The 144,179-nt window shown below is 45.7% G+C and overlaps 2 protein-coding genes across 10 annotated transcripts in view; both read left to right on the plus strand.

Annotated features, from left to right (window-relative positions):
• Positions 1-7,534: 7,534 nt before the first annotated feature.
• PYR4 (pyrimidin 4) lies at positions 7,535-71,575 on the plus strand. Of its 3 annotated transcripts, none has more exons than XM_086801574.1 (9): positions 7,535-7,637; positions 7,841-7,994; positions 45,097-45,242; positions 45,337-45,518; positions 45,866-46,002; positions 46,126-46,291; positions 53,589-53,705; positions 53,794-53,954; positions 71,225-71,575. In XM_086801574.1, the coding sequence occupies exons 2-9, from the start codon at positions 7,872-7,874 to the stop codon at positions 71,411-71,413; spliced, it is 1,221 nt and encodes a 406-aa protein (XP_086657700.1). In that variant the 5' UTR covers positions 7,535-7,637; positions 7,841-7,871; the 3' UTR covers positions 71,414-71,575. The 3 variants fall into 3 exon arrangements, with proteins under 3 accessions (XP_086657700.1, XP_086657701.1, XP_086657702.1); XM_086801575.1 differs by having other exon boundaries at positions 7,586-7,654; XM_086801576.1 differs by lacking the exons at positions 7,535-7,637; positions 7,841-7,994 and adding an exon at positions 8,843-9,023.
• A 31,039-nt stretch (positions 71,576-102,614) lies between these two features.
• The window catches only part of LOC147636133 (lipid phosphate phosphatase epsilon 2, chloroplastic-like), an 80,885-nt gene continuing 39,320 nt past the window's right edge, over positions 102,615-144,179 (plus strand). For all 7 annotated transcript variants that reach the window (XM_086801579.1, XM_086801577.1, XM_086801581.1 and 4 more), the window contains exon 1: positions 102,615-102,932. In XM_086801579.1, coding sequence (XP_086657705.1) covers positions 102,651-102,932 — 282 coding nt within the window. In that variant the 5' untranslated portion in view covers positions 102,615-102,650. The remainder of the gene's footprint in view (positions 102,933-144,179) is intronic.

Genomic DNA, 144,179 nt, shown 5'->3' on the forward strand with positions numbered 1-144,179 from the left:
AACTATTATTCAAAACATACAATAAACCAAGAATTTGACATAATTAATCCAAACAACAAACCCAAAATTTGCCAAGACAATTAATACAAAAGACAAGGCGATCTATAATTGAGACCACTTTACTCCAAAAAAGGTTATTACATGGACTACTGTAATATTGTTTAAAATTGAAAATATACCATAACTACCTACAGATCCTACACCTATACACTTTTTTGGGCTACTCTATTCTTTAACTCCTCCCAAAGAGGCTCCTCCATCTCTTTGGCAATATATCCAAAACTTTGCCAAGTGCTAATGGCGCTTTCAATCTTCATGTTCCACACAAACAAATCTCCAGAATCAATAGGGTCATCTGCTAGCATCTTCATCTGAAGTTTACGGGTCTCTTCCATGATTCTGAGATGTTCTGTTGCATATCTGCCCGTTTTGTTGCATAAATCTTTGCAAACCCTTTCCGGGTTACCTTCAGACTATAGGTAGGGGGTCCATTAAAAGAAGCCATTAGAGATGAACAAAGGTTAGTTGATGGTGGTGAGGGTTGTAAGGAAGAAAACGATAGTGAGGGAGAGGGAGGCAAAATAAGAAGGAGAGGGAGGCAACAAGATTTGGAAGTGAGGATTAGAGTAAGAGACATGAGTCAAATTTATAGATACACAAAGTAAAAAGCAAAAAGGTACTTTGCATGGTTATCCACTAAATTTAGAAAAGTAGATGCATGGATTTTCTCTAAATTTAGAAAAGTACATGCATGGCTTTTCCCTAAATTTAGAAAAATAGATGCATGGCTTTTTCCTAAATTTAGAAAAGTAGATACATGGCTATCCACTTTATTTAAAAAAGTAAATGAATGGAATGAACATATTCAAGCCATTGACATATAACCATATTAATTGTCCTTCTAAAACATTTAAAAAATGAAAAGCAAATAGTCCTTGTTAGAGAATTGAGACAAAGGACATTTTATTATTGCAACATGAAGTATCTTTTCAAAACTACATTAAAATGTCATCAACAGTACTAGGTCCTTTTCACATTGTTCTCCTGTTGCTCCTGTGCAGCGCTGAACATTCTCACTAAGTCCTCCTTTTTTAGAGTAGGTTGATGTATAATCATATTATGGTTCACATCTAACCCAAAGATACGTAAATATACTCTCTCTCACCAACCCTTTCTTCACTCTCTTTTTTCCTTTCTCTCTCTTTATTCCTTTTCCTCTCCTCGCTTTGCTTCATTGTTTCTTCTCTTTTCTCTCTTCTTCTTTGTTTCTTCCTTCTTTATCTTATTTAAAAAACCTTAATTTTATTAATTTAATCTTTTTCCTCTATTTATATCTATCCCTCTATTTATATATCATCTATTATTTTTTTTGCTCTATTTTTATCTTTTGCTTTCTTATATCTTTTAGGACTATTTCTTCCTTGTTCAATCTCCTTCTTCTTGTGCTATTGCTTCGTCCTCATGGTGTCTCCCCAATTCCAAAGAGGGACATAAGTGTCCTTGATGTTCAGTGATACCAAGGTAGCTATTACGACCATTTTGCATGTAGACCCCACTGTGGATACTGTCCATGGGATTGCTTTGCCGCTTGGTCATGTTGGCGTGTCGATAGAAGATGTTGAAGTGGGAGAAGCTCCTCTTCCTTTTTCCCTCAAAGATGGTCATATCAACAAGTTAAATCAAACCAAAGGATACATTATTGTGTTGTGAATGTTTTATTTTATCTCTCTCCACCTTTTCAATTATGCTCTTTTTTAGTGATTTTTTTGAGAGCAATCTGTCTTGTATATGTTAATGTGTTTAGATTGTTACAAACACATCAAAGGAAACCCCACATCCAAAGTGTGAAAAATGTGTAAAGAGCACACTTGCAAGGCAAGTAAGCCAAGAAGTGACAAGTACCAAAAAGGAGAGGTGGATGAGGGAATTGAAAAAGAAGGCAAGAATGAAGAGGGTTTCATGGTGACTCATGCAACTCGCTTACGATTAGAACTCTTACCAGACAGTCTTAACAGAGTGAAGGTAATTATTTAACCACTTTTTATCAAACCTTACATAAGGTATCTTTTGGATCACCAAGCATAACGTGTGTGTGTGTGCATTGCAGGTGGTGAAATCCACTCCTTTGCTACCTATTCCCTTGTGCAGACTTGTGCCTAACCCCTCTATACGAAGAGTGTAGTTTAGGTACAAGAAGCTGGCAAGGGAATTTTATACAAATGGCTATGTTGCCGGTAGATGCAAGTTCATTTGCTCCATCTCCTCATCCTATAATCCTGTTAGAGAAGTGACTCAAGATGATGTTATTGCATGGGATGAAATTTGGCGATTGAAAAACGAGGAGTTCGAGAATATGATCAAAGGCACAGAGTGGGAATTCACGAGCAACAAGATGTTGTATGTGTGGGACGGCAATCATCGAGTTGTGGCATGGATGGAGGAGATTAATAAATGTGAGTCTACTTAAATTGCCTACTTTTTTGAATGCGGTCTTTTGTTTTATAAAATAGTTTTGGGACTAATTAGATTTGCACTATCTAACTGTAGCATTCAAGAATGTTGCATCAAGACATCCTTGTGTTGATGCTATCCTTATTGAATTCAATGAGGATAGCGAGGGGGAGGTTCTCACAGTGATAGCTTGCTTACACAGGTAAGAGAATATATGTTTTAAGACTCTATGAAATTAGGAATATTCGACGTACTATGTTTCAATATTTCATCATAACCTTAAATTCTTTTGCTATAGGATGAATGAAGTGGGCTTTGTTTCTTCTTCCCTTGTGGACAAAGTGTGCCTCATTAGGGCTCTTGGGCTTGCAAACAAGGCATGCTACAAGGCGGTTGGCGGTGATCACAAACCCTGCACAAGGGGAAGGTTTCTTTGAGTAAGAAATCCTACACTATTTTCTCTGGTTAGGCAACAACATTTTATGGTTTTAATGTTGCGGTTTAATTTTGGTGTTGTGTTGCACATGACTAGTGCAAGTTAATTGGGACTAGAAACTGGATTGTTTGACAAAGGATAGGCTATACATCTTGGCAGCTAGCTCGTTGTCAAATGACCACAAAGCACATATTTTGAATATTTTGATTGATGGTGATTTACAGAGGTTGAAGGATTCACAAATCCCTAAAAGTATGTAATGATTACTTTTTATATCTTCTTGATATTTACAAAGTACTCTGTTTTGTTTAAATAGCAATTTTAATCCTTGTAGAAATATCAAAAAAGTACAAGGTAATTTTTCTAGATACATTCCTAGATGACCTCGTCTATCTTAAGAGACTGTATTTTGGGAAGCTATTTGAGGAAATGGTGGGATCCCTAATAAAGAAACAAGGTGTGGTAGCTTCAAACCCTGCTGTCGTCAAGGCTACCAAGCATGCTATTCAAGTGCGTAACATTCTACAAAGCATACTTGCTACTAGGTTGTACTCTTATATTATAATAATGCGTAACATTCTACAAAGCATACTTGCTACTAGGTTGTAAACTGAACGGATATAATAATGTGTAGATGGAGACATGACCTTTACTGTTAAAGGTGTCAATACAAGCACATCATGTGATTGTATTGTAGTGAGGTTGCCCCCCACCACCACAGGAGGTTTTGTGTATGGCTACCTTGATGACATTGTCCCACCATGGAATCTCTGCACGTGTGAGTGATGAGATGATTTTCCCTTCATTAATGTGCAGATTTGCAAAGGGATTAATGAAAAGACCAAATAATGAGATTAACAAAATTCTATCCTGAACCAACTTTTAAACAGAATGTTAATCTCAATCAAAGAGAGGAATTTACCTCCTTGGATTCACAAGAGGTTGCTGTGCAGAAGCCCCATGATAGAGGAGACCGAGCCACAAAAGAGAAGCTAGAACGAGGCAGGAGGGGAGGGCCATCGCAATTTCGCAGAAGATAGCAACTCGGTCAAGCATCAACAAATGCGAAAGTCATGAGAGAGATTGCATAGAAATATTGCTTCAGATTTGTAAGACCATCTTAGATGACAATGGCTCTATTATTGTCAACAGTACTGTGTATCAAGTGGCAACCATTATAGCTCACACCGAGTGCTCTGGCTTCTCCTTAGACACCCTGGTGAATGTGCGATGTATAACGCAGACTGGAAGGGCCTTTGGACAAGAGGTTAGCAACACTAACCATAGAGGTTGCCATTGTGCATCACTTTTTGTTACAAAAAATCATCTCTTACTCTTGTGCAGATACATACCCTCGTCTCGCTGCTACCTTCATGAGCATAGTTGGACAAAACCATACCTCGAGAACCATACACAACCTTTCTCACCTAATTATAGCATTGATCCTTGTAACACGATGCACTAGGACGACGCCCAGATGTGACATCATGGCGAGGTATGGAGTTAACTCTTCATGTGCTCCAAAATAAGGGCCTTATATTTTTTGGTGGAATTAAGATAGATGTTTTCTTTGCAGGTGGATCTCAGCGTGGATATAACTTTTGGGATAGCTTGTTGAGGCGTCATGTAAAACAAGGGCAAGTGTTAGTAGAGCTTTATGCTGGATGTGGAGATTATGCTATGGTAGCACAAAAATTAGGCATGAACATTGTTTGTATTGATCCCGAAGAGGATGTAGTGGAGGGTGTCTTGATGACGATTTCATTATAGTGCGGTAAATATATTTATTTGTGAATATTTAAGTGACTGGGTTATGATCTTATTTGTAGTAATTGTTTATGATTGTGTCATGATCTTATTTTTCATATTAAAAAAGAGAGAAAAAGGGCAAGAGCAACACATGTTGGGGTTTTGTAATAAGACATCATTCCCCTCTGCAACAACGATGTTTATATACATGTTGTACAAACCAATAAAGAATCAACAATTTCTATATTGTGTGAATGAATAAGGTAGTGAAGTGTTTGTAGACTCGAGGACCTGTACAAATGAGAAAGAAATATAGAGAGAGTGAGCAAAGAGAGAAGGGCATAAAGAGTGAGTGAGAGAGGGAGCGAGAGCAAAGAGAAGGGAAGAGAGAGAGGGACGATAAAGAGAGTGAGCAAAGAAAGGGACTGAAAGAGTGAGAGAGAATGGTAGAGAGAGAGAGAGAGAGAGAGAGAGAGAGAGAGAGAGAGAGAGAGAGAGTGAGTAGAGAGAAGGACTGAAGAGTTAGCAAAGAAAAGCATAGAGAGAGAGAGGGATAGAGAGAGAGAAGGAGACCCAAGAGAAGGATAGAGCAAAAGTTAGCAAAGAGAAGGAGAGAGAGAGAGAGAGAGAGAGAGAGAGAGAGAGAGAGAGGGCGAGAGCCAAAAGAAGGATAGAGAGAGGGGGGATGAGAGAGAGAGAGAGAGTAAAGAGAAGGATATAGAGAGCAAACAACAAGATGGATAGAGAGAGAGATGAGGATATAGAGAGCGAGAGAGGGAAGAAGGATAGGAGGTAAGAGAAGGATACAGAGGGAGAGAGAGAGCTACAAAAGAGAAAATGATAGAGAGAGTTAGCAAAGAGAAGGATAGATAGAGAGAGAGAGTGGGGGAGGATATCGAGAGAGAGTAAAGACGAGGGTTTGGGGTTAGCAAAGAGAAATGGATGGTGGTAATAGAAGAGAGAGAGTGTGTTAGCAAAGAGAGACAAGGATATAGAGAGTGAGAGAGAGAGGGTGGGAGAGGGAAAGGGAGGGAAGAGAGAGAGGGGGAGTGAAGAGGGTGGGAGAAGGAGAGAGAGGGTGGTTTGGGCTGGGCGGTGGTGGGACAAGGGGAGAGAGAGAGAGAGAGGGAAGAGGGTGGAGAGGAGAGAGAGGGAGGGTGGCAGAGTGAAAGGGAGGGAGAGAGAGGAGAGAGAGGGAGGGTGGGAGAGGGAAAGGGAGGGAAGAGAGAGAGGGGGAGGGAAGAGGGTGGTGGGAGAAGGAGAGAGAGGGTGGTGTGGGCTCGGCAGCGGTGGGACAAGGAAGTAGAGAGAGAGAAGAGTGTGGAGAGGAGAGAGAGGGAGGGTGGGAGAGTGAAAGGGAGGGAGAGACAGGGAGGGTGGGAGAAGGAGAGAGGAGGATATCGAGATGGATATAGCCCACACCACACTCTCTCTCCTAGAGAGAGAGAGAGAGAGAGGGAGGGTGGGAGAGGGAAAGGGAGGGAAGAGAGAGAGGGGGAGGGAAGAGAGTGGGAGAAGGAGTGAGAGGGTGGTGTGGGCTCGGTTGGGCTGGGCTGGGCAGTGGTGGGCGGAGATGGTGGTGGCAATAGTTAGAGAGAGAGGGCAGCCAAGAAGAGCTCCCTCGGTGACCATCCCCTTATGATGGCATGAAGGGTGAAGATGTGGTCCATAGTCATGTGTGACCAATCATGATAATTCAGTAATTGTGAAATCCATGGGCTCTCTGACTCTATGGATATGGGTGATAAAGTGGGATGACTAGGTCGGTGGAAAGCCTTCTGAAAGAGCACGGTTAAACATATAAGCCAAGAGGGGTGCTAGAGTTCCCCCACATGAGAGATGTGTTCTTCAACCACACGAGTCCCTTATAACTTTGAGATTTGCCATTTTTATCTTGCGAATGGCTTTGGTCACCATATCGGAGGTGAAAAAGGTGGATGTGGTGGGGAGTGGTAGTGGAGGATATGGATGTTGATTTAGGTGTACCTCATAGAGGGATTATGCATAGGAGTTCCATGTTTGAGGGCAAGTGATGGGGTGGGTGGCTGGTGCTCCTTGAGTACCTCCAAGTTTCCTCACAATTCTCGCTCAAGAAGAGTTGGTATAATTCATCCAAACGTCGTTTATAGTGTGCTCGTTTCTTGTAAACAATAAGATATTGGTAAATCTGTTGAGCACCTCACTCTTAGATTTGACCAATTGCTTGCTCACGTTTAAGATGGTCATGTGTGGTTTGACACATTAGTCATCCTGAGGTACAATATGTGGGAAGCTAGCTATGACAGATGTGTGTGGTAAGTTGAGAGGTGAGGGTGACTAGGGATGATGAGGGGTCCATATTTGCTAGGTGGTGCTAGATGTGGCTAGAGTAGATGGCATCAGAGTTATGATGACGGAATCCGAGTGTAGGGTGGGGGTGGTGTACGAGTGTGGAGATGCATCTTGCCTCAGTGGCCTATAATCATACCAATAATAGGGTGCCTCCTCATCCTTTCGAAGTATTTTAACCATAGGTTGTACATGTGTCCTAAATAGAACCACCACCCCTCCGAATTCTCATACCCCTCCTAAAGTGCAGGTCTTTCCTCTGTAGGATGATTCCAATGGTACCTTGATAGTGTTTCCGTGTAGAAAACCATCTCTCTCCCCATAAGAGTCTCCTTGGGTCATGCCATAGTGTACTAGTGGCCGGTCCCTTCGACCCGTGTAGATATTTGGGATGTCTCTTTATAATAACTAGTTGGGAACCGTGCTTCGCACGCTTCGCACGTCTTTTGAGACTTCCAAAATCAAATGCTACCCAAACCTCTTCAAACCTCCTCCTCCCCTTCGTGAACCTCCAAATTCTTTGCTACGTGGTGGCAGCTTTGTGAAACTCTTCTTTAAGATAATATAAAGATGAAGATGACTAGGCCATCCTTGAAAACCGGCCATTGGGCCTCATGAACCTGTATCATGCGCATCCTCCTGTTCTTCACGTGGGATCGTTCCCTCCACCTAGGTGAGAATCACCAAGAGGTAGATCTTTTCTCCTTTGAGAATGTCTCTCGACCAGTGGGGGAGGGTTTTTCTCATAGCTATATCAAGCCTTTGCATGATGGGATAGGGCGGCATGTGATTTTCGTTTAGCTTGTGTGATGCCGGCATGCTATTTTCATTGTTTTTATGTTGTGAACTTGACTTGCATGCTGTTTTCAAAAACAGGATTCATAATCTGAATTGAAGCCGCGTGCCAATGCACTTCACCCTGCGGCAGCTCGCTGGTGCTTGCGCCCTGCGCTACTCCCCTGATCCACCCTCCTCGTCTTCTGTACACCAAACTAGGGCCCATCGACTTCATCATGCACTGAGTGTCTCGGTATGCTCTTCTCTTGGCATCTACACGGATACACGGATATATATATATATATATAACATTCATAGATGATTACTCTAGATTTACTTGGGTATATCCTTTGAAAGTAAAATAGGAGGTTTTAATGTGTTTTCAGCATTATGTTGCCAGGGCTGAAAATGAAATAGGTTGCAAAGTGCAAACCCTCCGTATGGATGGGGAGAGTATATGTCTGATGCTTTCAAAGCATACTTGGTTCAAAAAGGCATTAAGCACCCGTGTGCCATGCCATACACACCACAATAGAATGGCCAAATGTATGGTCAAGGGAAAAGGTTTACTGCATAAATTATGGATGGAGGCAATCTATGTGTGCTAGGAATAGATGCCTTTCGAAAGCATTGAAATGTTAGCAGTCATCTCTTGTCTTTACCATAGTTCTCAATAGGGAGTGAGAGCCTCTGTTGTGGGTGTGTCACCCGGTTAAGAGTATTCTCCAGTTTTTTCATTTTTTCTGTTCTTTCCCAGTTTTGCACCACGTGGGGTTGTTTTGTTCCATTGTTGGCTGTAGATTTGCTGTGGCGCCCAGGGTGGTATATATAGCACCCTTGCTCCCCTCCCACTTCTTTGTATCGGATCTTCTGTATATAGTTAAGTTTATACAGCTTCTCTCTCCTACAGTTTTGCGTTTTCTCTCTCATAGCAATTTGTCTCATTTCCACTATGCATTCCGACATGGTATCAGAGCCCCAGATGGCTTGAAGCTTGGAAACAGTGAGAGCTTCAGGGTTTGCTATTTTTTGGTGTAGATTGGATAATTTTTGGGTTGTTCGGGACATGGAGAAGCGGGTAGAAGGTAGCCATCATTGCTGGACAGCCACCTTGCATAGCAGTTGCAGCCTTTTTTACCAACCCATCCTTTCGTCACAAGACCTTGTGACCCTCGAGATAGCAGATTTGCTCGAGATGGTTGAGAAGCATGTGAAGATCTCCACCCTCTCGACATTCTCGGTGGACCGATTGTTGGACGGGACCAATTATGGCATCTAGAAGGTAATGATGGAGTTTGTCCTAGAGTCTTATGATTTGGCTGGTTTCATTGTGGTTGGAGTTCTACAGCTAGAGTTGGAGGAGGAGGAGCTAGTTATGGCATCTGGAAGGTAATGATGGAGTTTGTCCTAGAGTCTTATGATTTGGCTGATTTCACTGTGGGTGGAGTTTCAGAAATAGAGTTGGAGGAGGAGCTTTCACTTTCTACTAGGAAAGAGCGGGAGGCTCAGGCATAGTTATGGGATCATGTCAATGCTCGTGTGGGTTCTTTCATCTTTTTTAATTGCACACCCCAAGTGATCAACCACACCAAACACATGACACTGGTCCGAGAGATTTGGCAGCACTTGGCTTCTATGTATAACAGGGTATCACCCATGGAGAGGATTTCCTTGGAAGTACAGATACGAGTGATGAATCCTGCAAAGTCTTCAACGATACGCGAGCACATCAACAAACTCTAGACTCTTCAGCAGAAGGTTCTTCAGGTTGGGAAGGAGATATCATCAGAGGATATGGCCATCACTTTGTTGTCGCATCTTACTCCTCAGTACTCAGCTTTCTATTCTTCTTTGATCACCAGTGGGAGACTGAGCACCATCACATGGGAGGAGCTTGTGCCGATGGTTCTGGATTAAGAAGAGCGGTTTACGAACCCTCCATAGGACGGAGGTTCTGAGGCCTTGACTGGCTAGCGGTCAAAAAGCTGCAACAACAACAACAAGGACAAAGGGAAGTCTTTATTGACGAAGTCTTCTGAAAGAAGCATGACTCAGAGCGTGATGCGGAAGTGTCCTCAGCGGACCATCGAGAAAGGTGCTAATTTCTCAGTTGCCAGCTATGCAAAGACTCTAGCTTTTGTACACTTGGAGATTATGGACACCGGAGCTTCATCTTCTTTGAGTAGGGAGTTGTTGGTCTCACCGCTAGGGATACTTGGGAGTGGATCCTGATAGTGGTGCTTCCAGGCACATGATTCCTTTTTGAGACTTATTACAAGATCTTTGGTAGACAAGTCACATCTTTATTAGTGACAAATCCACTATCCCGATTCATAGTGAGAACAGGTTGGAGATTATTCCCGATAGCAAAGAGAGGAAGCATTCCTCTCTCAGGTTCTTTATGTCCCATCCCTTGGTTTTCATCTTTTGTTAGTGCGTGAGGTTTGCAAAATTGGCATGTGGGTGGAGTTTGACGAGCATTTTATTGCTCTCTGGGACAAAGTAACTGGCTAGGTTGTTTGGGAAGGCGGAGTAGAGAATGGGTTCTACAAACTCTTAGCACTCTCTTCATTGACAGGTACTCAGCTCGGTGATTTGTGGCATTTCCATTTTGGCCACTTGAATGTGGATGTGTTGCGGCAGGCTTTTCGGGACCAGATGGTGGATGGCTTGCCAGCTGTTGGTAGCAAGTAGGGACAGTGTAGTTCTTGCATTTGTGGTAAGCAGCACAAGGAGTCTTTTCCAAAGCAGGCTACTTGGCGGGCTTCAAAACCTTTGGAGTTGGTACACACTGACTTGTGTGGACCTATGCAGACCCCATCTTTGGGAGGTTCCTTATATTTCATGTTGCTTGTGGATGATTGTAGCAGGTTCACATGGGTTTATTTTCTTTCCCAGAAGGACTAAGTCTTTGCTCGGTTCAAGGAGTAGCATGTTATGGTGGAAAAGGAGTCTGAATTGTAGGTGAAGGCTCTTCGGGTTGACAAAGGAGCGGAGTTTTCTTCTAATACATTTGTGTGGTTTTGTGTGAAACACGGCATCAAGCGAGAGCTAGCCAATACAGGGTCGCCTTCAGAGGATGGAGTAGTTGAGCGTAAGAACTGGACTATGGTGGTGTAACATGAAGAACCGGACTATGGTGGTGTAACATGCGGAAGCTTCGGGGGAGATCGGTAACTTCAATGCTGAGAAAATCAGCACACTTGTCGCGACGAAAATAACGCATAAAACTGAATATAGATGTGTAGAAAAATAGAGAGAGAGAGAAGGAGAAGAGGACACAGTATTGGGTCCCGAATACCCTCCTTAGGGCCCCCACCACGAATGGTGTATTTGCTTTTATTAGAATGATGTGAATTACTGAAAATAAAAGACTAAATGAACCTTTCTTGGCTGAGAGTAATCTTTGCCCTTGACTTGCAATCCTTTATTCCTTTTGCGTTAGCTTGATCTGGGCTGTCCTGGCCCTTGTTTCAGCTTCAGCACTTGGCAAATTATGAGATGGATGAATGAATTATGGGCTAAGGTATTTATACCCCCTAGGATGACTAGTCGGTTGCCTTAAATGCAGTCGGTTGTCCCAGTTTGGCCCACGATTGAATAAATACAACATTAATTATATTAAATGCTGCGCATGATTAAATCCATGGCTGGGCACTAGGCGCATGGGCAAATGAGGGTTGGGGCACTGTGCGCATGCTGTACAGGAGGCTGGGCAGCCTGTATGGGTTGCCCCCACACTTGCCCATGGCTGGATAACCAGTTGGCTACCCAAGCAAAGCCCCTAGGGCTGTCCTACAACCCTCCCATGTCCTACAACCCTCCCATGTCCTACAACCCTCCCATGGCCTACCCATTGCTGGTGGGTACAACTAGGGCCTTCCTGGCCCTTATGGGGATTGTCTTGTACTTTCCCCATGCCCACAAGAGTTCCTGGGGTAGTGTCACGTGCATCCCGCACTTGGATGCCATTTAGACATATCTGTACAGAAGGTGCAAGACCTCGGATGGTGAACTGGTCCCATGTGAGCCCAGTCCGGGACAAGTCAGCCAGGGATCCATCTCAGTCGTCCAAGGTCAGGTGTGCATTGTCCTGCACGTGAGTCCAAGGTCAGGTGTGCACTGTCCTGCACATGAAACAGTGCCAGTCCGCACTGTAAGTCTCCCTCTGGAATGATGTCAGTATTCTGTGTCTTTGGTATTGTACCGGATGAAATCATTCATCACATCACAGGGATACAATGGGAAAAAGATACATGGGATGAACTCAATAAATTATTTGGCACTCAAGCAAAAAATTCAAAGATAAATTTGTTATGCAATTCTACAAATTGGATATGAAGGAAAGTGAACCTTTAATCACACACTTGAACAAATATAAAAGCATTAAGCAATAACTATCAGCTATTGGCAAAAAGGTAATGATGCGAGCAATCGCAGACCAGACAACCAAGTTGGACGAGCAGAAGGCGCAGATCTTGGCTCTGGAAGAGCTTACCCGTTCTCCAGCGTCGCGTTTTCCATCTTCTCCTCCCTCTCCTTCCGTATCCCAGATTCCAGATCCTCGACACAGGGACCCTTTCGCGGGGTCACAGCCGCAGCCGAGCTCTTTGCTCGAGTTGCAGATGCGTGCATTGGAGATCCGACAACGTGAAGACGAAGCCATGCCACGCGTGGAGCACGAGTGTTACCTAGCAGCTTTGGATGCCAGATTGACACCGGCAGCGTCCTCGAATCATTTTTCCGAGAAAATGAATTTCAGTAAGTACAATGGTAAACTCGATCCCACAACTCTCTATTCATGGTTGCATCAGTTTGAATCTTACTTTGCCGTAGTTAGAAAAACAGATATTGATTGAGCCAGTTGGTACTTGGAAGGTGAGGCCATTCCTTGGTGGACTCAGTGGGCTGATGCCCACACTAGATTAGGTATGGCAGCTTATGTGTGGTACGAGTTTGTCCGTGACCTTAAGCAGCGGTTTCTACCGCCCCACTACCTTGAGCGACTCGAAGACCAATTCAGGGGAGCGCGTCAGATCGTGCAACCAGTCCTTCAGTTTGCCAATAGAATTTTGACTTTATGTCTGCAATTAGGCTTATCTGATACGGACAAGAAAGGGCAGTTTTTGTATGGCCTTGACACGCAAATCCAATGGGAGGTGCGTATGTTTAGGCCAGCCACCTTCGAAGACGCACTCTCGTTTGCGCAGAGTGCAGAAATGAAGCATAATGGTGGCAAGCCCAAGACTTCCCAGCTGGCTTTTTCCAAGGCTACCGCAACTAGACAGGGTCTTTCCCAGGACAGAGCCCGGGAGCCTCTGGCTCCAAGAACTCGAAAGCTTACTCCAGATCAGAAAGCGGAGGCAGGCAAGACATGTGGCAAGTTGAGTGCTGAGGGGCTTTCTCAGTACAAGGAGGAGGGTAGATGTTTCTTTTGTCATACAAAAGGACATACTTCTCGGGATTGTCCTAAGAAGCCTCCAAAGTCCGCCACCGTTGCCTCCACAGCTTCCGTGGTGAGCTCAGCTCCCACACAGACCCCAGCGGCTACCCCTAGTTCTTCAAACCCCGGTGCTTCAGTTGGAGAAGCTTGAAGATAAGCAGAAGGGCGCCCATGAGTGACCAGGAGTATGAGCGCAACGAATTGCTCAAGTCCTTTGGCTACATAGGTGTGGCCAGGAGTCGTTATCTTGTTTGATAGCGGCAACACGGAGGATGTGGTCACGAAACAAGCCGCTAGGCGTGCTCGTTTCGACTGACTTCGGTGGACAAACATGTTGAGGGTTTTAGCACAGGCATGACAACGAGCGTCAAGTAAGAAGCTCTAGGTGCTAAGTTAGTTATTTAGGGCATAGAATTTGTGCATGATTTTATGGTTGCCCCTCTTGTAGGAGCAGACATAATTTTGGGTATTCAGTGGTTTCACAAGTTTCTTCCAGATGTCAAGTGGGACAAGCACACGTTCCAGATCAATCGGAATGTGTCAAACGTCCCAGTGACCATTAAGTGTGAGCCAAGAATTTCGAACTTTTCGCTCATAAGCCACTTACAGGCTAAGTGAGCAGTCAGGAAAGGCGCACAGTGTGCGATGATATACATCCAGACAGCCCAGACGGTGGCTAGTGCTTCCGAGAGAAGTACTCGGTTCTCCATGAAAAGTTCCAGAAGATTTTTCTTCGGGATAGCCTCCCTCCCCAGCTCCCCCCGTCCAGACTGGAGGACCACAAGATTGACCTCCTCCCAGGCTCGGAACCCCTGAGCAAGTTTTCGTATCACCTTTCCAAGGCAATGGAATGGGAGTTGGACCGCCAACTCCGAGAATTGTTGCAATCTGGCTTCATCCGCCCTAGCGTGTCGCCATTTGCAGCACCGATCTTATTTGTCAAGAAGAAAGATGGGTCTTCCCGTTTGTGTGTTGATTATCGTGCACTCAACAAGCTGACTATCAAGAGCAGATTCCCGATGCCTTGAATTGATTATATTCTCGAGAGGCTGAATGGAGCAAAGGCGTTCTCGAAACTTGATTTAAAGAGTGGGTACCACCAGGTGCGGATTGTGGAGGGGGACATCCCCAAGACAGAATGGGCCCACTATGAATTTGTTGTCATGCCATTTGGCTTGACGAACGCCCCAGCTACATTTAACCGCATGATGATGTGTGTTTTCCGGGATTTGATTGGAAAGTGTGTTCATATTTCTGGACGAAATACTGGTATTTTCAGCTATGGTTGAGCAGCATGACATTGATGTGGAGAAAGTCCTTAAGTTGCTGGAAAGCAACGAGCTCTACATCAATGAAAAGAAGTCGGAATTTTATTTGTTCCAGGTGCTTTACTTGGGATACATAATTAGTGCCGAAGGCATTCGACTTGATCCGGCTAAAGTGGTCGAGATTGTCAACTGGGAAGTACCTCAGACAGCCTATGACATCAGATCCTTTGTGGGTATATGCCAGGCATACTCCACCCACATTGACAAGTTTTCTGATCTCTTGGTGGATCTCACCGATCTGCTAAAGGGTGTGAAGACAAGAAGGCAAAAGATTCGAATGACTCCACGAGCGTTGGAGGCATTCAAGAACCTCGCTTTATCAGAAGCGCCTTGTTTAGCACTTGCCTCGTGGGACGAGCCATTTCAGGTGATCACCGATGCGAGTAACATCGCAATTGGAGGTGTATTGCAACAGAATGGTCATCCAGTAGCTTACATGTCTCGTAAGTTACTGCCCGCAGAGAAAAACTACTCAGTCTATGATCGTGAACTCCTAGCAGTTATACAAGCCTTGAAACATTGGAAACATTTTCTGTATGGCCGTGACTTTGAGGTTCGCACTGACCATTAAGCATTACGCTGGATTCAGACAATGCCAAGTGCACAGTGGAATGATCGACAACACCACTGGAGTCGGATATTCCAGCAATTCGGTGGTATGATTGAGTACCTTCCAGGAAAGGACAATCCAGTGGCCGATGCTTTGAGTAGGAAGGAACAAGTGACTACAATTCAAACCACTAGACTCGATCTTGTTGGTATAGGACTAGATGACATGAAGCACACGTATGCGGATTCTGAGGAATTCGGTACACTGGAACAGGCATTGGATGCCATAGGACCATGCCACTTTTTGATACGCGATGGTTGGCTTTTCTACAAAGGCCGACTGTGTGTCATGAAGTCGTTTAGGACAGCTCTTCTCCATGATGTCCATGACGCCATTACAGGTAGTCATAGGGGCATGAATTCGACTCTGGAGAAATTGGAACGGCAATATTATTGGCCAAAGATGAGGCGAGATGCGTTTACATATATACAACACTGTGATATTTGTCAAAAGGTGAAAGCTCCTCGTGGAAAGAAGATAGGGTTGTTACAGCCCTTGCCAATTCCTGAGGGTTCTTTCCAAGATATCTCAATGGACTTAGTCACGAATCTGCCTCCCAGTCCGAGTAAGCGTAATACACAGTGCTTAACTATTGTTGATAGATTTAGCAAATTTGTTATGCTTATTCCATGCAGGGTCAATGTGACCACCGAGGATGTTGCCCAGTTGTTCATTCGGCATTGGTACCCGATTGACGGGATTCCTAGGACCATAGTGTCAGACCGAGATGCCAAGTTTTCCGGTCATTTTTGGAGGGCATTGTTTGATAACTTTGATACTAAGTTGAATTTTTCGAGTGCATTCCACCCACAGATAGATGGCCAGACAGAGATATACAACCAGTTGGCCTTTGATGTGCTGAAGTGTTATGTCCACGATCAGCAAGGTAAGTGGGAATCTTATTTGTCTTTAGTTCAAGCTGTTTTGAATGATTCTTTTTCTTCAGCTATTGGCAGGACTCCATATGAGGCAGCATTTGGAAGACCTTTCCAGTCATTGTTGAGCAGGACCTCGTCTTTAGTACTTGAAGCGAACGGAGTGACAGAGTCTTACCAGGAGATTTTAGAGTCAGTTAAAGACAGGTTGGCTAAAGCGCAAGAGGCCTACACTCGACAGGCCAATAAAGACCGAAGGGATATGAAGTTTTCAGAAGGGGATTGGGTTTATCTTCGGATTATGAAGCAAAGGTTGAAATAGGTGGGCAAGCGATGCCCAAAGTTGTCTTTCAGGAGCTTCGGACTTTTTCCCATCAGGAAAAAGATTAATGAGGTGTCTATGCGGTTAAAGCTATCTCCGAGTTGGACTATGCACGATGTGTTTCACGTCAGTTGGTTAAAGCCATATGTAGGTCCTATCCCTTCAGAAGTCAAAGACGAAGCGGGACTGGATATTGTTGATGAAGCAGAAGTTATGGTTCCAGAACAGATTCTTCTGCACCGTTTCAAGCATGGTTCAGGCCGAAGACTAAATAGTTCCTCATCACGAAGTTTCAGGACCGAGGGACCCACAAAGCGGTATGGCTTGACAAAGAGTTTTTCGAAGACTCTGGCGTTATTGACGGATTATTTGGAGGCTATGCAGCTTCCGTCAAGTTAAGCAGAAGGGGATGTCACGTGCATCCCGCACTTGGATGCCACGTAGACATATCTGTACAGAAGGTGCAGGACCTGGGATGGTGAACTGGTCCCATGTGAGCCCAATCCGGGACAAGTCAGCCAGGGATCCATCTCAGTCGTCCGAGGTTAGGTGTGCATTGTCCTGCACGTGAGTCCAAGGTCAGGTGTGCACTGTCCTGCACATGAAACAGTGCCAGTTCGCGCTGTAAGTCTCCCTCTGGAATGATGTCAGTGATTCTGTGTATCTGGTATGGTACCGGATGCCAGATCATTGAGTAGTTAGTTAGGGTTTGCTTTTAGAACAAGGGGCCAGCCCATAGGGCTACCCCAAGTCTTAGTGTGGGCATGGGGATGGTGTGAAACCAGTCCCATGAGGGCCAGGAAGGCCCTGGCTGTAACTCACGGCGGTGCCCGGGGGACTAGGGCCTTTGACACACTTGTTGATACCATCAATGCATATTAAAACATTTAAACATGGCCACAGCCTAAACACATATCCATCATCACTTTGCATAAAACATAAAAGGTGGACAAAACATCCACAAATGCTGAAAATGGAGCTTGCACGTGTGACACCGCATAGAGGCCGGAATGGGCCGATCCCCCCCTTGGAGTATTTTATTACCCAAGGAGAATAATATCTTGTACAAGCTTTGAGGGCCTTACTCTCCCCACGGGAGATGCCGGATTATCCATATACAAATGCCATAACACAGCCCATGGTTGTCACGGTACGAAAATACGATACCGTACGGGAATTTTTGGTACGATATGAAATTTTCGGATACCGTACGATAAAATACGGTTTTTATTTTTTACACTTACAACCTATGGAGCTTCAAGCTTGAATGTGAGGGAAGGTTGGGAGGGGAGGAGTCTACAGTGCTTGAGGAACCAGAACATGGATATGTGTCTCCCCCGGTTGGATCTCCCGATTGTCTCCAAAAAAGAACCTGATGGGTAATGCAATACCAAAGGTCTCCCAGTGTAGCGTTTATGACTAAGGGACCATCCTTGCACAAATACGAGGAGTACATCTAGGGTGATAATGTTAGGGACTCATGTCCAAATCTTCTCCCTCGTACATAACTTGAGAATCTAATTGTCTAGCCTACCTATACCAGGGATCCCCAAGTGATGTAGCAAGATTCTCTCATCCTACCAATCATACCAGTCTACCTCGCCAGATTTTTTAGGTCTCTCAACAATCCCATATGGAATACTGAGTGGACACAAAAGTTGCGAAGTATTGCGAGCATTTGGGATCCTCGTAAAGCAGGGTTTCTATATTTTTTTTAAGCATTTGGAAAAATTTTTTTCAAGGAAAAATGATTTTTTGGGAAAAAAAACCCTCACACCGTACGATATCGCACGAATTCGTACGGTATCGTACCGTACGAATAGTACCGTACGAATTTGTTCGTATGCGTACGAGAAACAACTATGACACAGCCCAACACGAGGCAACCAAGCTGGAACATAGGCTGTAGAAATGCCGAGCCAACAATATAATCCATATGCCTCCGTGTGGGTACTGATTCTTCTCTTGGGTCTTCATGCAATAGAGCTGGTACAACAAGTACAGCTCTCCATCAGTCGGTACAGCAGGTACAATGGCTGGTACAGTCGGTACAATGGCTGGTACAACAGGTACAATGGTTGGTACAGTCGGTACGGTGGTTGGTACAGCAGGTACAATAAGTACAAATGTTGGTACAACATGTACAATGACTAGTACAGCAGATACAATGGCTGGTACAGCAAGTATAGAAGCTTCAGTATTTCTTCGCGATGAAAGCCTCCAAAACAATCCCCAACAGCCGGTATTCTTCATGGACAGCCTTCAAGAGAGAGAGAAAGAGAGTAGCCATCATTAGGACAGCCTGTAACGGTGGTAGAGGCTAGTGTGCAGCAAGAGAGCCTCTCTTAATGAAGAGAGAGGGCTCCAATTTATAGATTCGGGCCTCCCATGAGCTAAAATGGCAAGAGAAGGCTACAATGACAAGTGGAGAGCCACACAATAGCTGAAGTGACAAGTGTGAGGCCACTTGTCTCACTTTGATCCACTTTCTAACAAGTGTCAGGCCACTTGTCTCACTTTGGTCCACTTTCTTGCCACATGTCCCAATCTAAGAGATGGGTCCTTCCATAAACTTTATCTCTAAAAATATCCCAAGTGGTAGACATTCTGTCATAGGCACTTTGCCAACTCTTGGTATCTGCTCAATTCCAGATGTAATGACGCGAACAAAATTTCCATCGGAGTCGGGCCAAAAATAGCAACTCTCCTAAATTTTAGGAGTGTGGTCCTTTGTATTCTAGGATAATCTCCCATTCCCAAAGCTTATACTTTCCAAATATTTAGACATCCTGGAGTCCACCAAACCCCTTTCATACTTGGAAATGTCCAGGCTGGTGACATTGGTTGTACCCACCAGCCATGGGTAGGCCATGGAGGGCTGTAGGACAGCCCTAGGGGCAGGCGAGGGGTAGCCGACTGGTTATCTAGGCCTAGGAGGGGTGTAGGGCAAGTATGGGGCAGCCCAGTCCCCAAACCGCCTAGAAACAGTGCCCAAACCTGGCTTAAAGCAGGCACCTGATGCCCAGCTATCTAGGGAATAATGCACAGCATTTAATGGGATTTTTCTAGCATTTTTTTCTAATATTCAGTCCTGGACAGGATTATTTCTAGCCGCCTGGACTGCAGCTGGCCGACTGCTATTGCTGGCAGCTGGAGTAGTATAAATAGAGGAGCCCACAATCCCATTGTTTCATCTCATTTTTCACCAAGAGCTCAAGCATACAAGGGCGAGACAAGCCAAGAAGTTGCTAAGCAAAGGGGTGGAGGACTGCAGGTCAAGGGCAGAGTTTTCTCAGCCAAGAAAAGGTCAAGATTTTTGTATTTTCTTTTCAGATTCACATCATTCTAATAAAGCAAATATACCATCCGTGGTGGGATCCTACAGAGGGTATTTGGGACCCAATACTGTGTCCTCTCCATCTCTCCCTCTCCCTCTCCCTCTCTCTCTCTCTCTATTTTCTGCACATCTTCATTCAGTTTTTGTGCGTTAATTCCGTCACGAAAAGAGTGCTGCAGTGAAGTTACCGATCTTCTCCGAAGCTTCCACATGTTACAGGTAGCCCTATGGGCTGGCCTCTCTTCCTAACTGCAAACCCTAACTGTCTACACAGTGTTTTGGCATCCAGTATCATACCAGACACACAGAGTCATTGACATCATTCCAGAGGGAGACTCACAGCGCGGATTGGCACTGTTTCATGTGCAAAACAATGCACCTCTCGGACGACCAGGATGGAACCCTTGTTGACTCGTCCTGGACTGGGCTCACATGGGACCAATTTACCATCCTAGGTTATGTCTACGTGGCATCCAAGTACGGGATGCACGTGACATTCCCTTCTGCTTAACTTGACGGAAGCTGCATAGCCTCCAAATAATCCGTCAATAACGCCGGATAGTCCTTGAAAAACTTTGTCAAGCCATACCACTTCATGGGTCCCTCGGTCTTGAAACTTCGTGAGGAACTGTCTTTGCCTTCGGCCTGAGCCATGCTTGAAATATTGCAAAAGGATCTGTTCTGGAACCATAACTTTTGCTTCATCAATAATATCTGGTTCCGTCTCGTCTTTGACGTCTGAAGGGATCGGACCTACATATGGCTTTAACCAACTAACATGAAACACATCCAACTCGAAGGTAGCTTCAACTGCATGGAAACCTCATTAATCTTTTTCTGGATTGGAAAAGGTCTGAAGCTCCTAAAAGACAACTTTGGGTATCGCTTGCCCACCTGCTTCAACCTTTGCTTCATAATCCGAAGATAAATCCAATCCCCTTGCGCTTTAGTCAACTTGTCTTTTACTGACTCTAAAATCTCCTGGTAAGACTCCGACTCTATTCGCTTCAGGTACTGAAGACGAGGTCCTGGTCAAAAACGACTGGAAAGGTCTTCCAAACGTTGCTTGTCACCATTTGGCCACTCGAATGGTTCACTGTTGCTTTCACACTATGTACATATTGGATTGGTGTCCATGGCTTATGGAATGTGCCTATGCATGTGATTGACACGTGTCATGCTGTATAGTTGGATATGATATTCCGCTGGGACTTGACGTTATCATGCCCGGAATATTTGGAGGACTTGTGCCTTTGTGTGCATGCCCGGAAACGCCTGGAGGATTGGCTTTCCACTGGGTCTGGTATCGCATATACTTGCCTGGAAACGCCAGGTCTTATATGGTTTCATGAACGGAAATTGCTCATGCCAATGCTGCATTGCATAGCATCTTTATGTGCTTGCCTGCAAATGATATTGCATGGTGTTTTCATGCCTGCATGACCTATGTGTAGTTCCGTGAACCGTGCGTGTGAAACTGTCTGCTGACATGGTTGTGTGGCATGTGAACAGGTGGTAAGTATTACCCAATCTAGGCTCAAATAGCCCTTAGGACTTAGCCAATATTTATAAGTGAGTGCGTTCCCACTTCATTAAAGTTTGGGTGTCCAAAAGTCACTTATAAGTTATGACCGCTTCCAAGTTCACACTCACTGAAGTCCCGAGCGGACAAGACTCAATGTCCAAGACCTGATCCTCCCCTTTTACTCATAAATGGGCATCTCCCCATGTCCCTTCACCTGATTGGACCCCAATTCACTTACTTATTAAGAGAAAATTCGTGTTTTCTCTTTATGAGGATTTTTGGAGGCTGAAAACTCTGTTTTTCCACCATTTCTCTCCATTTCCAAGCTCTCCATAGCCATACCCAACTTGCTAGGGTGTTTTCCAAGCTTCCAAGAGTGTTTCCAAGTGCTAATCACTCTCCTACTCACTCCCAATGACTGAAATTCAGCAAAACAGCTCTCATTTTTGCTGTAATTTTTGGTCTTTTTGCTGAAAACCCTAATTTCAGCCTTCCTTTCTCAAGCTGACCATAGGGGAAGCTTTCCCAGGGCTCCCTTCATCCTCTTGAAGACTTTTGTTACGAAGGATTTCGGCAAATCGAAGATATCAACACTTCTAAAGCTTCCAACGTGAAGGCTTCCGCTTGCAACAACTTCTATGAAGACTGGTAAGCTAATTGGACAATGTGTTGTCATTACTTATTTAGTAGAAGGGCAGGACTCCTTGTTTAGCCGCCCTGTGTAGTATTTGTCTTGTCCTTTGTGCTCTTGAAGATGTTGCTACCTTGCTTGGTAGAACATAGAGCCAATGGTAGAGAATATGGACACTGAAGTCGGGCCAGGTATCAAGGCAGCGCCTTGGTGATCTACATCGACATACCATTGTTTTCTAAATGCTGAATTTCATATGCATTGGCATGGAGGATTTGGCAATGGAGGGGTCGGCCGTTCCGGCTCATTGTGTGTCTCTTGTCAATTCAGCAATTTACTTTATGTATTTGAGCAAGTGTTCTTCAAATCTTAGTGTATTTAAGTGTATTGATTAGCATTGTGTTCAACCAAGTTACATTGGTAGTAGAGCATACGGTTCTCTTTCACTTCTATCGTGAGAGACGATCACCGTGAACACTAGCTATCTCTACACTTAGAACATTATGGACAGCCATACAATGAATGCTGGAGATGCTAATACAAGAGGCAAGGACAATGAAATGCATGCCTCCAATGCTTTACAGGATGAGCAAACTCATGTGGTGCACAATAGGGAACATGAATATGTGGGACAGCCGTCCGGTGGCAAAGAGAAGATGTAAGAAGAAGAGTCCATAGTCTTGAGGGCTGAACTTACTCGTATGCAGGCTCTTCTCCATGCACAACAACAAGAATTGAATCTCTATCGCCGCGACGACCCATTGGTACATGATCGTTTGAAGGCCAAGAAAGCTGAATCTTATATGGATCATGCAATGGCAATGATTGCTCAAGAGTTGCACATGCAACCGAGGGATGCAGCACGTGCATACTTGGCTCGTACCGAGGATGCCTATGCAGAAAAGGCAACCATCCCACATGTCTTGGAATCCCCACTGGTGCCCGAACAAGAACTTATGTCTAAGAGGATAAATCTCCATGCTATGGGAGAGGAACAATCAGTGACTTCACGCCATGCAGGAATACCTCATCTAGCCCGTGAAGGATACAATGTTTATGGCAGTGGTCAAAATGTATGTCAAATGCCATTGCCGGCTGAAAATGTGCATGCACAACACATGCAACATGGGTTGCAATTTTCTCGTGAGGGAGAAGTTATGGCTGAAAATGTATCAATGCATGTTGAAGGGCCAACCATGCCTCATGCTTACAGGGCACATGTATCTATGCCTTATGCATCACCTTTTGGTCCAAAAATGATGCCACAGGGGCTGTCCCAATGGACAAACATGGGGGAAAACATGTTGAGATGCGCACACATGCATCAAAGTCTCATGACTTCAAAGCCGGAGACAAATCTGTGAAGTTTGACACATATCATGGGGAATATGATGCATCAAAGGCACTTGCTTTTATTACCCAGTTTGATATTGCTTTCAGTGATGAGGATTTCACTCAGAAATCCATGATCCGGCATGTAAGCATGTTCATGAAAGGCACTGCTGTCCATTGGTGGCTCACGGAGAAGTTCATACCGAATCCTATTAGATCATGGGAAGAGTTCAAGGAGAGGTTCTATGCTCAATTCTTGCCTCCCAATGCATTGAATGAGATAACAATGAAGTGGGATTGGGTAAAGCAAAATGAGGGGGAATCGGTAAATGCATATGTACAAAAGTTTTGGAAAGTGCTCTTGAGGTGTCTCCATTTATGCATGTCACCGAGGCGGAAAGGAAGAGAAGGTTTCAATCGGGATTGCAACCCGTGTACAAAGCGGGATTACAAATGTATCCTGGTCATACCTTACACCAATTAATCGCAGCCGCCACCACCACCGAGCAATTGGAACTCAAATTGAGTCGATCCAATAAGGCTAAACCCTCATTTCAAGGCAAAGAGAGGGCTGTCCAAAACCTGCAAAATGATGGACAGCCACCTAAAAGGGACCAAAACCAAGCCAAATCAGGTCCAAAAGCTGAAAATAAGTTTGCTAAAAAGCACCCTTATAAGCCGGCAAACTTTGGTCTTAGTGCTGAGAAGAAGAAGCAATATATGCGTGAAGGCAAATGCTTTATTTGTGGCAGCACTGAGCACATGGCAAGAGCATGCCCAAATAAGAAGAACAAAGCTGAAAATGCTAATGTACCGAAGCCTAATGTGCATATGGTTCTGGATGTGCAGGGCAACACTTCACATGATAGCAAAGATAGGGTTGTATGTAAAGCTTGGGGACAGCTCAAAGATCAGCCCGCTTTGTTCATGTTTGATGATTGTGTATCTGAAAATTTCATATCTACTCAGATGGCAGCTGCTTTGGGTATTGAAGTGGAGGACATGGGTCCTCAAATTGAAGCAGGGGCTGCCTTTGTTGGTAGAGAAGTGCAGGTCATGCCTATTTTTGGCAAGTTGCGCATACACATTCAAGGCTATGTGGATCATGAGGATTTTCTTGTGCGCCTTTGAATGGCTGTGATGTATTGCTTGGAAAGCCTTGGCATACACCTATTGATCCGTGCAAGGCTTACAAGACTAACAGGATCACCTTCATGCATAAAGGCCGAGAATATGTAATTGATGCTGGTGAAGAGGGTGATACCATTTCCCTTGTATCTATGTACTAATTAAGAAAGTAATGAAAAAGAGTATTTTTGCGTACTTGATTTTTGTACGAGATCCTGTTGAGGAAAATAATGTACATGTAAACACTCTTTGTAATGATAGGCTGAAATTTTTGCAAGAGCACAATGATTGTTTTGCTGATGAGTTACCAAATGAGTTACCACCTGTACGACCGGAAGATCATCGCATTGATCTTGTGCCGGGTAGCTCACCACCTAATGGGCTAGCCTATCGTGTAAGTGTCCCAAAAAGAGGAGATCATGAAGCAAGTAAATGAGCTTCTTGAGAAGGGTTTGGTTCAGCCAAGCTCTTCTCCATATTGTTCACCCGTCCTCTTAGTTCAAAAGAAGGATGGATCCTTTTGTATGTGTGTGGATTATAGAGCTTTGAATAAGAAGAGCTCTTGGCTGTAATTCATGCACTTACTATATGGAAACATTACCTTCTTGGGGCTGATTTCATTGTGAAGACAGATCACCAGAGTTTGAGGTATTTTCTTACTTAAACTAAGTTGTCAGAGAAGCATATGAGGATGGCCAATTTCCTCTCTATGTTTCATTTTCAGGTCTTGCACACCCCGGGAAAAAAGAATGTAGTGGCCGATGCATTGTCACGAAAGCCGTATGTAGCAGGTATCTCGGTTGCCTCTCATGGGGACTTGTCTACCATGTGTGATTCGTATCTTACGGATGCTGATTTTGCCACTATTTGGGCTGATTTGATGGCTGGTCATGCACATGCCTCATATGTGATCAAAGAGGGTTCTCTCATGAAAGATAATTGCCTATGTGTGGTGTCTGACATGAGGCAAAAGGTTTTGGATGAGTGCCATGCTCCTCCATATGCTGGTCATAGAGGCATAATGCCTACTACGCACATGATTGAACGGTATTTCTTTTGGCCAGGTATGCGGAAGGACATAGAGGCACATGTACGTGCATGTATTACCTGTCAAAAGGTCAAATTTGATAGGCAAAAGGCACCAGGTTTGCTTCAGCCATTGCCTATTCCCACGCAGCCATGGGAAAGTATTACAATGGATTTCATTATGGACTTGCCACGTACCCAACAGGATAATGATGCAATTTGGACAATTGTGGACAGGTTTAGCAAGCAAGCTCATTTCTTGCCGGTCAAAAAGACCATCAAAGCTGAGCATATGGTTAAAATATATCTTGCACAAGTGTTCAAACATCATGTGTAACACGCGGAAGCTCTGGGTAGTCTTCTTTCAGCCCTAAACACTCTTGGAAACCTTCTGATGCAAAAACGCACCATCTGATGCAAAAACGCAGGTAGAGAGAGAGTAGAGAGAGAGAGTGAGAAGTGCTGGAAATTCAGTATATACTATGGTACAAAAGGTACATATCTTTGCAGCCCTTGGCTGCCTTCTTGAAAAGGTGATAACACACCAAAACTGCCCTAGACTAGGACTTCTAATGACTCATACCCCTAGTGGGTTGAATGAATAAAACAAGGAGCAAGGAGCCCTATTTATATGGGACTTTGGACACTTTATGCTGGTCGACTGCTGGTCGGCCAGTTCCATGTCCATACAAGCCCTTTTTGGTGCTGCCCGACTGCTGGTCCTTGTCCTTGCTGCGCCTACTGCCCAACCTATCTGCTGACTTCAGCCGACAGCCAACATCCTCTTTTCTTGCAGCCGACAGCCCTTGTCTGGGTTCATGTGCTTCAGCCGTCTGCTTCCCTCCATGATCCCACTTGTCCTGCTCCATGCTCACCTCAGATGCTACACCTGAAGCTCCTACATTCTGGTTCTACTGGTTCATAGTCTTTATCTATTTTGCCTCTTCTGGATCTAGCCCTGAAAATGTCCATGGCATCTGTGATGCACATGACATCCCCCTATGCTAAACTTGATGACGGGAATCCAACCTGCTCTTGGATGACTGTCATCATCCCAATCCTGTCCCGAAATCCCTCTGTCATCATCCATCCCTGGCAAAACCTTTTTCTCTGAAAATCCGGTCTGTTCTCCAAACCACTCTGTCTTTGATGAAGATCTATGCATCTGGTCTTCCTCTAGTCCACAATCCATTCCTGCCCTTACTCTGAACACCGTCTTGGTCTTCATTCCTGGAACTGAGTCTGGCACTCTCACATCACCCTTGGAGGATCAATCTCCCTTGGGACCGTAACCTGTGAACCTATCTGGCTCACGGAACTGCCATCCCCATCTGGCACTGTGGAACACCACCAACAAACCTCCTGGGAGTTCTTCCCGATCTGTGTTCCCGCCTTGGGCTTCGAATCCGTGTACTTTCCTGTACCTTGGACCTGTACACCATCATATGGGACTGAATCAGTGTTTAGCTTTGCTGAGCCTGATGCTCTGATACCAATGTAACACGCGGAAGCTCTGGGTAGTCTTCTTTCAGCCCTAAACACTCTTGGAAACCTTCTGATGCAAAAACGCACCATCTGATGCAAAAACGCAGGTAGAGAGAGAGTAGAGAGAGAGAGTGAGAAGTGCTGGAAATTCAGTATATACTATGGTACAAAAAGGTACATATCTTTGCAGCCCTTGGCTGCCTTCTTGAAAAGGTGATAACACACCAAAACTGCCCTAGACTAGGACTCCTAATGACTCATACCCCTAGTGGGTTGAATGAATAAAACAAGGAGCAAGGAGCCCTATTTATATGGGACTTTGGACACTTTATGCTGGCCGACTGCTGGTCGGCCAGTTCCATGTCCATACAAGCCCTTTTTGGTGCTGCCCGACTGCTGGTCCTTGTCCTTGCTGCGCCTACTGCCCAACCTCTCTGCTGACTTCAGTCGACAGCCAACATCCTCTTTTCTTGCAGCCGACAGCCCTTTCATGTGCTTCAGCCGTCTGCTTCCCTCCATGATCCCACTTGTCCTGCTCCATGCTCACCTCAGATGCTACACCTGAAGCTCCTACATTCTGGTTCTATTGGTTCATAGTCTTTATCTGTTTTGCCTCTTCTGGATCTAGCCCTGAAAATGTCCATGGCTTGGTCTTTGGATCTTCTGAAAACCCCTCTGAAACTGTCGAGATGACCTCATCCTTCTCCAAATAGGATTTGGAGAGATCCACCTCCTTGGGAACTATCGGGTTGACCTCATCCTCCTCCAAATAGGATTTGGAAAGATCCACTTGCGCGAGCTGTGGTTTTGGTTTTGGTTTGACTTCTGGCTCTAGCTTTGGCTTTGGTTTTGGTTCTGGCATGTGCATCCCGAGTAATGGCACCTCCTCGGAAACACCTCTTTCTGTGATCACGTCTCCCGAGAACTCTTGTCTTAGGAGCTCTCTTTTCATTGGGTAAACGCTCTCGGTCATGGGCTGCTTTACAACCCTAGGTGATTCCTTCTTGGCCTTTGTTGATGCTGCCATGAATTGTGCCCATGTCTCCTTGAGTTGTGTCCATCTTTGCTCGTATAGAAGTGGGTCTTGACGCATCTCTTCTTGAAGCTCTTCTATGAGTTGTTGCCTAAACCTGGCCCCAACGATGATTTGTTCATACTGAGCATAGCGTTCTTGTTCCCTTTTGTATCGTTCATCTTCCTGTCTTCGACGACTCTGCAAAGTCGTGAGAAAGTCATCGTCCATTGCCTCTGAACTCATGATATTATTTTGCTGTTTTTCCTGTTGTAATCAGCCCAAAAACCCTAACTCTAGAGTTCTACATGCTTTCTAAACTCCCTAGGATCATGCTAGGCTGAAAACTAGACTTTCTAGCACTATACTATGCTGAAAATGAGCAAAAAGTTGATGCAAAAACGCAAACCCTAATCTTGCTCGTAAACCCTAAAACGCAAACCCTAATTCAGCATGCACCAAATATAAGCTAAGAATTGTCCTAGGATGACCTAAGCTCTGATACCAATGTAACATGCGTTGCGGAAGCGTGTTCATGATTAACGCTAAGCGAAGAAGATAACGCTAATCCTATGTTTAGCAAAGACACAAAAGAGAAGGAGAGAAAGACCTAATCTACTATATATTGCCAAAACATGCTATATATACAATGATCTTGCTGATTCATAGCTTCATGATGCATACCAAAGATCCTTGCAACCCTCTACTTGCAATCGAACAAGAGAAGCTCCTGTTGATCCACCACTGTGTCCTTGTTGCCTTGCAGACTCTGACAAATGGATCCTCTTGATCTTTGAATGATCATTCTAATGAATGCCTAATGATCCTATTTATAGGAAAAAGGAATGAATTCGTAATCAAGTCGGTTTTGCCTATTTTCCCCACAAAACATTGTCCAAACAGTCATATTTTGTGTCCAAACTATGCCCAAAAGGTGTCCCAACCATTGGGCTATGTCTTGGGCACTTCCGGGAGCTTGTAGGGCTGCAAAATCTGCTCTAAATCTACCCCTGAATCTACCCATATATTTGCTAATGAGAATATACATGTCTATGAGCATTGGGATGAACGGATGCACATGACATCATGGAATGCCAAAGTCCATTGTGGGGGATAGAGATCCCAGGACTACAAGTCTCTTTTGGCGGGCCTTATTTGATAATATGGGCACCAAATTGGACTTCTCATCAGCTTATCACCCTCAAACGGATGGGCAAAGTGAGGCTGCAAATTCAGCCGTGTTGTATCTCTTGAAATGTTATGTGGCGGATCAGAAGTCTTCTTGGGAGAAGTACTTACCGCTTGTCGAATTTGCATACAACAACAGAGTGCATGCATCTACGGGAAAGGCCCCGTTTGAGATTGTTTATGATAAGGTGGTTTTGCCACCCATACATGCCTGCATGACCTTTGTGTAGTTCCGGGCTAGGGGACGCCCGCTCGTAAACCGTGCGTGTGAAACTGTCTGCTGACATGGTTGTGTAGCGTGTGAACAGGTGGTAAGTATTACCCAATCTAGGCTCAAATAGCCCTTAGGACTTAGCCAATATTTATAAGTGAGTGCGTTCCCACTTCATTAAAGTTTGGGCGCCTAAAAGTCACTTATAAATTATGACCGCTTCCAAGTTCACACTCACTGAAGTCCCGAGGCGGACAAGACTCAATGTCCAGGACCTGATCCTCCTCTTTTACTCATAAATGGGCATCTCCCCATGTCCCTTCACGTGATTGGACCCCAATTCACTTACTTATTAAGAGAAAATTAGTGTTTTTTCTTTATGAGGATTTTTGGAGGCTGAAAACTCTGTTTTTCCACCATTTCTCTCCATTTCCAAGCTCTCCATAGCCATACCCAACTTTCTAGGGTGTTTTCTAAGCTTCCAAGAGTGTTTCCAAGTGCTAATCACTCTCCTACTCACTCCCAATGACTGAAATTCAGCAAAACAGCTCTCATTTTTGCTGTAATTTCTAGTCTTTTTGCTGAAAACCCTAATTTCAGCCTTCCTTTCTCAAGTTGAACCATAGGGGAAGCTTTCCCAGGGTTCCCTTCATCCTCTTGAAGACTTTTGTCGCGAAGGATTGCGGCAAATCGAAGATATCAATACTTCTAAAGCTTCCAACGCGAAGGCTTCCGCTTGCAACAACTTCTATGAAGACTGGTAAGCTAATTGGACAATGTGTTGTCATTACTTATTCAATAGAAGGGCAAGACTCCTTGTTTAGCCGCCCTGTGTATTATTTCTCTTGTCCTATGTGTCCTTGAAGATGTTGCTACCTTGCTTGGTAGAACATAGAGCCAATGGTAGAGAATATGGACACTGAAGTCGGGCCGCGCATCAAGGCAGCAGCTCCTTGGTGATCTACATCGACATACCATTGTTTTCTAAATGCTGAATTTCATATGCATTGGCATGGAGGATTTGGCAATGGATGCACGTGAAGCTATGTATTGAATTTCTCCAATAGTAATACAATTTACTCAAGGGAGGGGTCGGCCGTTCCGGCTCATTGTGTGTCTCTTGTGAATTCAGCAATTTACTTCTTGTATTTGTGCAAGTGTCCTTCAAATCTTAGTGTATTTAAGTGTATTGATTAGTATTGTGTTCAACCAAGTTACACTGCCTCATATGGAGTCCTGACTCCTGCCAATAGCTAAAGAAAAACAATCATTCAAAACAGCTTGAACTAAAGGCAAATATGATTCCCACTTACCTTGCTGATCGTGGACATAACACTTCAGCACATCAAAGGCCAATTGCTTGTATATCTCTGTCTGGCTGTCCGTCTGTGGGTGGAATGTACTGGAAAAATTCAATTTAGTACCAAAGTTATCAAACAATACTCTCCAAAAATGATTGGTAAACTTGGCATTGCGGTCTGACACTATGGTCCTAGGAATCCCGCCAATCGGGTACCAATGCCGAATGAACAACTGGGCAACATCCTCGGCGGTCACATTGGCCCTGCATGGAATAAGCATAACAAATTTGATAAATCTATCAACAATAGTTAAGCACTGAGTATTACGCTTACTTGGACCGGGAGGCAGATTCGTGACAAAGTTCATTGAAATATCTTGGACAGGGCCCTCAGGAATTAGCAAGGGTTGTAATAACCCTATCTTCTTTCCACGAGGAGCTTTCACCTTTTGACAAATATCACAGTGTTGTACATATGTAAACACATCTCGCCTCATCTTTGGCCAATAATATTGCCGTTCCAATTTCTCCAGAGTTGAATTCATGTCCCTATGACCACCAGTAATGGCGTCATGGGCATCATGGAGAAGAGCTGTCCTGAACAACTTCATGACACACAGTCGGCCTTTGTAGAAAAGACAACCATCGCGTATGAGAAAGTGGCATTGTCGTGTGGCATTCAATGCCTGTTTCCACTATGTACCGAATTCCTCGGAATCCGCGTACGTGTGCTTCATGTCATCTAGTCTCGTACCAACAAGGTCGAGTCTAGTGGTCTGAATCGAAGTCACTTGTCCCTTCTTCCTCAACGCATCGGCCACTGGATTGGCCTTTATTGGAAGGTACTAAATCATATCACCAAATTGCTGGAATATTTGGCTCCAACGGTGTTGTCGGTCACTCCACTGTGCACTTGGCATTGTCTGAATCTAGCGTAATGCTTGATGGTCAGTGCGAACCTCAAGTCATGGCCATAAAGAAAATGTTTTCAATGTTTCAAGGCGTGTATAACTGCAAGGAGTTACTGAGTAATTTTTCTCTGCGGGCAGTAACTTACGAGACATGTAAGCTACTGGATGACCATTTTGTTGTAACGCACTGCCAATTGCGATGTTACTCGCATCGGTGATCACCTGAAATGGCTCGTCCCACGAGGCAAGTGCTAAACAAGGCGCTTCTGATAAAGCCACCTTGAGGTTCTTGAATGCCTCCAACACTCGTGGAGTCATTCGAATCCGTTGCCTTCTGGGCTTCACACCCTTTAGCAGATCGGTGAGATCTGCCGAGAGGTCAGAAAACTTGTCTATGTGGGTGGAGTATGCCTGGCATATATCCACAAAGGATTTGATGTCATATGCTGTCTGAGGTACTTCCCAATTGACAATCTCGGCCACTTTAGCCGGATCCAGTCAAATGTCTCTGCACTAATTATATATCCCAGATAATGCACCTGGAACAAATAAAATTCCGACTTATTCTCATTGACGTAGAGCTCGTTGCTTTCGAGCAACTTAAGTTCTTTCTCCACATCAATGTCATGCTGCTCAACCGTAGCTGAAAATACCAGTATGTTGTCCATAAATATGAACACACACTTTTCAATCGGAAAACATGCATCATCATGCGGTTGAATGTAGCTGGGGCGTTCGTCAAGCCAAATGGCATGACCATAAATTCATAGTGGATCCGTTCCATATACGGAAGGTTGTCTTGGGGATGTCCCCCTCCACAATCCTCATGTGGTGGTATCCACTCTTTAAATCAAGTTTCGAGAATACCTTAGCTCCATTTAGCCTCTCAAGAATATAATCTATTCGAGGCATCGGGAATCTACTCTTGATAGTCAGCTTATTGAGTGCACGATAATCGACACACAACCGAGAAGACCCATCTTTCTTCTTGACAAATAAGAGCCGCAAATGGCGAAACGCTGGGACGGATGAAGCCAGATTGCAACAATTCTTGGAGTTGGCGGTCCAACTCCAATTCCATTGCCTTGGAAAGGCGACACAGAAACTTGCTCGGGGGTTTCGAGCCTGGGAGTAGGTCAATCTTGTGGTCTTCTAGTCTGGACGGGGGGAGCTAGGAAGGGAGATTGTCCCGAAGAAAAATCTTATAGAAGTTTTCATGGAGAGCCAAGCACTTCTCGGAAGCACTGGCCACTGTCTGGGCTGTTTGGATGTATATTATCACATAATGTGTGCCTTTCATGACTGCTCGCTTAGCCTGCAAAGTGGCGAGCGGAAGTTCGGAATTCTTGGCTCACACTTAATGGTCATTGGGGCGTTTGACACATTCCGATTAATCTAGAATGTGTGCTTGTCCCACTTGACATCAGGAAGAAACTTGTGAAACCACTGAATGCCCAATTACGTTTGCTCCTACAAGAGGGGCAACCATAAAATCACGCACATTCTATCCCCCGAATGACTAATTTAGCACCTAGAGCTTCATACTTGACGCTCGTTGTTATGCCTGTGCTAAAACCCTCAACTTGTTTGTCCACCGAAGTCAAGACGAAACGGGCACACCGAGTGGCCTGTTCCGTGACCACGTCCTCCGTGCTGCCACTGTCAAACAAGACGGCTCTCTGGCCACCTATGTAGCCAAAGGACTCGAGCAATTCGTTGCGCTCATACTCCTGGTCATGGGCGCCCTTCTGCTTATCTTCGAGTTTCCGGCTAATAATTGCTCCAATTGAAGCATTGGGATTTGAAGAACTTTTTTTATGACAAAAGAAACGTCTAGCCTCCTTGTACTGAGAAATCGCCTCAGCACTCAACTTGCCACCTGTCTTGCCTGCTTCCGCTTTTTGGTCTGGAGTAAGCTTGGACGCATTGTTCGAGTTCTTGGAGCCAGAGGCTCCTGTGCTTTGTCTTGGGGAAGACTCCGTTTGGTTCTGGTCTTTTTCTCCCAAGGCGGTAGTCTTGGGAATAGCCGGTTGGAAAGTCTTGGGCTTGCCACCATTATGCTTCATTTTTGCACTCTGCGCAAGCGAGAGTGCGTCTTCGAAGGTGGCTGGCCAAAACATACGCACCTCCCACTGGATCTGCGTGTCAAGGCCATACAAAAACTGCCCTTTCTTGTCCGAATCAGATAAGCCTAATTGCAAACATAAAGTCGAAATTCTATTGGCAAACTGAAGGATTGGTTGCGCATTCTGACGCGCTCCCCTGAACTCATCTCTTCGAGTCGCTCAAGGTAGTGGGGCGGTAGAAACCGCTGCTTCAGGTCACGGACAAACTCGTCCCACACATAAGCTGCCATACCTAATCTGGTGTGGGCATGGGCTCACTGAGTCCACCAAGGAATGGCCTCACCTTCCAAGTACCGACTGGGTAAGATCACTTTGTTAGTATGTGTCTTTCTAACTGCGGCAAAGTAAGCTTCAGCTTCAAAGTGATGCAACCATGAATAAAGAGTTGTGGGGTCGAGTTTACCATTATACTTACTGAAGTTCATTTTCTCGGGAAAATGATTCGAGGGTGCCGTTGGTGTCAATCTGGTGTTCAAAGCTTTAAGGTAATGCTCATGTTCCATGCGTCGCATGGCTTCGTCTTCACATTGTCAAATCTCCAATGCACGCATCTGCAACTCAAGCAAAGAGCTCCTGCGGTCGTGACCCCGCGAGAGGGTCCCTGTGTCGAGGATCTGGAATCTGGGATACGGAAGGAGAGGGAGGAGGAGATGGAAAACGCGACGGTGGATAGAGTCTTTTTCCAAAAGAAGGGAGAAGTGAAACAACAATCTCATAAATGGGTTCTATGGATTACCACGACTTTTTTTTTCCCAAAATTTTTTTTCCTCGAAAAAAAATACTTTTTTGGTAGGTAATGGTCTTGCTTTTGCTTATCTATGGTTGTTTGAGCTTCCTCTGTACTATGATGCTTCCCTCCTTTCTAAAGTACTCCATGTCTGGACTTGAAAATACCTAAGTTTATAAATATTTTTTTAAAACACCGTATTTTATTGTACGATAAGAAATTTCTTTATATCGTACCGTATTTTCTTGTACGGTATCGTATCGTACGAACCGTACGGTATCGTACCCAACAACTGTGGCCCTAGCTGGGTTGCCCGGTGCACTTTGGTCCCAAGGTTTTTGGTCTTTCTCGTCGTCGAAGCTCGCCATAGTAGGAAAACGCACTTCCTTTCTGGAGCGCAATCTAACCATCCACTATGTGTGGGAGACTTCCGGAGGCTGAAAACCGACCATCCTTTGAGGGCCGTCCTTTGAGGGATAGGAGTCACTCCAAAAGGGGTAGTCCACCGGAGTCTGAAAACCAACCACACGAGCGAGAAAAAATTCCGGATTCTTTGCTAAATCTTTACACTTGAAGTAGGCTCTGATACCATTGTAACATGCGGAAGCTTCGGGGGAGATCGGTAACTTCAATGCTTAGAAAATCAGCACACTTGTCGCGAGGAAAATAACACACAAAACTGAATATAGATGTGCAGAAAAATAGAGAGAGAGAGAGGGAGAAGAGGACACAATATTGGGTCCCGAATACCCTCTATAGGGTCCCCACCACGAATTGTGTATTTGCTTTTATTAGAATGATGTGAAATACTGAAAATAAAAGACTGAATGAACCTTTCTTGGCTGAGAGTAATCTCTGTCCTTGACCTGCAATCCTTTACCCCTTCTGTGTTAGCTTGATCTGGGCTGTCCTGGCCCTTGTTTCAGCTTCTGCACTTGGAGATGGATAAATGAATTGTGGGCTAAGGTATTTATACCCCCTAGAATGACCAGTCGGCTGTCCCAGTTTTGCTCACGACTGAATAAATACAGCATAAATTATATTAAATCCTGCGCATGATTAAATCCATGGCTGGGCACTAGGCGCATGGGCAAATGAGGGCTGGGGCCCTGTGCGCCTGCTGTACAGGAGGCTGGGCAGCCTGTATGGGCTGCCCCCACACTTGCCCATGGCTGGATAACCAGTTGGCTACCCAAGTAAAGCCCCTAGGGCTGTCCTACAGCCCTCCCATGGCCTACCCATGGCTGGTGGGTACAGCCAGGGCCTTCCTGGCCCTTATGGGGATTGTCTTGTACTTTCCCCATGCCCACAAGAGCCCCCAAGAGTTCCTGGGGTAGCCCTATGGGCTGGCCCCTTTTCCTAACTGCAAACCCTAATTGTCTACACAGTGTTCTGGCATTCGGTATCATACCAGATACATAGAGATACTGACATCATTCCAGAGGGAGACTCACAACGTGGACTGGCACTGTTTCATGTGCAGGACAATGCACACCTGACCTCGGACGACCAGGATGGAACTCTGGCTGACTTGTCCCGGAATGGGTGCACATGGGACTAGTTTACCATCCTAGGTCCTACACCTTCTGTACAGATACGTCTACGTGGCATTCAAGTACGGGATGCACGTGACAGGTGGAGATGGCGAGGACGATGTTGGAGCATCGTGATCTTCCTCGTCTGCTTAGGGGAGAGGCTGTGGCTACGGCTGTCCATACCCTCAAGCAATCTCTGACGACTTCAGTAGCAAAGATGACTCCATATGAGGCTTATTTTGGCAGGAAACCAAATGTCTCCCATTTCTGTGTTTTTGGGAGTGATGCCTATGTTCACATTTCAAAGAGGCAGAGGGGGAAGCTTGACTCGAAGTCCCAGAAGCTTGTATTTGTGGAATATAACTCTCTTTCCAAAGGCTACAGGTTATATGACCCATAGTGGAACGAGGTTGTTGTCAGTAGAGATGTTGTCTTTGATGAGCATGTTCTAGCTTCCACTGTTGAGGAGCCACTTCTTGGAGAACTAGAGGAGTATGAGGATGATTCCTAGGCTATTGTTCCAGCTAGTTAGCCTCAGTCAATTGTAGCGCTTGAGCCCGAGGTTGGAGATGAGCCCCGGCAGCGACAGGAGGCTCCGCGTTCTGTTCAAGTACCAAAGTGGTTGTTGGACACCATTTGGGAGTCGGGTGTTACGGAGTATCGCTCCGAGTGGACCACAGAGGATGGACCTCGAGGATTGCACATAGTTCGTGATAAAAGTCAATGAGAGGAGCTGTTACAGCTATGCTTTGATGTCTCGTAGCATTTGAGACAAAGAGTCCACTTCTGTTAAGGAAGCTCTTTCCCAGGAGACTTGGAGGAAAGCCATGCAAGTGGAACTTGCCATAGAGAAGAATAACACTTGGGAGTTGGTTCTGAGGTCGTCAAAACGGTCAATCATTGGTGTTAAGTGGGTTTACAAGACCAAGTATACGTTTGATGGGTCGGTGGACAAGCACAAGGCCAGACTTGTGGCTAAGGGCTAGGCTCAGTGGCTGGGCATCGACTATGAGGACACCTTTGCACCGACAACAAGGATGACCACGATTCGGTCAGTTCTTGCCCTTGCCTCTTCTCAGCAGTGGCCGGTATACCAGTGCGTTTCTAAATGGTGACTTGTAGGAGGAGGTGTATGTTGAACAACCTCGAGGATTTGAGGTTCCAGGATCAAAGGAAATGGTTTACAGGTTACGAAAGGCCTTGTATGGTCTTAAATAGGCTCCTAGGGCTTGGAATCAGAAGATCGATTCTTTCTTTCTTAGAAAGGATTTCCAGAGATCAGTTCAGATCCAAACTTGTATCTCCTTCGGGAACGTGGTATGGTCACCTTGATTATCCTTTATGTGGATGATCTTATTGCGGATCCAAACTTGTATCTTTTCGGGAATGTGGTATGGTCACCTTGATTATCCTTTATGTGGATGATCTTATTCTCACTGGCGGTCATGTGGAGCACATAGCTGTGAACGAAGGCTATCTTGTCAAAGAAATTTGAGATGACGGATTCAGGCTTACTCCATTTCTTTTTGGGATTGGAGATTTGGTAGACCTAGAGGGGGTTCTTTGTTTCTTAGTAGCAGTATGTTCATGAGTTGTTGGAGGCCTTTGGGATGGAGAACTGTGATGGGGAGAAACCTGAATTAGGGTTTAGAGTTCATTCATGGGAGACATACACAGAGAAGCAAGGGAGAGAGAGAGAGAGTTGTGGGGATAAGTCAACTCATGAAAAGCATGAGTGTGTGACTCCCCTATCACACATGTATATTGCACTAGTACACATAGTGCACTTAGTACATTAAAAGTACTAAGTGTACTATGTACTATAACTTATGGGCTTGTACACACTATAAGGGTGGGCATAACGCCTTTACCCCAACAACCTCCCACTTAAAGGCAAAGTGCCCTTAAGTAAAGGAAAAGAAAAAATCAGCATGTACATGATAATATACAAGGCCATATCAAGGCTGAAAATGGCCTCATCCAATGCCCATCAAGTGTCTGCAAGGAGCAAACCGCTCCGGAGGCAAACTCTTCGTCAACAGATCAGCCGGGTTGTCATCCGTGTGAATCTTAACAAGCTGAATTTGCTTGTTCTCTATCACCTCTCTGATGAAGTGATACTTCACATCTACGTGCTTCGTCTTTGCATGAAAAACAGGGTTCTTTGCCAACTGAATGGCACTCTGACTGTCACAATGCAACAATGGAATATCCCCTGTATATCCCAAATCAACCACTAACCGAGATAGCCATAATGCCTCCTTGCAAGCCTCTGTGGCTGCAATATACTCGGCCTCTGTAGTAGATAAGGCAGTGCACTTCTGCATCCTGGATATCCATGACACAGCACCTCCTGTGAATGTAAACACATAACCGGTAGTAGACTTCCGGTTATCTGGATGACCGGCATAATCCGAATCCGTGTAACCATGCACTAATGCATCCTGTTTGCCAAAGCAAATGCACAAATCCTGTGTGCCCTTCAGGTATCTCATGACACCTTTCACTGCTTCCCAATGCTTCTTGCCAGGGTTGGCCATGTATCTAGAAACCACTCCCACTGCAAATGCAATGTCCGGCCTAGTAGCAACCATGGCATACATGAGACTGCCACAAGCTGAAGCATACGGAATCTTGGCCATATCAGCCCTGTCTGTATCTGACTGTGGGCTGTCCATAGCACTGAGTTTCACATATGGAGGCAAAGGAGTACTAGCTTTCTTCCCCCCGTCCATATTGAACCTCTGCAAGACCTTGCCAATGTATTCCTTCTGAGACAAATACAACACATGCTGATTTCTGTCCCGAAGTATCCGCATACCCAAGATGTGATTTGCATCACCCAAATCCTTCATATCAAAGGTTTGATGCAGCCTCTGCTTCAAGGCATCCATCTCTTTACGAGATTTCCCGGCAATCAACATATCATCAACATAAAGAATGAGAATCAATAGACTGCCATCCAAAGCTTTTTTGGTGTACAAGCAGTGATCTATGTCACTTCTCCTGAATTTCTGAGATTTCATGAATGTATCAAATTTATGATACCATTCTCTTGGTGCCTGTTTGAGCCCATAAAGACTCTTTTTCAGCTTGCATACAAGCTTCTCCTTTCCACTCACTGCATAACCCTCTGGCTGCTGCATATATATCTCCTCATGGAGATCACCGTGAAGAAAAGCAGTCTTCACATCCATCTGAATCAAGTCCAGATCATCATGTGCAACCAAAGCCAACACAGCTCTAAGTGTGGTCATTTTGACCACTGGAGAGAAGATCTCATCAAAGTCCACACCATATTCCTGCTTGAAGCCCTTAGCCACTAACCTGGCTTTGTATCTTGGCTTAGCATCTGATGCAACTTTGAGCCTGTATACCCACTTGCATGGCAAAACCTTCTTGCCTGCAGGCAAATGCACCAACTTCCATGTTTCATTTTTATGCAGAGAATCCATCTCTGACTTCATGGCACGCTCCCATAGAGCTTTGTCTGCCCTCTGTAAAGCCTCTTTATAACATGAGGGCTCTCCACAGTCAGTAAGCATCAAATAGTCAACCCCTGGAACAAACCTGTCAGGGGCTCTAGAGGGTCTAGTGGACCTCCGTACCCAATGACCATCATTTGCAGGTTGCTGTCCAGCCTGCATATCACCCATTGGTGGCTCCTGTTCCATGCCATAAGGCTGAAAAATCATGCCCGGTATATCCTCTAACTGTGGTATATCCATAGGGATATCTTCTGCCATCTCTGGCTGTCCATTTGGACCATTTTCAGCACCATTTAAGGGCTGGTTTTCCTGCTGTAATGGCTGATTTACAGCCCTTTGTTGTTGTCCATGATGTCCATCATCATCAAAGATGACTCTGCTAGGCTCCTGTTGCCTTGCAGGCTCCTTATACATGCATGTTTCATCAAAAATGACATCATTGCTGCGTATGATCTTTCTATTTATGGGATCCCAAAGTCTATACCCCATTTCACCTCTGTCACCATATCCTAGGAATATGCATTTATGAGACTTAGGATCAAGTTTGGTGCGCATTTCCCTGCGTATGTGCACGTACGCAACGCAACCAAACACTCTCAAGTGCTTGTATGACGGAGGCTTCCCTGTCCATACTTCCTCTGGCACTTTCCCACCAAGCCTCGTGTTAGGTGACCTGTTTATAAGATGAACGGCTGTCATAACAGCTTCAGCCCAAAAACCATGAGGTAATGCAGCATGTGACAACATAGAACGGACCTTCTCCTGAATGGTCCTGTTCATCCTCTCTGCTGTCCCGTTTTGTGGAGGATCATAAGGAGTAGAGAGCTCCCTCTTGATGCCTTTAGCATCACAAAAGTCCTGAAACTGTTTGGACATGTACTCTCCACCATTGTCGGAACGCAAAGCCTTCAGTGTTTTGCCAGTTTGATTCTCAACTAGAGCAACAAACTTCTGAAACACTGAGAATGTATCACTCTTCAAACGAAGAGGATAAACCCACACCTTGCGTGTGGCATCATCAATAAAAGACACAAAATATTTTGCCCCTCCCAAAGAAAGCTGAGGCATCTCACATACATCTGTATGCACAAGCTCTAACTGAGCATCTTTCTGTCCAAGAGCTTTCTTGTGGGGGCACTGTAGTTGCCTACCATATATACAATGCTCACAAAACTGAAAACTTGAAAACTTTAGAGAAGGCAAGTAACCCAAACGAGACAATTGCTCCATTCCTTTGACACTCATGTGTCCCAACCGGCTATGCCACACAGAGATTTCCGGCAGCTCGGTTGCATTTACATTAGCATGGTGACAAACACCTGCATGCATAAAGTAAAGAGTGTCCACCTTAGAGCCTCTGGCAACAACCAATGAGCCCTTACTAATTTTCCACTTTCCACTACCAAATGTGGTAACATAATCAGCATCATCAAGCTGTCCAGTAGAAAGCAGATTCTTCTTGATCTCAGGCACATGCCTGACATCATGGAGCATAAGCTGTGAGCCATCTGAAAATACAAGCCTCACATCACCTCTGCCAAGAATTTTGCATGCATGGTTATCACCCAAATAAACCACTCCTTCATTGCCAGCAGTGTACCTGACAAACAAGTCTCTGCAACCTGTGACATGAAAGGAGGCACCTGAATCAATGATCCATGAGTGCATACCATGACCACCTGTAAGAAGTGAATGGGCATCAAGTGAAGACGTAAAGAGGACCTCATCCTCACTGCCACCTGCATGTGACACATTGATTTCTTCGATCTTGACTCCACTTTTGCCCTTTGGCTTTACATCTTTGGCTTCATCCTTGTCTTTGTCTTTGCCTTTTCCCTTTTCTTTTTGATCATTTTTCCATTTGTAGCATTGCTTTTTAATGTGTCCCTTTTTGCCACAATAATGGCATTCCAAATCCTTTTTGGAGCGAGACTTGCTCCTTCCCCTTTCTTGGCTTTTCCCCCTTTGCTGGGATCTCCCACGTGCATTCATTGCATTGGACTTTCCAACAGAGTTGTTTTTCCTGTTCATCTCTTCTTGAAGAAGAGCACCCTCAACATCTGCATATGACAGCATAGCATTCGAATTGCTAGTGGCTGTCCTAAATGTGTCCCAACTCTCTGGCAAAGTGCATAACAAAAAGGTGGCTTTGAACTCATCGTCCATCGCCAACTTTTGATTGATGACCTGGCTGACAATACCATTAAACTCATTGAGATGGGCTGTCATAGAAGCCCCTTCCTTCATCTGAAGACCTATGAGTTTCTTCAACCAATACACTTTGCTTGAGGCACTTTGTTGGGCATACAAGTCCTGCAATCTCTGCCACATTCCCCAAGCTGTCTTCTCTTCACGAATGCTGAAAAGTAATGAGTCTGACACAGACAACATGATAGTAGATCTTGCCAGCTCATCCATATCTTCCCACTCTTCAGCAGTAAGAGAAGCGGGCATCACACCCCTTTCTTTGATAGGCTTGTGCTGCTTTTTCTGGAGCAACACATTGTAGCACTGGGTTTGCCAAATATCATAATTATGCGAGCCTTCAAGCTTCTTGATGTGAAGCAATGAAGAGCTCTCACCTGTGGTTGCCATAGCAATATGCAACCTGTAATGCCTGACTCCCTGCAAATGTGCAAACACTGCACCCAAGATGTGCAAACACTGCACCCAAAGCACACAAAGTGCTCACAAATGTTCTCCCAAGCTTTATCTCCCACTGCGGAAGCAAGAATGCAACTTTTCTCCCACTTTTTGTGATGAAAACACCAAAATCTAGTTGCTGCAGATTTTGGACAGCACCTTGAATGTGCTCTTTTGCCCTTCCAAAGTACTGTACAGCAGTACTAAGCGCTCACCAATGATGTACCAAACCTGTACCGGCAATTTCAGCAGCTGAATTTGAACCTTTTGATCACTCAAAACAGTGTACAGCCATGCCAAAACATGCACAAAGCTGTGCCAAATCTGTACCAGCAGGTACAATAGCAATAAATGCTCTCGTGGCTGTCCAAATGAGTGAAAATCAGACTTTTACAGTCACGAACACTGCATACAACAGTCCCGAACAGAAATTGGGCAAAAGCCCCTTGACTGCAAGCTGATTTTTGAGGATTCAAGGCATAAATGGCTTGCCTGCTGCTTTCCCAAGCTCAACAAGCATACGGAATCTTGGCCATATCAGCCCTGTCTGTATCTGACTGTGGGCTGTCCATAGCACTGAGTTTCACATATGGAGGCAAAGGAGTACTAGAGCCCCTTGATTTGAGATCAATTTCTGATCATGCATGGTACATTGGCGCACATGAAGGCATCCAGAGTGTTCACGATGCTTCCCCCTGGCCACATATACATCAAATACATGAAAGCCCCTTGATTTACAGGCACATTGAGTGCTTGTAAGGCATCAGCACATTATCCACAGCATCAAATGCGATTGCCTGCATGCAAATCAACCAAATCGGCACAAAAGCCCCTTGATTTGCACTGCAATTTTGCCCAAATGTGCGATTTTTCACATCATACAGCATGTATGAGTGCTTAATTGCACAATTACATCAAAAGCCCCAAATTTCGACATCCAATTTCCTGCAAATTGATCCTGATTTGACCAATTTCCTGCAAATTTATCCTGATTGTGACCAATGTCACCCAATTTTGCCAATTTTGCTCAAAAAATTGAGCAATTGGGCACCTGTACCTGCTCAATTGCTTGAATTGATAAGAAATTCGCAAAAAATTGAAGGCAAATACCTCTGAAATTTTTGATTTTTCTGATTTGCAGGCGAATTTGGTGCTGATGCTTGATGCTGATGCTACTGAAAATGTGTGCAGATGAACTGCAGCTGGTTGGAGCTTCTAGAGATTCCAAAAAAAAATTGCAGAGTGAAAGCTCAATTAAGCAGGCCTCTGGACGAGGAAGCCACTGACTTGGACCTGTCGCTTGGCATCAAAACCAAGAACACGGATGAAGGCGTCCAGTTGATGCCTTCGCTTCTGTGTTGATGCCTTCGCTTCTCGCTGTGGAAGCCTCCGTCATCGCCTGATTGCTCCTTTGCGTTCGCTTTAGTTCGCTCGCCTTGAGCGCTTATTGCCTTCGCTTCACTCGCCTAGCGCCACTTGCACGTCTCACGCCAGCGCTTTCGCCTATCGCTTCGTTCAGTTGGCTGCGATTTTTGTGGCTTTACGCCTAGCGCCTGTACGCCCAGCGCTATCTCTACCAGCAGCGCTAGTCTTCGCCAAGCGCTGACTTCGCTTAGCTTCGCCTAGCCTTGTGCCACGTGCTCGCCCAGCCTGAAGTCGACAGTCCTGTATTCGACTTCTTCTCCTCTGTTCTCTTGCAAGCTTCTGGCTGCCTGCTGCGACTCTGATAGGCTCACACAGAAGAAAAACGACCAGCAGCTCACACAGAGGCAGGAAGAGGGAAGAGGGAGGGAAGACCTTGCTCTGATACCAGTTGATGGGGAGAAACCTGAATTAGGGTTTAGAGTTCATTCATGGGAGACATACACAGAGAAGCAAGGGAGAGAGAGAGAGAGTTGTGGGGATAAGTCAACTCATGAAAAGCATGAGTGTGTGACTCCCCTATCACACATGTATATTGCACTAGTACACATAGTGCACTTAGTACATTAAAAGTACTAAGTGTACTATGTACTATAACTTATGGGCTTGTACACACTATAAGGGTGGGCATAACGCCTTTACCCCAACAAACTGCAAGTGCCAAGCCTATTTCATCTCCAATGGACCTGAATACCAAACTTACAGTACATGATCCTTGTGAGGAGGTTGATGTCTCCATGTAAGCTTGTTGGTTCATTGATTTGGTTGTTGCACACAAGATTGGACTTGAGTTTTCAGTGGGGTTGTTGAGCTCATTTATGCAGACACCTTTGAAGACTCATTGGGACGCAGGATTGCGGATCTTGCAGTATCTGTAGTTTATGAAGGATCTTGGACTCTTCTATGACACTGGAGGGGGGAACGAAGGACCGAGTTAGACTTCGAGGTTGGAGTGATTGTGATTGGGGAGGAGATCTAGACACGAGGAGATCTACATCAGGCTACCGATTTACCCTTGGCTGAGAAGCTATTTCATGGAGCGGCAAGAGGCAGCCAACCATTGCCTTGTCTTCTATAGAGGCAGAGTACCGGGTTGCTTGTGGTGCTGTTTGGAGCTACTCACTACTTTTATATGACTTTGATCAAACCTTTGAGCCTTTGAGTCTAGGTTTATAATCTTGTTTTGCATTTATAATGGCTTATGTGTCGCTTATGTGTACAAGGCTGCTTTTTTATCATCACAATTGTAGATCATTGGAGAAGAGATCTTGACCTGCAAGAAAAATTGGATTCAACATGTCTTGCACCTGCCTTCAACATCAGCATTAACCTTCTGTACTTGGTGATGTGTCATGATTCCCTCTTTCTGCTTGTCAATGCCTGCACAAAATGCTGGCATGTCTGCTGCTTGTCTTGCCTAGCTCAGTTAAAGCTACCTCACCAAAACTGCAAGACCTCAGAACGACAGTCGGTCCGCTGTTCGTTTTTTAAAATGGGCTGCGGTGACATCTAGGAAGGGCAGTTGGTTTGCTGTTTCATTTTGGAAAACGGGTCACCGTTGCCATGTCGTCCTGTTTTCCAAGTGCTGTTCCCTTGTACATGATAGTTGGAATCACTAAAGTGATTGATTTATGGTTTACAGTTGTGATGGAAACCTTTTTTTAGTCAGATTATTCTTGGCTGCATAGCACTTGTTTTTGTATACAGTTGTGAGTTCGGAACTTGGATCATAAAGATCATACTTCTACAGGGTTTCAAGCCAGAAGCATCTGTAAAAATGCAGTCATCAGGAGTCGATATGGATAACAAAACAATGCAATTGACAATCACGCAGCCAGATGACTGGCATCTACATCTGAGAGATGAGAATCACTTATGTTCAGTTGTACCTCACAGGTGAAGTTTATCCACGTTTCAGTTGCTTTAGATTTCACTTATTTTTGGTTTTGAATTATGCTACTCAGTTTTTTTAATGTATGATCTTATACAGTGCAAGTGTATTTAAGCGCGCAATAATCATGCCGAATTTGAAACCTCCAGTTACAACAGTTGCTGCCGCCCTCGCTTATCGAGAGCGAATTATGAAGGTCTTACCTCCAAGTAGCCCATTTCTCCCTCTAATGACCTTATACTTGACTGACAATACAACAACTGAAGAGATAAAACTTGCAAGTAAGTTTCTCTCTGCAAGTCTTCCGGTGCATGCATCAGCATATAGATGTATATACATACAATAGTATGTGTATATAAATACATGAATGTGAATTTAAATATTATATGAATGCATGCATGCACATATCTGTACATTTGTATGTATCTGCCTACATACATACGTACATACATGCATACATACATAAGCACACAACAAACATACCTACGTAAATGTGCATGCACTTACATACATACGTACATACACACGAACGTACATATTTATTTAAACCAGTTGAAGGCAATGTTTAATTGTATAATTACATGTACAACCCGAAGAAACTGACGAGAACGCATTTCTGGTCATGTAGGGAAAAGTGGGGCTGTATTTGCAGTGAAGTTGTACCCTGCAGGAGCTACTACAAATTCACAAGCTGGAGTAACTGATTTGTTTGGGAAATGCATGCCGGTGTTAGAGGAGATGATACAACAAGGGCTACCTTTGTTGGTATGCATACCTTTATTCGTTAGCATGCAGCAAAGCAATTCTGCCCAAATCTTGTGTTAGCCGGCAAAATGTTATACGGTATATTTCTTTGCAGCAAATTAACATTTATCTTTTTCTTTCTAGGTGCATGGAGAAGTAACGGACAAAACTGTGGACATATTTGATCGTGAAAGTGCCTTTATAAATAAGATTTTGCAGCCGCTTGTCAATAAGCTTCCACAATTGAAAATTGTGATGGAGCATATAACCACACACGAAGCGGTACATTTTGTCAAATCATGTTCAGAAGGTGAATCCACCTGACTGGTTTCTACATAAGAAAGAAGGTCATTCTATACCTAAAATATTTTGCTTTTCTATGAGAATGCCCTTGAGAACCACGAAAATGCCCTCGTGATGCAAGTATAACGCCCCTTGGGGGGTGGAGGTTGGTCCTCGCGTGATGAAGGTAGGGTGGGTGTGGCTACTATTCCTTGCATACATTACTGGTGTATGTGGCAGCTCCTGCTGCTGCTCTGGTACCAATGTGACATAGTGGCAGCCTTCATGCCTTAATCGCAGCCCTTAAGCACCTTGTAGGAACCACTTCAAATATTCTGATATACACTACTGGGACGTGCAGTGCTTGTGATGTGGCTGCATTGCTCTGATACCTAAACGATAGCAGAAGCCTTCATGCCTTAATTGCAGCCCTTAAGCACCCTGTAGGAACCTTAATGCAAAATGCATGAGAGAAGAGAGATAGAGAGAGAGATTGGTTTTTCAGTACATGTAATATGTACATGAAAAGGTTACATGTATGCATGGCCAATGACCTTCCAAAATATGATTTCTACTTCTACTTATGACTGCCGATGACCAATCTCCAAGAGGGAGAGAGAGAAATTAAGTTTGCCAGTATGCTCTTATGTGTGTGTGCATGTGGAGTGTGTGTGTGTGTTGGGAGCATATATTGATACCAAGTTCTACACCCACTATTGGGCATTGATGACGTTAGTGGGGATGTTGTAGTATCTAGTCCATACTATGTATGATGGAGTTGATGGTTTATTGTCTTATGGATGACTACCATGAGGTTATAAATTGCAATTTCTTATAAGGTGAATTTGGGCATGTTCGTGGATTCATCTAGGTATATGATTTTTGACTTCAAGTCCAACTGCAATTGGTGATCTAGGTTGACGACCATACATAAGCATAAAGGGACTCTATCATGTTGCTAAATGCTTAATACTGTTATAAGTAAACTCAATTTGAGAAAGATATTTTACACTCTAATTGCCTCTCAAAGAACTTAAGCCAACATGTCTTGCATGATTTGGTTTGTTCTCTCTATTTGTTCATCAGACTTGGGATGATTCTATGAAGACAAATGGTAACTGTTGTTACAGTTAACTTAAAGTCCCTATTAATTACAATCTCCCTAGCAGACCATACAACTAAACTATCACCACTTTGGACATTTTCCAATTTTAATGTGGATGGGCTGTAGAAGGTACTGAAACAATGGGACGCACAAAAGGTTGTGATGTACAAGCTTTGGGAATGGGCATTTTCTATGACTACAAGGAACATAGCATAGCACCTATTTGGTCTTGATCTGGTGCTGGAAAGTTGGTTACGAGATTTATAGAAATTGTGCATCTTAGTGCATTTGGGTTTTCCCTATTTTATGGGATTTTATCTATTTTCTCCTACTTCAGGAAGTTGTGAGAAGTCGGCCAGCTCCCTCTCTTCACAATAAAAGGGGCTTCTCATATTCACTTGTTAGTCAGTCATTCCAAGCAGAGTGCAACACTTTCTTGTTGGCTATTGCCATTGTAAAGCTTCATGCTATTATAAAAGGTGATCTTGTCCACAAGCTCTCTCTCCTTTGCTCCCTCTTCTCTCTCTTGTTTTGTCTACGCTTCTGCTTGTGCATACTCCAACATGGTATCAATCGCTTAGGTACCCGGCCGCTTCTACATTGCGAGTATATCTTCCCCTTCCAACTGCTGCGTTTCCTGGATTTTGCAACAGTAGCTGTGTTTTCTGGAGCTCACACCAAGTGGCTGCGTTGTTCTGGAGTTCAGACCTGTGGCTGCGTTTTCTGGAGATCACAACAGTGGCTGTGTTTCCTCATCATAGCTGCATTTTGTTTCTCCCGGAGGCTTCTCACATCTGCGTTTTCCTCTTCAGGCTGTCCTGCTCCTGTGCTTGGTTTCCAAGCTTCCGTTGGCTGCGTTTTTTGCTTCTACAAGCATTCACAGCAGTTGTGAGATCTGCAGGCTGTTTTTACAGCGTGGACTGCAGTGGAAGGTGTTTCCTTGCGTGTGGTGCATCCCGACAAGCGGCCCCAACATCTCTGCTTCTTCCCTGGCTTCCCATCCCTCCGGTTGGTGTTTTTGGTGAGTTTTGGTGGACTGTTTTGCTGCTGTCCAGCCTCTTTCTCTCTTGGATTTGAGAGGGGGATGATTGGTCTTGGTGCTTTGCTTCGTTTGAAAGTGTTGGAGAGGAGTCTTGGAGTGCTGAGATTTGTGTACTTTGTTGCTGTGGATATGGCTCCCCCTTGTACGAAGAAGGATGACAAGTTGGATGGAACCAACTATGCACTTACTTCAGTATAGAAGAGAAAGGTCGGATTCGTTGCTTCTCATGTGGGAAGAGAGGACATTTGTCCAAGAAGAAAGACAAGACCAAGGGCAAGTCTTCATCTCAGAAGAAGGGTAAAGACACGACACATGACAGTGATACAGATACTTCTAGTAACACTTCTAGGGCTCCCAGGGCGCTTCTGGCTCGCGGGGACCAAGATCGTGTACTTCTCTAGTATACATGCAGTTTCCCCCATGTGCTTCTAGCTAGAGGAGGCTTGTGGGCAGGAGAGGGGGTTGGTAGCAGCTCCATTTGTTGGTGCATGGGAATCGTGAGTTGGAGTTCCAAGCATTAAAAATCTAGCAGGACATGGTCATCTTTGGTGTAGCAGAGATTATGGACAGGATATGTTCCAAGTTCATTGTTCAAAGCTTTTGGGACATGATGTGTTCACAATCCAGTGTTGGAGATTATGGACGCGGTGTGTCCAACAGCTCATCATCTTATTCTTGGAGTTCACTGCACACTTGTGTGGAAATTTGGAGCCAGTTAAAGTTCCTTGCTGTTCGTGGTGGCATTTTGTTTCGAGGAAACATGTTGGTGGGTGCTCTCTCCGATGTGATTCTGGTATCTGCAGTACTGGAGCCTGGAGGGTCCATGGTTGCATCTTCATCAGCTTATCTTCTTCTGACTCTTGCACACTACGAGTTGCAGAGGGGGTGTTAGAAATTGTGCATCTCAGTGTATTTGGGCTTTCCCTATTTTATGGGATTTTATCTATTTTCTTCTACTTTAGGAAGTCGTGAGTAGTCAGCTCTATGAGCAGCTGGCCAGCTCCCTCTCTTCACTATAAAAGGGGCTTCTCATATTCACTTGTTAATCAATCATTCCAAGCACAATGCAACACTTTCTTGCTGGCTATTGCCATTGTAAAGCTTCATGCTATTATAAAAGGTGATCTTGTTCCACAAGCTCTCTCTCCTTTGGTCCCTGTTCTCTCTCTTGTTTTGTCTACGCTTCCGCCTGTGCATACTCCACAGCAACTACAAAAAGAGGGTGATCTTCCAAGGTCGAAAACTGTCCTAGAGCCTCTTCCAAAAATCTGAGAGAAAACGCGGTGAGAGGCCCTGAGACTGCTAGTGTCCTGCTTTGCGAGTGTTCCTAGTATTCCATGACGAGTTTCCATGGACAGTTTTGTATCACCCCAGTGAGATAGCTATGTAGATGTTTTGTTTCTGTTTTGTTTCCCATTCCATGATGCGATATGCCATGGACATTATTGTATCACTTTGGTCTCATAGGCCCATTGGGTCTTTAGTAGACGCTCAATATATATTTCTTTCTTTCTTTCTACCTCGGGCATCTGGATGCTGCGACCTAGCCGTGCGGTGTATACGAAAAACGGGATACCCAGAGTCTCCTCCCTATCTGCAGGATCATGCCAAATCCACTCCCTTGGGTCCCACTAGAGGCGCGTCATGGGCCGGCTCTCCCAGATCCATAAGTGCTAGTCTCTCTCCTTGGCCACCTTGGCCAGAGGGGGGTCAATGTGCCACTCGTGCCTGAAATCCGATCAACCTCATCCTTTGTAAGGTGCATCCATTGAAGTCATCCAAGGGAGGCTCTGATCTCTCTAATCTGCCATGAGGTCCAATCGAAAAAGTGAGCAAGGCGTAGCTCTCATCCGTGCCATGGACTGCCAAGAGAATATCATGCCTGGTAAATGCTGGTTCTGTCTCTACCCCGTATCCGAGTCAGGCCTCTCTCCTGAGCCTCTGGGGGAAGCTGTCTGAATGCGAGCCAATCTCCAAGGGATCTAGCAGGTCCTGTGCGCAATGCTCCCCAGGATACATGAGGCCGGGCCCCTAGCATGTGGCCACTAGGAAGATAGATCATGGAGTCCAGATTAGGGGCTGCCGAAGACGCTTCTTGGACGCTACCAAAACTGATTGCTAGAGGACCGGCCTAAGGTGATCCCAAGCTCGAAGTAGGCTGGTGGCAAATCTGTCCTCAAAAGCTGAGCAAAAGCCACGGGTCCGCATCTCTGTGAATATCCATCTAGTGCTTTGCAGCCAAGGGCCCTCACGCTCGGAGTACAGGCTGAAATCGTGGCCAAGAGAAAATCCTCCTTATGAAGCAACATTTGGAAGACCATTACAGTCGTTATGACCAGAACCTCGTCTTCAGTACCTGAAGTGAACAAATTGACGGAGTCTTACCAGGAGATGTTGGAATCAGTTAAAGACAGATTGTCTAAAGCTTAGGAGGCCTACACTTGATAGGCCAATAAAGACCGAAGGAAGTTCTCGGAAGGAGATCGGGTTTACCTTCGGATTATGAAGCAACGGCTGACCTTTTCCTATCCAGAGAAAGATCAACGAGGTGTCAATGAAGTTGAAGTTATGTTCGAGCTGGACTATGCATGATGTGTTCCATGTTAGTTGGCTGAAACCATATGCAGGTCCAATCCCTTTAGAAATTAAAGACGAAGCGGAACCAAACATAGTTGATGAAACTGAAGTGATGGTTCCCAAACAGATCCTTTTTCCCAAACAGTTCAAGCACGGCGCCAGCCGAAGACAAAGAGAGATCCTCACGAAGTTTCAAGACTGAGGGACTCACGAAGCAGTTTGGCTTGACAAAGAATTCTTTGAAGACTATCCGGCTTTATTGATGAACTACTTGGAGGCTATGCAACTTCCATCAAGTTAAGTAGAAGGATGTGCATCCGGCACTTGGATGCCACGTGGACATATCTGAACAGCAGTTGTAGGACTTAAGCAAACAAGGTGTGGTGTACAAGTCCCGTACATGGTCTTGGTTAGGTGTGCATTGTCCTCCACATGAAGCAGTACCAGTGCGTACTCTGAGCCTCCCTCTGGAATGATGTCATGTTGTGAGTGTTTGGTTTGCAGCCGGACAAGCTTCTGTATAGGAAGCATGTAGGTAGCATGTAGAAGGGGGGCGACCCTTAGGGCTACCCCAGAAAGGGGTATTGCATCCTTTGAATGGGCAAGGGGTAGGCCTCAAGCCAACCCAAGGGTCCAAGGAGCCCATGGCCTTTGCCCACCAGCCTTAGGAGGTTGTGGCCCAATCGGCCAGCCCAAGGATGGGCTTTGGCAGACTGTCAGGCCAGCCCATTGGGGCTTAGCCAGCCAGCAGCCGACATGCTTAGAGGCCAGCCCAGCCAGTCGGTTAGCCCATGGGGCAGCCAGAACTGTAGGTGGCTAAGGCATTTGGGCTGCCCAGCAGCTAGCGCAGGCCTAGGCAGCAGCCTGGCCATCATGCGCAGAACGGCCAGCAATCAGTGTGAAAGCGCTTGGATTAAGGGGCAGACCTGATCGTGGAGAATAACAAAACAGGACGACCCCTGTGTGAGCCAGCTGACCAGTACCTTTAGGACCTATAAAAGCATAGGACAGCCAAGGGGAGTGCTACAGCCAAGGTGAAGAGTGCAGGTCAAGAACCAGATTTTATTTGCATTATTCTAATAAAGCAAATACACCATTCGTGGTTGGGGCCCTACAGAGGGTATTGGGTATTCGGGACCCAATTCTGTGTCTCCCTCCCTCCCTCCCTCCCTCTCTCTCTCTCTCTCTCTCTATTTCTGCACATCTCTCTCTATGTTGTTAGTCATGAAAGATTGCTGAATTCTGAACATTGAAGTTACCGATTCTATCCACTAAGCTTCCGCATGTTACAACAGAAGAGCCCTAGGGTGCCCAAAACCACCGCTTGGCCCCGGCTGGGGGATGAAATGCCCTGTAATAGGGGGGGATTAGGTCACAAAGCATGCATATGACCCATGGAACAGAAATGGACAGGTGTGGGGTAATTCTAGACCTGTTTTGGGTAGCCTAAGCCTGTGCAGACCAGCCTAGCCAAGGATCCTAGAGTTGTGCGCCTTTTTAGCCCAATGTGAACACGTTAAGTGACTTTTTAAGGGCTTGCAAAGGGCTGGCGGCTTTGTGTTAGTTGGTGGCCCATCAGAGCGCACACATACCAGCTGAGTCGTGTGAGCAGCCTAAACACCTGAAATTCAGCAGGCAGCAATGGGACGTAATGGACTGTTGTATACGGGAAGTGATGGACAGAATCAGATGGAGGGAACTGGATGGAAAAGGTTGAAAATCTGCAGTGGTTCCCGGTTTGGTGTGAAATTGAGAGGGCAGGGAGGTAAAGAGTGGTTATACTTCCATTTTGATATCAATAAAGCAAATGCTCTCCGGGGGGGTGTTCTTGGCCATTGTGACCGAGTGCAATCGCTTGTTTAAATGATCATGATGCATAATTACATTGTGAAGTAAGCTTCTGGGAGACGCCTTTACATTTGCTGGCAAAAGGAATTTGCTCGTATCCATCAAACTTGCTCATTCAAAGTGTTTGGAGATCCCCAAAAACACACTTGAGACTCTGCAATATTATAATATATTTAAGCTGTAAAGTGCTACTGCAGAGACCTCTTCCAGTCACTTAAGGGAGATTGTACACTCAGATGACCAATTCAGGCAGATCTGACACTCACTTTAAGCTCTGCAATAAAGTTTTCTAGTCCTAAACGCTGATGGGATAGTGGCAGTGACGTGAGTAAAAAGACAAGGGGATTCATAATAACAGGTGGAGGACATAGCTAGAACTTAAGGGAGGAAGGCATAATTGCACCTTTTTTTATGAAGGACCTGGGAAATTGACATGAAGAAACGTGATATGGAGCAAAAAAAAGTCAGGGTGATGGTATAGTAGACACTGCAGTTGTGCAAAGCATAGGGGAGAGGTGCAAGGAGATTACACCATGGATGAAATATGAACTGAGGTTTGCAATTTCCAATATATTAAGGATAGAGGTCTTTAAATTTGTTTTAAAAAAAGTCTGGTCAACACACAATGGGATATGGTGACAATTCAAAAAAGCTGGCTAGAACTTGCTTCTAATGTTTCTTATTTGTCTGTGCACAGGTAGGAGCTTTACACTGGCTCTACATAAGTTTAATCCTTGGGGCTTTGTTTTGCAGGGTTTGTAGCGGCAACAGTTACTCCTCAGCATATTGTGATGAACAGGAATGCCTTGTTCCAAGATGGGCTGCAACCCCACAACTACTGCTTACCTGTTTTAAAGCGCGAAGTTCATAGTAACTTCAGTTTTCCCCCCTATTTGCTTTAGATTTATGCAGCTTCTCTTTTTTCTTTTTAACCGAAATTGATGTGATTCAATTGCAGGAAATGCAATCCTTACTGCCGTCACGAGTGGCAGCAAGCAGTTCTTCTTGGGTACAGACAGTGCTCCCCATGAGAGGCATACAAAAGAAGCTCCGTGTGGTTGCGCCGGCATTTATAATGCTCCCGTAGCCTTGCCCCTTTATACACAAGCATTTGAACAGGTAGAACTTGAACAAAGCTAATTTTGTGTAAAGAGAGCTTTTGTCTTTTTCAATCACTTGTGATTCGTTAGAAAAATTCAAAACTTTCATCCTTTATTTTTCAGGGATGCCCAGTTAAACCCGAGGACAAACATATGTGCATGTGTTTGTCTTCTGACATATAACGCAGGTGCGGCTTCTTGATAGGAAGAGAATCATGCTTGGAAACTCTTGCTTGAGGGCGACTCTAGAGGTGCAAGGGGTGGGAGTCTCTGCCAGAGGTGTCAAACCCAAGGTCACTTTATTTGAAGGGTGAAAACTGTGAGGGCAAGATGCAGGACATTCTGCATGAAGAACTATGTCTCAAGAGCTAGAGAGAGAAGAGCTAGGCCCATAGGAAGAAAAAGCAAGAAAAAACACTGAAAAACTAAGACAAAGCTAGACCTATCAGTTGAGGACAATTGTTTAATAAGTTGGGGGGGATGTCACCGAAGCATCAAAATATAGGTTGCTGACATGCAAAAACGCAACTCAGCAAAAAAAAAAAAAACATGGCAGTACTGACGTGGTGCTAATGATGTGGCAGTGCTGCCATGGCACTAATGATGTAGCACTGCCACGTGGCGCGCAGCGCAGGGCGACCTTACAGGCTTGGAATGATGCAACTAGCTTTTGGAAAGCAAAAGATTAAAAGCTTTTTAAATACTATAAAGAGAAGAGCTTTTATTATTAAAAAGATGCTTTTTGGGGTATGAGTGAGTTTTAAAGTGCTTTTAGGCAAGAACTATATATTCAGCTATTCTCTCATTGTTGAGACATGTAAAAAGACAAGAGACACCTCTAGCTCTAAGAACTTGTACTCAAGACTCCTCCAAGGGGTTTTATCTAATATAACTCAGAAGGGGGGGGGGGGGGGGGGGTTGGCCCAAGGCTATTCCAACCCCTAGTGTGGTGTCTTCTCTCTCTACTCTCTCTCTTTTGTTTGTTTTCAGATTTTCCAAGGTTGTTTTCTTGAAGATAAGCTAGGTACCTGTGCCACTGCCCTTACGAAGGCTTGTTACACACCCTCGCCATTTTCCCATTAGACTAAGGATGATCAGAGGAACTCATACTCAGCGTACTCTCCGATTCTTGGAACACTAGCTATCAGAAGTGTCTTTAAAACTTCGAATCCCTATCACTCACAAGGCAACCCATATAACCTGAAAAACTGCTCAATAAACTGTTGCACCAAATTAGTTGCTCTAACCGCTGACCTTGTAGGTAAAACCCTTGCCATCTTTGTTAGTGTGCCTACCACCACCCAGATGGCATTATGTCCCTGGTGGTCCATGGCAATCTGACAATAAAATCCATGGAAATACTTTCCCACTTCCCAAAAGGGATCTCTTAAGGATGTAATAACCCTCCAGCTCTAAGATGCTCAGCCTTATTCACCTGACATTGATGACATTTCACCACATAGTCTTGGACTTCCGCCTTCATCTTAGGCCAGTAAAACATCCGGTTTACCAAATCATAGGTCCGTTGTATCTCCAGATGACCTGCTATAGGAGAGTCATGTCATTTATAAAGGATCCTTAGCATAATTTGGCACATAGACTCTTATCATCCTGGAACAATAACCCATTCCGCATCAAGTACTGATTATTAGCGACTCTAACAGGTGGTATGATGTCACATGCGGAAGCTTTGGGAGTCTTTTTTCAGCCTTAAGCACTGCATAGGAACTCTTGGTGCAAGAACAAATAATAGAGAGAGAGAGATGGTTGTATATTAAGTATGTTCATAGAGTACGAAAAGATACAAATTTTGTGGCCTTTGACCTTCTCAAAAGGATAACAAAAGCCTAATCTATAACCTACTCCATAGGGGAGTGAGATGAATCTATAATGAACAAGGCAATCCCTTTTATAGGCCCTTTGGCTGCCAGCCCAAGTTCCAACTAGCTGACAGCTATTGGCGGCCAGCTTTAGTGGACATAAAACTCATTTAATCCACCACTGACCTGAGGTAAATCTGGCTGACTCCATGTGTGTCCACACTAAGCTTTTTCTTGAACCTGGCAAATGTCCTAACCCTATTGTTTATTTGCTGCAAATCAAGGATTTAGCATGTCCATGTGCATGCACATGACATCCCCTACTGCTAAAGTTTATGGCGGGATTCTAATTTCTGACCTGGATGATTGTCATTAGAGTCTTCTTTCAGCCCTAAGCACTGTATAGGAAGTCTTGATGCAAGAACAATCAGCATAGATAGAGAATAGAGAGATAGATGGCTGTATATTCAATATATTCATAGAGTACAAAAAGGTAAAACTTCTGTGGCCTTTGGCCTTCCCAAAAGGATAACAAAAGCCTAATCTATGACTTAACTTCATAGGGGAGTGAGAGAGAGAAATCAGGCCGACTCCATCTGTGTCCACACTAAGCTTTTTCTTGAGCTTGGCAAATGTCCTAATCCTAGTGTTTATTTGCTGCAAATCAGGGATTTAGCCTGGGATTAGCATGTCCATGTGCATGCACACGACATATGACCACTGAGTCGTGGTCTAAAACTGTGGAGCTCCTTACCTAAACCTACTACCAATACCGATTGAAATGCCCATTGGTTTGACACAACCCTCTCAAGGAATCATACAAGTCAGCACTAATCACGATGAACCTCAAACGTTGGAGGATGCCATCAAGTATGCTAGGATTTATGAGAAGACAATGGCTAGCCTGACTCAGAAACAGGCCTCTTAGAAACCTCACATCCAGGCAGTTTCGAATAGGGTTCCCAAAGTAAACGCAAGTTTAGGTTTGGGAAGGCTTCACAGGATAAAAATCAAACCCAGGCTTCGCGCGATTCCAATCTGAAGAAAGAGAAGAAAACCCACCAAGGTCTCCGGACTTTCCGAGATGGTGGGTGTTTCAGTTGTGGCCAAAAGGGTCATATGAGAGCGAGTTGTCCATAGGCAAAGAAGTGCCTAGGGCAGCTCACGTGACCGAAGTAAAAGGTAACCCTAAAATCTCTTCCATTGATACTGTAGTTCTAGATCATAGTGCCTCCATAGTATGTAACTTCAACACGTCGGTCTTGGGTCCTGATGATCTTATACGGATGTATGGGTCGGTATTTTGCACATCCTTTCTGACCCACAACTTCGTTAATGCCAAACTTCTGCGGGAGTTGAGAGTGGAGATGCAACCAAGTGATCATGTTTACCGTGTGAACTTGGTGGGGCATGGACAGATCTAGGACTTGAGTTTCCACCTGGTTCTTAGGATATGGGCTCCGCATGGACCACCTCCCACCCCTTCAGTACAGTCCGGGTTCCCTTTTTCTCCAGCTCTCTCATGAGGACACCAACCGGGTTATCCGGTTAGGTCTTCTCAGTCTCTACACCCACGGCACATGGATCACACCTTCGGAGCTCCACCTCTACATAGATCACTTCCTCATGCTCACTTAGGATGGATTCATCGAGTATAGCCGGGCTATCTGAGTGTTCACACGTCCCATGCCATGCAGATTGTGATTGGCCAGATGCCACTGCCTCAGAGTGGAGTAGGGAGAGAGTTGATCACGTCTTCAGAGACGGGGAGCTCATATGGAGACCCAAGGAGGAGAGGATGTGCCGTTAAGAGGTTGCGGCAGGAGCATTACATATGTCACTGCCCAATATACTATGAAATCCGGGGGAGGTTTCATTGTTTGTTCCATTTCTTTTTCCTTCTTAAAGCATACTTTTAAGCTAGCCATCTATTTCATAGCCTACAGGGAATTTAGTCCCATTTACATTCAAAGACTTTCGAGTTGCCTCATGACTTGTGAGGCGTTAACTATTCAAAGACCCAAAGCTTTCTTTGAGATTTCCTCGAGTGCCTAAATTAGAGATGAGAAAAATGTATAGCCTAATCTTGATCAAAGACAAAGTGACGATGGCTGTGCGACTTGCAAGGACATAAGACTTTCTCTCTAGTTAGGCAAATGGCCTTGAGATTGAGTGATGAGAGATCAAGCGTTGCCTAGGGCTCTTCCTGCTTGAGCTTCACAAACACAGGGACACTTTCTTGAGAGAGTTTTGGCCCCAGCCACCCCGACCGTTCCCTCGCTAGCCCATCATCACGAGCTTCTTCCGAACCCAGGAGGACACCCATACAATGGATCCTGTGGATCCACCTTGGGTTGTTGCGGATCCACCTCGCCCAAGAGGAGTTACCTCGGACTGGGCCTCTGCATTCCAGTGTGCCTGAGGCCCTTGGCCCCCCGGACGTCGGCCACAATCCCCTCATTAGCTCCAGATCCAACACATGCTTCATCACCACCATCAAGCTACCTTTACAACTATTCGGGGCCACAACAGTTGAAAATCTAACCAACAATAAATTGAGCAACGAGGACAGTCTGATGTGCCACGTGACGTAAGTAAAGGAGACCTCTCGGCCATACTCATTACCATCTACTAGGAGCTGATGCTCCTTTCATGTTATATGTTTCATGGTCTTGGTATTTCATGATGAGATTTCCAGTGACAGTTTTGTATCACTCCATTGAGATAGTTTTGATTTGTTCTATTTTATTATCCGTTCCATGATGAGATATGCCATGGACATTATTGTATCACTTTGGTCTCATAGGCCCATTAGGTCTTTAGTAAACGCTTAATTTATCTTGTTTTCTTCTTTCTTTCTCCCCTGTAGACCATTTTGACATGCTCCCATCGCAGAGGCCTGACCCTCTTTCTTCATTGATATTGGTACTGGTTGAGGAGGGATAGGATAATTAGTTGCTATGTGGATATATAGACACTTGGTGTCTTTTCCATTTTCCTTTTGAGTTCTTCTATGGCTTAGTATATCCATGGTAGTGTTGTATTACGGATGATCTCATAGACCCTTGAGGTGTTCCATAGATGTTGATAGAACTTTCTTACTTTTTTTCTACATAGGAGCACTACCTTTTCATATGTGCAATGCACTATGAGATACGAGGGAGGCCATGAAGCTACCCTTGCGGGCCTTGAGACTGTTGTCGGCCTCGTCTTGTGACCGTAGAGCTCTTGCAAAGACTCGTGAGTCTCTGACCAATTGACTGACCTTGGCCACCCTTTTATAGGCTCGTCTTGTGACCGTAGAGCTCTTGCAAAGACTCGCGAGTCTCTGACCAATTGACTGACCTTGGCCACCCTTTTATAGGCTCTTGGCCGGTCACCAGGCGTCCACACTTGGGTGCCGGCCCATCAGGGCGTCCTCACTTGGACGCCCGCCCGTCAGGCTACCTATCCCCAGCCTAGCTCGCCAATCAACTTGCCTAGCTCCAAGCTACCCCAAGCCTCGAGGCTAGTCTTGTGCGTGTGCTGCTGCACACTATAGATGCACTCTGTGCACATGACATAGGTGGTCTCTACACCAACACAATTGTGTCAAATAGTCCTAAGCAACACTGGTGGTCGCGAAAGTCAATGACGCAAGAGTGGGCCAAACCCATCTCTAAAGAGGCACTGAAGGTTGTCATGGTTGGGTGGTGAGTTAGGCCTAGACCCCCTTCACGTTGTTTGGCTTTGTTTTGCAAGTTTTGAGTCGTGTTTCAAGATTTTTCTACGAGGAGATCCGTTTGGGGATTTGAAATCCCAAATAAATAGTAAAGCCCCAAAACACTGAGATGCACAATTCTAACACCCCCTCTGCAGCTCATAGTGTGCAAGAGCCGGAAGAAGATAAGTCGATGAAGATGCAACCATGGACCCTCCAGCACCGCGAATACTGGAATCACCTCGGAGAGAGCACCCACCAACCTGTTATCTTGAAACAAGATGCCACCATGAACAGCAAGGAACTTTGATTGGCCACGAATTCCTACACAAGTGTGCAGTGAACTCCAAGAATAGATGATGAGCTGCTGGACACATCATGCCCATAATCCCCAACAGTGAACGGAACACATCACGTCCCAAAAGCCTCAAACAATGAACTTGGAACAGATCCAATTCATAATCTCTGTTGTACCAAAGATAACCATGTCCTACCAGATGTCTAATGCTTGGAACTCTGAATCACGGTCCCTATGCACCAATAGGTGGAGCTGTAATGAGCCCCCTCTCCCGCCCACAAGCCTCTTCTAGCTGGAAGCACATGGGGGGAAACTGTATGTGTACTAGAGAAGCACACCATCTGGGGTCTCCTGAGCCGGAAGCGGGAGCCCTAGAAGTGGTACTAGAATCTGTATCACTATCCTGTGTCATGTCTTTGCCTTTTCTTTGAGATGAAGCCTTGCCCTTGCTCTTGTCCTTCTTCTTGGACAAACAATCCTTGGACAGATGTCCTCTTTTCCCGCAAGAGAAGCAGCGACTCCGACCTTTCTTTTGAACTGAGGAAAGTGCCTGGTCAGAACTGTTGATTGACACCTTCAACTTACCTTGTGAGATGAGAACGGACTCCTCCTCCAAAAGTAGGGAGCTAAGATCATCAAAATCCAATTGAGTGGATGTGACTTGGCACCGCATTGATTGAGAAATCACATCATAGTCCGGAGGAAGCTTGGTGAGGATAAGAGCAGCGAGCTGAGAAGAGGACAATGCACCCATAGCCAGTAACTGGTCATGGATAACCTTGGCCTTCATGAGAAAAGACTCCATGGAATTGTTTTCAGGAAATAACAAGCCGTAGAGCTGCCCTTGCAAGGTAACTGGTCTCATCGATGAATCTCATGCAAAGAGATCCTCCAATTTTGACCATACTTGATGAGCACTGGTGAGAGTTTGCACTGCCGGTGAGACCTCCTCGGTGATGGTCCGCAGAAGCACAGAATTGCCTTGGAGTCCCGATTCTCGCAGTCTTGTAATTCCATAGCAAATTCTTCCTCTTGGTCCTAAGTTCACCGCCTAGAGTTTTGAGGATGCTTAGGCTTCCTTTCATCAGTGCCCTGAACAATGTCCCACAAACCCTTGTGGATGAACCATATCCGCATCTGAAGCTTCCAATGAGCGTAGTTGGGTCATTTCAACTTGTCATCCTTGTTCGTATAGGGGGAGCCATATCCACAACAGCAAAAAACAAATCTCAGCTCTCAAACACTTCTTTCAAGTGCTTTGCAATGAAGCGAGGCACCATGAACAATCTGAAGGAGCTATGGAAGCTCAGCTGTAGAGTTAGGGTTTCATGTGGGAGACATACACAGAGAGAAGAAGAGAGAGAGAGAGAGACATATATGACACTGAGAATGTATCACTCTTCAAACGAAGAGGATAAACCCACACAAAATATTTTGCCTCTCCCAAAGAAAGCTGAGGCATCTCACATACATCTATATGCACAAGCTCTAACTGAGCATCTTTCTGTCCAAGAGCTTTCTTGTGGGGACACTGGAGTTGCTTGCCATATATACAATGCTCACAAAACTGAAAACTTGAAAACTTTAGAGAAGGCAAGTAACCAAAACGAGACAATTGCTCCATTCCTTTGACACTCATGTGTCCCAACCGGCTATGCCACATAGAGATTTCCGGCAGCTCGGTTGCATTTACATTAGCATGGTGACAAACACCAGCATGCATGAAGTAAAGAGTGTCCACCTTAGAGCCTCTGGCAACAACCAGTGAGCCCTTACTAATCTTCCACTTTCCACGACCAAATGTGGTAACATAATCAGCATCATCAAGCTGTCCAGTAGAAAGCAGGTTCTTCTTGATCTCAGGCACATGCCTGACATCATGGAGCATAAGCTGTGAGCCATCTGAAAACACAAGCCTCACATCACCTCTGCCAAGAATCTTGCATGCATGGTTAATAAACTACTCCTTCATTGCCAGCAGTATACCTGACAAACAAGTCTCTGCAACCTGTGACATGAAAGGAGGCACCTGAATCAATGATCCATGAGTGCATACCATGACCATCTCTTGCAAGAAGTGAATGGGCATCAAGTGAAGACGTGAATAGGACTTCATCCTCACTGTCACCTGCATGTGACACATTGACTTCTTCAATCTTGACTCCACTTTTGCCATTTGGCTTTGCATCTTCGGCTTCATCTTTGTCTTTGTCTTTGTCTTTTCCTTTGCCCTTTTCCTTTTGATCATTCTTCCATTTGTAGCATTGCTTTTTGATATGTCCCTTCTTGTCACAATAATGGCATTCCAAGTCCTTTTTGGAGCGGGACTTGCTCCTTCCCCGTTCTTGGCTTTTACCCCTTTGTTGGGATCTCCCACGTGCATTCATTGCATTGGACTTTCCAACAGAGTTATTCTTCGTGTTCATCTCCTCTTGAAGGAGAGCACCCTCAACATCTGCATATGACAGCATAGCATTTGAATTGCTAGTGGCTGTCCTGAATGTGTCCCAACTCTCTGGCAAAGTGCATAAGAGAAAGGTGGCTTTGAACTCATCGTCCATTGCCAACTTTTGATTGATTACCTGGCTGACAATACCATTAAACTCATTTAGATGGGCTGTCATAGACGCCCCTTCCTTCATTTGAAGACCTATGAGTTTCTTCAACCAATACACTTTGCTTGAGGCACTTTGCTGGGCATACGAGTCCTGCAATCTTTGCCACATTTCCCAAGCTGTCTTCTCTTCACGTATGCTGAAAAGTAAAGTGTCTGACACAGACAACATGATGGTGGATCTTGCCAGCTCATCCATATCTTCCCATTCTTCAGCAGTAAGAGAAGCGGGCTTTACACCCCTTTCTTTGATGGGCTTGTGCTGCTTCTTCTGGAGCAACACATTATAGCACTGGGTTTGCCAAATGTCATAATTATGTGAGCCTTCAAGCTTCTTAATGTGAAGCAATGAAGAGCTCTCACCTGTGGTTGCCATAGCAATATGCAACCTTTGTCAATGCCTGACTTCCTGCAAGATGTGCGAACACTGCACCAAAAGCACACAAAGTGCTCACAGTTGTTCTCCCAAAGTTTATCTCCCACTGCGGAAGCACGAATGCAACTCTTCTCCCACTGAATGTGATAAAATCACCAAAATCTGGTTGCTGCAGATTTAGGACAGCACCTTAGATGTGCTCTGTTCCCCTTCCAAAGTACTGTACAACAGTACCAAGTGCTCACCAATGATGTACCAAATCTGTACCGGCAAGTACAGCAGCTGAAAATGAGCCTTTTCCTCACTCAAATCAATGTACAGCCATGCCAAAACTTGTACAAAGTTGTACCAAATCTGTACCAGCAAGTACAGCAGCAATAAATGCTCTCCTGGCTGTCAAAATTAGTGAAAATCAGACTTTTACAGTTCCCACCACTGCATACAACAGTCCCGAACAGAAATTGGGCAAAAGCCCCTTGACTGCAAGTGGATTTCTGAGGGTTCAAGGCATAAAAGTCTTCCCTGCTGCTTTGCCAAGCTCAACAAGCATAAAATCTTGAAAAGCCCCTTGATTCAAGATCAATTTCTGATCATACATGGTACATTAACGCACATGAAGGCATCCAGAGTCTTCACAATGCTTCCCCCTGGCCACATATACATCCAATACATAAAAGCCCCTTGATTTACAGGCACATTGAGTGCTTGACAGGCATCAACACATTGCCCAAAGCATCAAATGCCAATGCGTGCATGCAAATCAACCCAATCGGCACAAAAGCCCTTTGATCTGCACTCCAATTTCCTGCAATTTTGCCCCAAATGTGAGATTGCTCACATCATACAGCATGTATGAATGCCCAATGGCACAATTACATCAAAAGCCCCAAATTTTGACATCCAATTTCTTGCAAATTGACTCTGAATGTGACCAATGTCACCCAATTTTGCCAATTTTGCTCAAAATTTGAGCAATTTGGCACCTGTACTTGCTCAATTGATGATTGTACCTGCTCAATTGCAAATCCCAAAAAAAAATTGAAGCATGTACCCCTGAAATTTCTGATTAATGTTGCAGAAAGGGAGGAGTCGTATTTGCTCTGATGAGGTGCTGCTTCTGAAGTGCTGACTCGTGCTGATGCTGCTGATGCTTGCAGGTCAGGTTTCTACAGCAGGGCACAGGTGGGTTGCTGCACGTCATAAGGGCTGTGAGGCAAGCTGGCTTGATCGTGATGTGGGTTAGCGACCCTATGCATGGCAACACGATCAAGGTTCCGTCGGGTTACAAGACAAGGCCGTTCGACGCAATCCTGGACGAGGTGAAGGCATTCTTTGACGTCCACGAGGAGGAAGGCAGCCACGCGGGTGGTGTCCACCTGGAGATGACTGGTCAAAACGTGACGGAATGCATCGGCGGGTCGAGAGCTGTGACTGTGGATGACTTGGCGTCTCGCTACCACACTCACTGCGACCCACGCCTCAACGCCTCCCAGTCGCTCGAGCTCGCCTTCATCATCGCTGTGACAGGCTCCGCCGCAACCGCCAAAACCAGACCCTCTAATTAGCTATAGCTCTATGCTGCTCCAAGTTCGGTGTGCCACGTTACTCCAAGTTCGGTGTCGAAATGGTGAGAAAACCAAGGGATAAACGCAGGACTACAAGTAGCAGCAGAAGTCGTAGCAGTGGACGAAGTGGGCTCTGATACCAGTTGAATGAGCTATGGAAGCTCAGCTGTAGAGTTAGGGTTTCATGTGGGAGACATACACAGAGAGAAGAAGAGAGAGAGAGAGACATATGGGGATAAGTCAACTCAATGTATGAGTGTGTGACTCCCCTATCACACATGTATATTTGCTCTAGTACACATAGTGCACTTAGTACATTAAAAGTACTAAGTGTACTATGTACTATAAAACTTATGGGCTAGTACACACTATAAGGGTGGGCATAATGCCTTTACCCCAACACAATCAGCCCCCTCTCACACCGTAGAGAGAAAAAGGTGGGCCAGCAGCAAAACAGTCCGAGGTCCACTGGGAACCGCCTACTAGAAGGGCAAGGACTCGTGGAGCAAGAAGACAGTGTAAAGCCACTTGTCTGGCAGCACCTTTGAGCAAGAAACGCACCACCAAAAGATGCTGATGAAGAAAACGCAGCCAAAACACTTCAAAACCTGCCTCTGAAGAGCAAAACACAGCCTATAGGGCTGGCTGACAGCAACCTGAAGAGGGCTGGACCAGAAACGCAGCAAGGTACTGAAACCCAGCTCCTGTATGGGACTGATCTGCAGCCGAGAAGTGATGGAAAAACGCACAGCAAAGTGGGCAGATTTGTAGAGTTTGGAGCAGCATGGACCTAACCGTATGATACCATGAAGGAGATAGCACAGGCGGAAGCATAAACATTAAACATATGAGAGAGTGCAAAGAAGATTGAGAGAGTTGGACAAGATCACCTTTTATAACAGAAGTAAAGCTTTACAATGGCAATGGCCAGCAATTGAGTGTTGAACTATGTGCAAGGGAAGTGGATGAACGAGTGAATAATGGGGAACTCCTTATATAGTGAAGTAGGGACCTGGCCAACTGCTTGTAGGGCTGGCTGACTGGCCCTGGACAAATAAATAGGAGGAAAATCCAGTAAAATCCCAAATAAATAGTAAAGCCCCAAAACATTGAGATGCACAATTCTAACACCCCCTCTGCAGCTCATAGTGTGCAAGAGCCGGAAGAAGATAAGTCGATGAAGATGCAACCATGGACCCTCCAGCACCGCGAATACTGGAATCACCTCGGAGAGAGCACCCACCAACCTGTTATCTCGAAACAAGATGCCACCATGAACAGCAAGGAACTTTGATTGGCCACGAATTCCTACACAAGTGTGCAGTGAACTCCAAGAATAGATGATGAGCTGTTGGACACATCATGCCCATAATCCCCAACAGTGAACGGAACACATCACGTCCCAAAAGCCTCAAACAATGAACTTGGAACAGATCCAATTCATAATCTCTGTTGTACCAAAGATAACCATGTCCTACCAGATGTCTAATGCTTGGAACTCTGAATCACGGTCCCTATGCACCAATAGGTGGAGCTGTAATGAGCCCCCTCTCCCGCCCACAAGCCTCTTCTAGCTGGAAGCACATGGGGGGAAACTGTATGTGTACTAGAGAAGCACACCATCTGGGGTCTCCTGAGCCGGAAGCGCCCTGGGAGCCCTAGAAGTGGTACTAGAATCTGTGTCACTATCCTGTGTCATGTCTTTGCCTTTTCTTTGAGATGAAGCCTTGCCCTTGGTCTTGTCCTCTTCTTGGACAAACAATCCTTGGACAGATGTCCTCTTTTCCCGCAAGAGAAGCAGCGACTCCGACCTTTCTTTTGAACTGAGGAAAGTGCCTGGTCAGAACTATTGATTGATACCTTCAACTTACCTTGTGAGATGAGAACGGACTCCTCCTCCAAAAGTAGGGAGCTAAGATCATCAAAATCCAATTGAGTGGATGTGACTTGGCACCGCATTGATTGAGAAATCACATCATAGTCCGGAGGAAGCTTGGTGAGGATAAGAGCAGCGAGCTTAGAAGAGGACAAAGCAGCACCCATAGCTAGTAAAACTGGTCATGGATAACCTTGGCCTTCATGAGAAAAGACTGCATGGAATTGTTTTCAGGAAATAACAAGCCGTAGAGCTGCCCTTGCAAGGTAACTAGCCTCATCGATGAATCTCATGCAAAGAGATCCTCCAATTTTGACCATACCTGATGAGCACTGGTGAGAGTTTGCACTGCCAGTGAGACCTCCTCGGTGATGGTCCGCAAAAGCACAAAATGTGCCTTCGAATTCTCCCAGTCTTGTAATTCCCCCTCTTGGTCCTAAGTTCACCGCCTAGAGTTTTGAGGACGCTTAGGCTTCCTTTCAGTGCCCTGAACAATGTCCCACAAACCCGTGTGGATGAACCAGATCCGCATCTGAAGCTTCCAATGAGCGTAGTTGGGTCATTTCAACTTGTCATCCTTGTTCGTACAGGGGGGGCCATATCCAGAGCAGCAAAAAACAAATCTCAGCTCTCAAACACTTCTCTCAAGTGCTTTCCAATGAAGCGAGGCACAAGGAACAATCAGCCCCCTCTCACACCGTAGAGAGAAAAAGGCAGGACAGCAGCAAAACGGTCCAAGGTCCAGTGGGAACCGCCTACCGGAAGGGTAGGGACTCGTGGAGGAAGAAGACAGTGTAAAGCCACTTGTCTGCTGGCAGCAGCACCACGAGCAAGAAATGCACCACCAAAAGATGCTGAAGAAGAAAACACAGCCAAAACACTTCAAAACCTGCCTTTGAAGAGCAAAACACAGCTTGTAGGGCTGGCCGACAGCAACCAGAAGAGGGCTGGACCAGAAACGCAGCAAGGTACTGAAATGCAGCTCCTGTATGGGACTGATCTGCAGCCGAGAAGTGATGGGAAAACGCACAGCAAAGTGGGCAGATTTGCAGAGTTTGGAGCAGCCTGGACCTAACCGTATGATACCATGAAGGAGATAGCACAGGCGGAAGCATAAACAGTAAACATATGAGAGAGTGCAAAGAAGATTGAGAGAGTTGGACAAGATCACCTTTTATAACAGAAGTAAAGCTTTACAATGGCAATGGCCAGCAATTGAGTGTTGAACTATGTGCAAGGGAAGTGGATGAACGAGTGAATAATGGGGAACTCCTTATATAGTGAAGTAGGGACTTGGCCGACTACCTCTAGGGCTGGCCGACTGGCCCTGGACAAATAAATAGGAGAAAAATCCAGTAAAATCCCAGATAAATAGTAAAGCCCCAAAACATTGAGATGCACAATTCTAACAGCTAGCAATCTCTTTCGGCATACAAACTAAAACTTTCAAGAGGACAAATCTATCCGAGAAGCCTACAGATTTCAATATCAGCAAAAATTGGTCTGAATCTGGATCTCTTCAAAATATGTGCGCATACGTCAAGAATCAATATCCATCAGAACCGTCTTTACGAAGCAAAGAAGCTTCACCTTACATCTGGCAAAGCATATAGACCCAATCATAGTTGCAAATACTATGCAACTACGTAACACTCACTCCGATCATCTGCAATCCACAATCTCATTGTTCCTTCCTTCCTTCCTTCCTTCCTGTGATTGATTTTTCAAATCAACTCCCGCTTCCTCTCAGTTCAGAAATGCACCAAATAGGAATAGAGATGCAAATAGGGGATCTCTACTCTATAGAACCCAAATCTGGACAGTGTAACAGTACCAGTAAACCTAGTGCACCTCAAGGAAAAAATATGGCACAATGGCTCATCCTCACCATTGTGACAACAAGAAGTTATCCATGGTCATAGAGAAACCTCATCAGTGTAATCTTCTTGACAAAAGTCAAGACATGCTTAAAGCCGGAAACTTTGTCAAAAGATGGTTGTATAAACCATCTCTGAGATGTTGTGCACTACTTCCAATGTGTTGGATCAAAAAAGGCAAGATCAATGATCGCAAAAGAAAGTAATAAGTAACTACAAGTAGTCACAAATCTGGTCAATAGCACTTGACTATGACACACACACCAATTAGCATCTATCTATCTAGGACTAACGAATGTTTTTCCTGGATGCATGAAGGAACTATTGATCATGACAACTCTGGTAGCAAAATAAAATTAGATAAGTGCATCCCCACAAAAGACGTGGGTTCTTCCTTTGTAACACACGGGCCATAGAGTACATCCGCATCCAAGAGTTCATTGAAACAAACAAGACTAGCCAAAGAAGGCTCTGTGGCCCCCCAAGAAAATGGTCTCTACAATAAATTCTTCTCTATAAATCAAGGATTTTACCTAGAAGGAAATCACCCATCTACAACTGGATCCACTCAAATATCCAAAACAATAATCTGTCAGATATCGCGTACCAGATGGGACACCAAGGTATGTGTGTCCAAGGTGTGTATCTCCATGTGAATCTCCCGAGCGATCCAACCACTCTTGGGTCCCCTTACTTAGATCACGTATGGATCTACTGCTTCAGACAGATCTACCATGAGTCTGGGTAATCAAGGAGAATTCTAGTCCAGGTTGTTCAGCTAAGGCATTACGAGCGCATACAAATCAAGAAGCATGAAGAAATCTGCTTCTCGCTACATACTCAAACAACTCTCCCTTCACCTATGTCTACTCCTTGTGGGTGTGAAGGCCACAGTACGCTCTATGGAGGGGAAGAGCCATCAAGTATTTGGAAGGGATCATGAAGGAAAACTCAAACTGTTCCACAATCTACTTGGATCAAGTCACTCTCCAAACAAACAATCAAAAGGGTTTCTTCGGAGCTATCTTGCACCCCTCTTAGGGGGTTTGTACTGATAGCTCGTGTTTTGCGTTTAGGAGATCCGTGGGGTTGTAAGACTCAGCCCTCCTCCCGGTCTTATCTCATGCACAACGCCCTAGCCTTGGTTGTCCTACACAGCTGTGTGTATATGTTGCACACCTACGGGACAGCTTTACTGCCTTATGTGCAGGCCTCAAAAGCTTTATTTACTCACTCTCTTCCACCCCCTTACGGACATGGGAACATACATGTAACAGAGCAGGTACCTAAGCACAAAACTCAGCTAGACGGGAGAAAACATTAGAGAGAAATTAGGGTTTTTAAAGTTATTGGGTGGAGCATCCCCTCGGATCAATGGGTCTCGGGCGTGTAACTCATTGCATTTGGATCACTCTGTCTAGTAAGAGACCCAGGAGGTGGGTTGGCACCTGTGGCACACGAGTTGTTTGTATGCGTTGATTGGTCTGTGGTGTAGGGGCATCCGGGCTAGGGCTATCTTGTGGTTGTTGGCATGGGACTCCACCTTGGGTCGGATGAAAGAAACTTGTGATGGTGGGATGTGAGGTATTTGGGGTCTGCCTTTGTGCATAGCTGATCTCTATGGTAGTGTAACTCCATCAAGTGGAGTCCCAATCATCGTTGGTCTGGGAAATCAATGACCCGAGAGCTTGTATGAGGCTAGACAATAATCCCCCTTTTTGGCTAGAAAGGACTTGCACACCTAAAATGTGCAACTTTTATCACACCACATGCTTCGGCCACTTAAGGACTACCTTGTAACACCGTCGTGGCTAATTTATTAATTTAAAAGACCCTTTAATCCTTTGTTGATGTTAATATACTTTTCTCTCTCACCCGTAGGTGATACCACATTGTGAGAGACATTCCTCCTTCATGGCAGATGGCCATTTATGCATAGTACATGAAAACTTGTTTTGTCCCTATGAAACACGAAACGGACAATATGGGCAAAATGTTTCAAAATGAAATGAAATGAAACGCCATTTCATCCAAACCTAATTTAAAAAAGAAACCTTATTCTTCTCCTCTTCTTTCTCTTCCCCTTCACGTTCTTCTCCTCCCCATCTCATTTTTAAAAAAACCCATAAAGACGAAACGATGAAATAGATGAAAATTTTACTTGTTACTGCTCCAATTTGACTTCTAAGTCAATTTCACCTAATTTCACACCATTGATTAAATTTCTTAAGTATTTCACCAGGTCTTCTATTTCTCACTTCTTCTAATTCACAAATCCCAATTTCATACTTTCAACGTCAATGGTTGAAATACCGTTTTGCCCAAATTTGACTTTTTGGTTAGTTTCACCTTATTTCACATCCATTTGTTGAAATTTCTTGGAAGTGTTTCACTAACTCTTCAATTTATCACTTTCTAAATCCCTATTTTATACTTCAGCCTCAATTGCACCTAATTTCACACCCAAATGTTGTGATTTCCTACAAATTTTTCAATTCATCACTTTTGCCCAATTTAATGAATCCTGATTTCTTACTTGCGACCTCAATCGCATCTAATTTCACATGCAATTGTTGAATTTTCCTACGGTTTCCTTAAATTTTCACTTTTTTCCAATTTGATTTGACAAGTGTCGATTCGAAACCTCTCCATGCCGTCCATAGAGACGAGATGACGAAATGGACAACACATTTTTTGTGACTATGGTCTTATGGAAATCCAGGAGTTTAGTTAGATCCTTGTCATCTCCATAGTAGGTGATGCCACACTATGAGAGACATTCCTTGTGGTGCCATCAAGTTTAACATGCGATACCTTTAGTGATTGTCACTATCCACTAAATAGAATTTTTAGTTCACTTTGCATTTACATTATGCTTTGTTCAGGATTCACGAAATGCCCTATGCTTCTCCCACTACAGTACTCACAAACATTGCAGTTTGTTTCAGCCCCTTGTAGATGCCAAACAAACCACCCCTCCCTTTTCTTTTTGCTTCTACAAAGCAGGTTTTCAGGATGACGGATGCATGTGGGGTAATAGCGTGCCTCCTTGGATTGTTATATAAGAGCTTTTGATAGACGTGCATGGTGTGCAGAAAGTTTATACCTACTACAGAGCATGTAGACTTTAAGTTTATATTCACTTATTGTCTTTTTGTCACAGGCTGGTGCTCTGGATAAGCTTGAGGCATTTGCAAGCTTTAATGGACCTGACTTCTATGGCCTACCAAGAAATACATCAAAGATTACATTGATAAAGAGGACATGGACTGTACCAAAAGAATTTAACTTTGGTTCTAGCACAGTTGTTCCTATGTTTTCTGGCAAGAGGCTAGATTGGACAGTTGTTTGAGTGTCAGATTGCATGTTTGAAGATTGCATTCTCTTGTATAGGACGGATTGGTATAACCAAGTTGGGAACTCAATTCGAGCATATGATCAGCTTCCTTATCTAATTTTTAACATCCAATGGGTTGGCTTTCCCCATGCTAATTCAACATTTAATTTGAAATCCCATTCAAGCATTAGGATCTCTGTAGTTTTACATATAAATCTGTTGGTAGGCTCTACCGATTGTACCTTTGTTCAGATACTAGATGAGTAATCGGTCTCTTATTACTAGTGTATCTATACGATAACTATTGATTAATTAGTTAGGGGTGGAGAAGTCAACTTAACGTAAGCAATAGTTTAGGTTACTTTGGCCTGTCCTGACTTACCCTATATTCCAGTCATTAAATAAAAGATCTTCATTTTCATGATTGGATAAAATAATTTGAATCATGGTATTACAGATTTCTTATTCTCATTTACACAAGATGGAGCGCAAGGATTTGCTTGATATGGTATGGATGATGATGTTTAGAATAGGACAAGCCCACTACCCTCCCATACTCTCTTTTGTGCCCAATAAATACATGGAAGGTCAAAGATGATGCTGACAAAGAGACCACAAACTGTACCAAAAGAATTTGGTTTGATCACAGGTGTTCCTATGTGTGTTGGCAAGAGGCTACATCAGGCAACTGTTTATATTGCATATTTGTAGGAGTTGCAGTCTCTTGTATGCTAGGGCTTGGCATAGCCAAGTGCAAATGGGAACTCATTTCATGAGCATTCAGTGGACTGGGTTTTACCATACTGATTTAATTTTCATTAAGAAATCTCTTGTAAGCTGTAGGCTCTTATCAATTGCACCGGATGGTAGAAGAAGAATTTTGAGCTTCCAATCATTGTTGTATTCGTTTAATGAGTTGGGGTTTCTCAGAACCTGGCCATAGGGTTTGGAACAGTTCTTTGGGACATAGAGATGGACTATTGATTAATGAGTTAGGATTTGAGAAGCAAACACAACTAAAGCATTATTCAAGTTTATCTCCATTCCAAACTTAGTAACTTGTCACCAGCCATTTAAGCCAGGCACTCATTCTCTACACTTCTAGAGTGAGTGTTTCACGAGTGTGAAATATGACTAAGGAGTTGTAATTTGACGTCCAAAATTGGTGATGAAACCAATAGTAGAGACAAGATTACTCAAGAGGGGTATGCATTGCTAGCACACTTGGATAAGAAATTCTTCCAAGCACCCTATGAGTAGATCCAATTAAAGACACTTCTCTTTGATTCACTAGTTGTACAAGTAGCCAAGGAGCACTATTCTGGACCATAAACCTCACATCACATGATTGAAGTCTTACATGAATCCACAAAGGCTACAACTTACCTAAGAAGCTCCCAAGGAAAGGCTACTTTGATGCTCCCTAGAATTTAGCAAGGATGAAGGTAAACATTAATGTTGAGTAGGGAAAAGCCCAACAAAACATAAACACAAGAAAAAATACAACCTACTCAAGAAGATGTAGGTTCCAATGATAAGAAAAGTGCTCATATAATAGCACTTTTCTTATATGTTCATAGGTTCCACCGGTGAGAAAAGTGCTCATGTAAGAGCCTTAAATGTACATATTTAAATGAGCTTGGATCCCACATAAAACAACCCTCATGTGCTTTCCATGTGACTCACAGAGCATTCCACACAACTTGTTCTCCTCGTGGTTTACTGGGACTTGCACAAGGTTTCTATAAGAGATTAGATACTGGCATTGGAAACTCTCCTTTGCTAAGACCTTCCTAGATTCATTGCATCATGGCTAACCACATATTCATTGACAAATTCAATGAGGAAAGTTTTTTATTCCTAGCAAACAACTAAAATTTAGTCTCATGAGGGAGAGCCTTTAGCCTTTCATTGAAGGAGAAGAGGAGATGCCTAAGACTAAAGATGCAACTGAGAAAGCATGGAAACTTAGGGATCAAAGACCCTTTGGTCTCATACCCCTTGGCCTCTCTGATAATTTTATACACCATGTTGTAGATCTCCCTACCTCCGAAGAAGCCTATGAAAAGTTGGACAAGATTTTTGGGGCTCAAGTAATGAACTCTAGTTTTTTTACAAATAGAGTTCTATGGTCTTTTAATGCAACCACATGAGAGCTTTAATGCTCATGTGAACACAATGAAGTCCTTTAAACCAGCTTGCAAGTCTAAAGGTACAAGTTGAAGATGATGTGGCCTTGGCAATACTCATAGCTAAAGAGCTTTAGAGGAACCTCACCAGCTTGCAAGTCTAAAGGTACAAGTTGAAGATGATGTGGCCTTGGCAATACTCATAGCTAAAATTCTTTAGAGGAACCTCACCACTATATTGAAGAACCTGCCAAATCTTACCTTAGAAGAGGACATAGTCTCCTTTTAGAAAGAAGAAAGGAAGATAAATAACAAAGGGGAGGGGGACAACTACTTCTTCACAAAGAAGAACTTCAAAGGTAAAAAGTGTTCCATATGTGGAAGGAACAAAATCATGTAGAGAAGGACTGGTACGCTGAGACGGCTTACAAAAATTATGGAAAAACCAACCACAATGAGAAAAATTGCTTTCATGAGAAAGAAAAGGCTAATGTCACGTAGGAATAAGAAGAAGCCTGCAAAGAAGATGTAAACTTTGCAGAGTATGAAGACTCATGGGCCTTTTAAATATCTAGTACATAGAAAGTGGCTTGACTACCATTGTACTCTACACTAAGGAAAGAACCAGACACAACTTCTAGGGTAACTATGCCATATGCATATATTTATCCCAATAAAGTGTGTACTAGGACAACGCTTGAGGAAAAGTATTGGAGAACAAGCCTTATCCAAGTAACAAATGATAAGTCTGTGTGAATAGCCTTTAAAAGGGCTTCATATGTATGTGTGTATGTGTACCCACTCTTAGAGGGGTGCACCTAAATATCTAGATAGTATACATGTACTGACCTAAGCAGTGATGTCATACAAAAGAGGCTCTAAGCTTATAAAAGCATTGTACTTGATTGAAGAAATACAACACAAGTCGCATCATTTAAGTCATGAAAATTTCTCTTTATTTGTACATTGTCTTTCTTTCTCTTCTCTTCTCTTCTCTTCTCTCTCTCTCTCTCTCTCTCTCTCTCTCTCTCTCTCTCTCTCTCTCTTTGCTCCAATGCCATAGCCATGTTTCAATACAAGCCACCATAGCTTGTGCATGTCCATAACCCTAGGGCCGATTTCTAACAGTTTCAACCTTTCATTATTGCACCTTAGAACACATCCATAAAATAATACAACTCACAATGCAACTTAAATTTACATCCATACTCTTAAGATTCAATAGGTTAATGATGGGTTTGTTAACATCTAGTCTTGTGTCGTGAGTTGATTGAACACGGTCGAGGATTCATTACGTGGAAGTGTGGATGGACATAGGTTCCATGGTAAGTTCTTCTAAAAAACGTAATATGGTCACCAAGTGGGTGGGTAGCTTTAACATAATGTGTTTATCCACATCTCCCTAAGGATCATCACCTTTGGGAGTGTAGCTACATAAACTACATAAGATCTACACTTTGATGTTCATAATATCCAATGCTTTTAACCACTTGACCATCTGTGGTTTTAATACGTGTTTGTATAATTAAGCATTCGGTGGCTTGAGTTGTAGGACATAATATTGCGATTAACACTCATGTAAATGAGTGCTTGTCACTTTCGAATCCTCTTTGATTGGAAACCCTAGCCACAACTTTACATGTGCAACTTCTTGCTCGTTGTTATTATGGTAATTATCGTTGTTATCGTTGTTAATCATCTTAACATATAAATTTTCTTTTTCTTTTGAGTAAATGTATCCAATTCTTTGCATCATCAACCTCGACAAGTGCTGCATAGTCAAGTTCTGTGTTGACATCCTCAAAGGATTTTTGACAAGTTTGATTGCTGTTCGCTGAAGCACTGCTCTAACCATGGTATTAGACTTGTTTGCCAAAAACTCCCAACCCATGGGATGAGTTTTCTAGTATCCCAATCATAGAACAATTTTCTGTCACATGTATGGATGGCTAGTTATTTTAGTTTAATGCTTTACCCTATCTTTCCAAATAAGGTTTAGTAATGATCTTAACTTCACTACCTCCTTTCAAGATTGTTGTAACTTCCCAGTTTTTTTAAATTATGGGTAATACAACATTTGTTTTATCACTTTCAAAGAAGCACCCAAGTTTAGTAATTATTACTTTTGTTATCTCCATTTTCTTAGGGCTTACTGGGGATCTAGGGTTTTGATCACGGATAGTTGTTAGCTCTGCCACCACGACCTTTAAACCCACGTGTATGTAGGCTTCATTCCATTTTATCATTTTCCATCCATACACCTACATTAACTTGTAGTAGCATGCCAATGGAATTTCTTATCCAAAACATAAAAAAGATAAGTCTCTCCATCTATAAGTTGTGGTCTATATCTATGTTTGCTCAATGTTAGATGTGGATTCAAAAATATATATATATATAAACTAGGCGCTAACCTTTTGGGTGAAAGTGACATGAGATTCTCCAACATTTGATCTAGTATATCTTATTCCTCCTCCATAGGCTTGTCTTTGAAATTTTCATCCAAATATTTCATAACCTATGGTATATATAGATCTTGTCTAATAAGCTCAATGAGTATTACATTAAAATAAATTGTATACATTCCCTTGTTGACTTTAAGCCTCCAATCATTTTTGTATGACATCCCATGATCAATTATACATTTTCTTATTGAATCTTCATTTTTCTTTAAAGGAGTGAGGATATTTGTTCAAGTCAAGAGGTTACCTTCGCCATGTGTCATTGGGCCTTGCCTTAGAGCTACAATGTAACTTCCCGATGTGGGTGCGTCAGATTGCTAAGGGGATGTAGAAAGAGCTCTCTTCACCTAAATGAAGGAAAATATAGATTTATCTTCACGGTGGTTCTCTCTCACAAAGGTGACAAAAGAAAAAGAAACTAATATACGAGGGAAACCTATAAACAAACCTATCTACCATCATGTAAGCAAGAATAGAGAGAAGAAGGGGAGCTCCCAAGTATTCCATTGCAAGTGGATGATTTTGTATTGCTTAGTGTAAAAAATGACTTATATACAAGTGCCTTGTTTTATACTAGGTCTGTAAACTTACAAATTGTCTGGCCACATTTACTAGTCTTAAGCAAGTATATACATAAAGTCCTTAGACTTCCCCTATTTGACATTAAGCACAAGGTAAGGATGCTTTGCATGTTCGAGCACCGTCTTATAAAAGATACATGCCCATTCGAGTGGGTAAGATGGCAAAGCACCATCTTACTAAAAATAAGTGTGCATTCGACCAGGTGAAATGGAAAAGCACCTTACGTTAGGTTGAGCAGGTGAAACCATGTTAAAATCTACAAAGTGGTTAACATATACCCCCCTCCCCAGCATCCTTGCATCACCCAAGTTGTTGGTGAAGTTTCTCCCGAGGTAGAAATGTGTGGATGGTCAAATATGCCATAAAGTTGGTGTGCCATTTGGGACTGATCTGCAGAGTTGCCAGGGCATATAGTGGCAATAAACCTTAGTGGTAGCAACTTGTCCCCAAGGGCATAAAAGGCATAGACAATGTAGAAGCAGAGGTTGTATTCATGGAAGCTCTCTTTGGAGGTACCTACAAAGGTTGCGTGTGTCAAAATATAGTTGAAATCTTAGAGGTACCTACAAAGTCAAAAGTTTCTAGGGATGGATCAGACTATGGGCCATGCTTGCACTTGCCATGGTTAGAAATGTACTTGGAGAGTTGGCATTGATGATGTTAGTTGTTGCAAGTGCATGTGTTTGTATTTTTGTGTGCCGTAAGATGCGAGATGTGAAAAAAATGTGTTTTCCATAGTGAAATATGCAGGTGTGACGTGCATGGGCAATGGGCGAAAGGAGTGTCTGTTGTGGACTCCTTCAACTTGAAGATTTCTTCAACTCAACTACTTTCTTTAATTGTCTTTGCTGCTTTCATTGACATTTACAAAACATCCGTTTTCTTGGGGAGCCAAGAAAAGAGAGAAAAAGGGGAGCCCACAAGTATTCTATTGCAAGTGGATGGTTGTGTATTTCTTAGTGTTAAAATTACTTATATACAAGTGCCTTGTTTTATACTAGGTCTGCTAAACTTAAAAATTATCTCGCCACATTTACTAGTCGTAAGCAAGTATGTACATAAAGTCCTTAGACTTCCCCTATTGACATTAAGTACAAGGTAAGGATGCTTTGCATGTTCGAGTACCATCTTATAAAAGATACATGCCCATTCGAGGCAAAGCACCATCTTACAAAAAATAAGTGCCATTCGAGTAGGTGAGATGGAAAAGCACCTTACGTTAGGTCGAGCAAGCATGTTAAAACCTACGAAGTGGTTAACATATACCCCCCCTTCCCAGCATCCTTGCATCACCCAAGTTGGTGGTGAAGCTATTCCCGAGGTAGAAATATGTGGATGGTTGAATATGCCATGAAGTTGGTGTGCCATTCGGGACCGATTTGCAGAGCATCCGGGGTATATAGTGGCAGTAAACCTTAGTGGTAGCACTTGGCCAAGGGCATGAAAGGCATAGACAATGTAGAAGTAGAGGTTATATTCATGGAAGCTCTCTTTGGAGGTACCTACAGAGGTTGGGTGTGTCAAAATAAAGTTAAAATCTTGGATGTACCCACAAAGTCAAGGGTTTCTAGGGATGGATTAGACTATGGGCCAAGCTTGCACGTGCCATGGTCAAAAATGTACTTGGAGAGTTGACATTGATGAGGTTAGTTTGCAGGTGCATGTGTTTGTATTTGTATGTGCTGTGAAATGAGAGATGTGAAAAAAATATGTAGGTGACGTGCATGGGTGATGGGAAAAAGGAGTGTCCGTGTGTGTAGATTGCTTTCTCCAACTCAACTACTTTATTTAACAGTCTTTGCTGCTTTCATTGACCTTTACAAAACATCCCTTTCCTTAAAGGAGTGGATTGCTTTAACTTGAAGCTTTCTCCAACTCTACTTTCATTAATAGTCTTTGCTTCTTTCATTGACCTTTACAAAACATCCCTTTCCTTGGGGAGTCAAGATCATTAGATTGTCGATGCATGGTAGTGGGATTTTCCCATAGGTACAATGAAGCTGGGAACTTTAGTCAATTGAACCTCATTAATAAGGGGCATGCTTGGGGAATCTGTTGAAGGGGCTTGCTTACCCATTCTCAGCCATGTGTTTCCTATACCTCCTTCTAGAAGGATGATTCTCACCTCACCTTATGCTATTTCCTTTCCATGTGAGACCGCCAATGGCTGCTTGGGTAACCTACTCAAGGGGCTTACTTGCCCATTCTTAGCCATGTGTTCACCAATGACATGCTTGGGGAACCTACTCAAGGGGCTTACTTGCCCATTCTCAGCCATGTCTTCCCCATACTTCCTTCTAGAAGGATGATTCCCACCTCACCTCATGCCATCCCCTTTCCATGCGAGACCACCAAGGGAGGGGAACTTGATCAAGGGGCTTACTTGCCCATTCTCAGTCATGTGTTCCCCATACTTCCTTCTAGAAGGATGATTCTCACCTCACCTCATACCATCCCCTTTCCATGTGAGAGCAACACCCAACATCTAGAGACTGTCATGGTTGAAAAATGTATCTGCTTCCCTAGCCCCTTCTAGGATTTTCTTTTTATCATAACAAATATTCCCTATTGCTACCTATTACCTCCTTCTCATATCCCTCCACTCTTTGTGCTTTTGAAGCAAGAAGACCACTTCCCTCTTTCTCGAGTCAAGCTGTGCGTAGTGTAAGTAAAATTTTATTTTTCTCTTAATTGTTAATAATTAAAATTATTTAATATTTTCCTAGATTTTAATTATGATGCTAATATGCTATGGAGTGTTGTATATTGCCGTGAGAGGCCATTTATTGGAGCTTTCTACTCTTCTCTCCCTCTTTTACTCTCAACTATGAAATTATAGAGCTCTTTCTCCTTAATTAAATCAAGAAAATTAAATCAATTAAGATTAGTAATTATGAATAATGATTAAGGTGATTAGAGAAATAAAATCATGTGATTAAGTTATGCTCTAATCATTTTACTGCTAAGGCTAAATTACTCTTGTAGAGATTCTCCCCTTTCTTTGTGTTTTCTTAATTTAAGCATCTTAAGCCTCTCTTTTAATTTTCTTCTTTATGGTTTATAAGAAGATTAGAGATAATCCATCTTTTCATATTCCCTCAACAAAAGTAGAGTAGCCATTGTTGTAGTTATTGTTCTATATAATGCTCAGTTTTTGTGGATTAATTAGGGATATGGTTTTGATTCTCCTTAAGTAGAGAAACAATATTTTGTATTTGTAAATTGGATTGAGAGAGGACAAATTATTCTTGTATATTAGGCATGACACTGTGAGAGAGTAGGGGATTTTGTGAGAGTGTAGGAGATTAATGAAAGCTTCCATTTCTTTATTAGTGGAGAGCTTGGTGTGCATAAGTAAAAAAATATTATATTCTCTTAGACTCAATTTTTTAATTCTTGATTAAAGATAATATTCATTTTTGGTGATAAGAATTTTGTTAAGTAGAATGGCTACTCTTTTGAAGGTAAAATATTGATGAGTGGGTGTTTTTAAGGTAAATTTAAAAGAATATACCCAGTGCTATGATAATTTATTATATCATGGAAAGAATGTTGAAAGGTTAAATTATTTCTAAATGTTGTAATGATGTCTTCATACAATTGTTATGTTGCAGAAAGTAAAATAAAACTAACCATGAAGATTGGAACCAGAGCTGGTAGACAAGATTAATGAGGGTAATAAGGAAGTTTACACTCGTTGAGGAAAGTAACGAGTCTAGGGCATGACAGTCCAAACTCAAGTCCTCTAGTTTGTGGCTTGGTTGAGGTGACCTGGGGGTGTGAGGGCTCGCTAGTGAGAGGCCTTCAAGCAAAGTGGCCCCTGGTTCATTCTGTGGTGACCGAATCATCTCCAAAGAATTTCCCTTCCATGGGGTGTGGCTTTTATTTTTTGGATCAATTTTCAGAATTTGTGAATCCCTTCAAATATACACTTTGCCTAATGCCCAATTGTGCAACACCTTGGCTTCCCTCATGAAGGGTCTGCCTATGATAATATTGTAAGAATCTGGCTAGCATAGAAAGTCCATTACAACAAATGTATGATGCTAACGGAATGAAAAGACCTTAAGCCATCAATAGCCTCGTAGGTCTTGAAGATGTCCCATATGTCATCTTGACGATTAGATCCGCCCTTTCTAATTCTGGTTTTTCCTAGTTTTGCAACATCTCTTAGTGATGATGCTCACACCCGCACCTCCATCTAGGATAGCAAGTGCTTGGTACCCGTTATGGTGAATTGGGATTGTGGCATTCATGTCATCACTCTCATAATAATAGTCGGTCATTTGAAAGTACACCTAAACCGCCAAAACTACACCTCATTTTTTATTCTACCAAAAAAACTCCAAAAATGCTAGTTTTTTGCCCAAAAAAGGTAAAATTTAGAATGAACCTCTTAAAAAATACAAAAAAACTAAAATTTCATACTTAAATACTCAAAATTAACTTTTTGAACTTCAAAAAGTCATGCAAATTTGGACGTATAAAACCATCATTTTTATTGAAAATAAAATACATTATCAAAAAGTGACATCTAAAGATCTAGCATTCCTTGTTCAAAAAGATCCTTCACTTCCTCCCATAACATTTGTATGGTTTGTTGTCGAAGGTAACTAGATTTCTTTCGAGTGAAGCCATAAATAAGAATTTTCACATCATCTTGATTGATATTATGTGTCATGGTGACTGTCCTCTATTTTCTTTCCCTTTGGGTTGCCTTAATTATCTCTAGGTATACTTTCTTGTTACTGCATCATTTCCGCTTGTTTTGAACTAGTGAACATCTATTGACTATACCCTTTGATTCTCTTCTTGAATTTTGATGATCTTTGTGAATCAAAAGGGATATCCACTCTCATCATTTTTTGCTAAGACAATAATTATAATCCCCATTATGAGCTGATTAACATTTTCTTTCCACATTTTGTTCTCTTATTGGAGTCATTTGCTTGTTTCTCTTACACCAATATAAGCTTCTTGAGTCTCTCCATACATAAGTCTCTCTAGCTCTTCAATTAATTCTAGAGATTATTCTCTCTTCTTCGATAGCTCACTGATGCCACATGCCAAAGAAATGCTGCTAATATTTTTATTTCAAATTTCTCTGACACATTTTTCAAGTTCCAAAATCCACTCAAAATTTTACACTTTCATGACATAAAATAAATTTCACCTTAAAAAATCTTAAAAATTTGTTGTAAAACCATCATTTGTTACTACCAAATCAATGGAGACTACAATCTACATCAAAATTTCATAAATAAAAATGATTATTTTTTTAAATTAAAAAACAAAGATTTTCACATCTTTAAATCAAATTCTTAAGATAACTTCTCTAAATTTGAATTGAATACTAAAAAAATTATTATAACAAAAAAAACTCTTAAAATAATGCGAGGGGACTAAATGTCATTAATTATACTTTTCACCATGTCCCCTTTTATGATTCTTGATTGCTTTTGATGAGATTTATGATGAATTTATAGTAATGAAGACATTTCCATCACACAAATAACCACGCTTTCCAAAAACTAAATGTGGTTTTTGTAATTTTCTCAAAGAGGACAAGATCCTGATCACAATTCTATTTTTCAGATAAGAAATTTGACTTTGTTAAGTGCTTGATTTTCACAATTTGAATATTTGCATGTTTTTTGGTTAGTTAAAGCATGAAGGAAAGCAACAATGCTTAATTTGACCAAATTAAGCATGGTTGCTTTCTTACATGCTTTAAATAACAAAAAAATGCAAATCTTTAATTGTGAAAAACAAGCACTTAAGCAGTGAGATTTCTTTTATGATCTCATCCTCTTTGAGAAAAGCACAAAAAACACATTTGCTTTTTGAAAAGCGCGATTCCTTTTGTGATGAAGATGTCTTTTATAATATAAGTTCATCACGTGTCTCATCAAAAGTAATCATTAAATGATCATAGTCCCCCCCCTGCACCCCTTTTTCCCCTCCCAAATATGTTACTAACCATCTCTTTCCTCCCAAAAGTGCCACATGTGTCACCAACCACCCATCTCCTCCTCTAAATTGAGAAGGTCTGGGGAAGAGTTGTATTGCGAAATAGAGCCCCTCCCCCCTCGCCCAACCCCCAGCCTTGCATCCCCCCCTTTTTCCCTCCAAAATGTGCCATTAACCACCCATTTCCTCCCAAATGTGCCACCAACTACCCATCTCCTCCTAAACGTGCCACTAACCACCCATCTCCTCCTTGCTCCTCCTCTAAATTTTAGGAGGTGCAGGGCAGAGTTGTATTCCAGCATACAGCCCTCCCCTAGAGCTCAAAAAAATGCAAGATTTGGAGTCACCATCTCATTTTGAGTTCCGGAAGCCGCCTCCTTCCTGTATTCCAAAATACAGCCCTCTAGAGCTCGTGTTTCAGAATACAGGAAGGAGGCGGCTTCCGGAACCCAAAATGAGATACTGACTCCAAATCTTGCATTTTTTCGAGCTCTAGGGGGAGGGCTGTATTCTAGAATACAACTCTGCCGTGCACCTCCTAAAATTTAGAGGAGGAGCAAGGAGGAGATGGGTGGTTGGTGGCACGTTTGGGAGGAGATGGGTGGTTGGTGGCACATTTGGGAGGAAATGGGTGGTTAATGGCACATTTGAGAGGGAAAAGGGGAGGGGGAGGGGGAGGAGGTGTGGGGATGCTTTTTTTTTTTGTTGGGGGGGCAGGGGGGATGGAGGTACAGGCCATAAATGGGAGGGGTGGGGGTGTGGGCGGAAGGGGCGGGGAATGGAGGGGGTGGAGCAAGTTGGGGGGGGGATGGTAGGGCACGGTGGGGTTGCAGAGCTTTTTTTGGGGGGGGGGGGGAGGGAGGGAGGTGGGTTAAGTTGGGGGGGGGAGGGATGGGGAATGGAGAGGGTGGGACAAGTGGGGGGGCGGGGCAGGGTGGGAATGCAGGGGTGCCGAGTTTGTGGGGGGGGTTAGGAGGTGCGAGGGGGGGGAGGGGAGGCAGTGTGGTGCTGGGAGGGAGCCCTGTGTGAGAGGGGAGCAGGCCGGGGGCAGAGGGGGGTACAAGGAGCAGTTGGGGGGACGCAGGGGGAGAGGAGGTGCAGTGTGGATTGTGGGAGGAGGGGGTAGGGCGGTGTGGGTGATGTGGGTTGGGCGGAGGGAGCGCAGGGGGGGTTGGTGTGGTGGGGAGCAGGCAAGACTTTGATTTTTAATGAGTTCATAAATTTATATTACAAAAGATATATTCATCACAAAAGCAACTGATCTTTCCAAAAAGTAAATGTGCTTTTCATGATTTTCTCGAAGAGGATGAGATCAAATAAGAAATCTCACTGTGTTCAGTGCTTGCTTTCCATAATTAGTGATTTGCATGCTTTTTAGTTATTTTTAGCAAGCAGAAAAGCAACCATGCTTAATTTGGCATGGTATGCTAGAAATAACCAAAAAATATGCAAATCTTTAATTGTGGAAAGCAATCACTTAACAAAGTCAAATTTCTTATCTGAAAATAGATTCTTCATTAGGATCTCGTCCTCTTAGAGAAAAGCAAAGAAAGCACATTTGCTTTTTAAAAAGCACTTTTTGCTTTTTGGAAAGCACGATTGTTTTTGTGATGAAAATCTCTTCTCTAATATAAATTTATCATAGATCTTGTCAAAAGCGGTCATAAATAAAAAAAACACGTGGTGAAAAGTATAATTGATGACGTTCACCCCCTGTCCCACATTATCTAAAGATATTTTTTTGTTATAACAATGTTTTTGTAGTATTTATATCTTAAGAAGATGTGAACATCTTTTGTTTTTTAATTTTTAAAAAATAATAATCATTTTAATTCCTAAAATTTTGATTTAAATTGAACTCTCCATTGATTGGTAATAACAAATGATTGTTTTAGACCAAATTTGTAAGCTTTTTTAAGATGAAAATTAATATTTGTCATCATGAAAGTGACCAATTTTAAGTGGAGTTTGGAACTTAAAAAAGTGTCTGAGCAATTTGAAACAAAAATGTCACTAAAATTGTCTAAAATAAGGTTACTAATTTTTTCCCACATAAATTATTAGTTTTTTTCACATTTTTACGTGATTTTAGGTGTTTTTTTTAGGGACCAAAACTACACCTCACGCCCTGTTGTATTTTGAAACGACCGGCTGTTTAATACTGTCCCAATTGGTTGACATGTATTTTGATGAATCTAGGTGCTCCCCCTTCCTCAGAAACTAGGTTCTTTTCTCCTAGAGGTGACCGACTCTCTCCCAGATTGGACATTCGGTTCATTCTTCCTTCTACCCACAGCCCTTAACATCTGCCCATAATGCCAGTGTGTTGCGTAGCAATGGTCCCAACAACGGCATTTTGACAGTTGTGGATGGTATGGCTGCGAGACTGCCTTTGTCTCTAGGTTCTCTGGAAAGTGAGGACTCCTTCCACGTGTTCGTCACATATTGAATCCTAGGGAATGAATGGATCGACAAATCTTGATCTGCCTCCTCAAACATTCTTGCCATGAGAGGTGACTATGAGTCCCTTCCTCGAACTCTTCTGGAATTGGAGTAGACACATCCAACTTGCTTTCTTTAAACAACTCATTTCGTGGATACACTATATCCCTATCCTTGTTAGCCCTCAATTTGGCTTCATGGCTGCGCTAACATTCCTCAACAAGGGTCTTAGCCTCCTCAAGCTTTCTTATTTCTTCTTCAGCATTAGGATATTCTCTAACACCTTTGGGGGTTGCAAGTCTCTCTTTTGGCTGCTCATCTAGTTTTGGCACTTGGTCATCTAATTCCTTTGATTGAGTGGATCCAGTGTCAATGGTATCTTCCTTGGATACATCCTGAATTATCACCATGGTATCACCCTTGCCCACCTTTTTCACTCTTCTCTTTCTTCCTATCTTAGAGTTTGAAACACCTCTTGGGTTTTTCCTTGGCCACTTGTTTCTCTTGGGTGCGTGTTAGGACATTCAGTGGCGTGATGTTTCCAGGTTACACACTTATAGTTCTAATGGTGTCATGGTTAGAAGTAGAAGTAGGGCCATTGGCACGATATGGGAAGTCATTGATCAAATGATCAACACCACACTTAACACATGAAAGTGCTGGCATGACGTTGGTTTGTGCTGTGATTGGTTGGGTTTGGCCAATATTAGCCACATTCTTTAGAGGACACTCCGCTACTCGATAAGGTCCATTACAATGGAAACATTGTATGGGTCCCCTTCTCATAGTTGAGTTTATGTCTTTTCCTTTCCATTGTACAGTGGTTTGAAACACTTGTACTAGCATGCTGATTTGTAATACATAGTACTTTGGTGTGATCTCCATGGGCTCCTTGTAGTTATTATTAAGGTTTTACCTTGCGTATGACTTCTCCCTCTTCCAAGGGTTCCTCGATCAACACTTAGTTGATCTTGGCCTGTGGAGGCTATGGTGGTAGGCATCATGTCTTGCATTCTGAATATCCCGCTTGGTAAGTAGGATGTATTCGGCTATCATGTAGTAGCATTGGTTTGCATTGGAGAGGTTGGTAAGGCTAAAGGTACTCTAGGTGGTGCTGGTAGTTGTGCTAGAGGTTGGATCCTTGGATATCTGCACATGGTAGTGTCATGGTTCCCTAGTTTCTAACAATAAAGTAATTGCCTTAGTTTTAGGTGAGGGCATTCAATGCTCGTGTGATTTTATCTACAAATAAAGCACCAAATCAACTCTTTCTGGGGGTAAAGATGGGCATTCCCCCCGATGCTTCTCTCCCATCCCTAACCTTTAACTTCTCGAAGATGGCATTACTAAGTTTCTCGACTGTCATGGTGCCAACTTGCTTGTTCTTGGATTCTACGTTCTGATGACTAGATGCTCGTGATGCTGCTATTACCGAAGCTGCCTTGGCATCTTTTGGTCGTGGCAACTCGAGCATGTTATCCTCATATCCAATTGCCAACTTACAGCACGTATCTAGAGTGGTCGGTCACGCTAACACTAGATAATCATGCATCTTATGATCTCGGACTCCTCTCCCGAAAGCAGGGTAATAACTGATCATCGGTTAGCCTTTCCCTCACTTTACATCTTGAGTTCAAGTGTTTGAGTTGATAAACATAATCTCGCATTCTCTTTTTGCTTAATGTTATGGAGATGTGCCACAGGACCACCTATCACCACTTCGAGAGCAAAGCTCGGTATGAATACATTCTTAAGCTAAGTGAAGTTGACTTTATCCTCAGGCTTTAGTGTTTCTACCATCATTCTTCGCATGTTGATCTCTTGCCAATTGTCGCTCTGCCTCAACTACCTTCAAGTCCGCTTCCACTTCCTTAGATGTGGGGAAGAAGATTTGACCAATTTTGGCAGCATTTTCCTTCTCTCTCATAACCCTAGGGGTCATCCCACTAATCCTCACTATGTTAGCATTCATGGGGTCAAAGTTTAGGTTGGTAAATCCGGTCTTAGACTGTGTCCTGCACTTGTTGATGGGCCCGTATCCGTAGATTGCAATTCATCTTCCGTGCCATGCTGGAGACCAAAAACTCTCGTGGTCCCGCCATATCAAAGATTCCCTTGGGACTTTGTAGGAGAAGCTAGTTTTTCTTCTTGTCCAAAGCTAGAGAATCTTATCCCTTCTTGCATCGATTCCTCACTACTTGTTTCTATGGTGGTTAGATTTCTCCAAGCTGCAACACTCAATTGAGTGCTCATCGGGCAACCTGAACCAACACTTCTTTGGTGGGAAGAACCTGGGTGATTTGATGCACTATCGTCGAGGGTACGGTCGTCTCCAAAACATGAGTTTCCCTAACCTTACGTGCATGAGAATTTGTTTCAACAGGCTAAATCACTACTCTAACCACTACAATTGGTTTTCTGTCAAGTTGACTATTCTTATCGTGAAACAACATATCTTTGTAAAACAACAGCAAACTAAAATTCACATCGTGAAGTAGCAGACTATGTCTCATGTCATGAAGTGTGTTTCACACACAGTGGACCACTTGCATTTCACGCTTCAAATTTTCAGCTACTACTAGGAATTGTAGAAATTTGAGTCAGGGTGTAATTTGAGTCAACGACTCCTATGGTGTACTTATAAACTTATCTCACCATTGGTCTGACAACGCTTACTCCGTGAACCAGAATTTTCTTGCTGTGAAGTAACAAGTCTGTGAACTAATAGAGTGTAGTTCACTTTATGAAGTAGCTTGTGTTTCGTGTCATGACGTAGAATATATTTCATGTCATCATGAACTATTTTGCTACGCTTTCACGAGATAGGATTTTTGGCGTTTTTTGTGTCAAGATAAGGTGCCCTAACTTTAGTAATGCAATCCTAAAATTTTCGGCGTTGTTTGCGGAAAGTATTTCATGTCGTGAAGTAGTAAACTACGGTTCACGTCGTGAACTGTATCCTACTCATTCACGTGTTAACAATTGCGTCAACAGAATGATCGTTTTAGTGTGATTTACCTATTCAAAAGTTCTAGAAAGGTTATGCCAAGAACTTGGAGTGCAATGCAAGTCACCAACACAACCAAGGCTCTTTGTTTTTGTAATTTTCGTGGTTTTTAGAAAAAGAAAAACAAGGCGTGTCACCAACACAACCAATGGCTCTTTGTTTTTGTAATTTGCATGATTTTTAGAAAAAACAATACAAGGCGTGTCACCAACACAACCAATGGCTCTTTGTTTTTGTAATTTTCGTGATTTTTAGAAAAAACAATACAAGTCGTGTCACCAACTGCTAGCTCACGCTTTAGAAATTGGTGATGAAAATAACAAATTTGAAAGTAAAACCAAAAGTAGCTTTCCTCTAGGCACTACCAAGTACTCACCCACACTTCCAAACACACGATTTTCCATAACTACTCTAATCTCCTCTTTCACACAAACCTTATCTACAAGGTTTTATCACAAATGCACCTTCAAAATGTAAAGGCAATAGTGAATCTTGCATAATGGGAGCTGCAGCTCTAAGAGGATGGAAGAAACAATTGTGTTTCCCCGGCAGGGGGGCGGCACCAAAAATGTTATGGGCTACCGCACCTCCCAAGAGACAACTATCATTGGGTACTTACCAATGCTTTGAGCTCACGTCCCTTGAGGCTCTCTAAGCTTACTTTGGGAAGCTCCACTCTTCAAATTTCCACCTCCACACTGTTACTGGAGTCACTCACACCACAATGCAAGGCAACCTTCTTCTCACCCTCCCTTGCACATGCATAGAAGAGGAACATGCACTACAGTAACTCTCTCACACATGCACACAAGACAAAGCAAGAGCTCTCATAGCACAAAGGGAGACAAAGCAAGAGCTCTCATAGCACAAAGGGAGATTGTGTTCTTTCATTGAGAAATTGTCTTTTATACATCTGGCCCTTATTCACACTTGGGCACCCAAAAATTACTAACTAAGGCCGTGGGTGGCCAGTATCTGAAAATGTACAACTTTTATAGTGCCTTTATTTAGCACTTATTAATGTCCTCAATTGGAGGAGCATCTTTGTTAATCTAAAATGGGATTAACAATAGTACACTGGGCAATGGAAAATGTAGTGCTCCTTTGACTTAACCTCTTATTATTACTAGCACAATCTATAGATCGTGTCCTCCTAGGGTATCCTCTCAACTCTCTCTGTCTGAGATCGTGTCCTCCTTGGGGTGTCCTCTTAGTTCTCCCTATCTCTACTCGAAGGCTATGTGAAGACACCCAAGCTAGCCAATTGCACAATCTATAGATTGTGTCCTCCTAGGGTATCCTCTCACCTCTCTCTGTCTTAGATCGTGTCCTTCCTGGGGTATCCTCTTAGCTCTCCCTATCTCTACCCTAAGGATGTGTGAAGATACCTGAGCTCGACAATTAAAAATGGCATGGCAATATGTATATATCAAGTTACCGTGGCCTTGGGGATGAAGCCCCATCATCTATGAGCCTCAAGAAATGATCCTTGTAGTACTATATCCTCATGTGCAATGGCTCTAATAGTGATGTTCATGAATGTTAAGTCTGAGTAGGTCATATCGGATCACCCGATGGAGGATGTGGGAGGGGAAGTTGATTTAGGTGTAGCTCGTAGAGGGATTGTGTGCATAGGAGTTCCATGTTTAAGGGCAAGAAATGGGGGTGGGTGGGCAATGCTCACTGAGTATCCTCCAAGATTCCTCACAATTATCACTCAAGAAGATTTGGTATAATTCATCCAAATGTCATCTACAGTGTGCTCATTTCTTGCAAATGATAAGATATTGGTGAATTTGTTGAGCATCTCACTCTCTTAGATTTGACTAATTGCTTCATGTATGAGATGGCGTGTGGTATGACACACTCAAATCCTGAGGCATAGTTTGTGTGGGGGATTTGTTGGTGGATTGTATGATATATGGGAAGGTGGCTATGACGGATGTGTGTATGATGGTGAGGGGTCCATATTTGCTAAGTGGTAGTAGATGTGGCTAGAGTAGATTTCATCACATAGTCATGATGGAATTGAGAGTGGTCCAAGTGTAATGTGTGATGGGTTGGGGTGGTGCAGGGGTAGGATGTGTGTTGCTAAGGGTGAAAGAAAGATAATGTGTGATAGGTGGGGGTGGTGCAAGGGGTAGGATGTGTGCAAGGGTGAAAGAAGGATAAGTGTGGTCATCTTTGAGTTTGCACCCTGGGATGGTGAAATCCAATATCAATGGGGCTAAAGCCAAAGACCCCATTAAGTGGTCAATTGTGGTAGAGCCCCTGTTATGTGGGAAGCATGTGAGTGCACTTGAGGATGACCAACTTGACATCTTGTTATAGATGTGACGAATCCATGGGAGGATCAAAATGTCTCCTTAGTGATTGCACCTCTATCTTGTGATGTTCACTAAAGTCCAATGTCCTCGTTGTCCATCTCTTGCATGCTGGGATCCTTAAACACAATGTCTGCACCTACTAACTCTCGATTCTAATGTTGAAGTCTCCAAGTAGGAGGACCTCACCTAGGTTGGGGAACTCTAGGATGTCTCCATATAGTGGTGCATATGGCGATTGACCTCCCTCCTCTCGTGAATTGTGATTTCTTTGAGGTGAAGTAGCATTCAGCTATGTAGATGCATCTCACCTCCATGGCCTATAATCATACCCACAAAAGGGTGCCTTCTTATATTTCTAGACCATTGTAACCATGGGCTATATATGTGTTCTAAATAGAACTACCACCCTTACAAAACCTTGTACCCCTCTCGAAGTGCAAGTCTTTCCTCTTTAGGATGATTCCCATTGGTACCCTGATACATGTGGTAGGCCTATCTTCGAACTGTGGTGTGTCTCCATGTAGAAAATGATATCTATCCCCATAAGAGTCTCCCTCAATCCTCCTGGGTGGTCGGATCATAGTGCACTACCATTTGCAAGTGGTTAGTCCCTTAGACCCCGCGTCTATATTTGGGATGTCTATCTGTAATAATGACTAGGCCATCCTTGTAGACCCTGATCTTTGGGCCCTGTATCATGCTCATCCTCCTGTTCTCCACCTGGGTGGGAGTCACATTGTCCTCCCCAAGAGGTAGATCTTTTTAGCACCTTGGGTGGAAGTCAAATTGTCATCGAGAGGTAGATCTATTCTCCTTTGAGAACTACCCACCTCCCTAAAGAATGTCTCTTGACTAGAAAGGTCTAGGAATCTGATGAGGAGGGGAATGCTTGTGTGGGCTCCTTCGCTACTCTCCAAGTGTATGCATAGGGTGTTCCCTCTACTCCCATCTTTTAGCAAAAGGGTGGGGTCCTGATCTACTCTCCAAGTGTATGCATAGGGTGTTCCCTCTACTCCCATCTTTTGGTAAAAGCGTTGTGGTGTTTGCTTTAAATGATTCCCCTTCTTTAATTCTGATAACCCTCACATGGAGTGCAGGTATCTTTCTCCAAGTATATGCATAGAGTGTTCCCTCTACTCCCATCTTTCGCCAAAAGGGTTGTGATGTTTGCTTTATCTTTGATTTTAATGACCTCACATGGAGCACACATACCTTTCTCTTCTTTTGTTCCTCCAGGGTATCATGGATCATAACGAGTTTCATCCCTTCTTAGATCCAACTACCCATCCTTTTTATTATATGTGGTGGCATTTACATGGGCCTCCATCTTGTCCATAACCTCCAAATTTAGCATGCATGTTATTCCACTTAATGGAGCATGTCATCTTCTTTCCTCATGTTTCTACCACCTCTCTATATTCTATTTGTATTTGAAATTATGTGATGTTTGTATCTGAAATTATGTGATGTGGATGTAGGGAAAAATTTTGGGCAATATGAGAGAGAGAGAGAGAGAGAGAGAGAGAGAGAGAGAGAGAGAGAGAGAGAGAGAGAAATAAAGTTATATTAATGACTAGGGAAGACCCCAAGGGCCTATGAGACCAAAAGTAATACAATGGTACCATGGATGTACTGAGCCATGGAAAACTAAAAGAAAAAGTAAAATGAAAACATCTGACAGTGCATGTGATCAACAGATAATCCTGTGTAGAGCGAGATATGATGTGATCAGCTAATGACAATACCCGCCTTGGCCAGAACTAATCTAATGGTGGAGTGAATGCCAGGCCTCTGTGATGGGAGTGTGTCATCTTGGCAGAGAACCTCACGAATCTATCTTTGTGTGGTAGAGGTTCTTAATGCTCTGGGTCGGGGATGTTTGGCTCGCAAAACGGATTGAGCTCTCTCGCTAAGAAATCCTCTGGGGCATGGTACTAGAGCGTGGGTACCGGTGGTGGACTCTGATGTCATAGTAGAGGAACTGTGGTGGATTCCGATGTGGATGTGTGTACCACAAAAAAAATCTATGATGGCTCTCTCTGAGGTGTCCTGTAGGAGTCGGGGCTCTATCTCAGCATGCTGCCTTAACACTACATCCCTGTGTCATCTGAGCTCCATCAAGTACATGCCCAAGCACCTCTAATCCTCAAATTGTATCACCCGTGTGAGTGGTCCGAATCCCTCTTGGAAGAGGCAGTGGAATCTCTGTTGAGAGATGTAATCGTGGTGTTGTGTGTATGTGGGAAAGCACCCTAGACGTGAAAGATATTGTGGCAAGATAAGAATGCCACATGTAATATTGTATGGTGTGTGAGTGTTGACCAAAAGAGTGAAAAGGGAGTGCCACCACATGGATGATGATGTGTAAAGTGGGATAAGGCTAGAGAGCCTATATCATTGTATGGTTCATTTGAGATATGCAATAGAACTTGTGTTGAGTGTGCAATCTCTCTCTCTCTCTCTTATGGAGTTCTTAGTGTGGTTTAATCCACCTTAATTATGTTGCTTAATCTATGTCCTTCACCATGATCAATCCTATTTTTGGATTGTTTAACATGGTATCAGAGCTTGGGTGGGCTCTTAGTCATGGTGGTTATTTATGTATTGTTTTTCTTGGTTATGAGTTCTTTGATTAAGCATTATTTTCAGTTATATAAAAAAAATTATGCACACTCATATTATCATTTGGATTTGCATTTGTGAGGATTTGAGAGAGATTTGGAGCTGCCATTCTTAAGTTTGAGAGGATATTTGCAATAAGGAGGTTGCATAGAAGCTGCCCAAGAGAGTTGCAAATGGGAGTTTTGCAATAAGGAGGTTGCATAGAAGCTGCCCAAGAGAGTTGCAAATGGGAGTTTTGCAAGATGGAGAGCTTGCTCATCACATCAAGAAGTTGAAAATGGAGATTTCAGCAAAAGGCTATGGAGTGTTCGGTGTCAACAAGGAAGCTGCCAAGGAGACAAAGGTGTCAAGAAGGTTGGTTTTGTGAAGTTTTGCCTCAAAGTTTTGGTTTTGAGCATGGAAAAATGCTCAATGTTGAAGGGTTGCTGGTTGTTGGGATATGTGGATCCCATGGCTCTTGCATTTGGGCAAAGAGCATGTTTTGCTTGGCTGAAGCGAGCAAGGTTTGAGACTCAAGATGGAGTCCAGCTGCACTAGTGCCTACAGTGCCTTGTTATCCTTGTTGTTGCCCAGCCAACAGCTCCCTTATGGTGTATTCCGGCGGACCCCTTATTGATCTGCTCTTCTTTCGTTGTGGCAAACGCTACTTCTTCCTCCTTGTTTACTGTCGCTTCCTTCTCCTTGTAGAGCCACCAATGATGTTGTAGAGCCAGTAGTGATGTAGAGCCAGCAGTGATGTTGTGTTGTTGCCTCACACCTGCCTCCTTCTCCTTGCTTCTTGCAGCACAATTTTGATGGTCTACTCAAGTTTATCCGTGTCTCGTATTGGCTACAATTCCTTGTGCTAGTTGTTTGCTGAAGTCTAAGTTATCCCAGCTCTGTTGACCCTGATGTCCACACTCGTGCTTGACTATGCCCGTACTTCTTTGCATGGACTCTATCTACTTAGTGACCTACTGACGCCTTGCTAAGCTGAACCTAATGTGCTCTACACGTGGTGCCGTTCTCTTCCTTCATGGATGATATTGGTCTCATGATGTTAACATTGCTCAAGGCATAGCTTCTCTCACATAATGATGCCCTTCTATTTGTGCTTAAGGCTTTTTATACAAGCTTCTCTTTCATAGCCATGATATTACAAGAGTGTTTGTTGCCTTGCAACTCCTCCTTGAGGTTTGCACAACCATCAATATGATTGTTAATGAGCTCCCAAGTGAGCCCCTCACTTTGCCTCATCCATTTAACCTCCCTCTTGAGAGGTTTACATAGCCATTGTTATGACCACCTTGAGCTCCCAAATGAGCTCCATAACTTGCTTACCTTAGTAAAACCTCCCTCATGAGATTTTAATACCATTCAATGGCTGTTATAGCTCACCAATGAGCTTATCAAAGTCTACATGCTCCCCTTCTTTGCATGCAGAACATTAAGGGTGCTTTCTTCAGGTGGTTTGAGTAGATTTAATCGGATGATCCGGTTGAGAGAGAGAGAGAGAGAGAGAGATGATTGAGTCCAATTCCATAGAAAAGGGGTAAAATCGATTTTTCCTCAAAATTGGGAAAAATGGTTTATAGAGGAAGTTGCAGATTGTAGAGAGAGACCAAAAAATGCAGCCCACGAAGGCTTATAGAGGGTACGAAGAGGGAAAAAAGATACCACAGAGGAGAGAAATGTTATCTAAGTTGCGAAGAGAGAGAGAAATGTTATCTAAGTTGCGAAGAGAGAGAGAAAGCAACGGATAACTGTTTGAAGAGAGAGAAGTACAAGACAAAGAGAGAGAGAGAGAGAGAGAGAGAGAGAGAGTGCGAGACCTTAATGTCACCCAATAAGCAGATGGTGAAACCCTAAAAGCATGCATAACAGCCATGTCAAAAACTATAATTTTTTTGCATACATGGCAAAAAGCCACAGAGAGAGAGAGAGAGAGAGAGAGAGAGAGAGAGAGAGAGAGAGAGATTAGCGTCTTCAAAAGACCCAAAGGGTCTATGAGACCAAAATGATGTATACAAAGTGTCCATGAAATCTTGTCGTGTGGCTAAAACTCAAAACTGAAACCTAAGATCTTCAACTCTAAGATTATACAAGATGAAAAATCTAGATCCTACTATGCTATTTATAGGGTATAATTATATGGGAGAGTTGAATAAAAACAATCAATTATCCTTATATGCCGGGCAAGGGCCCATCTAGGATGTCCATCATGGGTGATACAAGAAGGATAGAGAGGATGAGGCTACTCGATTGGTAGGCCAGGATCTCTTGAATGAGCTGGGGGTGGCTGGGGTCAGCAGGATGAAGAGGTCTAGCTCTCTAGAGTGTGCATGCGTGATTTGATGTGACTCTCATAGGATTGGCAAGGGAGCATTGTGGAATAGGCTCCCATATCCATTGTGATGGGCTCTGGAGCCTCCTTATCCACCCCTCTAGGGCTCGAAAAATTTGGTGATTCTAAGCTGAGAGGAGGAGGGTTGTTGGGGGTAAGGATCTAGAAAGTAGTCTCTTTGTGTTGGTTGAGAGAGAGAGAGAGAGAGAGAGAGAAAGTAGTCTCTTTGTGTTGAGAGAGAGAGAGAGAGAGAGAGAGAGAGAGAGAGAGAGAGAGAGAGAGAGAGATCTGTATTAACGTCTACTAGAGGCCGAACTTGACCTATGAGACAAATCAATGTACAACTGACAATGTCCTCTAGATGTCTAGAAAAAAAGGACAAAATAAACATGAAATAAACTATGAAAGTACTGAGCTAGTGGGGGGGGTGATGGATGGAGCACTATTGCTAAAGGCTTAGTATGCAACCTATATGCGTAGGGTATACAAGAATGCAATGCAGATCTGTCTAGCTCCAACCAGTACTATAATGGGGGTGGAATATGCGATACATAGGCGATGGCGAGGCAAAAATCCCTTAGAGCATGATCTCCGGGTGTGAGTGTAAGTGAGCTAGCCGCTCCTAGATATGGTGTTGATGTCGAGCCCGTATCTCTATAATCTCCCTCTGGGAGTCTGATAGCCTGGTGCTCTCGGTCTCTGTCTAGCTCGGAGGTCCGCAGCGCGTTGAAGTGTAACCCCCTCCTGTGTCAGGGTAGGCACTGGGATAGATCTCTGGAAGAAATCAGTGAGCTAGAGTTGTCGCCCACCTCTCCATGTGTGGTATGAGTTCGTTAGCAGTGCCTCTCTGTGGTGTTGTGTCTCTAGCAAGAATTGGCCAAATCTGCACACTGGTCTGCATATTCCATGATCTGGCAGAGTGAGGGATGTCCACTGAAGATGGTGGTGTATCTCTCTCTAATGTCACTATATGCTCTACATTTGCATACATAATGCTCCTCACTCTCAACCTCGTCCTGGCATAGTATGCATATCCTCTCTGCTCTGGGGATCCATGCTGCCCTACCTGCCTCAATCTCAAGCTGGTGTGATAACACTTTGAGCTGGCCAATCGCCACTCGGGCACTGTGAGGCATGTACACATCCATATATCCGGGTCGCTGAAGAAATCCATCCTCTGAGATGCTCATAAAACAATCTCTATAGTATAGCATCTTCGTAGGCAGGGGCTGGTGGGGTGTGATCCATGTCCCCCTCATATAGCACTGCAATAAGTCATGTCGCATAACTCTGTTCCTCTCATTGTGTGAGAGCTGCATATGTGGAGCATTAAGATCATACTAAAGAGGTGGTAAGTGATCTATGTCCCACCCACAATGGGTCAATAGCTGTATCATTTGTGCATACCATGATCCTGTGTCACCAACCTCAGCTAATTGTCTGGATGCCTCAAAAGCTCTATGTGACAATTTGTCCGAAGCCATGGCTCACACTCGATGAATAAAGCAGACCACCTGGAAGAGAGCCTCTACTAGCATGGGTGGTGTAGAAACCTCTGCTCTGACAATGGCATGTGGTACACATATGGTTTGTTTGCGAATCATCTGTGAGAGCATCAGAACCTAGGGTCTCTCAATCTGTGTCCAAGAGGAGGCCGAGAGTTCGGGTGCCCATATTGCCGTTGTGTACATCAGTGCAGGTGTGACTAGAGTGTCGAATAGCCACCCCTTCGTGCGGGGCTCCTCAAAGTGTGCCTGGTGGCACTGTCGCTCATGCATGGCCACGGCAGCATATCCTCGTGTCAATCTGTCTCTAGCTGCTCGTGCCATAGAGAAGCGCCCTGCTGTACTAGCCAATGTAGTCCCCAGGTATACATATGAGTCCACCACCTCAACGTGGCCTCCTGCAAGAGTGAAGATCACCTGTCATCGGATCTGCCCAGATGTATGGAATTTCATAACCTTGGTTTTGCCAAGGCTCACTGTCATCCCTCTCTGTGTACAAAAATCATCTAAAGCCTGTAGATGTAGATGTAGTCCCTCCTGCGACTCAAACACTAGAATGATGACATCAGCATATAGCATAATGTGGACGGGTGTACCTGAGATGTCGATCTCGCCTCCTCCTCCATGTAGAATGAAATCAGCCACCTCATCGATGTAGAGCCCAAAGAGAGTAAGGGAGAGTGGGCATCCTTGCTTCACACCAATAATGCTAGCAATGGTCTCAGATAAGCCTCCTGGGCATCGTATCCATCCCAGTACTTGCTCATATAATGCATAGATGCCCCATGTCATCTCTGTGGGTATTCCCAACAATGACTGAAGTCGCTAGAAGAGTCGCTCGCGTGGCACTGTATCAAAGGCTTTGTGGAAATCCACAAAGTAGCAGTAAAGCCTCCTCTTCTACGCCTTTGCCTGATCAATCAGGCAACGCAGAGTGAAGATGTGGTCGATAGTAGAGAAGGCCCCCGTCTAAAGCCTGCCCGCCGGCCAGGAGCGTGTAGCCCCTCGCTCTCCGCATATGTACTCAGCTCTGTCTCCAACACTACTCCATATAGTTTGGTTAGTGTGTGGCCAATCATGATCATCCTATAGTTGTCGCGAGCAATAAAAGGAGCAAGTGTGCCCTATTAAACAAGCGAGTAATAAAAGGATGAAGTGTGTCAACTGCATATATAAGGTGCTCACTCTGTATACCTGTATGATCCGACGATCTCCCATGCTGTAGACATCGAATGGCTCTCTCTACCATGGAGTCAGTAAAGAAGGTCGATGTAGTGGGACGTGATACTGATGGCTGTGGTATCGGTGGCTAGTGAGGTACATGGTAGAGACTCTCGGCATAAGTGTGCCATATATGCGGGTCCTCTATGGGGGTAGAGGGGCGAGGCTCCCTAATCCTGCGCGGCCAAGCTGTGGCGGCATCTCAGCTCATAAGTAGATGATAGAGATCCCAGTACTACTGAGCCTCCTCATATGCCCTCCGTTTGCGGTGTGTAAGGGACCACATCTGCCGTCTGGCCTCTCTCTGAGTGATCTCTCCCAATGCATGTTGTGTGCGGAGGCACCTATAAAGCTCCTTGCACTCATCATCATACCATCGATTTTGGGGCATAGTCCCAGATCTCGCTGTGTGGCCCGTATATGTGTGGTGGGGGAAACTGCTAATGGCTACTGTGTGTAGCAATGAGGAGAGCTGTGTAGTGAGTGTACTCATAGGTGCTGTGGGATCCATCTAAAGAGTAAGCCATCGTAAACATGGTGATCATATACATCAGCCAGATCATGTGTGAAGTAGACAGTGGTGTGAGGTGTATATGATGAGCATGCTAGAGATAGTGAAAGGTATGTGTGGTCTGCTCCAATCGGGCAGTGTGGTATGGTGAAGGAGGTCACCACATGTGCTATCTCTCTGGATCCAAGGACATAATCTACTGTGCTACCTCCTCCTCCCAGTGGGAAGCATGTCAGTGCGCTGGAACTAGGCCACTGTGTCATCCCATTATAAATAATGAGATGGTGTTGGGTACCTAGCTCTAGCAAGTGTTGTCCGTATCTGGTGTTATCTGGTCCTGTCATCAGCAGAAGCCGAGTGGCACCTGTATCCTCTGCCTAGCAAGCATCATCTTTGGATCCTCCATGTCATATATCTCACATAGTCGACTCTGTGTCTTGGCGTTGAAATCCCTCATCAAGAGGGCCTCACCCAGTGTGGAGTAGTGTATAATGTCCTTTGAAAGAACCGAGTAGGGGGAGTCACCTGGTGCTGGTGCAGTCTCCTCCTCCTCACCCTCACTACTCTCTGTGTCCTCCTCCCCTCCAAGTGTGGCATATTTCAATCCTCCGGGCGAGAAGTAGCATAGCGCAATGTAGAGCACTCGGGTCTCGGATAGCTCAGGTCTCGGATAGCTATAATCTAATCCACATGTATCTCTCCTCTAGGTCACGTGCTACCACCTGTACTCATCTCTGCATCCCTCTCCTAAAAGAAGCATAGCTATACCCCCTGATCCTCGTGCAGTGCTCTGTCTCGTGGTCCTCCTGTAAGCTGACTCCCACTGGTATACCTCCACTCTAGGGAAGCCTCTCTCTCGGGCTCTGATGTGTCTCTATGAGTAGCAATATGTCATGTCTCTCCATCACCTCCTCTAGCCGTCCTGGATGTGTCCATAAGGCTTGCAGTTCCAAACTGCAATGTGTGTTCCCGGCTCTGGCAACTTGTAGTCCTGTGTCTCATAGGTCGTCCTGGAGAGAGAGAGATGACTTTTTACTTTTAGGATACATGAGAGAGAGGGGGGAATAATACATTACTATTTTTATACATATGTTACACACACACATGCAAGGAAATCTAACATATATGTAGAAGGACACCTTCATCAAACAAGGTTGGTGAAAGATTAAAGCAGGGAGAAGTCATGTATGTTTTATGTGTATAAAAGGTATGACCGTGCACATTTGTATGAACTAAATATTAAAAAAACTAAATTTTATGTGAATGTAAATAAAGGTAAAGAAAGGGGGGTAAGAGTATTAAGGGAATGTACAAGTGTAAGTAAGAATGTTATAAATTAGATAGGAAGCAAGTGAAGGAAAGAATGTGTGCGTGTGCATGTGTGTGTGTGTGTGTTGAGAGAGAGAGAGAGAGAGAGAGAGAGAGAGAGAGAGAGAGAGAATAAGAAACTACTCGTGGTTAATTGTTAGTAGGTGTTTGATGAGCTATGGGATAATAGAGTCACATTATCGTGGGTCAATCGTGGTGAGAGCGAGAAGATCCATAAAAAGAATGAGTAAAGAGAAAATTTAAGGAGAGCAAAATTCAATATTTTATCCACTAAAAAAGACCAAAACTAAGGAGGAGCTATTAGTATGTTTATAAATGAGAATAGTAATATGATTAAGTGTTTTATTTTTGCTGACTTAATCTTCAACGAGCTATTAGTATGTTTATAAATGAGAATAGTAATATGATTAAGTGTCTTATTTTTGCTGACTTAATCTTTAACATAATCAGTTTGTGGGAGATATGGAATACCAGAAACTGTTAATCTTTAAGAAAGAAACTATTCTTGGGTTGGATGTGACAGAGTTGATGCATAAATGTATATACATGTGTTGGTATGTATATTATGTGAACAAGTTGAATAAGGATAAGATGGTACAACTAATTCAGGCTTTGCAAATTGGCGTAACATATTCTTTTTATGTTTCAAGGCTATACAGGGTTGGATTTGAAATCAAAACCTTTGAAGTTTGGGCCAAAAACAAAGAGGTGGTACCTTAAAGAGAAGCAAACTATCTACACCGCTTTTATTGAGAATCCTATGTGAACTAGGCCAGTAGTAAAAGCGTGGACCAAAAAAGGGGATATATTGGAGAGACAATCTCCCAAAGGGTAATCATCTTTTGTGTTTGAAGATGAAAGGTAGAATTTAATATGTAGTCTACTTAACATGGATATGAGCTTGTAACTGGGACTAGATGTAAAGTTATTTTTGGAATTATATATATATATGACTATTGTTCAAAAAAAATCTTATTTTTGGTGTGCCCAAAAAAGGAAAAGTTGTGTGGACTGTCAAATGTAAGTGGACTTTGTTGAATGTGCAAATGGTTATCACAAATTCACAATAGCTATAGGTAGAGTGAGTGTGATGGCACTTCCTGTGTATGTTGCCACACTACTGAAGTTCTCAGGTAATGACTGGAACAAGCTTGCAATGCAGTTCAGAGAATTCCTCTGGAGTTTTGCAGATAAGAGGTCATGGTTCTTTATTTCATGGGAGCAGATCTGCTCTCCTAGGGAGGAAGGGGGCTGGGGGATCCCTGATATCATAGCTAAGGCTCAAGGCCTGCTTAACAAATGGATTCCCAAACTGGACAACCCACAACCTTGGGCACAGATCATTAAGTGGAGAATTGAGCAGGCCTCACTTAAAGGCTCCCAATGGCTCAATACAAGCTGGATTGATAAGCTAATGCACCCTGACAAGCTAAAGGGCTGGAACTCCTCCCTTACCATGAAGCTAGTAAACAGCTGGAAAGCAACAACTAAGGAGGCGGTATGGATGGGTTCCCGGTTTGACTCATCCCTTGAGCAGAGCATATGGCTTGGGGATCCCTGATATCATAGCTAAGGCTCAAGGCCTGCTTAACAAATGGATTCCCAAACTGGACAGCCCACAACCTTGGGCACAGATCATTTAGTGGAGAATTGAGCAGGCCTCACTTAAAGGCTCCCAATGGCTCAATACAAGCTGGATTGATAAGCTAATGCACCCTGACAAGCTAAAGGGCTGGAACTCCTCCCTTACCATGAAGCTAGTAAACAGCTGGAAAGCAACAACTAAGGAGGCAGTATGGATGGGTTCCCGGTTTGACTCATCCCTTGAGTAGAGCATATGGCTTTGCAAAGATGCAATGCAAAATGGTGTCCCAGCAGTGGAAGCTAACCCCAGAGTAGCAAAAAGGCTGGAAGCAAAGGGTTTGGCAAAGTTCAAGGACATCTGGTGCTCCACTACTAAACAATGGCTGATCCCTGCTGGTAGATGGAATGCACTTAACAATGTAGAGCAAAGACTGATGCTTCATGTACTGAGCAATATCAGGAGGGAATGGCCCACCTCCCCAATGGTGACCACAAGGGTTAGCTTCAAGTATTGGTCCCTCCCAAGCATAAGACCCAAGGTGTCTAGACAGAAATGGGCTATGAGAATAGCTGTTGCCTGGAAGAAGGAAAACTGCACTCTGACAGTGGATTATTGCAGGCAGAGAGCCAGGCAGACATGGGGCTCTACAGGCTCAGGCAGATTGGACCTACTCCTGTGGAGAATATTGAATAGGAAACTACCAGTTAGGGGCATAACCAGCAAGTGGAGCCAGGGGAACCCTTACTGTCCCAGATGCAAAACCCATAAGGAATCTATGAGGCATGCCTTTTGGGAGTGCAAGGAGGTGTACCCTGTGTGGGCAGCAGTCAGCAGAATCCTCAGTGACTGTGGAGTGCATGACAAGGTCAACTGGAAGCAAGCAGTCATTGGATGCAAGGGCAGGATGAACCCTGCCATATATCAAGTGTGGCAAACACTGAGAGGCTTGATACTAAGCAGGATATGGGAATCTAGGAATGCTTTACTACATAGGGGATCCAGCTGTGACTATAGCTCCATAGGGAGAGTAAGGAATCTAGTGGTAGAAGGTCTTGTATTAGCAAGGACTAGGGAGAGAGGGAAGATTAAAGCTACTGTGGATCTACTGCTTAGGAAAGTCCATAAGCTCCAGTGTTCACCTTAGGGTGCTGTATCTTTTTTGATACTTAATATAAATTTCTTTGCATTAAAAAAAAAATTGTATGCAAACTTACGTGAGGTCTAGAGAGAGACGCCAATGCACTTCACCCTGCGGGCAGCGGCAGCTAGCTGGTGCTTGCACCCTGCGCTGCTCCCCCCTCATCATTATCATCGGCTTGCGAGAATTGAGCCTAAGGTTTTGGTTTCCCCCCGAAACCCAAAAATCTCAGCTCTGCATGCTCCCATGAAGCACAGGATCGCAGGCGCACACGCATCAATGGACCAGCACGGCGACATGGACATGGGCATGGATCCGCTCTCCTCCTCCTCTGTACACCAAACTCGGGCTGATCGACTTCATCATGCACTGAATGTCTCGGTATGCTCTTCTCTTGGCAGCATTTTCTTCTACACGGCGTAAGAAGGGATTATGTTATGTTTTTTGGCTACCACAGCAGTCCCTCAATGTCGCCGCATGGCATATATTTGACGCACCCGATACAGCAAGGCCCAAACCCTCACCCAAAAACCCCTGTGGAGACAATCGGCAGATTCATCCATGCGGACCGAATGGGAGCAACTCAGGTCACGCGGGAGTGGCGCACAGCCTAGAGCCTGGGACCTTTGCTCACACAAGGCAACAGGGCATTATTTGGAATTACAGCCCCCAGTGTGGCTTTCTCGTCCCTCCACCACCCATGTAGTCTCCCTCCAAGGGCAGCCAGCGATGGAGGGAGCATTTCCCTATATTCATACATTTTTTCTCTTCTACAAGTGTTGTATCTGCTATTATGCATGTGTACATTTTTTCTACTGATAGAAGATCTCGGGGAGGTGAGACTAAGTACAAATTTAGAATTGGCTGAAAGGGACACCAGCCTTCTGCTACCAAACACTTTCTGGTAACATCAAGACTTAGCATGTTCAGAGTGTGATAAACAGTTTTCTCTCTTATGACCTGCTCACAAAAAAAACCAAAAAAGAAGAAGAAAAAAAGAAGGCGTGAATGGGTACTGAATATACATGCTACCAGGGTAGATTTGAAAGAATGCCTCCACTTGGGGAGGCATGGGAGGGCTATGTTTCTAAAGGTCATATTTGAGCTGTATATATGGCATTTAATGGTGAGATTAGACTAATGCTTGCTGTTGGTTGTCAATAGGTTCACTTAGGAGTAAACATATTTGAAGAGTGATTAATTAATGAATTAGTGGAAACTGAGTTAAGGACACTTTCGCTTAGAGTCTATGTAAGTGAGACATGGCCTCATCAAGCCAAGCAGAGAACTTCCTACACACAAACACAGAGAAGCACCTAAAAGCCTCAGGGCTTCTCTTATGCTTTTTCTCATGGCGAAGCAGCAGAACTCTTGCACCTGCTAACACCAACCATGCCACCTTCCCCCTCAGGCCCAGCTTTCCTTTGCTTTTCCGTCCCAAGTGTCCCACACCACCTGGACCTTGGAGAGCAAGAAAGCTGCCTGTAGACCAAAGTGGAGTTTTCCCGACTTTATTCCAGCAGGTCAGGCTCTGATACCAATGTAAAGCCCAACCCTGTGATTAAGCCGCAATTAAACAATGAATAACCATACGTGAGAAACCCTAGCTGTGTCCCAATGCCATAGGCATCCTTGGACACAAGGGATTGTGGCTAGTGACTCACCACTTAGCCATAGGTTCCCCGAGCCATGAGGTGTGATTGCCCTGGGTCAACTAGGCCCTGATAGCATGTCCTGGCAACCAGTCACCTGCCTGCCTGTAGCATACGCTGGCCTAGAGGTCCCGCATGCCGTGTTGAGCTCTACCCTGACATGTAGCTACCTCTCCCCAACAAGTGACCTCTCGAGTCAATTATATATCCGGGGACTTGCTATTCGTAACGTGTTATTATGGCTCTTAATTTATTAGTAAGTTGCTAACTAGGCATACCTAGCCCACGGTTACTCTTGGTCAACCCACACCTCATCCACACCTCATCCATGCTCGCACTTATGACGGAGGGTGGCCATACTAGCCCACACTCTGTTAAACCCTAATCAAGGGTTTAGCTGTATGTACTAACCTTGGGCTAGCTTAACCCTTGATTAGTTTGGGACGTAATAGCTAGAGTCTGCCATGGACTCTTGGGCACTCTTGTTTCGTGGGAGTGGATTGCCTGGGAGAATCATGATATTTCCAAGGGTGAATTTGTTGTGTGCACAGTGATGAGGGACACTTTGTGGACAGAGGCTGATGCTCTTGTAAAAAGGAAATTCAGCCTACATATGGTGTTCTTTGCATCACAGACATGGAGAGGGCAGTACCCTTGGACTCGTGGACGAGTTCATGGACAAGATTGGTGAAGCATTGAACTGCTGGAGTGTCTTATTTGCTAAGGTATGCACTGTTCCGTAAATAAGTTTCTTGACTCTTCTTAATCTTGAGTCTTGTGTCTTGTGTATGATCAGATCTATCATGGCTGTTTTTAAGGGTCCAGGACATTCGAGCCATGTGGAACCTGCTGTGGGATTGGTTTTATAGACCAATCCACGTGGTTGCCCACATATTGCATCCTGTCTTGTGGAACACGGAGCAATATCACAATGAAGAGCTTGAGGAGAGAGACAGGAGGAGATGGCAAGAATACATTTAGAGATGGACAGGAGGTCCCGGACATTTGAGCTGTGTGAAACCTGTGGGATTGGTTTCATAGACCAATCCACGCGGTTGCCCACATATTGCAATATCTCTAGTAAAACGAGAAACAATATCACAATGAAGAGCTTGAGGAGAGATTGCAGGAATACATTCAGAGATGGATAGGAGGAGATGTGGACCATTTGAGTCAACTAAACACTAATCAAGGTTTAGTTTTATGTACTAACCTTGGGTTAGCTTAACCTCGATTAGTTTGGGACCTAACATCTAGAGTCCTCTAGGGTCACCATTTGGTCCCTTCACCAGTCTTGACCAGTGTTTCACACACTGAGCAGAGCCAAGGCATTCACTGGCAAAGAAGATTGGCCTCGCAGCATGAGCACTATGGGATTTTTATCAATAAAGTGACTTATAATGTTTATAAGTCAGTGTGTTCACACATCATTAAAGACGGGTTGGACTTATTATTATTTGGGCCTGTACAAGTGGACAGAAGGAGGCGCCTAGCTAAAACTTGGGGAGCAAGTTTGGGGAAAAGCAAAAACAGGGATATTTTGAGCACACCCAACCTCTTTTAGCAGAAAAGGAAAAGCACAAGGCCAATATAAAGCTTGTCGACTTTATTAAAGCAGGATGTGCATACCTCTACTGGCTGGCTGCAGCTATTCACTCTCTCTTTCCCCTCAGCACTGTCCGTACAGCAGGTACAGTCGATGGTTCTCCTTGTGCTGGCCGTACACAGCAGCCACCAGCAGGCAGCTGTCCGTTTTCTTCTGTACGCTGGCCGTACTGCTGACAACAGTTTATCCTCTCCCTCAACTGGTTATACACAGGCTGTACAGCACCTTCTCTCTCCGCTTTGGGGCTGCTGGTTGCCAGCCTTGAACAGCTTCTTATAGCCACCTCCATACAGCAGTGCTCGTTTTCAGCAGCTTCAGTACAGCTGGTTATACACAGGCTGTACAGCACCTTCTCTCTCCACTTTTGGGCTGCTGGTTGCCAACCTTGTACAGCTTCTTATAGCCACCTCCATACAGCAGTGCTCGTTTTCAGCAGCTTCAGTACAGCATCGGTACAGTCCTACATTGCCCACACGTGTGGTTTTCAGCCAGTGCTCGTGCAACAGGCGGTGTATTTGAAGGCTGATTTTGGGACTGTTTTGAGACTATTTTGGGCAGCTTATGGTGCTGTTTGTATCTTGGCTTTTGACGGAGATTTGGGGTTGATTCATGGACTGTTTTGAGACAGTTTTCGGATGGCTTTTGGTGCTGTTTTTATCTTGGCACTAGATAGATATCCGGGCAAGAGATTTGCTATTGCTTTGTGGAAAATCCGGTGCTTTATGCACCTGCATCTTGGTTTCTTGTAAAAAGTTTCTATCTAAATAAAGGAGTTCCTAAGGGGGGGCCAGCCGTTCTGGCTCAGTGTGGTGTCATTATTTTATATGTGTTTCTTCAGTTGTGTTTTCAAAGCTCTATTTGGTATATTTGAAGTGTTTGTCTATTGTTTCGGGTCCCTAATTTCGATGACAGTTGTAGAATCATGGGGGCTCATAATATGAGGTTAGTAGCATGATTTAAGCATGATTAGTAGAGATAGACATAGTGATTAACTTAATCTAGATTAGTAGCACTTAATGGCAACATAATAACAATGTAAATGAGTGAAATAGAGTTTGTCGATAGCATTGATTTGATGCCTTTTAAATAGGTTTAGATACTTTGGATTGATGTGATGGGATGAGTACACATATAACTGGAATGTGGAATAAGCAATGTGGATTGATGAGGGATAATGTGAAAAAATGAGAGTTAATATAGAAACTGTATTTTGTGACTGTTTGTAAATGACTGTTTTATGTCAAGAATGCTGGGAAAGCATTTTGACCATCTTGTGATTAAGGTCGTGGAGACCTAACTGATAAATTTGCAACTGCTGACGGAGAGTCAATGGAGGACGTCTCGCGTAGCAAGGTCGGCCGAGGTCTTGACTCTTGACCAGCCTCGGTGCAATTAAAATAGTGAGCTTCCAGTACGGTGGATGAGGGGCCAAGGAAGCGGCCTATGAGATGGTTCCTTAGCCTTTTCATTCATACCAGATCATCGCGGGACTACTGCCTTGGAGTTAAGAGTGTCTTGGATTTTCCTTCGATCCAGGGAGGAGCTTGTCTAGCCTCATCATCACAGGAGTCCATTGACCTCTCCATTCGATCCGAGCATCGTTGGAGATCACCTTTTCACGGTGAGGCGGCATTACTTTACGTTTGATCCAGGTGGCAGCACACTCGTGGCAAGGGGAGATACGGCCTATCCTTTCGATCCGGGTGGCATGAGATCTATGTTCTTGATTTTGCGACTTTTTGGCTTTCCATTCGATCTAGGAGGTCTCTACACTGTCTGTCACATGCACTCTGCACTCAGTGCATGGTGACAAGATGGCTCATCATCAGAAGTGCAACAGTTGTACAGTTTTAGAACCCAATAGGATGATATTTGTCGTACGCCGTGACCCCATTGTACATCCTCAGTCCAGGATAAGTCAGGCACGAGCTACGTAGGTCATTCCTCAGCCTTAGCGGGTCAGTTAGTCAGTCAAGTCCCTTAACCCACTTGGAGAGAATCATTCATGCATGTAGAGTCAGTAGAAGCCTTAGGGTTTGCATCAAAAAGCACTCTGCATCCTGCATAATATGCATTCATATGCTTGTGCATTATTTAGAACATCCCAGAAGCCTTAGGGAATTCACTAGGATTTATCTGGTATTTTTCTCATATTTAATAGTATTTATTTAGCATTATTTGCATTATTGGGCATTTATAAATATAAACTTTATTAAATGACCAACCTCCAGTTAGTATAAATAGACTTGCATAGGGCCTCTTTTCTCATTCAGTCTTCATTGTGCTAAGAGCTCTTCTCCTCAGCCCTAGGAGCATCCTTGCCTTCAGCCCTAGACTAATCCAGTCCTTGGAGCTCATAAGCTTGCTTCTCCAACCTTGAGAACCCTTGCTTCAGTCAGCCCTAGGCGCCTGCTATCAGCCTGTTTTCAGCATCAAAGCAGCCCTGATTCAGTCCTCTACAGTCTCTAATTCAGCATACTGTCAAGCCTCAGTTCAACGCCAGCAATCAGTCTGCAGCCAGCCTGCGTTTTCTGTCCAGCAGCAGTACATGCATGCGTTTCTGTCCAGCAGCCTCAGGACCTTTGCGTTTCTGTCCAGCAGTCTCAGAACACCTGCGTTTTTCAGTTCAGCAGCTTCCTACAGGTCTGCGTTTCTGTCCACAGCAGTTTCCAGCCCTGAATCAACAGTTTGCAGCAGTTTCCAGCCCTGAATCTGCAGTTTGCATCAGTATCCAGCCTTTTGTGCATCATCCATACATGCAGCAGTCATCTGGTGAAGGTACACAGCATTCATAAGTGTTTTCAGCATTCTAACATAGTGTAGAACAGTCCACCTTCTTCTTCTCTCAGCCTCAGGTGTGCAGCCCTTCCTCATGCCCTTGGGAAGAGTGCATAGGCTCGAGATCAAGTCATCGAGGTGTTTCTACAGCAGTGTACAGATCAGCCACTCTCCGATCCTCCGAGGTCTTGCGTTTGGCTTATCTACAGTCCACAGTCATTCTCTCTAAAGAAATAAAGCAAATACTATCTCGTTATCGGGATAGGGGGCCCTTCAGTGGGTAATTCGGGACCCAATCTGGTGTACAATTATCATCTCTCTCTCTCTCATCTCTTTAAAGTTTGAAGTATTGAAATGGATTGCTAAACTCACGAAACTCAGGATACAGAAGACGGTGCGAGCATTTGTGTGATAGGATCTTCCAATACAAAGACTTCCGCTGCATATGACATTGGTATCAGATTCAGATTGTCCACACACACCGTGTCCTAGCGTGGGGGCATCCTTGGATGGTTAGATTGCGTTTCGGCACGACCACCGACTTCAGCATCATGTCTACAGGAGAGAGTACTCATCAGTCGGAAGACGTCTCCCCCGAAGGAGACCTCGTTCTTCCATCACAACAGACACCATAGCTCTTCTTAGAGCTCAGAACGAGCTACTCTCCAACTCTTGGAGGCAGCAGCAACACGTCCTTCTACACCTCCAGCAGCACCGGACTACATCTCCCTCTTCTTTCAGATGGAACAACAAAGGAGAGAGGACGAGGCCCGAAGGAGAAGAGAAAAAGAAGAAAGACGGGACTATGAGGAAGCCCAACGCAGGATCGACGAAGACCGGCGTCAGGCTGAACTCGTTGCTCGGGAACACCAACGTGAGCTTGATCGAGAACGTATGTTACTCGAACACCAACGGGAAAAGGAGGCCATACACTTGAGGTATCAGCAGCTCTCCTCAGTCTCCCCAGTCATAGGTGTCACCAGCCAGCAGCCCGCAGCAGCATCAACCACCATCATTCGCAGTCAACTAAATTTCAGTAAGTATGATGGTAAGTGTGATCATTCATCAGTTAATCAATTTGTTCATCAGTTTAATGCTTATTTTCCATTAGCTAGGATCACAGACCCACAAGACAAAGTCCACTTAGCGGCTCCCCATCTCACTGGTGAGGCAGTCACTTGGTGGCAGCATTGGTCTAGTATTCATACAGACCAGGCCACAGGTGTCACAGCCTTTGACTGGGACATCTTTGTCCATGACCTGAAGACCAGATTTCTCCCGCCCCAGTACATGACCGGTCTGAAAGACGAGTTCTATGGACTCAGACAGAACGGATCCCCAGTGCTTTAGTTTTTCGGTAAGGTTATTACTTTAGCACATCAGTTAGGATTATCTGAGTAGGCTAAGATGGAGCAATTCATTCGTGGATTGGACTCTAACATTCGGTTCACAGTTCGTAACTTTGAACCAAGTACATATGACCGGGCTCTGACTCTTGCTCAGAATGAAGAAATGAAGATGAACGGAGGCAAGCCCAAGCAGTCATCTCAGTCCAGTACCAAACCCCAACAGGGGAAGAGTAATTCGTCTTCTTCTTTTTTTTTTTTCGAGAAAAGATCCTTTCATTAGTTATAAAAAACGCTCGTAGGGCTACAAAAGATCCTCTCCTGCTCACAAGAAAAACAGAGCAGAGAACAAAGCAGGGCAGCCAGGGAGACTCTCCCTAGGTGCTGAAAAGTACAAGTATCAGTACAGAGAACTGAATGGCTATATCATACAATAGGAGGGGGGAAAGCCAAACAGGTGGCCTGTAGTGCCAGCGGGGGGACCCCGCGTGAAGGGTATAGAAGGGGCCGCTGCGCCAGGTGGTGTGAAAGGCCTGGCGCCGCAAGATCGCCTCATCCGAGTCGCCCCGAATGCGGTCGTACTGTCCCCGCAAGGTGTGGATCAACTCCTGCCAAATCCCCCGAACAGTCTCTGCTGGCGGCTCCAGTCTCCCCTCAAAGGCCCTGAAACACCGGGCCTTCCAGGTGAACCAGATGGTGATGCTGCTGAGGAGCTCCCATCGTAGATCCCTCTCCTGTGTCCAGCTCTGGCGGATGAGAAATCCGGTGAAGGAACAAGGCGAGGCTGGCCCCTAATGAATCTGATGGCCTGGCTGTCCTGCTCCGTCTCATAGTCCATAGCAGGCCCTGACGAAGTTGACCAAGCAGCGGCACCCCACGTATACGTACCCTCTGGAGAGAGGGGGGCCAGAATACGCAGCCTCCGCAGCCAAATCTGCTGCGCCTGAGGCAGTCCCAAAGGCAATGTCAGGTGCCAACTGCTGAGTCCCTGTGGGCGACCAGCCACTGGAAAGTCGAGATCCTGCGGGCCTCTCGGGCATAGTTACCGCGGAACGGCGTTCCGCCTTCCTGGAACGCCGGAACGCCGCTCCGAATCGCATGGCGTGCCCGGAACGTGGAAACGGGAGCCGGAACGGGCCAGTTGCCGGGGAGCGTGGCGGAACGCGAGTCGGAACGCCGGAACGCCAGGGCGGAACGCACGTTCCGGGCGTTCCGGTAAAAGTGCCTTATCGCTAGTCGCCGGCGGCCTTTTTTTCGCAGCGTACGGCGGTTTTTTGTTTTTTTCGCTTGCTTCGTTGGTTGCGCCTGCTTCGTTGGCTGCGCCTGCAATGTTGGCTGCTTTCTTTACTCCATGCTGCCCCCTTCAACCTTGGCTGCCCCGGCTCCCCTTGGCTGCCCCACAGCCTACAGCAGTGGGCACACTCTCCATTCTACCTTCCTCTTGGCTGCCCGGGCCTGCAGGCTGCCCCACACTCTCCCTACCGAGCCTTGGCAAGTTGGCTGCCCCAGAGTCCAGACTGCACAGTGCACACTTGTCACTCTCCCAGGCTCCCTACCTCCTCTTGGCCCCTTCTTTTGCTTGGGTGGCACTCGTGAGTCGTGACTCGAGTCTTGAGCACTCAGCAGGTAAGATTTAAAATTTACGCAATGAACATTGGATTTTGGAGATTCTAGTTTGCTGCGTTTTTTTCCACTTTGTGGACACTTTACTTATGTCTCATGCAAGGGCATTTTGCATGTTTTTTTAATTTTCAGCCATTTATCAATTTCAATGGCACCTCCTCGTGGCATAGATGCAGAAAACAGATCCCCTTGGTGGAATGAGGTGGATCTTGTGTCCAGATATGATAGTGCAAGAGGAGGAGGGTCACGCAAGTGGAAGTGCCACTTTTGTGGATCCATTAAGACTGGAGGCACGGATCGTGTGCGAGCCCATTTGTTGGGGGTTAGAGGCAAAGGCATTTCTGTTTGCCCTACAGTGTCAGGAGCAGATATCATACGATTGCAGGCACTTGCAGATAGACTTGATGCAGCAGGGAGTCGGCCCTCTGTTCTTGATCCTCGAGGTACATCATCATCAGCTACACCTGCAGGCGTGGCATCTTCAGCGAGTGCATCTACTCCATTATTTGGGGCTGCTCCACAGCCATCCGCACATGGAACAAATGCTTCCCAGACCCAGGCTTCACGAGGTCCAGTGCAGGCTAGTCTTGTGGCATCATGGCACCCTGGGAGGAGGGCACAGGTAGATGCATCAGTGGCACGGTTTTTTTATGCTGCAGATGTTCCTTTGGTAAGGGCCCGCAACCCATACTTTGTAGATATGGTGAAGGAGATTGCTTCTTTCGGACCTGGCTATGCTCCACCTTCATCCGAGGCATTGCGCACTACACTTCTAGCCATAGAGAGGACGGCCATAGAGGATGCCTTGGGACCCATTCAGGATGTATGGCGTAGATGTGGCGTCACTATCATGGGTGATGGTTGGAGTGACACCAGGAGCCGCTCCATTCAGGGTATCCTTGCCTACTCCAGAGGATGTAGCTTTTTTATTAAAGCTATTGACAATTCAGAGGCGGGCAAAACTGCAGAGAGATTGGCAAATATTTGGAGTGAAGCCATTGAGTACGTGGGTCCCAATAATGTCATCCAGTTTGTTTCTGATGGAGAGAACTCAAACAGGGCAGCAGGGAGGATCATTGAGGATAGGTACCCACATATTTGCTTCACTCCTTGCATGTCACATGGGCTCAACAATCTCCTCAAAGATATTGGTAAGATGCAGTGGGTGGAGCCTTCTATTGAAATGGGCAATCACATTGTTTCATTTATCACTCGCCACCACTACATTTTGGCTGTATATCGACAGAGATCCCCAAAGGATCTCTTAAAGTATTCAGATACACGCTTTGCATATAATTTCCTTATGCTAAAGCGTCTTTTTGAAGTGAAGAATCATTTGAGGCAGCTTGTAGTTTGTGAGGAGTGGGATGCATGGCGAGAGCGTACCTCAGTGGCAGGTATTCGATGCAGGTCCATTGTGCTTGATGACACTTTTTGGGACACTGTTGAGGTATTGTTGCAGGTTGTGCGGCCAATCATTCTTATGTTGAGGCTTCTTGATGGAGATGAGCCTTGCATTGGCAAGGTGTATGAGGGGATGGACAGGATGATTGAGAGAATCCTATCTCTACAGACTTTGGATGGGGGTAGGAGACAGGAGCTATCTCGTCTTGCGACAAGCAGGTGGACAGAGTATCACTCTGCATTAGAGGCTGCTGCATTTGTGGTGGATCCAGAATTTCAAGGCAAAGGACAAGAGACAGATGCAGAGGTTGTGCAGGGTTGGGAGGATATCTTGAGGAAGCTTGTACCCAGTGCAGATGATAGGAGGAGGGTTCGTGAAGACCTTTCCTTCTATCGACAAAAGAGAGGCCTCTTCGCTTTGCAGGATGCACAGAATGATAGGTTCAAGATATCCAGTGCACGGTGGTGGGAGGATTATGGGGCAGATACACCATTGCTGCAAAGATTGGCCATTCGAGTGCTTAGCCAGGGTGCTAGCTCCTCGCCATGTGAGCGCTTATGGAGCAGTTTTGGAAACATTGCAAGCAAGAAGAGGAACAGGCTTGGTGTCCAGAAGGCAAATGACCTTGTATTTGTTAATGCAAACTTGCGTTTGCTTAACAAGTTCAGGGCTGAGTGTACTCCAGAGCCATTTATTGGATTTTGCCTTGATCTTGATGACAATGATGGTGAGGATCAGCCAGAGGGAGAGGATGATGTGGAGCAGCATGAGGATGAGCAGACTGAGGGACAGCCTGGACAGGAGGATGAGATCCCACTTGCTGATGACTAGTCTTTGACTCACCAGTTACCTTGGCCCTTGAGGCTAGTTTTGTACTTGTCATGCGATGTACTTTCTTTTTCAGTTTCTATATATCCAGATTCCACATGCGATGTACTTTCTTTTCAGTTTCTATTTGGAGTCTGGAGTCTGGACTCTTCAAATTTTTAATGTTTAAGACTTTAAAGTTTAATCTTGGATATTTTAAATGTTTTGTCATTTTAGTCCTAAATACCGACATGTCATATGACGTGGCGTTCCGCGACGTTCCCGATCCGCTCCCGTTCCCGTTCCCGCTCCTGTTCCAGCATCCGACGTTCCCGGAACGTTCCCGTTCCGTGGTAACTATGCTGTCGGCTAGCCCAGAGCCGGGCCCAAAAATCCTCCAGAAACTCCTGTGAGAGTCCCTGTAGCCGCCAGTGCCCCGCTGCAGCTGGAGAGACCATCCTCCTCGCCGTCAAAATATGCCGTCCCAACCGAACAGAGTATACTGAAAAAAGGTAATCTCTGTGGCCTCAAGGGATGCATAAGGATCATGCCACTCGTACTCACCAGGGTCCCACTGTAGCTGGGCCAAGGGGCGCGCTGCATATGCTCATATGCGCCAATCCGGGAGCACATCTGCAGGGTTTGGGTCAATATGCCACTTCCGAGAAGCGGCGGCCACTACCCGTATCCTCTGAAAGGTGCACTCTGCAACCAAAGGCGACTCCACCTCCACTCTCTGAAGTCTGCCCTCATCCTGAATCTCATCGTAGAGGCATCTGCCATCCTCAGTGCAAGCTCTAACAGCAATCAGGATCTCCAAGTGTGTAAAGGCTCCCATCCACCACCGTGGGGCCACTAGCTCGATAGGCGTGAACCACTCCTCTGTGAGTGCCTCCTGAATGTCATCCCTCATAATCAATCCCCCTCTGAAGTGACTCAGCCTCTCCACCTGGATCTCCTCTGGTAGACTGCAGAAGGCCTGCCAGTCTCCAAAGCTACGTGCTGGGCCTGCCGCCAAAGGTCCCCAGGCTAGACGAGGCCGAGAACCTAGCATATGACCCTGCTCTGTGCGAACCATTGGGCTCCAGATGAGCGGCTGTCTGGCCCGCTCCTCAACACAAGAAGGAGGTCACTGAGAGAGCCCCGGTCTCAGCAGCTCCCAAGCTCTCAGGATGCTCAAGGCAAATCTGTCCTCCCGTCCTCTACTGAGGCCTGACCTCCTCATCTCTATGAAGATCCATCGAATCTCTGGTGCCCAAGTGCCCCCTGCTGGGGGAGCCCGAGCCTCCTGCCGCTGCAAGAGAAGCTCTTTCCAAGGCTCAGCGCCTGGAAGCAGCCCCCGAACAATAAGCTCCCCCAATAAGGCTCTACTCTGATCGACTGGATCTATAATGCCCAAGCCTCCCTGAGCCAGCGGAAGTGTAATAACTGCCCATGTAACCTTTGCCCGAGCTGGTTGACCGTCCCGCCCAGACCAAAGAAAGTTCCTGATCAGCCTCTGTACCTGGCTGATGCAAGAGCTCGAGAAGATCCAGCAAGACGTAATGTACCACATGGTCGCTAACAGCACCTGATTTGCCACCACCACCCTCCCGGCCAAGGATAGTCGAGCTGTACTCCAATACAAAAGCTTCTTCCGAATGCTCAGAAGAAGTGGGGCAATCTGCTGCTCAGGTGACAAATCTAGTCCAATCTGGCATCCCAAATACCGCACTGCTGTGCCTGGAGGAATCCATCTAAAACCGGGGTCTGGGCTCCATGCCGGAGTGGGAGCGCTACTGATCCAAAAGGCCACTGTCTTGCGCCAATTGATCAATGCGCCTGAAGCTGCACTAAAAACCTGGAGCGACTGCTCTACCTGAAGAAGATTGGCCTCATGGCCATGCAAAAATAAGCCCGTGTCGTCAACAAACTCAGCATCGAGCAGGTCCCCTCCCCCCGAACTGGGAGCTGGAGTCCTCTCAAACCAACCTCCTCTGCCGTCAAATACATGCTCATAGCCTCCGCAAAGAAGAGAAAAAGAAAAGGGGCGAGGGGACACCCTTGACGGATTGATCTGGTCAGCTCAAAACTCGGCCCCCGTCCTCCTGCAATCAACACCTGGGTGCGAGCTGTGGAATACAGAGCCGCCACCCCTTTAATCCAACCTGGCTCAAAGCCCAGGCGAAGCATAGTGCCCTCTAAGAAACCCCAATCGACTCTATCGTATGCCTTCTCAAAATCGAGAACCATCACGACCAAGTCCTCACCAAGAAATCTAGCTCGGCCGGTCGCCTCCCAGAAGGTGAAAATGTTGTCAAGGATACTACGCTCCTTGACGAATCCTGTCTGGGTAGCATGAATCAACTCCCCCAGGAAGGGCTGGATCCTCAAACTCAAGGCCTTTGCTAAGACCTTATAGATAGTATTGAGGATCGTAATAGGTCTCCAATGCCGAATATCATCTGATACTCCCTCCCCCTTGGGGATAAGAAAGATCAAGCCCTCTGAAAAGCTCTGTGGCATCACCCTAGTGTCCAAAACATACTGAAAGCCCCTGCGGAGGCCTGGCCCCAAAAGGTCCCAATAGCGCATAAAAAAGGCAGGCGTCAGCCCGTCCTCCCCTGGGCAACTATGGCGCGGCAGGACCCTCAAGGCCTCAGTAAGCTCAACCTCTGAAAGAGGCGCACCAAGGACTGTACGCATACGATCTGTGACCCTCCTCTGCACATGGGCCCACACCGTCTGTCTGCAAGCATCCCGAGCCTCAGTGGTTGGCTCTGCTGAAAGCAGGTCTCTATAGAACCCAGTGGCAATGGCTCTGATCTCCTCGGGCTCGGTAGCTACAGACCCGTCCGGCCTCCCAAGCTGACGGACTCCTGCTCGAGCATGGCGGGGTCCAGTAATCTCAAAAAACTCCCCAGTCACTCTATCCCCAAGGTGCGTCCACTGAGAGGCCTGGCGACGATAGTAAAACTCATGTCTCTGCTCCTCTGCCTCTCTAACCTCCTGGCGTGCCTGGCTCAGCTGGGACGCCACCCACTCACATGCAGGCTGCTGCTCCTGAAGGCGCTGAAGCGAAGCAAGGCTGCGTCTCAGCCGCTGCTCCCGCTCGCGAATCTCTCCCAGCCGTGTCAAAGCTGCAGCGTGCAGAAAAGAGCTAAGCTCTATGAGTCCCTGGGCACACTGGCTTGCTGCATCCTGGTCAGAACACTGACTATCATGCCAGATCCTCTCAATGTCCTCTGCGAGGCTAGGATCTGTAAGTACCCTCTCTGGGATCCTCAACTGCAAGCTGGGCTCCCGTGTCCTCTCCTCAAGTGTCAAAATAACTGGCGCATGATCTGAAAATGAGGTGCCAGCGAGAATGCCAATGGAGCCCCCTCGCTCCCCTAACCAGCCGCCCACATAAAAGTGATCAATCCGTGATAGATTAGTCCCTCCCTGCCGGCGATCCGACCGAGAGAAACTAAGACTGTCCTGGGAGCGGGAGAAGGCCCCATGCTGCCATGCATCTGTGATCCTTAGTGACATGCAAAAGTCACCCCCGACACACCAATGTGCGGCCTCTGGCAATGCATTCGTAACCTGGGTCCAGAACTCTGCTCTGGCACTAGCATGGTTGGGCGCATAGACGTTGATGCGCCCACTAGCTCATCATGCATCCTCAGAATGACATACTGTGCTCTACCAGGCACAATGATCCCTTGATCCACAATGGACTGCCGCCATACATCTGCAATGACCATGCATACTCCTCCCTCTCCACCCAAAGGACCAAACCCTGCAGACCAAAAGGTGTCCCATCTACCAGGCATCACCGAACCATATCTCCGGATCCTGCTCTCACCCAAGTGGTGCTCCTGCATCATCAAAATATCAATGCTGCCACCAACCAGGCATCTCTGAAGCTCCTGCTGTTAGAAGTCATCTCCTGTCTATTTGTATACACCAGGGCCTTTGTTGTGGGTGTGCCCGCCCTTATGAGGTGTCTTATCATTTTTCCACACTCCCCGTATTTTTTCCCTATTTTTTCCCATTTTTCCTAGTGGTGGGAGGGCTGCCAGATGATGCCGGGAGCACCCCAGTGCTGGCCGATTGGATCTTCATCAGTCGTGGGCTTCAGGGTTGCTGGCCGACTGGTTTTCATCAGTCGTGAGATTTTTTCTCCAGTCGTGGGCACTCTTGCTGCTGGCCGACTGTCCTCTATGAGATGTATATATAGCCTCTCAGCCCCCACCACTTTCTCATTCAATTTTTCCGGGATCTTGTGTATAGAGAAGAATTTACACACCTATCTCTCTGTGTTTCTTGTGCTGTTTATTCTCTGCAGTCTACTTGCTCTTGTCTACCCAAGTTTGGTTATCATTTCCGCTGCATATTCTGACATGGTATCAGAGCCCTAGGCTCTAGGAGATCTTGGGCGTTTTTCTGAGCAAGAGGGGGAGCAACAGGTTGCTGATTGGTGGACTGTTTCGGGCTGAACGGGAAGAGAAGGTGCAAGAGGAAGGCGGGCAAAGGTGCTGGACAGCCACTTGCAGATTTTCAGATTTTTTTTCCCACCCACCCACCCTTTCAGGTTACTCTCCGCGATGGCAGATTTATTAGAGATGGCTGAGAAGCACGTGAAGATTCCGACTCTCCCCACGTTCCCAGTGGATCGTCAGTTGGATGGGTCCAATTACGGCATCTGGAAGGTCATGATGGAGTCAGTTTTGGAGTCATATGACCTTGCTGATTTTATTATCATAGGGGTGCCACGGCCGGAAGCTGAGGAAGGGGAGTTAATATCGACGAGGAAGGACCGAGAGGCACAGGCACACATGTGGGATCGTGTCAACGCCAGGGTCCGGTCGTTTATTTTCCTCAATTGCACACCACAAGTGATCAACCATGTGAAGCACATGACGCTGGCGAGAGGCATATGGGAGCACTTGGCTTCTTTGTACAACAGGGTGTCACCCATGAAGCGGATATCCTTGGAAGTGCAGATGCGGGTTATGAACCCTGCAAAGTCTTCAACGATGCGGGAACACATTAACAAGCTGCAAGCCCTTCAGCAGGAAGTCCTTCAAGCTGGGAAAGAGATATCATCCGAAGATATGGCCATCACGTTACTTTCCCACTTGCCTAGTCAGTATTCTGCTTTCTATTCCTCGTTGATCACGAGTGGTAGGCTCAGCACCATGTGCCAATGGTCTTGGACCAGGAGGAACGTTTCACGAACCCTCCTCACGGCGGAGGATCAGGGGCCTTAACTGGCCAACGGTCGAAAGGCCGTAATACCAACAAGGGCAAAGGGAAGGCTTCACCGGAGAAGTCTATTGAGAAGAAGCCAGATCCAGAACGAGAGAAGCTGAAGGCCGAAAGATCTTGTAATGATTGTGGCGAGAAAGGCCACTACTGGAGGAAGTGTCCTAAGCGAACAGGGAAGAGTGCTGATTCCTCAGCCTCAGGTGCGAAGACTCCGGCATTTGTGCACTTAGAGATGGTGGACTCCGATGCTTCATCATCTTCGAGTGAGGAGGCAGTTGGCTTCACCGCGAAGGATACCCGGGAATGGATTCTCGACAGTAGTGCTTCCAGGCACATGACTCCATCCCGTGACTTCTTTCTGGATCTTAAACGGCAGTCAGGTCGTATCTTTATTGGCGATAACTCCACTATTCCGATACATAGTGAGGGCCGGATGGAGATTATTCCCGACGGCAAGGGGGGCAAGCATGCTTCCCGTGTTCTTTATGTCCCTGCTCTGGGTTTTCATCTTCTGTCAGTGCATGAGGTATGCAAGACTGGCTTTCGGGTGGAATTTGAGGAGCATTCAGTTGCTCTAAGGGACCGTGAGACAGGCAAAGTTGTTTGGGAAGGCGGTGTGGAGAATGGCATCTACAAGCTCTCTGCACTCTCCTCATTGACAGGCTCTCAGGTCGGAGATTTGTGGCACTTTCGTTTTGGCCACTTAAATGTGGATGCTTTGCGGCGCGCCTTCCGGGACTAGATGGTGGTTGGCTTGCCAGATGTTGGTAATAGGCAAGGACGCTGCAGTTCTTGCATATGTGGTAAGCAGCACAGGGAATCCTTTCCGAAGCAGGCTTCCAGGCGGGCTTCGAAACCATTGGAGTTGATTCACACTGACTTGTGTGGACCACTGCAGATACCATCCTTGGGAGGATCTCTCTACTTCATGCTGCTTGATGATTGTACCAGATTCACGTGGGTCTACTTTCTTTCCCAGAAGGACCAGGCTTTTGCTCGGTTCAAGGATTGGCACGTGATGGTGGAGAAAGAGTCTGGATTTCAGGTCAAGACTCGCAGGGCTGACAAAGGAGGTGAATTCTCCTCGACTGTATTTTTCCGGTTTTGTGCATATCATGGCATCAAGAGGGAATTGGCCAATACCGGATCGCCTTCGGAGAATGGAGTTGTTGAACGTAAGAACAGGACTGTGGTGGAAATGGCGAGGACCATGCTGGAGCATGGTGATCTTCCTCGTCCACTTTGGGGTGAGGCTGTGGCAACAGCTGTCCATACCATTAACCGCTCTCTGACGACTTCTGTACCCCATATGACTCCATTTGAGGCATATTTTGGCAGGAAACCCGATGTCTCGCACTTCCGTGTCTTTGGGAGTGACGCGTATGTACATATTCCGAAGAAGCAGAGGGGGAAGCTTGACTCCAAGTCCCGCAAGCTGGTATTTGTGGGGTATAACTCTCTTTCCAAGGGAGACAGGTTGTATGATCCAGAGACGAATGAGATTGTTGTCAGCTGGGATGTGGTCTTTGACGAGCATGTTCCAGCATCCACTGTCGAGGAGCCGCCACTTCTTGGAGATCCAGAGGAGTTTGATGATGATTCCCAGTCTACTACTGCAGTTGATCCACCTCAGTCATCACAGGAGGTTGAGCCCGCAGCTGGAGTCGAGTCCCCGTGATCACAGGAGGCTCCACAATCTGTTCGAGTACCTAGGTGGTTGTTAGACACCCTTCGGGAGTCAGGTGTCACGGAGCTACCCTCCGAGTGGACCACAGAGGACGGCCCTCGAAGATCACGTCGAGTCCGAGATAAAAGCAACACGGCGGAGCTTCTTCAGGTGAACTATGCTTTGATGTCTCGTATCATGCGGGACAAAGAGCCCACTTCCGTAAAGGAAGCCCTTTCACAGGATACTTGGAGGAAAGCCATGCAGGTGGAACTTGATGCCATCGAGAAGAACAACACTTGGGAGTTGGTACCGAGGCCGTCGAAGCAGTCAGTCATTGGTGTCAAATGGGTCTTTAAGACCAAGTACGCGTCTGATGGGTCGGTGGACAAACACAAAGCCAGGCTTGTGGCTAAAGGTTATGCTCAGCGGCCAGGCATCGACTACGAGGATACCTTTACACCGACAGCGCGGATGACCACGATTCGGACCGTTCTTGCCCTTGCTTCTTCTCAGAGGTGGCCCGTGTACCAGATGGATGTAAAATCTGCGTTCCTTAATGGTGACCTGCAGGAGGAGGTGTACGTTGAGCAGCCTCCAGGCTTTATTGTTCCAGGATCGGAAGGGATGGTTTACAGGTTACGTAAGGCCTTGTATGGTCTTAAGCAGGCTCCCAGGGCTTGGAATCAGAAGATTGATTCCTTCTTTATTCGGACTGGATTTCAGAGATCGGTTGCAGATCCGAACCTGTATCTCTTTCGGGAACGCGGCATGGTCACACTTATCATCCTTTATGTGGATGATCTCATTCTCACCGGCGGTCATGTGGAGCACATTGGAGTGACGAAGGCTGCCTTGTCAAAGGAGTTTGAGATGACCGACTTAGGCTTACTCCACTTCTTCTTGGGATTGGAGATTTGGCAGACCCAGAGGGGGTTTTTCGTCTCTCAGCAGCGGTATGTTCATGAGTTGCTTGAGGCCTTTGGGATGGAGTACTGCAAGCCTATTACTTCGCCGATGGACCCGAACACAAAGTTAACTGTTACAGATCCTTGTGAGCCAGTTGATGCCTCGCAGTACCGGAAGTTGGTTGGTTCATTGATCTAGTTGCTGAACACGAGGTTGGACTTGAGCTTCTCCGTGGGGCTGTTGAGCTCTTTTATGCAGACGCCATTGAAGTCTCATTGGGACGCAGGATTGCGGATCTTGCGGTATCTGCAAAGTACGAAGGATCTGGGACTCTTTTACACAGGAGGGAATGGAGTCAAGCTCCAAGGTTGGAGTGACTCAGATTGGGGAGGAGATCCAGACACGAGGAGATCTACTTCAGGATACACTTTCACCCTCGGCTCAGGAGCAATTTCTTGGAGCAGCAAGAGGCAGCCAACTATTGCCCTTTCTTTGACAGAGGTAGAGTATCCGGCTGCTTGTGGTGCTGCTTGTGAGGTTGTATGGCTGCGGAGGCTGCTAGGCGAGATTGGGTTTCCACAGAGGGAGCCCATAGTCATCCAGTGCGATAACCAGAGTTGTATAGCTATTGCTCGGAACCCGGTTTTCCATGCCCGGACCAAGCATATAGAGATACAGTATCACTTTGTACGTGAGTAGATCTTGGCTGGTGACATCTTGCTACTTTATTGTTCGACGGAGGACAATGCGGCGGACGTCTTCACGAAGTCTCTACCTCAGGCTACGCTCAGGCGCGGCACTCCAGCTCCCTTTGGTTGGTTGCCAGGAGCTGAGAGGGGGTGTTAGAAGTCATCTCCTGTCTATTTGTATACACCAGGGCCTTTGTTGTGGGTGTGCCCGCCCTTATGAGGTGTCTTATCATTTTTCCACACTCCCCGTATTTTTTCCCTATTTTTTCCCATTTTTCCTAGTGGTGGGAGGGCTGCCAGATGATGCCGGGAGCACCCCAGTGCTGGCCGACTGGATCTTCATCAGTCGTGGGCTTCAGGGCTGCTGGCCGACTGGTTTTCATCAGTCGCGTGGGCATTAGTATGCTGGCCGACTGCATTTATGCAGTCGTGGGATTTTTTCTCCAGTCGTGGGCACTCTTGCTGTTGGCCGACTGCCCTCTATGAGATGTATATATAGCCCCTCAGCCCCCACCACTTTCTCATTCAGTTTTTCTGGGATCTTGTGTATAGAGAAGAGTTTACACACCTATCTCTCTGTGTTTCTTGTGCTGTTTATTTTCTGCAGTCTACTTGCTCTTGTCTACCCAAGTGTCACGACCCTGTGTTTTTCTCTGAACAGTATGCAGGTGTGCACGGGGACATGGTGGACAGTGTGAATGGCATCAGGTTGGAGTCAAAAAGTAAACCCATGTGTGGACAACCCCAAGTGTGAAGGGGGGGGGGCCAAGTGATTAAAGTCTTCTCTCATATCTCATGGGGACAAAGGGTTTTGGAAGGGACAAAGGTTTAAAAGCCTTAAAAATAAAAGAACCCCTTTTTAGGGGATAATTGTGGCCTTATGCTTTTCTTAGAGGGAGTCGAGCTGCAGTTTTCCAGCTGCATGTGCTTTTTGGGAGAAAATAGGGCTGGTCGCCTGAAGATACATGGGCTGGCTTTTGTCGTTGGAAAGCAGGCTGCTCGGCTGGGCGCACAGAACTGCACGCTGAACTCTCTCTCATGCTCGTGTGAAGGGCGGGGCAGGAGATATAGAGGCTACAGGTGACTGGCTGGTTCTCTTCTTGGATACACAGTTAGGCTGCAGCATCTGTGAGCAGGTACAGCTGCAGGAGAAGGAGGCGGACTGGTCAGCAGGGACTTTCCCTTGCGCAGGCGGCTGCAGGACAGCAGGCGCACAGAGCTGGGCGTGCTCTCTCTTTTTCCCTTGCCAACAGATGGGCTGGACTGCAGGCTTTTCCCATGCTTCTCTCTCTGTTTTTCTCTTTCTCGTGGAAGACAGTGGACAGCAGGAGTAAGTGGAAGGCGGTGGACTGTTACTGTGTAGAGACAGCCGGCTACTGTTTATTTTCTCTTCTCTTAGTCTCTCTTTTCACTGGCTCAAGACTGTTCCAGAGTGGTTCTCTCTAGCCCTTTGTGAGAGGAAGGGTTTGGCAGTTCAGAGGGTGGAAACAGGACTGTTTATGGGCTGTTTTTGTTTGGTAACAAATTCAGCTATGTGCTTGGGTTTTTGGCTGCAAGTACAGGTCATTTGGTTATGTTTCTTGGCATGGGAGTGATGCAAGCTCGCATGGCTGCGTGCTCATGGAGCAGATTGTTTTCTTCCTGCTAGAAAGGAACAGAGGGACCTACAGTTATGGGCATCCCTATGTTGCCAGATGTTTCATGAGGGAACAGGTAACTAGATGTATGCCGTAGTTGGCACTGTTGTTGAATGGTGCCATGAATGGTTCTGTATGGAAACATGACAGAAGTTTCAAAGGGAAATAGGCCTAAGGGTTTCATGTGGAAATAGGTCGTAGGTTTCTCGAGGAAACATGTATTTGGGTTTCTCCAGGAGATAGGTCACATGCAAGCAGAAGATACAGGAATGGACACATGTTTGGTACAGCCTTACTACTGATTGGGCAGGGGACAGGGAATCCATGACAGAGATGGATAGTACCCTTGGAAGGTAGAGAGGGTTTGTACAGGTGTGTCGACTGTATGGTATGCTGTGCTGTGATACTCTTTTGAGAGACAGTTTGGGAGGCTGTGTTGTGATGCAGAAGCACTGGATGTGTCAGGGTGTGATGCTGTTCATAGTGTGAGAGGCTATGGATGGTTGTGGCAGCCTTGATCATGGGAGAAAGCTTCTGTATGCAGACTCAATGTGAGAGAGTCTTTCGATGTGAACAATGGCTGGATTTGTTTGTGGATGCCGAGTGGACAAGAAGCCAGATGCAGGTTCCTTTGCAGGCTTCATGAGTTGTACTGTGTCGGCTGAGTTCCCAGCCTTATATTGTAATCAAAGCTCTTATAATCAATTAAAGAAATACCGCAAGGGGCGCCACTGCGATTTGGGGCCAATCGGTGTCGTGTACTGTTTGCAGGAGCACTCTAGCTCCCCCTGTTTGTTTTCCTTTTCTAGGTCCTCAATGGCGTTGAAGTGTTTTATGTGCGAGTGTTTGTTTCACCGCCCGTCAGGCCGGTTTCAAGGTTCTGTTTGCCGGGACATCGTCGACTTTCTCAAGGAGGCGAGTCCGTGGTTGCTTTGGTCGGGACAATCGCCAACTTTCCCAAGGGGGCGAGCTCGTGGTTGTCTCATGAGAGTCACATCAAAAGCTTCAACATGAGGAAAGTGAAAAGGAAGTGCAGGACACAGTACATGATTTTGTGTCTTTGCCTATATGAGGTGAAGAGCAAGAGCTAAAGATGAAGCTCAGGAGAAAAGACACCAAGGACAAGAAGTAGTCAGCCAGGAACAAGAAGCAGTTGAAGTGTTATGGTGCAGGAGATGCGTTGAAGGCTATGGCATTCGACAGTTTGTCACCGGTTGTATCTTCATAGAGGCTTCATGGGTTCGGAAGACAGTTTCTTTCTATGTTTAGTAGTGGTGATCTACTATGCTTCATCGAGGACTTGTGCTTACCACTTGGGTGGAGTGCAAGCAGGTTTTGGGTGCCTGAGGATGTATCAGATGAGGCTCAGATGGAAGTGGAGGAACTTGACGAGGTTCTTATTCCTGAGCATATACTGGCACATAAGGAAAGAAAGGTACAGGAAAAGGTTTCCCGTTGTGAGGTGAAAAAAAGAAAAAAGAACCTGCCTCTATAGCCCTTCACCTCCCAAACTTGGAAACACTAACACGAACGGGGGCACCACCAGCCACCGGTTGGAACACTTGCCACAATTCTCACCACCCACCCACACTTTAAAGACAGCTCAAAACCCCAATAAACAGATGATTATCCAGCAAAAAACATACAAAGCACCAACCATGTACGACTCAGCAATTACACCAAAAACCAGGACTCTGGCCAGGATTTACTGCCAAGGGAATTCACCCTTGCGTCTGACAACCAAGCCTCTGTCTCCCGGTCTCTGCACTCTCCAGAGGGCGCCCCACCAGCTAACCCTCAACTCAGCAGCTCTCACTCTCTGTGTGTCGTGACCAGCAGCTTCGCCAACCACCAGAACCTTGCAGCTTCCCAGCACCAACCAAACACCAGCCCAAGCCACATCAACTTCAGTCCCTTGCTAACAGCCCGACTGTCTTTGCCTGTATCCAGTCTCAAAGGCGGCCTCTTTTAACCTTCTCTTGCTCATCTGGCTGCGCTCCAGCCCTTTAGCTGCCTCCACGTCCCTGTCACCAGGTGGTCACCTGCAGCTGCCTTCCCATTCCAGAGCAGCCTCCACGCATCAGCTCGTCTCTTGGCCTCCCCAGTCGCCAACTCTTGCACCTGGCGGCTGCCTGCAGCATCTCCATAGTGCCTGCCTGCAGCTCTTCTCTCTGCTGCTCTCAGCTGTGCCAACCACCCAAGGAACTCACCCACACGGCTCCCTTGCTTTGCACCAGCCTCCGCTTCCCTGTACACAAGGCGGCTACCTATGTTTTGTCTTCGAGGCCTCACCTCTGCAGTATCACCAGGCACTCACCTCTTCGCCTCTAACTTTGCACAGCCACCCAACAAGGCCTCTCACAAGGCGGCTCTCTTACTCTTCGACTGTGCCTTTCTTGTCTCTGCAGCACCTCCGCCAGCCTCTGCAGCATCATCCTCTGCCGACCCCTCGTACCCTTGGCAACCACCAGACCTTCCCCGCGTCCGTCTGCTGCAGCGCTTCTGTAAGGTGGTCTCCGCTTTATCACCAGCCAGCGACCTCCACGCACCTCGACGTCCAGCCGTCGCCAGCCTCTGCACAATCACCAGAGAGCGCCTTTTCCAGCCAGCTCTACCTGCTTACCTTGAGGCCCCCAGCTAACCCAAGGCCACGCATAGCACACCTCTTCTGCAGCTCCCCTTCGTCGGTGCCAGGCAATCTCTTTTCTACTCGGCGGCTATATCTTCGAGGCGGCCATCCTCGCTTTCCGTTTGCTCCACGCTCGCCAGCTTCTGGATGCTGCGCTGGCAGCCACAAAGGCAACAAAACAAGGCTCCACGTGGTCACTTCATTGCTGGCCACGTTGGTATATATTATTTATTATTTCTTAAAGCCTCAAAGCCTCAAAATGATGGCCACCAATGCCCTCGCATCTCCTTGTTTCATCAGATTCACGTGCGGCGCCCATACTTTCCTTCCAAAACAGATGCAATTTCTGCCCACAACTCATAGTCAGCAGCATCAACTTACTAAACACATCAATTCCGTCGGTGCCGTGCTTTTAGCAACCATCCGCACACCACACTGTTGCCATAAAACTTTCAAATCCCAGCATTTGCTCCCAAAAAAAGACACGTGCATATACCAGCTCACTGTAAAACCACTCGGTCTATACGTTTGCCAGGGCATTCAGGGCAAAGCTTATTCACACACCACGCACACCATATATACACAGACTCAAAACACCTTTCAGATTTTTACCTGACATACTTTGCCCAACCCCTAGCCTACTGAATCATTCATGATGAGCAGAAAGCACATGACCACGTTTCCCTCCATCAATCCTTTGAGCATCATACAATGTAACCAACACATCTCTATTCCAGGTGATCAAAGAAACACTGTCATCTTCCACAGGCATAGTTTGCCATGCCACATCCCACATCATATCATCAGAACTTCTGGAAACAAAGCTCCTGACATACACACCATCCTGCCTCATCTCAACTCCAAAATCACTGATACAGCCAACACCAATATTGGAGAACCAGTGAAGCAATTCCTGCTGAGGGTAGTAACTGATGAAAGCTTCATCAAGAAAGACCTGCTGTGCCATAACATTTTCTTGTCCATCCACATGAGAAACATCACCATCAAAGCCAGCCACTATAGGAAAACAAACTCTCCTTCCAAAGGCACCATTGCCAAAGCATCCACTTCAGTTCCTGTATGCTCATCTTTATCAAGGCCAGCAAGAAATTCATCTATCACAGCATCCATAGTCTCATTCATAGCATCAACATCAATCATAGACTTCAAGTGTTGCTCCTTGTTCATAGCATCAATTCTGGTCGTAGCTTTCTTAACATTAATGCACATCTGATCATCCAGCTCCAACTCAGGTTCATCATCCTGTAGACTGTCTATATCCCACTCATCCCACACAGGTTTATCATCCAAAGATTCAAAAGCAAACTCTTTCACATCACATGCATACCATTACTCATGATTCACTTGTACCTCCTCGCATTCTTCCTGTATGGCCTCTTCTTGTTGGGAAACCTCAACACCAAGCACTTCCTCATCAATAACCAGGGCATCCATGTCTGCATCCTCTTCACTGGATGAAGTATCCTCTGTTCCCTCACTAGTAGTCTACTGGTCGTATCATCAACACTCGAATCAGCTTCACTTTCCTCTTCATCATTAACAGGCTTCTGGTTATCCATATTAAACTGCTTTTTATCCCCTCTCCTGTCATACAGAGTAATGACTCCTTTCCTCCAGTCTTGAACAGCCTTCACCGCTCTCAACCATGGTCTTCCCAATATGATGGGGAATGCACCCATTCCTGCAGGCATAACATGACAATCCACAAGCACCTTTACATCAAAAGCCTGCAATTCTAACTCTTTAATCATACCTAAGCATTTGACCTTCTGGTGATTGGCCAGCCGAATACGGAATCCAGATGCTTCAGTAATATTAAGACCAAGCCTCTCCACAGCTGCTAGTGTGATTACACAAATTTGTGCTCCACCATCTATGTATGCCTCTCCCAGATTCTTCCCTTTGTACCAAACATTCACCACAGGACATATATCAGGCAGCTCCTGAACAGATAAAACAGTCACTATCCCTTTAGCAGGCTCCTTCTCTCTCGGGTTCACAAGTCTCTTCCACTGACGCATCAAGTTGGGAGCTAACTCTATCAATTGCCCAAAAGTAATATTAGCTTTCCTTCCAGCCATATCCTCCTGTAAACTGTAGCTATCCTGCCCAACCCCCAGTGGAAAATCAGTCACCTGAAATTTCCTACGAGACTTCCTCTTCTGCTTGACCTTTACATCTCCTCCTTCCTTCACTTTACCTTTCTTCTTGCTGGGCCCTGCAGCATCCTTGCTTTCCCTTTCCTGTGGCATCCGTTTCCCCAAAGGCATCACATCAGCTTCTGTCTCCTTCGTCTTCTCAAGGGTGACCACATCTATCACCTTAATTTTACCTTTCTCTTCATTTGTCAATCCACTGGTCCCTGCTTCACCTCTAATTTCAATTCCATAATCATTTGCCCTATTGGGAATCTGAGAGGGTAAGGGATACATATCACCTCCCATTCGCTGAGGCTTATCACAATCTGTACTTAGATGTCCCAATTCACCACAATTCCAGCATGTAGGAATGAACCGTCTACCCCTGCCAAAACCACGGCCACTTCCATAGCTTGTCTGACCTTCAACTGTGGATTCAGGCGCTTCGAGCCACATGACGAGTCATGGGGAGTGGTTCAAGGAGATGAAAAACCCGGAAAGACCAGGTTTTGTGGAAACAGGGGATGACACGGCTCATCCAATTGCCCACGTTGGAGATGTGCCATTGTCTATGCAGGATGGCAAAGTGAAGTACCTTGCAGATGTACTTCATGTACCGAACATAACCAAGAATCTGGTTTCAGTTGGCCAGATGATTGAGCAGGGTTTGCAGGTTCGGTCCAACAGCAATCAGCCCGTGCCTTACATCTCGTACATAGACGAGGTCCCGGAGGCCATATTGCCCGAAAATCCTCGCGAGACACCCACACCGGAGCCCGCTCCATTACCCGAACCTCTTGCAGAACCTGTTCCGGCTCCAGTTCATGTACCAAGTCCCCTGGACTTTTTATTATACGTCAGTCACCGCCACGCTACTCAGTTCCAGGCGTGGGTGATCTGGCATATTTACTTGACGTGTCCAGCACACCATCTTGCTCATTACGAGTTTATTTTGGGACGGTACCCACATCTTGCATATTTCCTGGACGAGTGCCGTGTGGATGCAGTGAATCGGATCATCTCGCTCCAGCACTTGGTTCGAGTATACAGCGAGCTCATTGTGCCCGATTACACTCCCTTAACCCCTGCAGAGACACCACCTCTCGACGAGGTGGAAGACTTCGAGCCTTCGGAGTTAGGCTCCGATTTCTTAGCAGAATTGGGAGACGATTCACTGTCACTTTCTCCTCCACCAGTACCACATATTTCACCAGCTTCTCCGCGCTACTCCCTCTAGCAGATCCAACATGGCATCTATCTCAGAGGCAGAGGGCCAGCAACAAGACGAGCAAATGCAGGCCATTACATTATTACGCGAGCAGATGGAGACACTTCAGCAGACTTTTTCGACAGGTCTCTCTACCATCAGCAGACGTGCAGCGGCCCCATCCAGCGCGCACATCAGCCAGTGATCCACAACCATCTTCTTCAGAGACTTCGGTAGCAGAAAATGAAGATGAACCAGATCCAACTGCCGAGGTAAACAATGCAGAACTCCAACTTCTTTATAAAATATTAACTGCTGCACAAAAAAAGAAACTCGATGTCAAACTGCCTGCCCCTTATAATGGTCGCCATGACAAGCGCGTGCTTGACCAATGGATATTCAAAATGGAGGTATATTTGACCAATACCGATTTGGTCGAAAGCAAGAAGGTTGCTTTAGCCACGCTCGCTCGCTGAAGCTCCCGCCTCCACCCTGCTCTGCGCACCCTCGCTCCCCCCCCCCTCCTCGCGCCTTTTTCCTTCCGCCCCCCGCTTGCTCCCCTCTGCTCGCCGCTGCGCCCCCCCTCTCCTTCCTCGCTGCTGCGCTGCCCCCCCCTCCTTCCTCGCCGTTGCGCCTTCCCCCCCCTCTTCGCCGGTTCGCCCCCCTCCCCTCTTCGCCATTTCGCCATCCACCCCCGCTGCCGCCTGGTCGCCATCCCCCCCGCTGCCGCCTGTTCCCCCCCGCTGCCGCCTGTTCGCCATCCCCCCCGCTGCCGCCTGTTCGTCTTACCCCCCCCGCTGCCGCCTGTTCGCCCCCCCGCCTCTTCGCCTCCTCACGCCCGCCTCCATTCAGCAGCGCCCCGCCCCCCTCCTTCTCGCTTTGTCGCCGCCCCCCCCCCTCTGGGCCTCTCCTCCCCCCTTTTTTTTTTTTTTTTTTGCGCCGCCCCCCCCCCCTCCCTCCTCTGTCGTGCTGCTCTTCACCCCTTGGGGGTTTTTGGTTTTTTTCCCTCATCGTCATCCGTCCTTCCTCCTCTTGGTGTGCAGCCCGCTTCTTGCAGGTTTTTCCGCTTTCGCCTCGCCTTCGCTTGAGCTTCAGACTCTGATGGAGACTCCTCCCGCCTCGCCTCAGAGGGACTCTTCCGCAGCCCCCTCGCCCGCCCCCGAGGTCATCCCCATCAGGCTTTCTCTTTCGCCGGAAGAGGAAGCGAGCCTCACCGCAGAGGTGGAACGCCTTCAGGCTCACTCCACCATCTGCCGTATAGTCGGCACTCGCCCCAGCAGAGGGGAGATCAGGGATCTACTTCAGGCTCGCCTTCTTGCAGATGTGGGCAAGATCCTTGATGTACAGCTCTTGGGCCGGGGACATTATCAGATCGAGTTCGAGGCCGCCCAGAGCGTTGCCAAGGTTCTTGCCATGAGTCCTCTGGATATCAGGGGTGCTCGGGCTTTCTTCAGGCCTTGGCAGCATGGATTTGACCCAGCTGCGGCGGAGCAGGGAGAGCGCCTCTTCCATATTACAGTTTGTTTCCCTGGTCTCCGCCGGGAGTATCTTCCGCTCCTCTCCAGGCTCGGAGCATTGGTGGGCTCGGTTCTTGAGACGGGCCCCTCAGCAGCTTCAGTGGTGGCCAGAGCAGCTGGGCTACCTTCGGTCAGAGTGTTGGTATCTGACATCTCTTCCCTTCCTAAGGTCATTCAGCTACCTAGGATAGGGGGAGGGTGGATAGATCAGAGAGTGGAGTTCTTGGGGCTCCCGAACCAGTGCTTCATTTGCAGGCAGGTCGGTCATTTGGCCAAGGCCTGCCCTCGCAGGAGACCTCGGCCCTCACCACAGCAGCAGGCAACGGATGGCCCGCCCACAGATTCGGCTCGGCAGGCTGCCTCAGGGACACCTGCTCAGGCCACAGAGACCTCGGAGTGGCAGCCTGGACAGGGGCGCCGTCGAGGGAGACAGCCACAGCAGCACGCCCAGGTACCGCTGCAGCAGCAGCCACAGTCTCAGCCTCACTGGGTTCCCGTGAGGAACAGATTTGCTCCCCTTCAGGAGGAGACCCCTGCAGCGATCGAGGACCAGGAGATGCTAGCTCCCCCTCCTTCACCTCCCCCACACCCATCCTCTCCCACCGCCTCGCTTCCACCATCGCCTCCTCCCGCCCCCGCTCCGGTCTCGGCAGCGGCTCCCTCTCCTCCTCCCTCGCCTCCCCCTCCTCCCCCTCCGCCCGCCTCGCCTTCCCGGGAGGTCCTGGCAGCTCCCTGGCGCTCACCTGCAGTCCGGAGGGCGCTGAGCACTGACCTCGCTCGAGCATCACAGAGGAGACCTATGCCGATTAGGGCCTCACGGATTTCATCTATCCGCAGTCGGTTGAGTCGCCTCGGCATTCGACAGCGCTCGGCAGCGTTTGATTATACCTTCACACGGCTTTTTGGAGCAGAGGGCCCCCATGAGCCAGCACCCATCCGAGTGCATGTAGTGATACCTCCGGCCCGCGGGGAGGAGGCACTAGACTCAGCGGTGGCCTTCTCGTTCCCTCTATGTGGACCTTGTGACCGGGAGTGGACTCTAGAGCTCGCTCTCAGCACGTTGAAGACTCAGGCAGTTGAGTTTTCTCATCACATGAGCGATTTGGAGGTTACAGATGTGCTAGGCCGACTTTGGGAGTTGGCTCATTTTGTCTTGGATCCCGGGGGTGTGGATACATCCGGGATTCGGCATTTGGTCGTGCGCATAGTTGCAGATTTGGCACGCGACCCAGGATATGTGAGTATTCACGAGGTTACTATGTCAGAGCAGGAGGCAGTCGCCATGGGTCACAGCCACTGGCGCCTGATCCGGGATTCTTGCAGTACACCGGGTGGGCAGACTCGCAGCCGTTCGGATGGGGACTACTCTCCATCCAAGCCGCTTGCGAAGGCCCGCCGCACGGCTGAGACAGCATCCACCTCAGTAGGACATCCATGAGGATCATCTCATGGAATGTACAGGGCCTTGGCGGAGCACACTTTATACGCTATCGAGGCTGCTTGAGGCAGGAGCTACAGAGATGCCTGGTTGGTGGCAGCATTGACATTCTGATGATGCAGGAGCACCACTTGGGTGAGAGCAGGATCCGGAGATATGGTTCGGTGATGCCTGGTAGATGGGACACTTTCTGGTCTGCAGGGTTTGGTCCTTTGGGTGGACAGGGAGGAGTATGCATGGTTATTGCAGATGCATGGCGGCAGGCCATTGTGGATCGAGGGATCATTGTGCCTGGTAGAGCACAGTATGTCATTCTGAGGATGCATGATGAGCTATTGGGTGTGCTCAACATCTATGCGCCCAATCATGCTAGTGCCAGAGCAGAGTTCTGGACTCAGGTTACAGAGGCATTGCCAGAGGCCGCACATTGGTGTGTTGGGGGAGACTTCAACATGCTTGAGGACCCGGCAGATAGGGTGGGAGGCAGTCATGTTACAGTGCACGGCACGGAGCTTGCAGCTTGGGACCGGTTTTGTATGACACTGAGGATCACTGATGCATGGCAGCATGGGGCTTTCTCCCGGTCTCAGGACAGTCTTAGTTTCTCTCGGTCGGATCGCCGGCAAGGAGGGACTAATCTATCTCGGATTGATCGCTTTTATGTGGGCGATTGGTTGGGGGAGCGAGGGGGCTCCGTCGGCATTCTTGCTGGCACCTCATTTTCAGATCATGCGCCAGTTATACTGACTTTGGAGGAGGGGACACGGGAGCCCAGCTTGCAGTTGAGGATCCCAGAGAGGGTACTTGCAGACCCCAGTCTCGCTGAGGACATTGAGAGGATCTGGCATGATAGTCAGTGCTTTGACCAGGATGCAGCGGGCCAGTGTGCCTAGGGACTCATTGATCTTAGCTCTTTTCTACACGCTGCAGCTTTGACACGACTGGGAGAGATTCGCGAGCGGGAGCAACGGCTGAGACGCAGCCTTGCTTCGCTACAGCGCCTTCAGGAGCAGCAGCCTGCATGTGAGTGGGTGGCGTCCCAGTTGAGCCAGGCACGCCAGGAGGTTAGAGAGGCAGAGGAGCAGAGACATGAGTTTTACTATCGTCGTCAGGCCTCTCAGTGGACGCAGCTTGGTGATAGAGTGACTGGGGAGTTTTTTGAGATCACTGGACCCCGTCATGCGCGAGCAGGGGTTCGCCAGCTTGGTAGACCGGATGGATCGATAGCTACTGAGCTCGGGGAGATCAGAGCCATTGCCACTGCTTTTTATCGTGACTTGCTTTCAGCGGAGCCAGCCACTGAGGATCGAGATGTATGCAGACAGACTGTGTGGGCCCATGTGCAGAGGAGGGTCACAGACCATATGCGCACAGTTCTAGGTGCGCCTCTATCAGAGATTGAGCTTGCCGAGGCCTTGAGGGTCCTGCCGCGACATAGTTGCCCAGGGGAGGACGGACTGACGCCGGCCTTTTTTATGCGCTATTGGGACCTTTTGGGGCCAGGCCTCCGCAGGGGCTTTCAGCATGTTTTGGACACTGGGGTGATGCCGCAGAGCTTTTCAGAGGGCTTGATCTATCTTATCCCCAAGGGGGAGGGAGTATCGGATGACATTCGGCATTGGAGGCCTATTACGATCCTCAATACTGTATACAAGGTCTTGGCAAAGGCCTTGAGTTTGAGGATCCAGCCCTTCCTGGGGGAGTTGATTCATGCTACTCAGACAGGATTTGTCAAGGAGCGCAGTATCCTTGACAACATCTTTACTTTCTGGGAGGCGACGGCCCGAGCTAGGTTTCTTGGCGAGGACTTGGTCGTGATGCTTCTCGATTTTGAGAAGGCATACCATAGAGTTGATTGGGGATTCTTAGAGGGCACTATGCTACGCCTGGGCTTTGAGCCAGGATGGATCAGAGGGGTGGCAGCTTTGTATTCCACAGCTCGCAGCCAGGTGCTGATTGCAGGAGGTCGGGGGCCGAGTTTTGAGCTGACCAGATCAGTCCGTCAGGGGTGTCCTCTCGCCCCTTTCCTTTTTCTCTTCTTTGCGGAGGCTATGAGTATGTATTTGACGGCAGAGGAGGTTGGTTTGAGAGGACTTCAGCTCCCAGTCCGGGGGGAGGATTTGCTTGATGCTGAGTTTGCAGACGACACGGGCTTATTTTTGCATGGCCAAGAGGCCAATCTTATTCGGGCAGAGCAGTCGCTCCAGGTTTTTAGTGCAGCTTCGGGAGCATTGATCAATTGGCGCAAGACAGTGGCCTTTTGGATCAGTAGTGCTCCCACTCCGGCATGGAGTCCGGACCCCGGTTTTAGATGGATTCCTCCCGGCACAGCAGTGCGGTATTTGGGATGCCAGATTGGCCTCGATTTGTCACCTGAGCAGCAGATTGCCCCGCTTCTTCTGAGCATTCGGAAGAAGCTATTGTATTGGAGTACAGCTCAACTATCCTTGGCTGGGAGGGTGGTGGTGGCAAATCAGGTGCTGTTAGCGACTATGTGGTACATTACGTCTTGCTGGATTTTCTCGAGCTCTTGCATCAGCCAGGTACAGAGGCTGATCAAAAACTTTCTGTGGTCTGGGCGGGACGGTCAGCCAGCTCGGGCAAAGGTTGCATGGGCAGTTATTACACTTCCGCTGGCTCAGGGCGGTTTGGGCATTATAGATCCAGTCGATCAGAGTAGAGCCTTATTGGGGAAGCTTATTGTTCGGGGGTTGCTTCCAGGCGCTGAGCCTTGGAAAGAGCTCGTCTTGCAGCGACTGCAGGCTCGGGCGCCCCCTGCAGGGGGTACTTGGGCACCAGAGATTCGCTGGATCTTCATAGAGATGAGGAGGACAGGCCTCAGTAGAGGATGGGAGGACAGATTTGCTTTGAGTATCCTGAGAGCTTGGGAGCTGCTGAGACCGGGGCTCTCTCAGCGGCCTCCTTCTTGTGTTGAGGAGCGGGCCAGGCAGCCGCTCATCTGGAGCCCAGCGGTTCGCACGGAGCAGGGTCATATGCTGGGTTCTCGGCCTCGTCTAGCCTGGGGACCTTTAGCGGCAGGCCCAGCTCGTAGTTTTGGAGACTGGCAGGCTTTCTGCAGTCTACCAGAGGAGATCCAGGTGGAGAGGCTGAGTCACTTCAGAGGGGGGTTGATTATGAGGGATGATATTCAGGAGGCACTCACAGAGGAGTGGTTCACGCCTCTCGAGCCAGTGGCCCCACGGTGGATGGGAGCCTTTACACAGTTGGAGATCCTGATTGCTGTCAGAGCTAGCACTGAGGATGGCAGATGCCTCTACTATGAGATTCAGGATGAGGGCAGACTCCAGAGAGTGGAGGTGGAGTCGCCTTTGGTTGCAGAGTGCACCTTTCAGAGGATTCGGGTAGTGGCTGCCGCTTCTCGGAAGTGGCATATTGACCCCGACCCTGCTGACGTGCTCCCGGATTGGCGTATATGGGCATATGCAGCGCGCCCCTTGGCCCGGCTACAGTGGGACCCCGGAGAGTACGAGTGGCATGATCCTTTTGCATCCCTTGAGGCCACAGAGATCACATTTTTCCAGTATACTGTTCGGTTGGGACGGCATATTTTGACGGCGAGGAGGACGGTTTCTCCAGCGGCAGCGGGGCATTGGCGATTGCAGGGACTATCACAGGAGTTCCTGGAGGATTTCTGGGCTCGGCTCTGGGCTAGTCGACAGTCCCGCAGGATCTCGGCTTTTCAGTGGTTGGTCGCCCACAGGGGCTCAGCAGTTGGCACTTGGCTTGTTTACAGCGGTCTTCCGGCGGCCTGCGTCCGATGCGGCCACCCTATGGAGACACAGAGACATTGCCTTTGGGACAGCCCTCAGGCACATCAGATTTGGCTGCGGATGCTGCGTATTCTAGCCCCCCTCTCTCCAGAGGGTATGTTTACGTGGGGTGCCGCTGCTTGGTCAACTTCGTCAGGGCCTGCTATGGGCTATGAGATGGAGCAGGGCAGTCAGGCCATCAGATTTATTAGGGGCCAGCCTCGCCTGGTTCCGGCACCGGATTTCTCGTCCGCCAGCTGGACACAGGAGAGGGATTTACGATGGGAGCTCCTCAGCAGCCTCACCATCTGGTTCACCTGGAGGGCCCGGTGCTTCACGGCCTTTGAGGGGAGATTAGAGCCACCAGCAGAGACTGTTCGGGGGATCTGGCAAGAGTTGATCCACACCCTGCGAGGACAGTACGACCGCATCCGGGGAGACTCGGATGAGGCGATTTTACGGCGCCAGGCCTTTCATACCACTTGGCGCTGCGGCCCGTTCTACACCCTACACACGGGATCCCCCCGTTGGCACTACAGGCCACCTGTTTGGCTCTTTCCCCCCCCCATTGTATGATTTAGCCGCTCAGTCCTTTAGACTGATGCTTGTATTTTGCAGCACCTAGGGAGAGTCTCCCCGGCTGCCATGTTGTTTTCACTGCTCTTCTCTCTGTTAGGAGCAGGAGAGATCTCTTTTGTAGCCCTACGGGCGTTTTTTACATAACTAATGAAAGGATCTTTTCTCGGAAAAAAAAAAAGAAGAAGGTTGCTTTAGCCAGTTCCCTACTCAAGGATACAGCACTTCTATGGTGGCAACGACATGTTGCAGATGGTAAACACACTCCTACTTGGGATAAATTCCGGCGCGCCCTCCGCAAGGCCTTTGAACCTGCCAGTGCGGACTACCATGCCCGGTCTACTCTCCGCTGCTTGAGGCAAACAGGATCCTCAGCCGCATATATCACAGAGTTCCAACGTTTAACTCTGGAAATTGAGAGCCTCAGCCCCGCTGACAAGCTACACAGCTTCATCGATGGGCTTGAACCCCACTTACAGGATGATGTGCAGAAGTTTAACCCTCTCACCATAGATGCTGCTATTGCCTACGTAGAGCGCCTTGGAGATTTACGACGACAACCCAAGACATCCTTCTTTGGCAATCGGTCCTCAAACAGTGCTCGTTTCTCCCAGCCCAATCGCAGAGGAAATGTATCTCAACCTGCGTCTCAATATTCCCAATCCTCTGGTCCGGCAATCTACTCGGCAACAGCCCTTTCGGCCTAGATTTTCAGGTCAGGCAGTAGCCTCACAAACAGGATCCTCTTCCAACAACAACAATCGGAACCGAGGACGCAACTGGCAAGATCGCCGACCCAACAATCGCCGCAATTTTCGCCGCGATACCTCAGCAGGTCAGCAAGCCTCTACATCGGCACCTTCAACCTCTCAAGCCAACCCTTCAGGTCTTTGCACAATTTGCAATGGACCACACAGGTGGTATGAGTGCCCAAAGCGTAATTCTCGCCAGAATTCCAACATGGAATGTTTCCCAGAAGGTGAACATGGACATCATCATCCTTCTACGCCAGAAAAAGGCAAGCAGGTGGTTCATGCAGTGCGAGTTTCTAAAGTCGTCAGTGCTTTGATGCTGAATGCCCACAACCATACTTCAGTGGCTGTTAACCTTTCCAATCAAGTTTTGAGCTTATTGGGATTTATTGGCCAACATCCTATCAATGTTCTTGTTGATAGTGGATGCTCAACTAATTTTGTGGGAACTACTCTTGTCAGCAAGTTGCGATTATCTACTCAGCAGAGTGCGGAAGTTTTCCAAGTGGAACTTGCAGATGGTTCTTTTTTGCATTGCAGCAAACGGATTCAGCAGTTGCCTTTTCAGATTCAGGACTATCAGGATCAGCTGAACTTCTCTATTATGCCTTTGTCACACTATGACATGATCCTTGGACAGTCTTGGTTATATGAGTATGATCCTTTGATCAGCTTTCGAGATCATTCCATTCGACTTTATCATAATCATCGAGAAATGGAATTACGAGGTCTGTTTAATTCTAAACCAATTACTGTAGTTTCTGCTATGCAAGTCAAACGCTTAGTGCGTAAACGCGACAGCACTTTTGCCTTAGTTATGTTGCGAGAAGCAGAAGACAATACAGTTGATCAATCGGAATCCTCGCCATCAGATATTTCTTATTTACAGCAGCCCTTCTTTCAACCTTATAAGGATTTATTTCCTGACGAACTGCCAACGACATTGCCTCCTCGACGTTCTGTAGATCATATGATTGATCTAATCCCTGGACAACCACCGCCAGTTCGAGCTCCTTATCGAGTTTCTTATTCAGAATCTCAAGAAATTCAGAGACACTTGGCAGAGTTGTTGAATTAAGGTTATATACGTCCAAGCAAAAGTCCTTTTGGTGCTCCAGTTTTATTGGTCAAGAAGAAGGATGGATCTATGCGACTTTGCATTGATTATCGTGCCCTTAATAAGCAGACAATCAAGAATAAGTTTCCCTTGCCTCGCATCGATGAGCTGTTTGATCAGTTGCTTGGTGCAAAGGTATTTTCGAAGATTGATCTGAAGTCAGGCTATCATCAAATCAGGATTCGAATTGGAGATGAGTATAAGACAGCTTTCAGAACAAAGTATGGACATTATGAATTTTTGGTCATTCCTTTTGGGTTAACCAATGCCCCAGCTACTTTCATGACTTTGATGAATGACATAATTGGTCCTTACTTGGATAAGTTTGTCATCGTTTATCTGGATGACATTTTGGTCTTCAGTAAGACTCTAGCAGATCACAAGCAGCATTTGCAGATTGTCTTCGACGTACTCCGTACGAATGTCTTGTACATCAACAAGAAGAAGAGTCAGTTTTTCAAAGATCATGTGGAATATCTTGGACATATCATCTCTGGACATGGTATTGCAGTTGATCCTAAGAAGATACAAGTCATTGTTGATTGGCCTTTGCCACTTACAATTTCAGATGTGCGATCTTTCTTGGGATTAGCAAATTTTTACCACACCAAGGTTCACAAGTTCTCAGATATTGCTGCTCCTTTGACGGCCCTTACAAAGTTAGATAAATTGCAATGGTCACTTGAAGCTGAAAAGTCCTTTAATGATCTTAAGCATGCGTTGACAACTACGCCTGTTTTGGCTATTGCGGATCCAACTCAGCCATTTGACGTCATGACGGATGCTTCGGATAGGGCATCCAGAGGCGTTCTTATGCAGAATGATCGTGTTATTGCTTTCGATAGTCATAAATTTTCGGCTATTCAAATGCGATATCCCGTTTATGACAAGGAATTTTTGGCAATTGTACATGCTTATAGAACGTGGAAGCATTATCTTCTTGGTGCAGATTCAGTGGTTAAGACAGATCATCAGTCTTTGACCTATATCTTTACTCAGCCAGTGATGAATCCTCGTCAAATTGATGGGTTGAATTTTTGGCCAATTTTCACATGGCGATACTCTATGTTCCTGGATTACAGAATGTGGTAGCAGATGCTTTGAGCCGCATGCCTCGAGCTACGAACTTTGCTATCTCAAATGTGCAGATGGAGATTCGAGCATGTTTTAAGCATGAGTATTTGACAGATAGAGACTTTGGAGATGTCTTTCGAGCTCTCAAATCTCTTCATCCTACTGTTGCAGAAATGAATATGTTTGCCGCATATACAATTACAGATGATTTACTTTATTACTTAGATCGCATTTGTGTTCCTCACAATGCATCTTTGCGGAAACTCCTTATTCAAGAGCATCATGAAGTACCCTTTGCAGCTCATCCTGGAATTAACAAGACATATCGTCTGTTATCAGCAACATACTTTTGGCCTCAGATGCAACAGGATGTTATTAAGTTTGTTAAAGCTTGTCACTCTTGTCAAATTATGAAAGCTTCACGACAACTCCCTCAAGGATTGCTTCAGCCTTTGCCAGTTCCTCAGGAAAGATGGGAAATCATAAGCATGGATTTCATCACTACTTTGCCGCGTTCGCAGAAAGGCAATGCTCAAATTTTAGTAGTGTTTGATCGGTTTTCCAAAATGGCACATTTTATTCCTTGCAAGAAGACAGTTTCTGCTCCAGATCTTGCAGCGTTGTTCGTACAGCATATTTTCAGAATCCATGGATTACCAAGATCTATTGTTTCTGACAGAGATCCGAAGTTTACTGGACATTTCTGGACTTCCTTATTCAAATCCCTTGGTACGAATCTCTTGTTCAGTTCTGCTTATCATCCTCAGACAGATGGACAGACAGAAAGAGTAAATCAAATTTTGGAAGAAATGCTTAGACATTATATTCAGACAAGATTAGCTTCTTGGGAAGAATATTTGCCTCTTGTGGAGTTTGCTTACAATAATTCTCCACATTCAGTCACTGGAATGACTCCTTTTCAAGCAGCATATGGTCACACTCCGCTTGTGCCCACAAACTTTGTTCTTCAACACAAGGTGGCATTAGCAGATCAGTTGATTCAAGAAATGCAAGATATTCTTGTACAAGTTCGATACAGACTGATTCATGTTCAACAGAAGTATCAGAAGTATGCGAATAAGCACAGAAGGCATACTGAGTTTCAAGAAGGTGACTTGGTTTTGCTTTATGTTGCACCGCATCGATATAAGACAGTAAAGTCGGTCTTTCCGAAGTTGCGACCGCGTTTCTATGGTCCATTTAAAGTTATAAAGAAGATTTCAGTTGTCAGTTATAAGTTGGATCTTCCACCATCTTGGGGAAAAATTCATCCGACATTTCACATCTCTTGGCTCAAGGAATACATACAAGGAGATTCATCTATTCCGGAGTTATCTTCTTATGTTCCTGAGATTGAAGATGATCATATTATTCTTGTTCCTGAGAAGATTCTTGACGTTCGTCAGAAAGAAACAAGAAAGAAGATTACTACAGAGTTTCTTGTTAAGTGGATGGACTTGGATGAGTCAGATTCTACTTAGCAGACAGATGAAGAAATGCAACAATATCCTCAACTCCTCCAAGAATTCTTTGGCAGACGATCGACTCTCATTTAATCACATGGGTTTTATTTTAAATGGGAGGGAATGTCACGATTGTGACTTAGTTCATTATACAGTCTCCTTATGATTACAGATATTGAAGTGACATGATTACAGAGGACCCCTACACTTGGATGGTCACGACTATTCACTCTAGAGACATGCCTCTTCATCAAGAGCCACACTCCTTCGACGACTGGTCACACCCCTTCGCTCTAGGGTTGCAACTCTTCACCCAATGGTTGCAGCTATTCGTCCAAAGGATGTGTCCCTTCGCCTAGAGTCATGACTATTGGTCATGGGATGTGTCTTTTCATTCGTGTCTCTTGAACTCCTATATAAGGAGCCTGTTGTATCACAATTTCAATCAATCAATCAAACATCTGTGTTCAAGTCTACTTTCAGTTTTAGTCTTAAATACATAGATAGTGGATGAAATACTAAGTAATAATAGTAATCCTCACAGTAGGTGCCATCTTTGTCCCCTGTGGTATGACATTATTCACTTGAGCTTCTGTCGGTTGCACTCTTTCTAGCACGGTTCTCATCGGTACCGCTTCTACCCTTCTCATTTCAGGCCTCACTGCCACTGGAACCATCCCCAGCTGGTTCATCCGTTGCAATTTCCAATCCTTTGATTTGGCTATCTCCACTGCATCCTCATAAGACCTGGGCTTCTTTAACTCCACCTTCCAGCGAATACCTCCCTTCAATCCTGCAATAAAACGATCCTTCATCATGTCCGGAGGTACCTGATCATCTCCCAAAGCCATGCACAAGGTCTCCCATAACAAAGAGAATTTCTTCACATAATCATCAATTGGCTCCAACTCACCCTGTATCAATCCCTGCACTTCATGCCAAACTCTATCTGACTCCTCAATCTTCTTGAACCTGTTCATAAGTGTAGTCTTCAATCCATCCTCAGTCATCTCAATGCGTGGCTCAGCATCCTTTAATGACTCCTCATAAGTCCTGTACCAAATCCTTGCATCTCCCTTCAAGCATATATTCAGCAGCCGCAATACCTGTGCCGACTCATTGATGTGGTTGCTTATGCATGCAACCTCCATCCTTTCCAGAAAATCTGCCACATCTTCATTAGCACCACCAAAAAACTCTGGATACAACATCATTTTGATCCCCAAACTTCACTTCAAATCCCAAGAAAAAACCTGGAAAACCTTCCTTCAATCTCTCACTCTGGGGCATACACCCTCGTAAGAGAAATCCTTGAGCTATCCTCAGTGGGGGCACCAGAAGAATGTGAGGTGAAAAAAAGAAAAAAGAACCTGCCTCTATAGCCCTTCACCTCCCAAACTTGGAAACACTAACACGAACGGGGGCACCACCAGCCACCGGTTGGAACACTTGCCACAATTCTCACCACCCACCCACACTTTAAAGACAGCTCAAAACCCCAATAAACAGGTGATTATCCAGCAAAAAACATACAAAGCACCAACCATGTACAACTCAGCAATTACACCAAAAACCAGGACTCTGGCCAGGATTTACTGCCAAGGGAATTCACCCTTGCGTCTGACAACCAAGCCTCTGTCTCCCGGTCTCTGCACTCTCCAGAGGGCGCCCCACCAGCTAACCCTCAACTCAGCAGCTCTCACTCTCTGTGTGTCGTGACCAGCAGCTTCGCCAACCACCAGAACCTTGCAGCTTCCCAGCACCAACCAAACACCAGCCCAAGCCACATCAACTTCAGTCCCTTGCTAACAGCCCGACTGTCTTTGCCTGTATCCAGTCTCAAAGGCGGCCTCTTTTAACCTTCTCTTGCTCATCTGGCTGCGCTCCAGCCCTTTAGCTGCCTCCACGTCCCTGTCACCAGGCGGTTACCTGCAGCTGCCTTCCCATTCCAGAGCAGCCTCCACGCATCAGCTCGTCTCTTGGCCTCCCCAGTCGCCAACTCTTGCACCTGGCGGCTGCCTGCAGCATCTCCATAGTGCCTGCCTGCAGCTCTTCTCTCTGCTGCTCTCAGCTGTGCCAACCACCCAAGGAACTCACCCACACGGCTCCCTTGCTTTGCACCAGCCTCCGCTTCCCTGTACACAAGGCGGCTACCTATGTTTTGTCTTCGAGGCCTCACCTCTGCAGTATCACCAGGCACTCACCTCTTCGCCTCTAACTTTGCACAACCACCCAACAAGGCCTCTCACAAGGCGGCTCTCTTACTCTTCGACTGTGCCTCTTCTTGTCTCTGCAGCACCTCCGCCAGCCTCCTCTGCAGCATCATCCTCTGCCGACCCCTCGTACCCTTGGCAACCACCAGACCTTCTCCGCGTCCGTCTGCTGCAGCGCTTCTGTAAGGTGGTCTCCGCTTTATCACCAGCCAGCGACCTCCACGCACCTCGACGTCCAGCCGTCGCCAGCCTCTGCACAATCACCAGAGAGCGCCTTTTCCAGCCAGCTCTACCTGCTTACCTTGAGGCCCCCAGCTAACCCAAGGCCACGCATAGCACACCTCTTCTGCAGCTCCCCTT

Source organism: Cibotium barometz, chromosome 8, assembly GCF_041138505.1.
Source record: "Cibotium barometz isolate CiBa-2024 chromosome 8, ASM4113850v1, whole genome shotgun sequence".
Lineage (NCBI taxonomy): Eukaryota > Viridiplantae > Streptophyta > Polypodiopsida > Cyatheales > Cibotiaceae > Cibotium > Cibotium barometz.

What these genes read in the sequence shown, in the direction of transcription:
- PYR4 (XM_086801574.1), top strand. Translation starts at nt 7,872, where the DNA reads ATGCACTTCACCCTGCGGCAGCTCGCTGGTGCTTGCGCCCTGCGCTAC. An exon ending in AACAAGGGCTACCTTTGTTG is followed by an intron (nt 46,003 to 46,125) that starts GTATGCATACCT and finishes TTTTCTTTCTAG; the next exon opens with GTGCATGGAGAAGTAACGGA. An exon ending in ATACACAAGCATTTGAACAG is followed by an intron (nt 53,955 to 71,224) that starts GTAGAACTTGAA and finishes TTTTTGTCACAG; the next exon opens with GCTGGTGCTCTGGATAAGCT.